This window comes from Carassius auratus, chromosome 32, assembly GCF_003368295.1.
Source record: "Carassius auratus strain Wakin chromosome 32, ASM336829v1, whole genome shotgun sequence".
NCBI lineage: Eukaryota > Metazoa > Chordata > Actinopteri > Cypriniformes > Cyprinidae > Carassius > Carassius auratus.
In genome coordinates this window covers 3,468,364-3,596,749 of record NC_039274.1, presented here as the reverse complement: position 1 = coordinate 3,596,749, position 128,386 = coordinate 3,468,364, and the positions used below count along the sequence as shown (strand labels likewise).

Here is a 128,386-nt window from a genome sequence, read left to right as displayed (position 1 = left end):
ACTGATATAGCCGATGTGAAAGATGATGTTTTATGTAGATGAAAGTACAAACACTATATAGTAAATCATATTTTAGCATCCAGATACGTCGGGAACATGGAAACATTTGGATTCGTGCCGAATGAGAAGGTAGGCATCAGCTTCACCTTTTGTTTTTGGATTGACATAATTATAGCCTAAACTTTAAATTATATGTTTTGGAGAGAATCTAATAACTGTTTTAATCATGTTTGTAAACATTTTGTTTTAGACTACAGGCATTTTAGCCTTCTTTATTTCGAAAGTAATAGGGCTAAAAAAATGAGCCGTGACTTAAGTTTTTATTTTTTCACTCTCAAAATGCAATCGTATACAAGTGTTTTTAACAATGCAGCAAACATTTTTAAATATCTTAAAAATACTGATGTATTTAAAGTAGTGCTGTCAAAATTAGCGCGTTAACGCATTCGATTAATTTGAAATATTTAACGCGTAAAAAAAAAATAACGCAATTAACGCGGTTGCAGTTTTTTTTTATTTCCAGTTGTGGCCTATGTGTGTTCAACTTGCAAAGAAATATGGATAAGACCAAGGAAGGACTTTTAGACGGAAAGTTTCAGTATAAAACTCTGCCGGATTACTCTTCAGTCTGCCACAAGAAACATTACTCTTCATTTAGTCTGCCACAAGAAACAGCAACATTAAAATCATGAACTCAAATGTCATTGTTTAAATAAAAAAAAACAATGACTGTAACAGTGCGTAAATCAGACCTTTCTGTAACGCTAACGTTAATAAGCTTAAACGAAAATAACAAAATAATTGTGTAGCGGAGTATTTTTTGTACACAGTGCCGCGAACTGTCAATCACTCCTGTGCGCGTGCATCACTGTCCTCCTCGCAGCTGCAGCAACTTGCGCTCTCTCTCTTCATCAAGCTTTAAAACAAAAAGGGGACAAAAATATCATATTGTCTTTGTGCATTGGCTATAGATTAATTAGATAAATGAATATCTAAATTTGTGCCTTGCCGTCTACGGTATTTTTTTAGAACTTAGAAAAAAGATGCTGCAGCCAATGAACAGCCAGCGGGGGCTGCAGGACGACTCAACCTCCGCAGACAGTTTTTAATGTTTATCAGACAATAAATACTCAAGATTTTGCTTTAGTATAACTCACAACGAGTTTCACACACCTTCTCCGGCCACGTTGAGTTGTTGACACTTAACAGTGGGAAAAGCGACACATGCGCTATTCACTTGTGTAACTTAAGGGTGAATGGGTAATGTAGTTTCTGCTCTGGGTGGGATAAATTAGGAAGCTTGCATTGTGAAGGGCGCTCTGAAAATCGGCAGTGCAGGTAAAAGATTAAAACCTCTATTAAAACAGATGTCCAAATGAGCGTACCGGTACGCTACAAGCACGTTCTGGGCGCATGGAGAGGTGGCGGCACGCTCAAGAGCTATATTTGGAAGTGGCTGTACTGAGTACTGGTGCATACTGGCCCACTTACAGCACTGGCAATGACTATACTTTGGAATTTTTTTGCAGTCCACTTAGAATTCAACATGGAAATCATTTTTGTTTTTTATTGGCATTGATTGTTTTGAAATTCAAATGGTACTTACATGCCTGTGTTTTTATTTCTGTAATAAATATGGCTTTCAAGCCAACAGTTAATTTGGAGGATATTGATGGTTTATTGCAGGTATGTTGTTTACATGAGAAAATCTGTGTTACAAGTTAAACAAAAATTCCAATAAACAATCATATTTTGAATTTAAATAGTTTCTTTGTCTTGAGTTTACATTAATTATTTACATTTTACATTTACATATCCAAAAAGTTTCAGTCTTTTAATTGCGATTAATCGCGATTAATCGCGATTAATTTAAAAAAATTGTGCGATTAATTAGTTAATTTTTTTTAATCGATTGACAGCACTAATTTAAAGTGTTGATATATATATATATATATATATATATATATATATATATATATATATATATATATATATATATATATATATATATATATATATATATATATATTTTTTTTAGTAGCCTACATTTGTCCAAAATCTAGAAAAGATGATGCTATAGCCTACTGGCTGTGACTAAGTGCAGCGGGTCATTGGCTAACGTTAGATCTCTATTTTTTCCTTTTCTTTTTGAGTAAAGAAAATGCTGTACTTTATTATTATTATATTATTATTATTATTAGGCAAATTATAGGCAATATAAGAATATTGTTTTTAAAAAATAACGTTATTAACTGGTATTTCTTCCACCCGAACCAGTTTCGGAATGGTAATAATATCAGAGGAATGCAGGAACAGAAACGTTAAAATATTGATTCTGCTCTGAGTGAACGGATTGAATTTTTTTCCCCGTTTTCAAGCCCTGTAAAGAAGCGAAAATAAATGTAATAGATTGTTATTTTTAGAAAAGAAAACATGGCTACAAACTGTGTTCTTCGCAAAAAAAAAAAGAACTGCTTAATAATGCAAACTAATTTACATTTAGTCATTTAGCAGATGCTTTTATCCAAATCGACTTACAAATGAGGACAGTATAAGCAATCAAAGTCAACAAAAGAGCAACAATATGCAAGTGCTATAACAAGTCTCAGTTAGCTTATAACAAAGTACACATAGCAAGGTTTTTAAATCATATCATAAATAAACAAAAACAATAAAAAGATAGAATAGGAAAAGAACAGAGAAGCTAGTGTCAGTCTCCTTTTTAATATATATATATGTATATATATATATATATATATATATATATATATATGAAGAAAACAAGCTGGTCTAAAAGGAGCATTTTTTAAAGAATAGAGTTAGAATAGAGAGTGCTAGAGTTAGGCTCAAATAAAGTTTTTTTTTTTTTTAAGAAAACAAGCTGGTCTAAAAGGATAATTTTTTAATGTAATGTAATTAATAAAAGAAGCTGAAAGAACAGTACTGCAATTAAGCAACAATATAAAGAATGCAAGCAGAATCACTCCACATCTATTGCAAAATCAAATAAAACATACATTTTAGAAGTCATAAAACAACTAGAAAGCTAATAAAACACCATAATAGTATATAGATAATGCTAAAATAGCCAGGTTTTTTGTTTGCTAAATGTAATTAATGATAATTACAAATAAATAATTGAAAATACTAGAGAACAAACTAGCAACTTGAACTTTAAATGGTCTAAAATGGTCTGCTGTATCCCGCTACATTGGTACAAAATTATCTCATATGTTATTTATTTGTGCATTCACTGACTGACAATTCAATATCAAATATCAAATGAATGTATTTTCTCAAATGAAGATGAGGGAGGGGTCAGTGTTGCCCATAGTCGTTCTCAGCCTGACCTATGAACACTCTTTCCAGGGCCAATGGCCGACACGTGAGGAGTGGAAATGTTGAGCTCATTGCGAGTGGTCATGTCCAGCACGGCTCTCTTGGCAGGAGTAAAGAAAGAGTACAGCAGAGCTATTAATCCACTACACTTCCATTCAAAGGTTGCACTTTACAAGCCGGCCATGGCACGTCATTTATTTTACGCTTGCATAAATCACTTTCAAAAACGCATCGCTCCCTTTGCCGTGCTGACGCTCTTGTGCCGGTGCAGCCGGGCCGTTCTGAGTTGTCAGTGATGTATTGCCGAAGCTCGTCAAAATAGCTGAGCGCTGAAAGTTTGATAAACCTCATATTTTACAATGTCTCTCGGTTTCCAAAAGACAGCCACAGAAACGAATAAATAAATAAAAACGTAAAGTTGACACAATTGACTTGATTCGACATCTGGTACGTGATGAACAAAAACAATATTTGGCTTTGAAAATTACATTTCGCCGAGGCTGCTGGGTAAAGATATATGATCGCTGGCTTCTTCAGGCTGTTTTAGCCAATATTGTTGTTCAGGTAACAACATTCCGTTCTTCAGTCTCATGTATGAGCCTCGAAATTGCAGAGGAAGAAAACATCAATATCTCTCCTCGCTATTGATAATCCATGTTTGTCATTTCAACAATTCTTTCTTATCTGATTCCAGCCCATTATAACCTGCAGCATGGATCAAATGTGAGTAAATAATCATGGGAAAATGATGGTGGTCTTTACACATACACTGAGCAGAGGGCCTAAAAAAAATGTCGTGTTATTTTCATTATTATGAAAACCAGTAAGTGATCCTTGTACTGCATGGCTGAGGATCATATAAACTCAAATCAGTATCATCTGAACATTTGCATACAGAGAACAAGCTGTTTATAGAGGGAAAGAAAGTTTGATTGCTGTTTACTGATCTATTTATACATCCATTCATCCATCCATCCATCCATATTTAACGTATTTATCCTTTTTTCCATCAATCCATTTTTTTCCCATCTGTCATCCATCTTTCTTTTCATCTCTCATTTTTTTCTATCCTCATCTTTCTTTTCTTTCCTTCCATCCCTCATATTGTTTTTCCTATTCTTTATTTAATCATTCCCATCCATTCACCTTTTTTTATATATCCATCATGTTTACAATATCCACCCTTTTTCCATTTCTCTGGATTGGTTCTTACATTCATCCATCTCTTTCCTATTCATCCATCAAAACATCCTTCTTTCCACCCATCAAATTATTCTTCCTTTTTTCCACTCATCCATCCATCTTTTCATATCCATCCTTCTTCCTTTTTTCCATCCACCTTCTTTCTCTTTCCCTTTCTTTTACTCATCTTTCTAATTTCCTATTCATCGTCCATGAATCCTCTTTTCAATCATCATTCCATCAGTCCTTCTTTGTTGACTGCAAAGAATCTTTTTTCCCTTTCTTTCATCCTTCCCCATTTATATCTATCCTCCCTCATGTCTGTCTTTTTTCCATCCTCTTATCCACCTTGCTTCCTTTTTCCATCCATCTTTTTTATCCATTCATCCAACAGCTTTTATCTTGTATACAACTTCTACCCTCACATGATTAAAATCGACACATAATAGCTTCAAGTTAAAAAAGACAGCAAGAGCAAGTTCCTCTTTTTCCCAAGCTAAAGGTCTAACACACATAATCAGTGTGTGTGTGTTCTGCTATATATGGTCTATGAGGACGCAAATGCGTATAATGACATGGGTACTACAACTTAAACATGGTTTATGATAGTGCTGCATGATATTGGGAAAAAATGACATTGCGATATTTAATTTTTCTGCGATATATATTGCGATATGAAATCTAATCAAATTTTTTCTTACAAACAAATATAGGGTGAGCTCACATTGTCATTGTCATTGTCATTTTAAATGATTTAAACAGAGTATTATTTAAATTAGAGTAAATTATTTGTTTGTAACTTTAGTATATGGTTTGAATTGTTAACATTAACTAACATGAACTTACCACGAGCAATACTTTTGTTACTATATTTATTCATCTTTGTTTATCTTAGTTTCTAAAAACACAGCTGTTCATTGTTTGGTAATGTTACTTCACTGCACTATGTTAACAAATACTGTGCAACTTTTGATTTCAACAATGAAGGCTATAGCCTAAATGTTGAAATTAACAATTTTGTAGAAGTGCAGTTTAGTAATAGTAAATGTTAAATAATGTAGTTAAATAGTTTAATAAATCGAACATTATTGTAGAGTGTTACAGATTTTTTTATACACCAATTCAGACGTCTCGTGAGTTCAGTGTTGGACAGGTCAGTTGTTTAAACCATTCATTAAATTGAATCGGTTCAAAGGAATCATTAGTTTGTGAATCTGATGTGCACTGTGTTGTGTAGTTATCTCTGCAGTTTAGGATATCGCATAAGATTTGACAAACACAGAAAACATTTAATCACTGGATAGGTTTTTTTTTTTTTTTTGACACCATCATGTCAATTGATTTTGATTAATATGCGCGAGGGAGAGAGAGCAAGACAGCGCTCGTGTTGTTTGAAGATGGTGAAGGTGAGCCTCTCTCTCTCTCGCTCTCTCTCTCTGCTCATTCTTATATGCGTCCTGTTAAACTGACAGGAATTAAAACTAGGGGTGCATCGATCGAGATCGGCCGATCGTTATGCGCATCTCGTCAGTAAAGCCCGTTGTAGTAACAGCGACTCTATGTGAAATCACGCACCTGATGGAATTTACTGCTGATTAGAGAACAGGCTTTACTGACGAGATGCGCATAACAATCGGCCGATCTTGATTGGTGCACCTCTACTTAAAAACACATGCAAATGATAAACTTTCACTATGATGTTTAAGCTGTGTAATTAATCTGCGAATCACATTCGTCAATGGCCGGGGAGCAGCTGGCCCGTACAATTCATGAATAACGGATCAACTACGACAATTGTAAAACAATAAAATAAATACAGATGTTGAACCTTTTTACTTGGACTTCACATGTTTTTCAGTTTGTATTTATGTTCCGTGTGGAATTGTTGAAACCGCAACACGAGCACCTGAACAAACTGAACAAAACGCCCCCAAAATGAGAGAAAGCTGCAGCCGCGGGGCGACCCTCCCACCTATGTCTGTGTCCCGGGCAAGCCTCTTCACAAGGGTCGTGGCAAGTGGTGGAACCAAGGCAGCGCCACAGTCCCGCAGTGGACATTACAACAAAAGCTCAAATAACGGCACACTTCAGCTTTGTTCATCGAAACATGAACTGGGACAATTATTTCACAATCAGCGAACTACATTAACGCTTACATTAGTGGCGTGCTCTAATGCTAGTATTTCCTGTCACTCAGGATTTGTTCAGAGATGAAGACTGTCATCTAGCGGTCGGGAAATAAACTCAAAACGAAACAACTGCCATGAATCTTGTATGATTTATTTATATATTTATTTATATATATATATATATATATATATATATATATATATATAATGAGAATCGTAATCAGTATAAGCAAAAAAAATATTGCTATACTCTAGTATCTTTAAAAAAAACAACTTTTTTTATTAAATTAAAAAACAGTACTTTTCTATAAGGGTTTAGGAGTAGGGCAATAGAAAATATAATTTGTACAGCATAAAAACGATTGTGCCCATGGAGAGTCCCCATAAACCACAAATGCAAGTGTGTGTGTGTTTGTATGTGTGTATGTTCGTGTGGTCGGATGCAATGCCAGCGAGGGCCTTTTAAATTCAGACTGGGTTTTTTCTCTCCTTAACACAAACCTATAAAACATAATATAATGTTTAGTAATATGAAGGAAAATATTACTGATACATTATTAGGTAAACGGAGTCTTATTTTTGTGCATGTTAATACTTATAATCAGAGCACAAAAAAAAAATAACGGTCACACTTTATTTTAAGGTCCAACTTTTGCCTCAATTAACTCCTAATTTGCTGCTTATTAATAGTTTATAAGGTAGTTGATAAGTTTAGGGTATTGGGTAGGATTATGGATGTCATGCACTAATAAACAGCCAATATGTTAATAACAGGCATGCAAATAAGCAACTAGTTATTAGTTAGAATTGGACCCTATACTAAAGTGATACCGAAAATTTGTATAAATTAATTGGGGAAAAAGCAAACATTAAATTATAAGGGAGAAATGAGGCTGGGAGCTGTAAGTCATTCAGTGTTGGAGCTGGGATGTGTAAAAGGGGAGACATGTGTTTAGTATTCGCAACAGAGGAAATTACCTCATAGGGAAGTTCCTCTCTGAGGACAATTGAGGAATTTTGTATATATTTACAACACTATCCATCAGTATGATAATGAGAAAAATGATCAAATCAGCATGTCTGATCAAAATTTTATACATTTCAAGCAAACAAATAATCTTCCTCATATGAAAAGCTTTGCGCATGACAAACTAACTCTGATAGGTTTCTTACAGAAAAACAAAGTATGTGTGTGTGTGAGAGTGAGAGAGAGAGAGAGAGAGAGAGTGAGTGAGAGAGAAACAGCCTCCTCCTTTCTGTGGTTTAGTCTGTTATGAGTCAGCTGCTCAATTTAACCATCTGCCAAATCACTGAGGACCGATGTCATGAGATGTTCTACGTCAAGGTCAGTGATTGAAAAAATGAAAACGTACCATTTCCCGAATGGCTAATTTACAACTGCTCTTTTACTTGAGCCAGTCTAGTGGTGCAGAGCTTCACCTGCCTCTATAGCTTCTCTTTACAGCCATTCATCACTTTTATACCAGTAGTCTGCCCTACAATACATGTGTGAGAGGTTTATGAAACATACACTCTTCCCACTCGCCTAGTGTGAAACATTACTGCTGCAGAGCCAGCGGCCGATTCACAGCAGCTCACACGACCAGTGCGCTCATTTATTCACAAACCCCAGTCCTCTCACTGAACACACAGTACCTTTTCTTTGCAGTATTTCCTGGAGCCAATTTTCCACAAATGTGTTTGTCATCTAGTGAGCATGACATTACTGACTGTAAATTACACTGACTTATCAAAATGTATTTTACCCATTTAGCTAATGGAGGACCCCTTTGTCCTGGAAAAGAATTAAAGTTCGACCCATTTAAATTTGACTAGTTAGCTTACGGTATCAGTGTTGTTGATAGTTCCAGGTGGTCTGTCAGTGATTAAAAAGGATGGTTCACCCAACAATGGAAATTCTATCATCACTTATTTACCTTTGTGTCACTCCAAGCATTTTTAAAGCATTTTTTGCCCATCCAATGAAAAACAGTGCGATCAAAAAGAACACTGGCACTCATTGGGATTAATTGACAAAAAACAGTCAAATTGTGTTTCACAAAAGCAAAAAATTATACATATTTGGAAAGACATGAGGGTAAGTAAATGACAGAATATTAAATATTGGGAGAACAAAAATGTCTAGAATGTCAATATAACCAAATCAACCACATAGACCAGCTACCCAAGTATATTCATATATATATATATATATATATATATATACACACATCTACTCTTAACATCAGTCAGTCAAGCTGATGTTATAATAATCAAGTATTATTTAATAATAGAACTTAAATAATAAGTGGTGGTGGTGCTTTTCTGGTCATTCAGTGTTGGGGAAATTGGGGAAAAAACTCAAAGATACTGATAAGATAATAATGCACATTCTATTTATAAGAACAATAGAAAATGAACTAAGGATTAATACATGCATGTTAATCAGGTTGTGTGCGTTCCCGTGAGCTGATTCACTGAAATCAAAACAGGGATGATAATAGATGAGCACCAGCCAATGAGGTTATCTTTTGCGCATTAGTTCCGCCCACTACCAGAGTAACCGGAAGATCTTAAAAGCTGAAGAATTCCAAAGGAATTACAGGAAAATACAATAAAGAACATAGTTTACATTAGTGCATCAATTCTCTCTCTCTCTCTCTCTCTGCGTGTGTGTGAGACAAAGTGATGGCGAGTCGTGCACCTTCACACTAGAGTTTACGGTACGTCAAATACATGTTCACTACACATCAGTCAGAGTGTTCGTGTCAGTGAAAATATATCTGTCCTAAACTTTCACTTAGTCTCCAACTCACACACTGGCGAGTAAAATCTGAGTATTTATTAGGCATTGGCTAATTTTAGACATCATTTAGTCACTGGAGTGACGATTTAGTCGCATATGAGAGTGATTTACTCGCAATTTAGAGGGTTGCACAAGACACATCCACCATTCATTAACCACCTAGAGCGCAAGAGTTACATAGTTACAAGTTGGTCCAATAAAACATTATTTGTTTAAATTAACTTGATATATTAATCTAAACTGGAATAGTTTTGAAATGGCATGGAATAGTTTCTTTTTTAAATGGTAGAATCTTCTAGAAGCCACCATCAGATCCAGTTTAATCTAGGCCTAACTGCGCTAGTGAAACTCCTCTATCAGATCTCCAGCTATATCTTATAGCTCATCTTTATAATTATTTCTGATGTGTAAAATTTAAGCTTAATTATGAAAATGAGCTCCAAAATAAATGCAAATTATGCACGCATAGGCTTCCCGACCTAACTGCTGTGGATTCTGTGCTCAAGCACAATGCCAAAAGAGCATTCATTTACATGCAGCTCCCGTCCAGAGAAGGATTTAAATATGGATTTAACTTGGCACAAGCTCTGCCTTGTGAGCAAATCTTTGTCTTTCCTGTTTTAGCATCTGGCAACCATGAGAGATTTCTCTTTAACATTGTTTTACTTCTGCATTTCCAGACTAATCAAGACTTTTTCTCTAATTTGATTTCATGGAATTACTTGGGATTTTAAAGGTGCCTTTGTCTTGCATGTCAGCTTTAATGACCAAAAAAAGCATGACGAAAACCTTCAGTAATGCATGACGGCATTAATGACAAAAAGACTAGCTGACTGAGTGGTTTTGCAATGGGGCAAAAAGGCATAGCAGATATACAGTTGGAAAGAGTTGTTCTGGTATTTAAAGAAGGCTAAAGTTATACAGAAATGTGCAGGGATTTTAAAACCAAAAGGAGACTAAAGAGACTAAATGCTGAAAATATTTATAGTTTTGCGTTATAATCTTAAGCATTTGAAATGAGCATGAACAAACACATAGAGGAGAATGAATCCACTGCTCTATACATACTGTATATAGACACACAGTAATTCTTCTAGAACATTTATTCTAAACACTAACAATGGAACATTATGCCAAACTACACTGAAAAAAGAAAAAGAAAAACAATTTTCACTCAGAAACGGCTAGTAAATTTCACAATTAATTATAAAGAAATGGCAAGTAACACGTTGTATTAAACCTGGAATTTCACAGTGGAAAGACTGAAATAGTATTTTCTTGTAAACGACTCAAATAATCTTTGTATAATTTATAATAAATATAGATAATTACAGCCTACTTAATTTTCCCCCCGAGAATTTCATCATTTTTAATGAGCCGTTAGAATTGTATCACACTTTAGATTTTATTTTGCAAAAAAACATCACAATATTTTATTAAATCACGGGAAAACATGTATTCAAGTCATTGTGAATTAGATTTTTCATGCTTTTCAGAAATTAGTAGATGCAGACAAAAAAAATAGCATCATAAACCCACAGAATTACTTTTGCTCAGGAGGTGGATGCAGTGTTGTGCTTATATGTCCTTCATATCAACAGTAACGACATAAAATGCACTAAACATAGAGAACAACATGCAAATCATGACCAACTCATGCACTGATCAATCACCCATCAAATCAAATGCAGTCTGGCTGTCTTCTGGAGTTCAATTGTGGAACAGGTGTCCACATCCCTCCACAACAGACGCAAAGTGAGAGGGGCAGAAACAAGGGCAATGTACCAATTGTTCCTGAAGCAACTGGCTTACTTAAATGCTCTGGCAACGTGGTGGCTTCAATTGACCGTTGCCTACTACTGCTGCGAAAACAAGCGCCACAGACGTGACATCACAGACGTGACATCACAATGCCCAAGGTCTGAGTCGTTCGGTTAGATTTGCTTGCCAAATTACCATGGAATATCAAACATTCCCCTCACAGGTCAGACGGCTGCAGCATCGGGTTCAGCGGCGAAGCTGCGATCAATACAGAGTCGTGGGGAGGAAGCACAGAGCGGATAAATGATGTGAGAGCAGGATGCTGGAGAAGTACCGCTTCCCTCTCCGGCCTCATTAAGAGAGGCGATGAACTCCCTGCACTCTGGAGAGAGAGAGAGAGATGACCGCTCAGCTCTCATTAGAGAGACTGATGTCATAGAATAAAAGTACATTTACTCATCCGAAATACCATGATAAGACCGACCGACGGATTGCCACAGCTAAAGGGGGAGGCTTGAAGATTATTTGGAAGAAAAGAAAACAATTATAAAACCTCTAAGCTTGATACAGCTCCAGAACTGTGATATGCAAAATTACATGGGTGTAGATTTGGCTGTGAACCGAAGGGATAAATATCCACCGTCTGATTTGTATTGTGGAAATTCAGCTAGACAACAACTGGATCAGAGATCTGGAACCTGGTTACATCAGGGGTCTCTTCTGAAACGAATACAGCACAGAATCAACTTTATGCTGCTTGAAATGTAAACATTGAGGAGTAAAACAAAAGGGAGAATGGGGAACATAGTCATTTCATTCATCATTGGCCTTTGAAACTTGGGAATATTATTCAAATAATACAAGAAACCACTCTCAGTCAAGCTACAACAACCTTGAATCAGCATCAATGCATCATTCAGTTTCTAACAAACAGGAGACTTGGAAACAACTGAGAATTTCATTAACTGTAATGTTTTACCACGTTTAATAATATAACTGTAATTTATTAACATGTCCATGATGTGATTATCACCGTGAGCAACTCCTACAAAGTGAGGGAAAATTACGGGAGTTTCTATGGGACGGGCTTGTAAGAAATTAGCTAGCCAGCTGATTATAATGGAATAGATAAATACAAAAATGCAGTCTGCACACTGAAAAATACTGCTCCATACAAAAGTGTATTTAATTATTTACAAGGCAACGTTTCGACCCTCAGGTCTTCATCAGGCACAATCTCAGTAAGTGAGGAACACCTTTTGGTATTTTTCAGTGTGCAGACTGCATTTTTGTATTTATTGATTGCATATCCAGTTGTCTTGCACCTGGCCCAAATTTGGGTTCATGTGATGTGCACACCACTTCTGTGTGTTCTGATTCTATAATGGAATAGATTTCAGTCTTTCCTGACCCCAAATTTCTGGGCAAGGAATCCCCATCCTAAAAGTGCATATATATATAATAATCCCATGTGCACTGTGAAAAATTCATATTATGAATGTGTAAATCATTTGGAAAATATTTAGCATCTATTACATTTTTATACTCCCTATAGCATTTATGATATAATACCATGTATTATTTATGATATAAAAACCAAACCTACACTGTTGAATTTGATTATTTTGCAGTCTGACGACATTAGAAAAATGCTGGCTGTGTAGAGGCAGTATGAAGCACAGCTGTAGTGACAAGGGACTTTGTCATGGCTGGAAAAGCATCTTCATTAGACCGGCCTCCTCGATTCCAACTCCAGCGAGTCACATCACGCTGTCTGTCTGTCACACATGGAGGACACTGAAGGATCGCACCAACACAACAGCTCACACACACACTTCTGACACATTCATGGCATAGGGATTAAATGATCGTGAGGAGATCAACATGAGAGCAGGTCATGCCAGCTTGAAATAAACATTTAAAACATTGTGAAAGCAATAGAAATGCAAACAAGGAGCTGTTTGGAGATTTTCAATAATCTGGTTATCCGCATGAAGGAGAGACTATTTGACTCTCAAAATAGCCCCACCCCTGGTTTGGGCGTGTCTCTGAGCTAGATGTCCTGCCTACGTACGAGGGGATTCCTCTCTTCATCAACACTTCATATAATAGGTCCACTTCACAAAAGTGCTAATCATAATAATGAGTAAACTATGTTAATGTGTGTTTTAATGTTTTTTTTTTTGTTTTGTTTACTATATACCATGCATTATACTAACATTCAAAAGTTTTAATTTAAGTTTTTCAGTAAGAATTTTTTTTTTTTTTAAGAAATCAATACCTTTAATCAGATAGAATGCATTTATTTGACCAAAATGATAGTAGAGACTTTAACATCGTTACAAAAACTTTAGATTTTTTATTTATTAATGGACCCTCAAAAAATGCATCACTGTGTGTGTGTGTGGGGGGGGGGGGGGGGTTAATGAAATTGTATATGTTAAAATTAAATAAAAAGTATTTACTCAAAAAAATTATAATGCATCAGTTTTCACAAGAAACATATTCCCTCAGAAACACCTTCCTTTATCCTTTGCAGACAAGTGCTTGCACAAGCATGTCAAAAACGCAAGTAATTTGACGAGCACAAGAATTAGTAAATCATGTTGCGTTTTATATTCTAAACAACTTTAACTTCTTCCAAAGTAATTTTCTGGTAAGATATCTGTACTTTTTCTTCAGTGTGGCTTTCAGGTATTTCATCCACCACTGGATAAAGCACAGCTCAGTTCAAATGCTGAGTCAGTGAACGCTCTGCAGGATTCAGTGAGTTTATTCCAATGAGGGATTCGTTAGACCACCTCAAACTAGTAATTTGTCAGTTTTTATTCATTAAAGAGGACCAGCTCAAATGAGTCATTTGTTCATGAATCGGTAGGGTTGCCATATGCCATCCATACAACACATGTCCCGGCCAGGATTTTAATATTACCTAAAATATCCAAGTTTAGGCTGTTTGCACTCTGCAGGTTGATCGCTGTTTGACATTCATGAGAGCTTTAGAGAGCAGAGCAGACGGCTCCTTATGCATTTGAATTGTTCTCACACCTACATTGGTGTTTTTTTTTATCAGTGTGCAGCGACGCTTCCAATCAAATGAATGAACAAACACATGCAAATATTTGCATCACTTTGATCGTTCCCTGTAGATCTAACCTTCTCATGTGCAGCCACAAGATTGATTGATTATGTACAATAGCTGCATGTTATTGGTCAAACTGCTTTGGATGTTTTAGGCATTATTAAAATCTTGGCCAGGACATTTCCCGTATTAACAGCACATGTGGCCACCCCATGAATCTGACTATGCCAGTCACACTGTAGGTTTCTGATTCATTACAAAGAACCAGCTCAGAATCAATTACTTATGAATCAAACTTTACTGGCCCTTTGCAAATAGAAAATTTTTTTTATTGCCATTATTTCTCAGAAGTCTGCTTTTTATTTAAGCACAAGCTATTATGACACCAAACACACTTTCATTCATTTAAAATAATCAATGGAGATTCATTAGGGGCACACATTTTTTATGATGGCAACAGTATCGCAATTAAAGCAACAGCTCACCCAAAAATGAAAATGACATCACCACTTTTTCAGCAGAAACAAGAAGAGTGTCAATAAGAGTGTGAGGAAGAGTACACAATGACTGAATTTTGGGGTGAACTATCCCTTTAATAACAGACTAAAGCTTACGTCTTTCAATAATGTGGTGTCCTCTTAACACTTAGCCTATACGCTTTAAGATCTACAGTAGGCTGAATGAAAGCAGCAAAAGGACTCATATGATGCAAATTACACCCCACTTACTCATTTGCTCCAAAATGCCAAATACCGATTTGGACTGACTCATTTATGGCCTACATTAGTTAGCGTATTCCCAGTCACATACACTGAGTGCCGACAACCAGCACTTATTCTGTCATGCCCTTCAGCCCAGATAGCACACGATATCAGAGATCTTGCCAAACAGAGAAAGGTTATGGAAAATGATCACCAGCCAGATATTTAAAGAGCACTTGATCCCTTTTTGTCTAAAGAATTCCAGATATTAAAAGGGGCTAAGAGCCCTCTTCTAAATGTGAATTAAATTATATATATAATTTTTTTTGTGTGTTTATAGTTCTGTGTCAGCCACTCTATCTGTTATTGCTGGGCTAACTCATTTACCCAGCATACCCGCTAAGCACGCTTCACTCCGCCCCTCAAACTCCTATCAATAAAGTGTGCTACAGCTCATAATGCAGTGCCTTTAAAAAAAGGCAGGGTTTAAAATGTTCCTGTACCTATCTCTCCCTTCCCCCTCCGTTCCATCAAGCAGAGGGGCCGTTAAGGGGTCCGGGCAGCGTGGTTGTGCTGGATTTGTCTGGCCATGCCCAGTTCAGATGCATTAATCCAAACTCTCATTCACTGCAATTTCCACACTTCCTTCCTGTGCTGGAAACCACATGTTCCCAATCGCTAACGGAGGAAAGGTGCTTCTTCCTCCAACCTTGAGCCTTATCCGAGGAACTAAGGCACACAAGCCAAATAGATGAGAAATTTATCTTGCTCATAAAAAAGGGCCAGACTGCTGTGGGGCTTGCGGAGTATATCCAAGAGATTTCCCTTCCTCTAACACATAATTAAATTGAGTTGTGTTAGAGCGCACATTAAACTGCATATCTCTTCCACTTCCTCTCCTCGTGTTTCATGAGACAATGTGTGGCGTTAACTGAACTAAACTGTCTGCTCCAAGGAGCCTGATAGCAAATCAGATCTGCGATGTTTGAGCGGCAAGATGTTTTACAAATCTATTGATCAGTTGAGATTTCTGTTGACACTATATGATATAGTGTTTTTGTGTGTGTGTGTGTGTGTGTGTATATATATATATATATATATATATATATATATATATATATATACACACACACACACACACACACACACACACACACACACACACACACACGTATATATCTGATATAGTGTTGTTGTTGTTTTTTTATGGGCAATACTCATGAAGGCCAGTGGTCAATGTATATAATAAAATCTATGTAAAATATTAAATTTTTTGTCTAAGCAATATAAAAAAAATGACTCATACCATTATATGCCTACTTGCAAGGACTTAAAAAGAGAGTGAGAAAGAGAGAAAGACAGAGGACTGTATTATCACTATTTTATCAAACGAGATGTGCCTATGATTACTGCTGATTCTCAAGCATGCATTGGATCCATCTAACACGCTGTGCACAAAAGGATTGCGCAGTCACACCCCCGGGTGCTTGCAATCAAGGTGGTGTTTATTGCATCAGAAAGATTTATTTTTATTGAGCTGCTCATTAGCAGGGTTTAATCAGAGCTCTATCTTATGACTGTTCTAGCACTGATATCTCATCGCTCATCAGCTGGGCCCGAGAAAAAGCAAACAAACCCGATCCTTCCCCCTCAGCATCTTCTCCATCACATCCAAGGAGGACAAAGTTAATATGAATGAATCATGTAGAGATGAATATTACGGGCGTATAAATGCAGATAAAGGAAGCCGTTTCTGAAGGAATATGTTTCTAGGTGAAATTAACACTAGTGGGAGTAAAACACCAACAACTTTTAATCCTTTTAACCCAAATCAACATTACGTGGGCAGATTATAAATTAATATATCCTTTTTGAGCAGTTCCTTGCACAATGCTACACTTTGACTTTTGCATTTACATTTTTCTGATTATCAAATGAAGGCATAAAACATTCATTTCATTTATCTTTTAATTATTGAAAATTAAGCAAACTTTATTTTTTAACAAAGGGGATTTACTACTAAAAATAAAAAATGGAAGAAATGTTGATGTGATTTAATCCTTAATAAAATTATGTTTGATTCTTTTAGTAGTAGTAGTAGTATTAGTAAGCTATGTACATTCTGCTGAACATTTATGGCAAACACAGTTCTGTGTATGTGATGACGCTAGTTTTATTCAAATCAAACGGTCAAATGCTCATGAAGAGACTCTCAGAACAGTTATGGAGATGTTCCTCTTGTGTTTACGTCCTTATTTAGTGAGACGACAGAAGCTGAGATCACCGGGCACGTCACGTGTGTAATGAATAAAGCCGCGCTTCTGCGCCATTCATTAACACAGACACGCAGAACATGCAGGATTCATATTTAAATAGACTCTTCCGGCTTAATATTTACAGATATTAGTCCATATCGCATTTTTTTTTTTACTTTGAATGCGTCATGAAACATGCGAGAAGCTACGTAATATTTTGCAGAAATGTCCTCACACAGGCATGTTTTTCCAATGAGCTTGGGTTGAGCAATATGCTTCGTAATGGAGATTGAGTAAAACCGCTTATTCTCCACCTTGAATCAGGACCTTGAAACCATCACAGATGTCATTCTCTCATGGGGTCTGCTGGAGGAACAGAGGGTTCTTCTAGGGCTGGCAGGGCAGGGAAGCTCATGACAGCCAAGCCCAAAAGAAAGCACTGCCAAACCAGCAGCATGGCCTCATACCGCTCTTGTCCTCCACAAGAAAACCAGCATCCCTGGTCATCCTTCTTCATGTCAGATCAGAGTCAAGGGTACTCCGACATAAAGAAAACCACTTATCCGCCCATGAAGAGGAGTAAAAGGAAACGACAGAGCGATATTAATGATGTAATAAACTGATTGATAGCCAATAGGAGCTTATGACCACTGCCCTTAGAGATCCCATCACTCACTGGGAGAACCGAGCCAAAATGACATGGGCTACATAACACATGCTAGCTTTCTATTGATTAACTCTCTCTGACCCTGAGCAAGGGAAAACACACGGAGACTTATTTGCAAGGTAAAGAGAAGTGCTGCAATCTTTCCACGACAACCAAGAACACACTAAACATTTATCATCATGATGACTGGATTATAGATCATTCAATTTGACACTAGGACTTGAAAATGTGACAATTTCCATACATTAAATGAAAACAATGTCATCACAGTAATTACCATAGTAACAAACAAGCGCAAGGCTCCACAATCCAAAATGGAGAGCTTTGCAAAAGCTTCGGCCGGAGTACATCATCTTTAATTTACGACTCCAAATCCTTCAAAAGACAAACGAGCATATACACTAATCCTCAAGTCTTTTTCAAGAGAAGAGATTGAACTTCAATTTGATTGGTATTTTGCACAGTAGGACAGAGGATAGAAAAAAAATTATAATTTCAAACTTCAGTCCTAAAAATACCAAGCCATGTTAAGCGCAAATGCGTTTGCGGCTAAATCTATACACAGAGGGAGTCTGAGCTGGCTACTACAGAGGATTAGGACCCGCACTACAATGTTTCTCACAACCAGCGTTTTGTGCTTCTAAAATGAAAATCCTGATAGAAGTATCAGGACACGGCTCACTCGCTCTAGATTGGAGTGTATATTGGTGACCCCATCAACGGCGCTATGTTCTTTACATGACGAACTAGGTGTTTATTGACCGAGTGCGAGTCGGCATGAAGGAGTATCTTATTTTGGCCCACTTCACCACCTGCACAGCAGGGCTGAGCCTGGCCGAACTGCTCTAACCCGACTCTTATCGCTCAAAGTGGTCAAAGTTTTTCAGTAAACATGCGAGGGGTTAAAACGTGATATTTAATGTTTAATAAACTTTTAATTAATAATATTTTTTTAAATAAATATAATAATAATAATATTATATATATATATATATATATATAATACTGAAATATAAATTATAATAAAAATGCACATATTAATAATACATATATATTTTTATAATAGTATTTATAATCCTCAATTATTAATAGAAAATTCTAAAACAGAATTTTTTTTTTTATAAAAAACAGTATATTGAGAAGAGAGAGTGGAATGTAAAGTAATAAAATCAGAACTCCTCACAAGCTGAACAAGAACCTGCATTACTAGAACAATAATCACTTCTTAACACCTGACTGCTGTGCCATGGGTCTGAAACTAAACAAAAAAAAAAGATCTGATACTCTCTCATTTTTAATAAGGATTTTTTTTTGTTCAAAGGAGGACACATAACTTCAATCCCAGTGGATCATGCTGAGTGGACCAAATGGGCCAGTTCATACAGTCAGCGCTGTGCCATCTCCTCAGAGAGCCCAGAAAACCACAGGGACACTGAGAGATCAAAAAGGTCATTATGCACCCACTCATGCCAAATATCTGCTCTCTTATTCCCAGTGGAAGTCTGCTCACTCTCTGAAGCAGTCCTGCTGGTGCGCACCGGGCCAGGCGGAGTGTGAACGGCTACAGGCTGTTTGGGCATCAAAGCAAAATGACCCTCAGAACAGGAGTTAAAAGAACAAAAACTGGGATATATTATGATTCACACACACACAAAATTCATTTTAAAAGCCCACTTGAGCATACACTCTAAAAATTAATTCAGTGCCATTTTACATACTTTACTGCCTTAAAATCTCTGAATTACACTTATTTGACCATTTGAGTTGGACGAGGCATAATAAATACCAAAACATCCAACAGCTAATTGTGTCTAAAATATACATCTAGTTGCTAGTTGGACTAGCAAATTATATTTTTAAGATATACTTAAAAGGCTTGTTATCAACTTGGAATTAAGTGATGTTTGTGTTTTTGAACAGGATTAATATAAGAGGAACTCTGTTAGGCCCCATCCACACGGAGACGGAGCTTACCCCAATCCGATCTTTTTTTTCGTCGTCTCAAGAAATATCCGCGTCCACACGAAACCGCATAATGATGTAGTATACATGCCAGACCAGTATGTGGTGCTGTAATTCTGCCACAGAGATACACTAAAAACAGAGAAGAAGACTTGGACTATGCTCATAAACCTTGCGCGTGGTACACAAATGAACATGGCACAATACATTTATTAATCAGTGTTAATGTTAGTCAATAAAAAGACAATCGTTCAGTGTTTGTTTTGCTGTTAAGTGACGTAGAGGTGTCTGACTAGGGGGGAGACGTGGGTTGATGACGTCATCGTTTCAGAAAATATACGGATTAGTCGTCCAGACGAAAACGCAAAGACGGTGTTTTCAAATGTATCCACTCTGGGCCCCGGTTTCAAAAAATAGCGGTTTCACCTGATGAAAACGCTGGGTCCATGTGGACGAAATGCCTATCCGATAAAAATTTTTTGCGTATTCACAGAAACGCATCTCTGTGTGGACGGGGCCTTAGTCTGCTATCTGCAAAATAAAATGTGTTCTTTTTAGTGGATTCAAATGAAATAAGTTCACATTACTCACAAATATTGTTTTTTAAATCCATTTTCTCAAATGATCCGAGGTACCTTAACTCGTAGGGTACTCAGTTTTATTTGTTATGGTTACAGAATATAGTTATTCAGATTTAATTAAATTCTCTATTCACATTCATCCAAATCTTTAAGTGTAAAAATGTTTCACCAAAGGCAAAATGTACTATATCACAGTGTACAGTAACTTCTTTGAGTGTATACTAGACATAGGCTCTTTAACTGAAAGCCTGACAAATAATGAAAAGAAATTAAAAGATTAGGAGAGTAGCAATGATTCATATTGTGGACAAGCATGATGATATTTCTGCAATAAGTGTTGTTTGAATTAGTACTGATGGGCATGTAGGGAGATATTATGGATGCACCTGCAAAATATTTCAGGTGCCTCTGTGGGTCCTGGGCAAATACTTTAAAATTGAATTCTGAGGTACGGTTTAAGCTTGCAGCGCCCTAATCTGGTTTCCACATACAGTGGGGCTTGGTTTAGATATGTAATGAAATTGGAATGTGATGGAAAGTTGATCTCTCATAAAGAAAGGATGATGTGGCTCCGCCCACAGCCCTTCAGCTCTGACTGGGATTAATAACTCCAGGGATTTCCCCCTCCATATCAAAACCCCCTTTCACAGTTACTCATCATTGCCCAAATAAAACAACAGTTCAGAATTTCACAACCTGGCTTCTTGCTGAAGCATAAAAGTTGTTGAAATGCAAGCCTTTTAATTTGCTAACGACACAAATAGGCTATTATGAGTTTTCCGCATCTGACGAAGATGATGAAAGAAAAAGGGAAGTGTACGGATAAAGATGCCTTCCGCTAGGACTCTCACCATCAGCTCAGCGGCTGCTAGAGTGCTAACATTAGCGTGAGCTCGGCCTGAGGCTAAATACAGCTATGACTGTCAACATGCATTCTCCACTCACTTTCAAACAGGAAAAAACACAAACAGTCTAATGTGCTTTAGCCTTTCCATCCAACCACCATAAAGCATAGCACACGCACAGATACCAAGGAGGTTAATTATTCTGCAAAAAAACCTTATAGCCCGGGTATCTTATCTCACTGATGGCATGCAAATACAAATATACTATGCAAGGCTTTCGCAAAAACCCTGTACCCCATTCCCCAACTAAGCTGGTTGTGGCCTTGCACTTTCAAGAAGGAATATCAGAGAGGCTGCATTACCATAAGACATTACACTCCCTCAACGCTTCCATAAAATGTGAGGCAACAGGAAACAAGCTTTGTTTTGTACTAGAGTTGTCAAAAGTACTGGTAAATAAAAGCTAAATAAATAATAATAATAAATAAAAGTTTTATTTTTCATACTGCCAAGTACACATTAATGGTTTTGGAAGTCACAACTGTATTTTAAAGTCAAGATTGAATCAAAACAATGATCCCAACCCATTACCTCCCCTCTCTCTGTCTCGCTCTCTCTCTTGCTCTCTCTCTCAGAAGCTACCCATCTCTCTCCACTTGTCTTGTTATACCTTATATCAAACTAAAGCCTGTAAGAAATATGTTATAGTTATTACAAAATATTAAAGACATGTCCTTCAGAAGGGTATATGAGAACCTTTCCAAGTGTGAGTGTGGCGTACGTGGTGTTATTCAGGACGATATTCTGCCAATGCTTCAGTCTGAAGACTAATTGTAAAAGAGAATTAGAGGCTGCTGGGATCCAGTACACCCACAACAAAGGATTTCAAGCACTTAAAAGGAAGAACTGCAAAAATATGCAAACAGCCTTGGCAAATCAAATGGCCTACATGACTTAGTTGGTCTTCCAGGCATTTAAGGTTAGTTAACACAGAACTTACTATATAAACTGGAAAGCTTGTGCGCACTTAAAAATGTTACTGAAAATCTCATTGTTTACTTGTCACAAAGCACAAAAGAAACCAACTTCTAGAAATCCTGTGCATTACTTCCCTGTTGTCATTATTTGAACATAACTTCCAATGACACACCTGAGACATCCAGCAGACTGCTCCAGAACAGATGTGAAAGTTTACAACATCCCTTCATTGTTTCAAACACAGCTGTCCTCCACAAGAAATGTATTTATCACACAAAGAATAACAATAATCTACATATGCCCTAGTTTCATTTCCATTCTTTGAACTCACATCAAAGTTGTTGTTTTTTTCCCTCTTAAATCCAAATCAATCATAAAAAATGGCAACAAATCTGCTGTTTGGGGGAGATTTGCTGAAACGCTGGAAAAGATGCACAGGCCGTGCCAAGTAACCTGCCTTCAAAGGGCCTTGATCACTATGGCAACAGCATGATCTTCCAGAACCAAACCATGAGGTGACCTGAGACACATGCACGACATGTCCAAAAAACCGTCCCAGAACTCTCCCTGCCGCGGCAGCACCAGCCTGCCAGAGGAAGCCACTGCTCTGACGGCATCACATGTGCAACGTGGCCCAATGGTTCACAGAGCAAGCAGCAGGAAAGCTAAAAATAAACAGCCTCCTGCCAGAGAGAAGAGGTCCTTCACTAAAACACACTGAGGCTTTTTTAAATAATATATTTTCCCACAGATTTATTTATATATACATAAAAAAAATTTGTAACCTGTGATACTTTTTTTCTGTATTATTTGATGAATAAAAAGTTAAAAGAAGTTTATAGAAATCTTTTCTGACAATATACACTACATTTCAAAAGTTTGGGGACAGTAAATTTTTCTTCCCTTTTTTGAAAGAAGTTAAAACTTTTATCCAGCAAGGACATGTTAAATTGTTAAGAAGTGATAGTAAAGATTTATATTGTTAGAAAAGATTTATATTTGGAATAAATGCTGTTCTTTTTAACTTTTTATTCATTAAAGAATCCTGAAAAAAAGAATTGCAGTTTCCAAAAAAATATTTTTTACAAGATTACTGTATGAATGTTCATGTATGAGTAGTTTATTTGCGAAAACAGATAAATCCTTGAGAACACTAATTTTAAAAAATCATGTTTTTATGTTATTGTGTTTTTATTGTGTTTTATTGTATTAGTTAGCTGTTTGTTATGTGTTTTTTAACCTAGTCAAAATAACCCAAATGGAGTCTGATTGGAATGCACAATTTAAAAACATGATTTCTGAAAATTGTTAAAAACAAGGTCTGTTTTTGCAAATTAACTCTACATATCTATATCAGTATATATACACAGGTGCTTGTCATATAATTAGAAAATCATCAAAAAGTTAATTTCATTAATTCCATTTAAAAAGTGAAACTTGTATATTATATTCATTCATTACACACGGACTGATATATTTCGAATGTTTATTTATTTCAATTTTGATGATTATAACAGACAACTAAGGAAAATCCAAAATTCAGTATCTCAGAAAATTGACCGGCACTTGTATGTATATACATACGTACACACACACACACACACACACACACACACACACATATGACTACATATATATGTAGTCATATAAAGTCACATATATAGATCATACATGTCAGAAAATTTTACAAAAATTTTTACAAAATACAACTCTGCCTGTTAAATCTAGCAAGCTTGGTGTTAAGACTAGACATGTGCCGGTATTCGGAAATGCGATATATATCACAGTAATTAATATGCACGATATTGTTATCGTGGGCACTTCTAAATACCGTGAATAATTATATATTAATTATATATTACAGATTATTCCGAATTTGGAATGTATTTTAAGAATACCATTCCCATCAGCTGGTCAAAATCAGCGCTTACTCTGGAAACCCCATAAATAAAGCAGCTACACTACTTTCTAAAACATATTTAAATAGCCATTCAAATTTGTGGATTTGCAATAGTGTTTATCACAGCCAAATACTGGAATATTTAGACTTAATAGGCTATATTTATTTTTCATTTTAATCTGGACTACAACATGCCCTAGAGTTTTAATTCTTTATTGTTAATTCACACTTTACATTAGGGCTTCATTAGTAAACATTAGTTAATTCATTAGTTAACAAACCGCAAATTAAAAATTCTTCTGAACATTCATTAATCTTAGGTATTCCAATATTTAATAGCACGCTGTTAGATAGGGGTGCTCCGATCACGATCGGCCGATCGTTAATGCGCATCTCGTCAGTAAAGCCGGTTTTCTAATCAGCGGTTTATTCCATCAGGTGCGTGATTTCACATAGAGCAGCTGTTACTACACAGAGCCGTTGTTAACTGAGAAGATGGGCCAATAAACGCTGAAAATTAACGTGATTTGCGCATCTTCTCTATTAACAACGGCTCTGTGTAGTAACAGCTGCTCTATGTGAAATCACGCACCTGATGGAATTAACCGCTGATTAGAGAACCGGCTTTACTGAGGAGATACGCATAACGATCGGCCGATCGTGATCGGAGCACCTCTACTGTTAGAATCAAGTTACAACTGTGTTATTTAATGAGATAACATAAACTAAGACTTTTTTTTTTTTTTTAACAACGATTAATAACTTCTGTAGCAAATGTATCTATTGCTCATTGTGAATGTCACTGCTTAACTAATGGAGTCTTATTGTAAAGTGATACCTATTGGTCTTTCTAGTTCTTTTGCACATTAATCGGTGTAAAACTTTTAACTTCATATATTTTTCTGTATTGCTTTATTGAATTTAAATGTTCAGTGACTTTAGTTATAAAAAAGTTTTTTAACCTGTTATACTGTTTTATGACCCCTTTCTGAAACTAAATATCAATACCGTGATAATACTGTATACCGTGATAAAAGCATGAGCAATTAGTCGCAACAGAAAAATTTGATACCGGCATATCCCTAGTTAAGACTGAATGTTCCTGAAAGCGCAAGCTTGTATTAAAATAAATAATAATAAAAAAAGGAGATATGAATATAGAAACATCAGAAACAGAAGCTGACTGAGAGAGTCTCAGGAGACAATGGCTTCCGGAGTTCAGAAACATAACAGGTTCGTTTCTTTACCCGAAACTACTGAAAGCCTGTTTGGTGGTTATAGATGTGGAGCGTATTTGAAATAATAATCCATTCTGAAACAAATGCAAGCTTAAATGGGAGAGACTCCGTCATTGTTTTAAACAAAACTCTCAAATCCGCTGAGAAGCCTTTGATGATAAGCTGTGCTCAAGTGAGGTTTTGTCACCTTTAATATCTTTCTTATACAGCAGGGCACTTTTATTTTCCTAGCCTGAAATTATCTTAATATTTGAGGCTTTTTCTGAGTTCAGAGACTTTTACAGTGAATACCACTGTGAATAATAATCATACAGATTCCTCCCCTCTCATTAATTATTAATTAGTAGATAAAGCCTTTTTCTAATCCACAGACAATAAGGACAGTGATGTCTGAGGTTTCCTCTCAGCTCACTCTTTGAGGATGTCTTCAGGTACGAGTTCAAAAGCTCAGAGTGAAGCCAAACTCCAGACAGCTTTGTTGACAAAGCATGATAGAAAAAAAAATAAAAAAGATTCTGGAAATCTAAAATATAAATAAATAAATCTAGAATGTTCTCGTATTTTAATAATGAATTCAAATTATACCAAGGAACACTACCGCAGTGGTTTTCAAACCCTGGGTCACGACCCTCGGATCAGGGAAGAATAAGCGGTGACCGGCAAACATAACTTTAATAGCAAAATAAACTAAACAACAAAATAAAAGTAAGTGCCAGCCACCTCACAGCAGACTACAGTAGTATCTGTGTTTGCGCTCTGGAGAGCATCAAAGGTTTCTATGTACAATGTGTGTTTGCAGTGTTGAACATTGTAGCCAATCACAGAAATATCTGTTGATTTCTTAAATGCAGTGGCCAATGAGAGATGACTGTCAGATCCACTGACCACTCAAAAGGTCAAAGTTCTGTTCAGTACTGATTTCTGAAAACTTCCGCTCATTATAACAAACAAAGAGTAGACTGTAAATAAGAGATTAATTGTGCAGTGTAGAGGGATTCATTGATTAGAATGGAACTTTCTAATAGCGCTATTAACTGAAATGAGTAACAGCTTTTCAGTGCTGATAAAGGGAGCACTCCTTGCAGGGGCGATTCTAGGATTTTTTCAACTGGGGGGCACAAGAGGGGCCACGATTAATACAGAGGGGCCAATCTTGTGTTGTTTGAACTGTATATCCAAATCATTTCAAGAGTTCAGTAACCTTTAAAATCAGTAATAAACAGTGATACCCTATTATATTTTAATAGCAGGTATTCACTGCTCTAAATTAAAAAAAAAAATCAAATACAATTTGTATTAACTTTTCACTTTACAAAAGTGAAAGAAAAACTGTAATAAATAAAATAATCCAATGTAGGAATAGTGTACAACTCACAAATAATAATAATATAATTTATTTATAATGGCCTTATATAATATATATATAATAGCCTTATTTATATAAATGCAGAATAACATTAATAATTCATAGAAATAAATACACAATTAATTAATTAATATAACTAATATAAATTTAATATAATTTCATTATATGTTTTTGTTTATTATCCACATCCCATTCAATTTGCATAGCAGCAGTTGCAGTAAATTTGCATTGATGAATAAACAAAATCAACTTATGTCAAGGCTAATTAATCTTGAGCATATTGATTTAAAAATATCATATATCCATACTTTGTTGGAAAGCTACTTGTTCAAAAAGGTAGCTTTAATTTAACATGTAAAAAATGTGGATCCTATAAAACAGTTTAGAATAGCTTAATTAGTCCAGTGTTATTTTAGTATTAGTTATTTATTTTGCTATTTAATCATGCATTAAATAATTATGTATGATTTTTTTGAGAATGTTTCTGGGTGTCATCAAATGACGTTTTGTCAATAACTTCTGTGAAGGGAGGGAGAGAGCTAGAGAGAGAGCTTTCCAGGGTGCAGACAGCAATCGCGGAGCACCATGGTGATTTAGAACGGCAACTGAATTTATTAGGAATCTACAGACGCAAATAAACTAAAGGTGTAGAAAAATAAAGACCTATATGTGTATTTTGGACTTTTTTTCACCACAAGTCTGAAAGAAGACATTTTACTGAAGACAAACAGCCCCAAATCTCAAAATTGACCAGTAAAAAAAAAACGATGTTTTTGCATGTGTCTCACCCATTATAGACCCATATAGAAAAAAAGTCTCAAGTGTGGAGCGTTAGATAAACATTACACGATTTGTTTGAGGTGTTTTGCCACCTCACTTGAATGAAAAAAGTCGCCAATCGACTGCATGATTCAATAATGACTTTATTAGAATTGCTATTATAGTTTTTTTTAAAAACCATTGCTTTAAATTGCGTTGTTGCCTATATCGGAGCGTTCGGCCGAAAAAAAAAAGTAAATCGTAACGCAGTAAACCCCTTTTACATTCAGCATCAGAGGAGCATAGTAAATATAATGATTCGCATCTTGGTCTGCTCTAGGAGATAACATCGTCATCGAACCTGGTCTGTCTAACACCGAAAGACGTTAACGTTAGTACCAAACACTTCTTGCACTGCAACAACTCGCTAATTGAAAAACATAAGCTATTTAAAATAGGTGCTTTTTTCGTTGGAAAAGAGCAGCTCGCTATTCTTGGTCCTCGTTGAGAAGCATCGCGACGCAATCATGAGTTATTTACTAAACTGAAAGATTATAATTTGAATTTGTGAGTGACAGACAAGTAGAAGGGTGGGGGCACACTGGGGGGCCAATCAGTTTTCAGGAGGGGCCAGTGCCCCCATGGCCCCTCCCCTGGCTACGCCACTGACTCCTTGTGTTCCGATTTCTTGCCCATATATTATCCATTCAGAAAAGAACAGCGGTCATTTGAAATAGAAATCATTTGTAACAGTATAAATATCTTTACTGTCACTTTTGATGCTTTTAATGCATCCTTACTAAATAAAAGTAAAAAAAAATAATAATAATAAAAATAAAATTACTGATGTCAAACTTTTGAATGGAAGTGTATGCATTTTCATGTGTGACCATTTCATACAATTTATGAACTGACTTGACCTGCAATTAATTGAATTTTTTGCCTCACAAGAAGAGGCACTGGGTGAGGTCTAACAGAGGAAGAGTTGTGTCTGCAGAAATATCCTCTAATGGCACTGTTCCACTATTGTTTTAAATGCTTCTTGGTGGGTCGGTTTCAACTGCTTTTTTTCTAGAAAAAGCCAAGGACATTTATCTTTGCACAATACCTCATGCCTGTATAACACAGTGGCTACGACATGAGAAAAAACAGTATTGGAGACAACAAAAGAGAATTTTGTTATCAGACAGATGACACATGCCTTGCCGAGCAGTGGATGAAACAGAGGGCATATCACGGCATTCCCAAAAGGCCTGCTCTTTACAAAGGTCTGACAGATTAGCGAGAAACATGACTAAACCCTTAGCACACATTTCCACTATCAAAACCTAATACACATGCAGATTACCAGTACAATACAATACAAGTTATGCTTAATTAACATCATTCAGAGTACCATAATCATTTCCATTTAAAAAATCAAATAAAATACAATACAAAATTCAAGTCTCCCATCTTTTGTTTCTATTAATTTCTCATTGTTGCAAACTCATCATGGGTAATAAAAAAAGGTCAAAAACCGCACCCCACCCACAAATAAAACCCTAGATTACTAAACACTTTTAAAACCTTTTATAAAGTTATTATAAGTTATAAACGTTTTTATCATTTTTTTACTCTGCTATAAGCCCTGACACCAACAGCCTAGTAGTGTTAATTATTTATATACGTAACTACAAGTTAAGTTAATTATTAATGGTATGATAATTAAGTAATGCATTAAATATTTTGACAATTGTTTTATAAAAAAAGGACACATCAAAGGATAGCCTTAAGTTATCTTTACCTGTAGAAGCTGCTAAAGCACAACACAGACTTGTTGCTGCAGCAGATCTAAACTTATTTCTTAAGAAGATTTTCATGAATCCATCCCCAGATATTTAACCTGATATAGGTCACCTGATAATCAGGAATGCCAAACTATATTAAATTATCTAGCATAGATGGATACAGCAAAATGGGATCTCTCATCTATCTTAATGCTCCGCACACACAAATCTCTGCCAGTGCTTGAAGTAATGCCCCACAGCCTTTCCAAACCATCTCTGAAACACTGCTGTTTTGAGAAAGTTGTCTCAGGAGCATCAAACAAACAAAAGATGTTATTACCACATTTAGCATCATAGCACTTCAACGCCAAAGACTGATCATTTACACTTATTATAGATATATTTTGATGCATTTTATAAAACATTCTGAAAAGCAGTCTCTGCAATGCTGCTATTCAGTAATCCACTAAAGTGTGTCTCTAGATAGCAGATGAGTGTAACAAGGGCTCTGCTTTGTTGCTTTACATAAAACAAGCATTGAGATGGAATAATGCTCAATTGTTTCCTTCTTCTGTGGCACATTAGACAATGGATGATCTTTACAGCAACGTGTAGTCACCTATGACAGGATTCTTATATTAACAGGGACTCTAAGTACACAAACATACAGTATATAATATATATATATATATATATATATATATATATATATATATATATATATATATATATAATGTGAAGTCAAAGAAAAGCAATGATGAATGCATGTATGTAAAGTTAACAAAAGTAGTGCCTTTCGTTTCAGTTTAATTAAAACAGTGGATGTATCTGATTTCCATTAGTGGCATTACTGAACCCTTCTCTGCCTGCTCCTTATTAGTCAAGAAAAACCGAAATCAAAAACACCTTGGGATAAAATTCATTTCTATAATCAACAGCAACAAGACTTCAGGAGGAGGAGACCAGACAGTGTGAGAGGAAGACAATCTTTCATTAAAGGATTTCCACAGGAAGTCCTACCTGTTGTGCTGAACTGGCTGCTTCCAAGAGTGGTCGGCCTGTTTTTCCCACTGTTTACAGGTGGTGAAAACATCTATGGGAAGACATGCAAACATTTTTCTGAAATAGTGTGGTACTAACATTACACAGACAGTGTCTCATGTTTAATGAATACAAAAATTCACGTGCAAAAAAAAAAAAAAAAACAAGTGCGTGTTTACATATTCAAAATATGTATATAAAAAATGTGTATACATGTTTTTGTTTTGATTTTCATGCGATTGGGAGAAAATTGTACAAAAATGCAAAACATAAAAAGTAATTAAACTCTAATAATGCGTATCTCACAAGTGAGTGACTGAACCAATGACAACAGCTGGAAGAGAGTCGTGTAGTAGTAAAATAACTGATGAATGTCTTACCGCGCTGAAATCCAGCAGATCACTCAGTTCCTTGTCCGTCCCGATAGCGGCAATCCGCTGCTGAGGGTTCATCCTTACGATCCTTTTCTAAATCTACAAAACACAAGCATCATTCCCCTCAATCTGAGAGCCTGGTGTGCGCTGAAGCTTCAAGCTACCCAGAACAGCTTATGCAAATGAGAACATCCGCAGCTTGACATTTGCTAAACATCCCCTTCTCCAGTCCTTTGCAGAACTAACTTTGCGCTCTTCCAAAACAAGGGCAATCGAAGGACCTGGATGCCCTTGATCAAAACCTATGTGTTGTCCATTAAATAATAATAAATAAATAAAAAGCTCCTAAAAGAAAGAGCCAAGACCTCCTCTCCCCAGCCTCGTATTATTGACAGTTTCAGACAGGGTTACCGTATTTCTTTCTGTAAACAATAGCAAACGCATGACATGAGGTGACACCGTGGAAAAATGTGTTATTATAATGTTAGAAAACAGGCTTAATAGTGTTTTTGTTTAGGGATGACCAAACGTGGACATGTTGAGAAAGACCCTGTGCTCGACGGTGTCACGCACATGGACCCGCAGCATCATTTTTCACCTGAATGTGTTTGTTTCTTCAGTGTATCAAAAGTCTCGAGCTTACAATGAACTCACATGCGCTGTCAAAACATCTGCTGCCACACACATTTGTTGTTGCGTTACAGGAGAATGGATGGCTACTTCCAAACAACGCTGCTGCTGCTGTTGTTGTTCGCTAATTGCCAGTTAACCTATTCATTAGTGGTGCGACCATGAAACAATTACGCAAAATTCGACCCCTGGCACTGACATAACCCACGTTTTATCGTGGAGAATGAACAGTGAGATGTCAAACTCTAATGTTAAAGCGAATGCCGACCCCTTTCGCTCCAAAATCGGCTCCCGTCTTTTCTTCTATCCAACTTCTTTCACCCAGTCCGAGACCTCTCGCAAACTCTGCGCAATATTTTACCTTTTTTGTTGTCAAAAATCCAACTAGGGCGATCGGGTGTGCCAGTGACGGCGTGGGGATCCTTGTCTCGCGTCGGACAGATAATGAAATCGGTATCTCTTGCGATTGTATATGACAAATATCCACTATATAACTTGCGAGTTTCCCTTAGGCAGACATTTTTGCTTGGCGATAACCGAAGCACAACGGTGACGTCTGAAATCGTGTCCTTCCGCTAGCGCGTAGACTTGACTGTTCTTCAGCGGCGCGGATGAATATCATGTGTGGCGAATCATAAAGCCTGACACACAACCTTGCTAGGGGAGTAAAGGACCACTGGAGCACCTCCTAAAATCAGTTTGGTTTACCTCTCAACTCCCTTCACGAATATGTGGGCTTCGTTGGCCATGTGCATTATTAGTATTGGGTGAAATTGAGCATTATTAAAGAACGGGATACATGATTTTAACTGCATTATGTGTTCTGCTGGAACAAGTGCAGCAGCATAAATGTTTAGGAGACCCTCTGACCTCGTGCACACTTTACCAAAACTATGTAAACTTATGGACATTGCTATTCCTCCTTTCAAGACTTACATCACTAGAGATAACTTTGATAACCACACATTTCTTCTTTCCTTCATCCGGAGAATTTGAATTCTTCACTTGCCAGTGAAACATCAAGAAAAGGTTACTGTGCTACAACATGAAAATCATAAAAAGAATAGTGCAATATATGTGTAGTGCAGTATATGCGATGTGACGAATTATGAAAAATGTAAAAAAAAAAAAAAAAAATATATATATATATATATATATATATATATATATATATATATATATATATATTATATATATTTAAGTATATATACATTTGTAATATTGTTTTTTTTATTGCTGTTCTTGCTATTATTAACTTTTGGACTCATGAGAGTTATAATATTTTCGAATAAATCAATTTTCATATACAGATAAATAAATTTGCTAACTTTGTTTTTTACAACCGTAATTACTGAATCCTTAAATCGTAAATACATGAAAACATATTTTTGAAGAGAAGGAATGCAATAAATAAGCTTCATGTAAGAATGGTTGTTTAGCTTAGTTGTATAGCATCTTTTTAAAGGACCCATAGCCATTTAATATTATGATTTAGATATGCGATGAGGCAGATTAAATCTGAGTAAATTTGCAAAGTGTAAAACGGTCTCTCTGGGTTGTCAATGATTCTTAACTACACTACACTAGAAAGTTTGACATATTAAAACCAACTTACTGGCAACAAATAGCTCATTCACATTCACAGCCAAAACAGCTTACAGATTTACAACATACGCCATCCATAAAAGATTTGAAAATAAAAATAAAAATAAAAATAAAAACTCTTTAAAAAACTCTAAAATCCCTTCCCTCCAAACTTTCTGAATGAAAGCTCGAGATGTAGGCCTATCATCTGCTGGTGATGATGACATTGGTTGTTTATTAATGGCATGCATCCCTGACCATCACAACACTCATAGTGCCACCTGTTGGTCAAAATAAACACAAGATCAGAGAGCTGCTGCTTGTCAAGTTGAACTCTAATTCTAAGTTAACTAAATATTATCACTGTGCTTCTGTTTAATCATCAATGAATTACTTCAACTATTACGCATACATTTTTGATGTTATTCTGATGTTATTTGTTGTTTTTGTTTTGTCATCCATTAGTTAATTCATAGAAAGTTTGCTGTAGTTTTAGTATAAATGTAGCGCGAAGGAAGTCTTAAAATCTAAAACTCTTTAAGGATAATAGTGATGTGGACGTGGACGGCGTTTGTCTTTGTTTTGACCAAGTTTTATTGTCTAACTTGAGTTATAATTGGTTTATTTTCTTCTCTGCAGACAGCTGCTTTATGTTCTGTACTTTTAATGTTTTCATAAACTGAGACTTGTCAGGCTTTTGTGAGAGACGTGAGGTTCTTGAGTCCCTCTGATTTCCCATGATCCTCCGCGCTTCACGCCGCTGCTGTGATCGTGTTTGACTCAACACTGATGTTGTTTGTAATTAATCCGAGATTTTAAAAGGTAAGGCCGACTTTCGCTTTTTTTTCCATCTGCAATGTTTGCCTTAACTTTACATAACAAAGGCAGTGAACATTTCCTGTGTGATTTGTCGTTTCTCTCTGCAGGCGCTTGCTATGTTTCTTGTTTTTTTAGCACGTTAGCTTCAAGACATAGCCGACCAAAACGTACCTGCTAAAGGTTTTCTGAATAATGTGCTAGATCTATGCCGATGTATGAATGTATCTGACTTCTTAGCGTTTTTGCAATTCTTTCTTGACTGCATTTTGAGGTACCAGCTGGGAGTAAATGTTGTGAATCTGAATTAGCATATTAGCCGGTGTGTGTCCGCAGTAACAGTCTCGTGGCTGCAAGAGGTGGATCACAGGGTTTGCATTACTATAGTTGTGTTTTTAAACTTAGAATTAGCATGTCTACATATGTCTTTTTCTGTGGAAAGCAAAGATAATTCGGTTCTTCTAACACATAGCTTGGTTTAGTGATGTATATGGCACATTCGTTTTGCTGGAGTCTCAAGTATTACTAGTTTTTATTGAGATGTTTTGAGAAGTTATGATGTAATCTGTGGGTTATTGGTATAATTTCACTAACCAGATAGCACTGCACTGATGTTTTCTTTCCTCTTAGATGTCTGAGCTGTTTATGGAGTGTGAAGAGGAGGAGTTGGAGCCGTGGCAGAAGGCAATACCAGAAATCAATCTGATCGATCTTGATGACGATGATGATGATGAGCCAATATTTGTCGGTGAAATCTGTAGCTCTAAGCCTGCACCCAACAAAAGACAAGGTTGACTCTTTGACTCTCTGTCTGGCGCACTGTCACTTCTGTTCTGTTCTTGTACTTCAGAATGTAGCTCATTGTGTTTTTTGTTCTTGTGATCTTCAGGTGCTGTTAACCAACAGAACCAGAGTAATTTCCCGGTTCAAAAACTGTCTACGTTGGCATCATCACAAAATTCTCCGCAAGTGCTATCAAACCCTGCTAGGGTAGCTACAGGTCATACAGTCATGGTGCGAGGCTCTGCCCCGTCAGGAGGAAATCCTATCCTCATCCCTCTCAACACAACTCTAGGACCTCAGACAGCCCCTCAACCCATAATTATTAACAATCAGGTAACTTCAATTCTTTTTCAACTTACTCAGGTCAGATCTGTGATATCAATCTGTGAACAAATGCTAAGTACAATGATGGAGTTGCTTTCTGACCCATAGTAGCCACAGGCTTCTTCCCAAAGGGGTTTAATTTTACATTAGTAATAAACCTGCATGAATTTAGATTCATTAATGTGTGTGTTTGTAGGCTGAATTTGATCTTTATTTTTTTTTCTTTATTATTTCACCAGGGTTACGTTGTGGCATCACCACAGACTCTCAACAGCAACACCTCGTTCATCAGCTCTCTGGGCTCACAGTATCCACCAGGAACCACTTTCAGGGTTGTGCCAGGTATTAATGTGTCTGTGTAGTTTGTTTTTGGTGAAAGTATAGTGACCCATACTCAGAATACATGCTCTGCATTTAAAGCTGTGGTAGGGAACTTTTGACGCTCTAGTGGTTCATAAACAGAATTGCTTGCGTCTTGCGGAAGAACATCGTAGCCGGAACTACTTCTCTCTGTTTATGTCTATGAAGAATCACAAAGGTACTGGGTTACTCCGCCGAGGTACCCCTGAAGCAATCTAAAATAGTCTGAATATAAACACTTATTATAGGTGCACCCTAGTGATTCAGGACAAGCTAAAAACACGGTTTGGAAAATGGATTCATGGTGTACTCGCTTATTATATACATTTTTCTATATTTTGAACACAAACAAAGTTATGGACCGCAGCTCTGATTGGTTATTTTTTACCGAGAGCGATGGAGTTTATGCAAATGGCAATAGGACCACTGGGAGGAGCCAGAGGAGCTTGATTTTTTTCACAGATTATCTGTCTCATATTCTACTATCAGGACATAATGACAGGTTTAATAAATATGTAAAAAATATTTTTTTACAAAAGTTCCCTACAGCACCTTTAACCCATCCAAAGTGCGCACACACACAGCAGTGAACACACAGCCATTTATGCTGCGGTGCCCAGGTAGAAGTTTGGGGCTCATTTGGGGGTTCGGTGCCTTGTTTAAGGGCATCTCAGTCGTTGTATTGCAGGCCCGAGATTCAAACATTAGGGTTAGGAGTCAAACTCTCTAACCACTAGGCGGCTGAGTTTGGGGTTAGTAAACTTGTAAAATGTTTTTTGAAAGATTCAGATTTCAAGAAAAAAATTTTTATTGAATTTTTTTTTTTACAAATGTAACTTATTTTTGAGATGGTAAAACTGAATTTCATTACTCCAGTCTTCAGTGTCACACGATCCTGCTGAAATCATTAGAACATGTCAATTTGGTGCTCAAATAACATTTCTTCTTGTTATTATCATTGTTACAAGCAATGCTGCTTAATATTATGGGAAAACTGTGAGTTTTTTTTTTTTTTTAAATAAAAAGTTCAAAAGAATAGACACTTTTTTTTTTTGTAAAATGATAAATGTTTTATGGTCACCTGTGATCTATTTATTGCATCCTTGTTCAATAAAAGCAGAGGTTCTCATCGCCCTCAAGATCAACTTTCCTGGTGTTTAGCTCCAACCTTGATCAACCTCACCTGCCTGTAACTTTGTAGTGATCCTGAAGACCTTAATTGTTTATTCAGGGGTGTTTAATTAGGGTTGGGCAATAAAACGATAAAGATCATTATTGTGATATAATTTTCCTCAATAAAGCGTTAACAAGAGTTCGACAAATATTCATAATGTTTATGCGCCAAATGTGGAACGAAACAGTTTTGCTTATTTGAATCACACAACACAGACCATTTATCTGCTCGGTTCAAAGGTCAAACTGCAGCGCAGCACGAGCTCACTAGAGCAGATGCGTTTACTCGCTGATCACGCTGTGAGATCCAGTGTGAAGAGCTTAAAATCAGCGAAGAACACGAATGACTCGGTGATTTAAACTAGTTAAAGCCAAATAAAACAGAGCTGAGGAACATGGTGCGTAACGACACAGTCAGGAGATTTGAAGTCTAAAAATCTTCATTGTTTAACATGGATTTACTGTAGTAACACTGACAGCACCATAAGATTTTGGCAGAAATATGAGATTTGCACATAAAATTTTCTTATATTATGTATTTAACATATTAAAGGAGCGATGGAATATAATAACAGTATTTTTTTTTAATGTAATCTATAGTGTTTGTTCAATCATACTAAATACTGTTTAGACTAGTGTTTTTCAAACATATACCTATAAACAATACATTCATAGTAAAATTATTACCATGGTATTGAGATGCCATGTGTGTGGATCTAACCATGGTTATCATAGGGTGACCATACGTCCTCTTTTTCCCAACCATGTCCTCTTTTTTTTTTGTTTTTTTTTGTTTTTTTTTACCTAAAAAATGTGTCGGTGTGATGTTAATCCTAGAAAAAAATCACTCACTGCTCTTGACAGGATACATTTTTGTTTTAACAAAAGAACTAACCTAATCTATATTTAATTTATACATTGAAGACTATGAAATGCTATTTTACATTTGATTATTTGGTTTCTGTACCTGAAAGTAGTGCTGGTTGGTTTGACCAAAAATTTATATCTCTTTTTTTTTTTTTTTTTTTTTTTTTTTAATTATGCCAGTTTTCCGGTTTCTTACGTGTTTTTTTTTTTTTACGCTTACTTTAATTCAGCGCATGCAGCACAGCAAAAATAGACTCGGTACGTTAACAATCGCTGCACTGCTGCAGACGCACCGCTCCTTGAACTCACTGATGGACCGCAGTCTCATGCAGCTGGAATCTGTTAATACACTCTGCAGACAGAGTATGTGTGAAACGGTGTTATAACGTAACACCAGAGCACTACTGTCTACGCCTCGCAGTCGAAGCTTAGAATGCAACATTGCAAAGGGTCTGTCCGAAATCGTGTCGCATAGCCGCGGCGCAGCATAACGTTCGTTCCGAACGCTGAGTAATTAAATACATCGGTAAATAAAAATATACACTGGTTTTCCGTATGAACTGTACTTACCTGAGCACTACCTGAATGCCTACAAACTTGAAAAAACTAAACTTTGTTTAATTTCTATTTTTGTTCTATTTATATATTTGTGCTATTTACACTATTTCAAACAGGGCCATGGGTACAACCTGCACCCTGATTCTGCTTACGATAAAACTGTGCTAGATGTTAAGTTTTGTGAAAAAGGACGCTGGTAGAAAGCTTTGTAGCTGTGTTTATGATCAAAATGCTTAATGGTGACTGTAAAATATGTATTTTAGGTATGGAAAGGACCTGTTTTGATATTTGGGATTGCGTTACTTTGGGCATTTTCAGCATTACCCTAACCACCAACCATCCACACCTCAGCCCCCCGCACCCACTGTCCTCGTTTTAGAAAACTAAAATATGGTCACCCTAGGTTATCATGATCTAAATGTATGCTACTATGGAAGACCATTGGTTAATTTGAAAAAAGTTGTCAAAATAGTTGAATGTAGGTTTTTACCATTTTTACAAATGTTACTTTTTTTAAATAATGAACTTAAATTATCTGCATCCTAACTCAAGCTAAAAGTTACTGTCAAATGTGCATTTCTAAGACACAAAAAATTTAATATTATTATTAATATTGTAGGCTGCACTGCAAACTGTGCTGAAGATACGCATCTTTAAAGTCAGGCAACACAAATGTCTTTCATGATTTGAAATATCCCCCGTTAGAACATACAGAAAGAAAGAAATAGATTTTTCTGTTAAGATATTTTAAGAATGAATGACTAGGAAAAAAAAAAAATCGGCAAGATTACAAATTTATTTTGATATATTCATAGCGACTGACATGAACAATTTTATGGTGATCTTTTTTTATTTTATTTTATTTTATTTTTTTACTCATGTCTCCCAGACCTAGGTTGGAGCTAAACTCTGCAGGAAAGTGGGCCTTATATATGTATATGAAATGTAGTGTATGCAAATGAGTTGAATTGGTATATGATTGCTTCATTAATTTCTGTGTTTGTTTCTCAAGCACCAGGTCAGCAGATAGTGCCGCAAGTCATTGCTGCTTCAAAGCAGGGGGTCATCCATAGGCCTCAAGTGCAGCATATCCAGGACAATGTGGTGACCTTGTCCAATGTGCAAGCCCCGGCTAACCTTTCTCCTCAGTCCCAAACTACTTCAGGATTTCGAAGCACAACAGGCATTGTCCCAGCAACACTAGCAAAAAGGAAAACTGTATCCCTGCCAGCTATGAACAGCAGAGGTAAGCCTGTGTCTGTGCCGATTGATACGCTTTATCAGTGTATCCACTAATTGACCAGTAGACCTTTTTTTCTAGGTTAGGGTGTTATTTAAGTGAAAGGGTTATAACCAAGGTTATGCTTGCCATTCACCCACCTTAATTTTTGGATGATTGAGCATCTGTAATTAACCATGACAACAAAATGGGATTTATTTGTTGTCCGTAAACAAAGCTACAATAATACATAAATAAAAAATGGCAAAAAGGTACAGTAACACTTGCTACTCTGGCTTTTCTGAAATGTTTGAAGGTTGTTTGACAACTAAAAAAAAACTTTATTGGAAGTTTCTTTTTATCACCCACAGATAATGGCAAAATGATAAATGACACAAACAACATTGGGTCCAAAGGAGGTAAGCTTGACATGGGTATGTTTTTGTCCAATATGTATTGCAGAATTTCCAGAAGCAACAATCTGTGTTCATCTTTTAATCTTTTTTTCCTCCTTTGACAGCTGGGGAAAATGATTTCCCCTTCACAAAGAAGTGTCCCAGGTGTCAGAATGCGTTTGCCTTTCAGCCTTTAAAAAATCATATGAAGGTTGGTATGTTTTACTATTGTTTTTTGTTTCCTTTCTGGTTCCTTTGTTTCCCCAACTGAACCAAGTAAACTGCAGTGCCCCTCATGTGCACACACACACTGCTTATGTAGTTTGTTCTGCATTTTTTTGTTACTAATTGGTCTCAAAATGATTAATTGCATAAATGATATGTTATCTTGTGCAGTGTTTTAAAACAAAGAATAAGACATTTTTCTTAAAAGGGATCATTTACCCAAAAATGACACATTTTTAATCAATTCATCAAAATCTAAACTCATGATTCTTGTACACATCTTTGGACATTAACTGAAGATCCTTTAAAATATTCTCATTATTTTTCCCTCCATCGAATGAATTCAACCATAATTTCATAAAGACATCATAAAAGTAATCCATATGAATTGAGCAGTTTAATCAAGGTCTTCTAAAGAGTGGTTGCTGAATGATCACTTTAGGTTTAATTTAGGCATTTATTCACATTCAAGTTTGAGCACTCTGTGATTGACTGATTAACTAGAAAAGTAAAAAATGGCACTTTATTTCAAAACGGTTGCCACCACCTCGTGTAGAGAGACAGATGTACTCAAAAGCAAGATTTAGATGTAATGTAGCTTTTCTTCTCTTGTTCTTCAGCTGTGCTGTCCTGAATTGTTGGACTCTGTGTTCCCTTCAACATCGAAGCCTGACAATCAAGCCAGTGCGCTGAAAGTCTACGAGTCTGACAAAGGCAAACTCATCATGCTGGTTTCAGACTTCTACTACGGGAAATGTGAAGGGGATCCATCTCTGATTCCCAAATTCAAGTCCAACACCACGTTTAAGTGCAACAGCTGTTTAAAAATGCTCAAGAACAATATCAGGTATTTGTTGGAGTGTTTATTTTTGGAGTTTTCTTAGTTTGATTTAAGTCAGCTTCTTTGTATAATTGTTTTGGTCTGTGCGGGAGCAACATCGTATACGCGGCTTAGAGGGAACATTCTTCACGAGAGCCATTAGCTACAAGAGCCCTGAGATGGAGAGAGCAATAGTTAGAGAAAGAGAGACCCCATCACTGCATCCCCCTCAGATGGATGACATTATCAGACCCCCGCTCCCTCTAGGGGCCCAGATGAATAATGGAGGGTAGTTTGGCTGCTGTAAGAACTGTTCCTGTGATTAAATAACTTTACTCCGCCACGGCGTGAGAAGAGCCTCAGTAAGCTCCTTTTAATGGGGAGGCGCGTTTGCAGAGCACCCCAAGTTCTGGCGGCGGGGGTCACAGTTCAGCCGCATAAAAATGCCTATTAGGGGAGCTGAGGTTGCAGAATATGCTGACTGAAAAATTGGCCGCTCAACGTCAGGGCACCAATGGCAAGTGATGCAGAGAGAACCGAAGCAGTCTGAGCGTCACATCATTAAACAAAGAAGAAGCGCAGTATAATTGCTGGTATTATAATGGCTATTATGCACAGTTAGAACATGAACTTTAAGTAGAATATTTGCTAATTTATCTCCTGAAAACCCTTGGGAGCTCAATTGCTTTTTGAGTAATCACGCACAGGCCTTGCACTGTTCAAAGGTGACACTTAATGGTGTATGTTTGTAATTTGGCTAATTATATTTAACTGTGCATAAGTTTTATTTAGTTTCCTAAAGGATGCTGAACATTAGCTACTTTAACTTTGGCATTTTCCCTTCCCTTCAGAGGTGTTTGATGAATTAGGGTTTACGTTGAGTTTATAGTTCATGTACTGCTCATTTGTATCTTAAATCCAACGTAATCTAAAGACAAAGCTGGAACCTGTTTCAAAAATAGGATGTGATCTTCGGTTGCAGCATCTGAAATGGTATGATTCTCAGAGGATGTTGTGCATCTATTTTTAGGTGTCTTTTGAAAAGCAAAAGGAAACTCCGCTCCTGAGAGAGCAGGCACGTTGTAGTGGTTTACCTGTTTGAATGGTGTACATCTGTTTGACATTCACTTCCTCACACATCAAAGGCTTTCCTGTTTAGTTGTCACACCTTTGTCAACAGCGGTCCCGCTTGTGTCAGACTGAGTTCTCCCAAGATTGCAGCTGTTTGTGGAGCCTTAAAGGGTGTCATTAATGTCACATGTTGCAGGTGTCCCCAAAGCCTTCTCACTCTTACCACAAGCTGAAATGGAAAAACTTGATTTTTGTTGAGTGTCACACCTCCTGACTGTTTTTGCAGAAATCTCTACACGCGCACACACACTCAGATTAAGAATAGATAAGTGACAGACTTGATGAATCTGACATTTCTCACCTATTACCTGTCATGTGAAACTTGCCAAAATGGATGCATATGCAAGGCACAAATATAAACAATGGGTTTATGTTCATAGTTTATTTTTTTCATTTCATTGAGTCACTTTATTCTGTGAATGTATGTGTGCTTGTAGCTTCAGTAAGAACATTATTTTCTTATTTTATTAGTCATTTATGCGAGACCCCTTACAGGATCCCCGTCCAGAACAGACTGCATTTGTGATATGTGGCTTTGCATTTGTGGAGTAAAAATGTTGGGGTCATTGCTAGTGCCGCAGGAGTCTGCCCCACTGTGAGGGATAACTCTGAATGTGTCAGAAGTTGCCTGTCAATAATTTAGCAGCAAGTTGGTCACAGGGGCTGTTAACGGCCCTCCTGTCCTTCAAGGACTATGTAAATGAAGACTACAGCTGAAAATCAGCTAGTTTTAATAATGCTATCCTTTTATCCTCCTCATCCCTCTGTTCCTTTTCCTTCTCACTCAGGTTCATGAACCACATGAAACATCACCTGGAGTTGGAGAAGCAGAACAGTGAGAGCTGGGAGAGTCACACCACGTGTCAACATTGCTATCGGCAGTATTCAACTCCCTTTCAACTGCAGTGTCACATAGAAAGTGCTCACAGTCCTTTCGAGTCCACCAGTAAGTCACAACATTTCAGCCACAGGGTCTTTTCTTTTTTCAGTAGGTGGTTCTTGGCCAGAGGTTATGTAAAAATAGTCAGCGATGCCGTAATTTGAATGAGAATATTTCACCTGAGTGGAATAAGTCAATGGTTTAGATGTATAAGAAGTGTATTGTTATCTTCTCTTTCCCCAGGCAATTGTAAAATATGCGAATTGGCTTTTGAGACGGAGCAAGTGCTTCTGGAGCACATGAGGGACAATCACAAACCTGGAGAGATGCCCTATGCCTGTCAGGTAAAACCTCATCGTTGCTCTATGTATTTGTGTTTCAGATACTTGATTCTCATTTTGTTTTTCGCTCTCTTGAAGGTTTGCAACTACAGGTCCTCCTTCTTCACTGATGTGGATAACCATTTCCGCACAGTTCATGAAAACACTAAAGACCTGCTTTGTCCCTTTTGCCTGAAAGTGCTTCGCAGTGGCCATATGTACATGCAACACTACATGAGACATCAAGTGAGTGTATTACCTCATTCGTCTTCTTGATATGCTCTCGGATAAGACATCATCTGTCTCTTTGTCTGTGTATTTTGAGACATCACTGATCTGAAGTCAGCACAATATGTAACTCATTTGTGTGTTGCCCCATTGGCTCTCACTCTAAGGTTAGATAGATTTAGTTGTCTGCCGAACACCTTGGTGTAATATATAACAGGCTGACAATGGTGGCGTACTCTATTCCTTCCCTGGTTACTCCTTATGGGCTTCTCCCTGGCAACAGCAAACCAGATTAACCACGAGTCATATCAGCCAAGAGCAACCTTTGTGACAATAACAATAGTGCACGTGATGGTGGAATGATGCACATTAGAGACATGAACATAAGTTCAACTTAAGTTTGACATATGTAATATATATATTCTTTTTTTTTCCTTCTAATATTTAACCATTGACTATAGTGACATAAAAAACATGCAATTTTCATGATTCCATTTGTTAAAATTATGAACATTTTGCGTATTCTGCAAGGGGTATGTAAACTTATGTGCATACGTAATATAAAACATTTTGCAAAAATGTTAATAAACATCTAAATTAAATGCACAATTCAATTGTTGAATATAACTTGTCACTAAACTTGGTATGTGTAATCGGTTTCTTTTATCTGTATTTTCTAGAAAAAAGGGATTCAAAGGTGTGGAAAGTGCAGATTAAATTTCCTCACCTATAAGGAAAAAGTGGAACACAAAACTCACTTCCACCGAACCTACAGGAAGCCTAGAAAGCTTGACGGATTGCCTCCAGGAACCAAGGTCCGCTTGAACCCAAATCGTTATAATAATCATGAAATCTAGACTATATAATCTTAACTGTATTCGCTATATAATCACAAAATATCTGAGATTATACTTTACATAAGCATTATTTAATATTTTCAGGTGACGATTCGGGCCTCAGTTTCTGGTGCGCCTATGTCTTCCGAAGCTTCAAGCAAGTCCTACATCATACCCACAAGTCCTGAAACGACCAAACAGCCTGTTAAAACACCAGCAAACACAACCAAACCAAACGTAAATGGAGGAAAGACGAAGACCACAAACCAGTTCAGCTGGAGCCCGAGCATCCAAAACAATGAACTTAAAAGACTAAAGTGAGGATTCTTAAGCCAAAAGTGTACTTCAGTTTTGAAGGAAACACTTAGCTCATGTGTACAGCCGAAAAGCTAGCATTTTGCGTATCTCCCAATCAGCACAGGTATTTGTAGTTGTTGATGCTGTGGCCAGTAGTTTGTTGTTGTTCAGTGTCTTCTGTTTCTTTTCCGAATGTGAGGCATTGGGCTGGTGCAACTAATTAATGCATAAAATGAAAGGTGCATTAAAGCACGTGCGATTAGAAGAATCTGGCTTTGTCTGTACAGTACGCACACACTATACTAATGATTACATTTACAGCATGCACGCTGTACACATACCTAGTGTAGTGTGCTTGTAACAACCAAATGATATAGGATTCAGCTGGTGCATTGTGTTGTATTGAAAGTTAAGTCACAGTCTTAACAAGTATTTATTCTTCACAGACTTCCGAGGAGAGGGAGAAATAGATGTGTTGAGTGTCTCTCAGAGGTTAAGGACCCTTACGTTCACTATCCTTTATCGCTGAGGTGCAATATATGCAAGTTCAGATCAAGTTGCCAGAAAGCCTTCCGACAGCATATGGTCAGGTAAAGGGAAAACATGGATGAATGAATGGTTCCAAATGAATGTAATCCGATCTCTACATAGTGTTCTTTTCATCTGCAGGTTTCACAGCGGTTCTTCAAAAGAGCGCTTTGGGAAAGTGAGGAAGCCTCCACGCGGATTGCGGTAAGTTTGGCTCTGGTAGGTGACCGTTTACTGTGATAGAGGGGTTTATTTGTGTTAGTCTTGTAGAATTTATTTTTTGTTTTTTTTACATTTTGTTCAAGGAGTCTAACACTGGTGTGTCTAAAGTGTGACTTTCTGGCTGATGCCTCTGGAGCTGACCAGATGACTGAACATTTGCTCAACAGGCCGTCCCACTCCTGCCAGGCCATCCTGGAGCCAGGTATGATGCTCCTATCTCAACTCACTGCAAAAATATTTATTTTCTCTCCGTGATGTCACGTTTTCTTACTTGCATACCATTTTTTTCCTTTAAAGTTACCAATGGAGGATCAGAAATGAACAGGTATGAAAGTTGTGTGTATCATTGTTGTGGTTTCAGTTGTTTTTCAATTGTTTATTGCATGCAATTATGTTGAATAAAAGGTTAGGGTTTTCTCCTATTTAAAAATCCCATTGTTTATCATTAAAGCTGCTTTAAAAAGTTAGTCCCTGTGTTCTGGTGTGCTCTCATTGTGAAGCACATGATGTATTGGTGTACAATGACACCATATGCTTATTTGTATTTTTGTTAAATGTAGAGGTCAGAGCTGTGATCAGAGGGGAGTAAAAATAGACCGGGAAGTGTAGCTTGCCTCACTGAGACAAATTACCTTTTCTGATGAAACGGGTGTGAATGCAGACCCGCTGACCTATGAAATGTTTGGAAATATCATTTATTATAAAAAATTACCTCTTTTTTTTAATGAATATAATTGGGATTCCTATTAAGTGATATTCAAGAGACCTTGCTTGAATTAAAACCGAAGTATTTTGCATTAATTAAAGCTGAAGAACATATTCTTATTATTATGGACCACAAAGAAAAGCTGGTGCTTTTAAATTTATTTTTATTATTCATTAAATTTATAATTTAATGAAAGTTTAAGAATCAAAAGTTAAATTACTTTGCTTGCTTCCATTTCTCATCAATACAAAAAAACTCACTCTGGTTCCTGTAATGAAAAGAAATGAAGTGTGTATGACGATGGTGGTGTAGTAGTAGTGTTGTAATGCCTTTATTACATTATTATGATTTATATAAATCTTAAATTAAAGTGCACTGAGACTCAACGTTGAGAAGAACAGGAATTACATTAAACCTCCAAACACATTGCAGTAATGAAAACATCTGTAATTGTCATGAAGCCATAAAATATTGCAAAAGATCACAAATCATTGTATAAATACAAAATAGATTTTTGACTTTTGAGGTGAAATACGACCTTTTTTGTAATTTTTGTGACCCTCTTTATTGTAGCTAAAAATCTGATAGTAACCTTATGTATCAGTCCGGTGATATTACAGCTTATAATCTTAACGGAGCATTGTGTGTCACTCTGTTCATGTTTCTTTGCTTTTCTCTTGTTGTTGCACCTCATAATTAAGGTCACCTGAGACCCACGATGACTCCAAACAACTAAATACTGAGGCTAGAGATGAGACCGAACCCATTCAGATCAGTGATGTAGAAGCTATACCAAACAAGAACAACATAACAGAGGATGGGTCTGAGGTTCTTGGAGCTGAAAAATGTGACCCAGACGAGGTAAAGGATGACACAGTGGAGGCTGCAACCAATGATGTGTCAGTAGAGGAGTCACACAAGAGCCTTCCCTCTGAGGCTCCCGTCAGCGCGCTTTCTGCCCTCACAGATGAATGTGGTGTAACTCCCACTGATTTTCTTTGTAAAACTAATGAAACCGAGGCGATGAGAACAGAATCTCAACTGGAACCTCTCACTCCATCCGAGGTCCTTGAGGACGAAGCCACTGAGGACTCGCAAGTGGAGATGAATGGTTAACTTGCAACCCAGAACCGAGGCTCTCTTAAAGCATCGCTAGACATAAGAAGCAGCAGAGTTCCCCACAGACTCACCCCCCTACCCTATTTTTTTTTTATAAAACACATTAATAGGAACTCTTTTTCCAAATACTTGATTAATGAAAGCATACTGTGCTGAAACATGACTTTAAACTCTCTTATACTATACAAGTACTTTATTTCTGTACTTATGTAAGGTTTGAAATTGGGTTGCAAAGATCGCAATGTAAATGTTCTTCTATATATAAACATATGATTGTTATGAAGTCCTTCTGTCCACATTTATGGTGTCTGTTCTGTTCAGATTCTACAGATGATCACAAAACAGACGTAATGGTGTCCAACATGGAGCTGATTCCCACATCAGACTTTTCTCGAGGTGGTTCTCCTAGAGTAAAGAACAAGTTCAGCAGTTTCTTTGTATAATGTATGTAGGAATGGGAGAAAAAAAAATGTGTCCTGATATATATATTTTTTAGATTGTGTTTAATGTATTGTTAAATGTACTTCATCTGGATAGGACCCGGCATTGAGAATCATTTCTCCTATTGATTGAGACGGAAAGCATTGTAGAAATTCCATTAATTTTTCTTAATCCGTAATAAACTTTTATTACATATTCACCAGAGTTTTGTTATTAAATAGAAACACTGATTCGCAAATATCTCAGCCTTTGTCCAGGAGACAATCTCATGTTTTGTTTTGGTGAAGAGCACCCTCTAGTGGTATCATTATGTGGTTCAATAAGCAATAGTGATGGGAATACACTTTTATGTGAATAGATTATTTTAAACCGTTTTAAACAACAACAAAAAAAACTTCTAAGACTATGGATTTCAAATGGAGTAGAAAACAGTAGCATAGTTGAAGGCAGTGTTTCATTGTGTAATTAATCTGAAAAGAAGTAAAAGTGAGAGACAGAAGGGACTCACACACTGAAAAAAAGTTATATGGACATAATTTTATAATGTCAAGGGGTTGCACGAAATAAATGTATCTAATTCCAGATATATTTAAGTTCAGTGTACTTATTTTACAAATTGAGTTTATTCATCTCTTTCAGAAATTTCTAATTAATTATATTCATAATTTTAGCTAAAATATTTTGAGTAGAATTTACTAAAATTATGTGCAACCAGATACATTTTATCATGTTACTGATATTTTATCAAATTTCTACTTACTAAAATTTATTTTAATCAATAGTTTATTAATATCTTATTGTATCTTTCATTAATATTCAGACAAATAAAGCAAATGCAATATTTTCAACTCTAACTTCATTTTTCTGAACCAAGAGATGGATTTTTGCTCTCCTAAACAAGAGTGCCAGTAATGTAACCCAGTAGTCACCATTTCTCAGAGACCTGAATAAGTGGTACACCATACACAATAACCGTAACAATCAGTGAATAGTGTTTGAGTATGAATGGGTGATTTTGAGTAGAAAATTAACTCCAGGTGTTACAAAAAAGGATGTTACTAAACCTAACATCAAAAGCAACCATAAAACTGTGTAAATACAACTCGAAAACAGTGAATAATTAAAATTTTGTAATTATTCGTGCCCCAGTGCATGATGGGCAATACGCAAAATAAAAGCGATTCAATGAATTTACTAAAACTAATTTAGATTGATTAACTTTTCCAAGTAAAATACACTTAAGAGTTCCAACTTCAATTTCTACAAGCTTAAATTGAGTACTAACATAGAATTTACTTTTTATTTTTTATTTTTTTATTCCTGGTTTAACTAAATTATTTAATGTAGAAATTACTTTTGTTTTCATGGAGTATTTACTTCACCACAAAATCATCTAACTTATCTTACCCACCGCCCAAAAAACTACTCTAAAACAAATAATTAAGAAGATTAAAGATTACCCATCCAAAACAATTTAGATTGTCTATGGTTACTATCGTAACCTCGGTTCATTGAGAGGAGGGAACTCAACATTACATCAGCTAAGACATATATGGGAACTCCTCCCTTCTCCACTTTCACTGAAATCTTGCGGGCTAATACTGCAAATACTGACAGGTCAGCGGGCATTATAAAAAGCATGGGTGCGTAATGCATGCGAACGTAATGTCTCGTTCCCGCCTCTCAGGGAACCGAGGTTACGATAGTTACCGGAGACGTTCCCTTCTCGAGGCGGTAACTCAACATTACGTCAGCTAAGACGTATATGGGAACTGTATAAAATCCCGCCTTGAGAGCAGTGAAGATAAGCCCCGAACGGAATCAATCACCCCCACACATAAGCAAGACAGTTCTAGCCAGTGGGCGTGTCGCTAAAGCCCCTTTCACACTGCACGTCAGACCCGGCATATTGCCGGAACAATTGCTAGAACACTTTACCCGTGTATTTGCCGGGATGGCAGTGTGAAAGTTTACAACACATGAATAAAACTTAACTCACCGAAAGTACATGTGACGCTACAGAGGGTACATCCAGCTTGTAAAACCTGGCGAATGTATTCTGGGAAGACCAGCCAGCAGCAAAACATAAATACTGGACAGACATACCTCTAGACCAGGCCCATCAGGAAGCATTTATATTGTCCTCGCAGACTGAGCTCTGATGTTTAGGGGATAATCCTTCCCCTGGCATTCGTTAGCATTTGATAGCGTCCACAATCCAGTGAGAAAGTCTCTGTTTGGAAACAGCACGTCCCTTATTACATCCACCAAGCACACGAACAGCTGGTCCGACTGACGAAAGGCGGCCGAGCAATCCATATATACCCGTAAAACCCAACAGGGTTCCGGCATTCTGAGCATCAGCGTCACATGAGGCTGACGGCTCAGTAGACAAGGCAGGCAGGGACACAACCTGTGCTCCAAAGTGACTTCGGAACGTAACCTGGTCTCAGCCGGAGAGTGACATTACAGTTGCCAGGTCCGAAACAGATGCAATATTGTCATCAAAAACTCATGAAAGTCTCCAATGCTCTTCGCCGAGGCGAGAGCAAGAAGCAAGGCAGTCTTCAGGGAAGCTCCTTAACCGCAATTGCCTTCAGCATGGATGGCAAACTCCCACGATCCATACTGTGCTGTATAAAGCACAAAACATCTGACTCGCAACAGGTCCCCGGGTCAATATAAATGTCCTCGCACCATTTTGTGAAAACTCCCCACTTCAGAGCGTAGAGGCGTCTTGTAGAGGATGCACGCGCCTCTGTAAGTGTGTTCAGCACTCGTGAGTGCAGAGTGTCCCACTCATTAGGGTCCCCGCAGTGGCCACACATGAAGGTTCGACAGCTCGGGGCTGGGGTGCCATATCGTGCCGTTCGCATGAGACAGCAGGTCCTTCCTGAGGGGGAATCGCCACGGGGGAGTCATCACTAACTCTCTCAGGTCTGAGAACCAGGGCTGATTCGGCCAGTTGGGGGCCACGAGTATAACTGACGCTCTCTCCTCCCTGATTTTTCACAACACCATAGGCAGAATCTTCACCGGAGGGAATGCGTAAAGCCTGGTTTCCGGCCAACATGCTGTCAGAGCCTCTCCCGGCAGCGGGAAGTGAGATAGCAAGGAGAACGTCCTACAGTGCGTGTTCTCGCTGGTGGCAAATAAATCCGCTTCTGCCCTCCCGAATTGATCCCAAATCATTTGATCTGATCCTGGGTAAAGCCTCCATTTCCTTGAGGAATCCCGTTCCTAGAAAGCATGTTCACTCCACGGATTAGAATACCGGGGATGTGCCCCGCTCTTATGGAGAAAAGTGTCGGTCCACCCACGACAGGAGACTCGCTGCCTGTTTGAATAGAGCTCTGGAGTGCACGCCGCCCTGGTGATTTATGTATGAGGCCATAGACGTGTTGTCAATTCGAATCAGTACATGTTGCCGTACAGTACATGTGGTCGGAGTCACAGAGAAGGTGGCACATAAACCGTTTGGAATTGGAAGCGGTGTCCTTAGCCCTGCAAGCCTTTCGGTCGAAATTGGAGCGGCAACATGTACTGATTCGAACCGACAACAGGTACGCCCAGGCGCACTGCTCACCGGGCTGCTCCTCGGCCTCAGAGTGCTGACGCAACTGTGAATGACTGTAATTCGCTTGTGGACCAAAGACCATGCCCTTGGAGGAACTCAAGTTACAGCCAGATGGCACACAGAAGAAGCTGCCGCCATCAGTCCCAGAAGCCTCTGCAATTCCCTCAGTAAAAACGACCTGCCCAGTCTGAAACAATGCAGAGTCGATGAAATTGCTCTAGAAAGAGATGGGCTCACATCGCCATCGAGTCCAAACATATTCCCAGATATGTTATAGTCCGACTCTGTAAAAACACGCTCTTCTGCATATTCACACGCAGTCCCAGCGTATCCAAATAGCGAAGCATTGTTTCCACGTGACTGATTAGCACATCTCTTGAGTGGGCTAAAATCAGCCAATCGTCCAGATAATTCAACATGCGCATTCCGCTCTATCTGAGGGGAGATTTCGCTCTATTGCTCCCTCTCGAGCAGACTGAGAACTTCCTGACCATGCCATTGAGGTGGGGAGGTCTGTGTTTGAACCGGAGAGAATATTCGTAGTGAATTATTCCCAGTATCCACGGGGAAACGCCTGGGATAGCCCTCCTAGCATCCATGAAATGACACAGCGGAAGCGTTAGCTCTACGGCCACTGACGGCTTGTTTTGACCAGGGCCCTGCCCCCGCGAGGCTAGAAGCACTGGTTCACGGTGGCCATTGTATGATGTGGCACTCTTGTAGGGTGAGTGACACAGTGTTGGGTGCAAGAGGAAGAGAAAGCTCTTTGGTTGAATTTGGACACATGCTTCTATTGTGAGTTTTTACTAACACAAACAGCATTTAAACACATATAGCAATCGTCACCCGTAGTAGCATGGGGGACATGATGCATCTGAACAGGGAGAGTGACACTGTGTTTTTGTGGTGTTGGCACTCTCGCGCCCTCACAAGGCCATTATAATCATGGGTTGTGACTCTGTGCTGCTCTGAGACAGGGCGAGTGACACGGTGTTGGGTGTAAGAGGAAGAAAAGCTCTTTTGTTGTGATTAAATACATGCTTCTATTGTGGAACTCACACAAACAGCATTTAAACACTCATAGCAATCGTCGCGCATAGGAACATGGTGCATTTGAACATGGTGCTTGGGGGACGGGGCCTCCCGCGCACTCACTCTTCCACTTTATCGGCCCGTCAGGGAGACGGCTCAGTGGGCAAGGATGGCGCGCTGGCTCTCTCACAGCGCGGAGTCCTCAACTGACCCAGACAATTCCTCCCAGGCTCTTACCACTGCTGGTTTCGGCCGATACGAGTGTCCGGTTTGGAGCGGGTTGCCACGGCAGGCTGTCTAGCTGGTCTTAGAGCCTGACGAGGTGATGATGAATGGAGTGAGTGAACATGGCCTGCATGGCAGAGTGGGTGCGTGCCGATTGGGGTGCAGCCCACAACTTCACCACGTGCTCTTGCATGCCTCAATGCCATCTGGCAGCGGCTCGACTGGAGGAGCCACGAGTCCAGCTAGTTTTCACAGGCTCATCACGTGCATTGCAAGCAAGACCAAGCTCCGTTACGGCCTTGCCGAAGACCCTGATGAGCTCCTCCTGGATGTCTGCAGGACCCTCTTGATCGGAGCGGTCTGTAACCCTTTTGGGGATGCCCAAACCCTTTTCTGATGCCGATAGCGACATGGAGTCGTCTTCCTCGCCAGCTCCGAAGAGGACGAAGTTCGTTGGGCGGAAGCTATCATCCACCAAGTCGACATCGAACTCATCTTCGGGCAGGGGAGGGCCCACCAGCGGCTCGCTGGCGGCAGTGGGCCTCATTCCCGCTGTTGTCCGAGCAACTCTGGCTCTGAGGGCACGCAATGCAGCTAGGCACAGTGGGCGCACATGTGGTCCGAGTGAGGCCCAGGCAGGGCACACATAACTGGGGAAGGTCCAAGTCTAGCAGTAGCAGCCATCGGATACGGAGAGGAAAAACAGGGTGAGTAGTCCTCTATTGCAACTTCCACAATGACTTAGGTAAGACTTCTAGCGTGAAGAAAGATATTGCGACGTAATTTTCGTGCCCATGCATTTTATACTGCCCGCTGACCTGTCAGTGTTTGCATGCTTTGCGTCCATTGGCCAGCTGTCCCCAGCTAGCATTAGCCCACAAGATTTCAGCGAAAGTGGAGAAGGGAGGAGTTCCCTTATATTTCTTAGCTGATGTAATATTGAGTTACCGCCTCGAGAAGGGAACTCGTGTTTAACCACATTATAAGGCAGATTCCCGAAGGACTGGCTGTGGTAAAGCTAACGTTAGATGGGAACAGCTGATGCGGCCTGGAGCTAACATCAACATCTCCGAAAGCACTTAAGACATTTTTTTTAAATAGCTACTATCTTTATAAATAAACGGCATATTTTAATTTTATAAAACAATACTTTCATCCAAAAATATTTACAGTTCGACACAAGTAATATTTGCGTTATATGTGTGTGTGCGTTTTCTGGTCGCTGTGGAATTTATCCCAAAGACTCGTTCTGAACTAGACCATATTATATTCTTTATAGAGCGAAAAAAAAAACTATTAACTGTAATAAATTGTGCTCTATTACATAAAATATTACTTATTGTGCACACTGAATGATGAAATTTCCAGGACTGGAATGAAAAGGTCTTTATTTCCCACCGTGAAACTGACTGGAAACCCCTTTTGACGCCCGTGAAAATGTGCATTTGCGCGCATGCGCACAGAATCAACTTAATATTTACAATCTCAATTTAATTAATTCACATGGCTTGGATTTAAAACACATGTAATTCGTATAAAAGCAATTAATATTTATTAATTAAAAGGATGATCTCTATGGGGCCCTAGTTTATTATAGTCTGTATTTGGCACTGCAAGAGACTGTTCCACTGATTTACTTTACACATAAGTGTTGTATTGATGAAGGTAGAGATTAATACGCCATTAAGTATCAAGAGTAGGATATCATCTGTGTGTGGGAGCATAGCAATTATATAAAAATTTGAAAACAAATTTCAGCCTACACCAACAGATTTAGACTGTGTAGTGTGCCAATTTATCTCCCTGTGCAGAGCATCTTAGTCTAAACACACACTGAGAGACCATATTACCCTGCTTAAACAAAGTCTTCTTGGAGTAATGAAAAAACCCTTTGTTAAGATCATGTTCATGATCAGGGCCATAGCTAGGGTATGTGGGTCCCTTCCACTAAAATCACATCCCGGGGAGAAGTGGAGCTCGGTTAAAATCATCAGGGGCCCCGAGTTTCATCACCTCCTATTTCCCCACTTGAGATGAGATGACCCTGCTTACAGTCACTTGCGAACTGAATAATTGTTCATACACATACTACATCTCGGTTTTAACTTTATATTGATGTTTATGACAAACTAGCACTTTTTATCCGTTATGCAGCTTATTTGCAGCTGGTGTGTAAAAGGGAGCAAGTGAAGCTGCAGATCACAGCATACCCCACTATGCTGTGATCTGCAGCTTCACTTGCTCCCATTTAGCATGTTATCAAGCAAATAAAACCACTCAATCAAACTTAGACAACAGATCTGATATACTGCAATTCCCCCAAACTAAAATGCTTATTACAGACCATAATTTGTATGTGTATGTGTTTTATTCTTCAGCTGAATCCTGAATGTGCATCCTAGTCTGTTGCCATGCTGGCAGGGACCTGCTCCAATCTTTTATACGATTCTACATGGTGAAAGTGTCACAGGAGTGACTATCATGCAAATAAGACCTAAGAGGTAAATGACATGTTATGGTTCATTGCAGCATCAGTTTCTAAGTACATAAATATTGTAAATATTTCTTTATAGCAATGAAGTCTTTTATTTTGTGGTTTTTATTTCATATTTAAGATTTGATGTAGGCCCCATTCTCACAAGAGTTGTACGAGGTTCCAGAGAACTGCACTGCTTATTAAGCAGCACAACTGTCTTTAACATTGATAATTGAATAAATGTTTCTGGAAAACCAAACTAGCATATTAGAATAATTTCTGGAGGATCATGTGACACTGAAGACTGGAGCAATGGCAAGTGGAGATTCATCTTAGCCATCATAGGAATGAATTACAAAGAATAAATTATAATTTAGGAATAAATGAAGAATTCATTTACAGTACTTACAATTTGTGGGCTTGCACTCTGCAGTTGCTGCAAAAACACTATTTGGCATGAAATCAAAAGTTTGATTGAAATAATGGTTTTAAAATCATGTTAAATCAACAGTTGATGGTCACTCTAAAACATCTTCCAGAAAGGGTAGCAAACAGAAAGGAGCAACCTAAGGAGGGTGCATCATTTGGTAAGTGTGTTCTCAAAGTAATTGCCAAAATAGAGCGTCAGCAAATTCTGATGCAATGAAGTTCTCATTAGATCACCATGTGAGAATAATGTTAAAAAAGAAAAACTTCATTAATACAACAATCTATTTTACTGTCTTCAGCCCCCAAAATCAGCTCCTGAATGGCCTGGATAATATGGGAAGAGCATAGCTGTGACTACACTGATCGGCTGTTTCGAGCCATTGGATCTCGGGTAGGACTAAAGAGATCCTAAGAAATATACATTTACATGAGTTATGTTTTAGACATCGGTAAACACAAGTATTTTTCTCAATCAGATCCCTTTGAAAACAATGTGGATGGGCAATCCCATCAGACTTCTGGACTTTGTTGGCAAATGAACATGCTGTTTGCAGGTAACCAGAGATGCTTACTTGGTGATTTTGTGGTTTTGGTTGTGACTAAGCGATTAAGGGCGTTTTCACACCATTCTCATTTGGTGCTTTCTTTTCTGAAACTTGTTCTGCAATCGTCTCAGTCTGGAGCAGTTTTCTTGTGGCGAGAAAGCAATCTGACCTAACGATCCAAGCTTATAGTTCATAAATGGAAATGGGAATGGGTCTTAATGTTGTGGTTGAACAAATAACGTACTTGAAAACCAAAGAGCACCACTTCATCTTAAAATGTCTATTTTTTTTCTCCAAAACAGGTCCATTGCAATATTAATAATTTATTTGTATATTGATGGATGATCCCAGAATACAGTTTTATTCATGTGACTTGCAAAAACACTGTGAAATGTTGCATTCTGAAAGTGTACTGAACCTAGGAAATACTGCAACATCGTAACAATTTAAGTCCCTCTTTTGGATAAAAGAAAACATTTACCTACTGGTCTGACTCTACTGGAAAGAGTTACATAAGTGATCTTGCTTTCTTTCACATTTCTTTGCAGCTGCTCCATATTTATCTTCAATGCCAGGGTCTGTCCATTATCAGAAATAATCCAATACTATACTCGTTCACTGCAAGGTATGCATATGGAGTTAGGAAATGCTATCACAAGTCCACTAGTGCAGAAGAAAAATGAAAACGTTGAAAACGTTTTTGTCTGTTTTAAGACAATGTTGCATTTAATATTTGAGTGTAATGTTTGCAGATCTTTGCACATTCGTAGAGCCGTGACGTGATTCAAAGTGAAAACAATAAAATTATTTGATATGTTAATTCGAATGGTTGTTCTATTTGATTCGCATTCACTGATAAGCAATACAAGAATTCCTTATGAGTGGTTTTCATCTAAAATATTGCACAGTTTTATGAGGAGAAAGCACTTTTTAATACTCCAACAATTGAGGCGAACCGATTCCCGTGCTGCCTTGTAAGTCCCGCCCTCTTATTGCCTCACACGATATGGCGGTTGTCTGTCTGCGAATCCTGCTCTCTCGTTGGCTGAAACCTTTGTTTATCTTTGCCTCCGAAGCAAGTTCGGTTTCATTTTCAACCTGTCAAATCCGTGGACAGCTGTGAAGTCAGCACCGCCTCGCGCATCACGTAGAGTAAGTCATCACAGGAAAATACCGTTTATCTTCGTGTTGTTGCTTGAAACCAAAGATCTTTGATATTACCGAAAATAAGATCAATGGCTACCGTTGTCATTCAGTTCTCATAATAGCTGAAGAAAATTGTCTTGTTTCTGTTGAGCTAATGAATAGCCGTGTTGCTAGCTAACCTTAGCGAGCCCACACAACCTACTCACGACTTCTCTTACATGTTTACAAATAGAAAACCTGTGTACTTAAAGTGTGCTGTCACGGTTCCACATGTGTAATACTGTGTTTTAAGATAATAATCTGATAACAGTAATTGCATAGACATTATATAATATGTGTTCTGTAGGAGTAACGTTACGTTACAGCTAACGCAGTTCTCACGGCCAAGTCGTGTTCGAGTTCCTCGAGCAGTTGAACAGGTGTAAGTTAAATAGAGGATTTCAAGCGTATAATACTAATTAACTTCTAATACTTTGTACAGCAGAAGGATAATCGTGTTAAGTATTGAACCAGCATAGCCCAAAATAACGTGTGTGCCAATAATGGATTCAAAATCCGGTCAACTGGAAATAACTTGTTTATTTGTTGTCAGAGAAATTGTCTTTTCCATTTTGTTTTCTCATGTATCTTTAACAAATGTTTTTGGAAAAGTGTAAGCCTGTAGTTTGGGGCTTACTGTCTTACAGTCTAGATTTAAAACCCTCATCAGTCTTGGATTCTTGATATGAGGTTTCCTCTAGTTTTATCAAGTGTATTAGATCTAACTATTGTACAAGTTTATTCAGACTTGTTCAGGCTTGTTACCGTCATCATGTTACCTGGTTGATTCAGTAAAAAATGTATGACTTGAAAGTGGTAAAATGAGATCCAGGGGGTGATTCTTCTTATTTAGAGACTAAACAGAAACTAAAACCTATGATAAGATAATTTTATATAACTCCGTATGGGTGTTTGTCAAACAGCTGACATGAAGGATTGATTTTGCAGTGTGGTGACAGTGGCACAAATGTATGTTCAGTCTCGGAGAACAGAGCTCTGTGGTTAGTCTGGACTGGAGAATTTGCTGACGTGAAGGCAGGAGCTGTAACATGAGTGCCAGCATGATAATTAAGCGATGTGACACAAGCAGAAGTGCTGGTGTTATACATGTTCAAAAACACTAGTTAGCTCACGTATTTCTTTTCTGGAGATGAAAATAGTTTAATGAAAGACCAAAGCTTCAAGTTTTACGTTTTGCATGCCCCAAAGCAATGAAAAATGAAATAAGAAGTAGACCGATATTAATAAATATTAATACATAAACTGATAGGAAATATATATTAGCATATTAGATAACCCACAAAACCTCCACCTGAAGCTGAATTGCAGCAGCGCTGATACTCCAAACAGTCCACATGTTTGTGGGATATTGCTTAAAGGGATAGTTCGCCTAAAAATGTAAATTGTTTCATCAGTTACTCACCCTTTTGTAGTTCGAAAACCCTTAAGACTTGCATTCATCCCCCAAACACAAATTAATGTTCATAAAGACATTGTGAAAGTAATTCATATGAATTGAGCTGTTTAATCCAAGTCCGAAGAAATGATCGCTTTATATAATAAACAGTTTTGATTTAGTGTTTTTGCACATCGAATATAGTAAATGGAATTAGGAGCCAAATGTAACTATTATTTCCCCAACAGAGGTGCAGTGTGCACTGTGGTGAATAGGTGTAGGTCAACTGTTCACATCTTGTGATATTAACCTTCCCTTGATGTTGTATTTTCTATTAGAGAGGTGCTGGCGGGAACATACTGTATGATTCTTATCATAGTTCCACATGTTTTTTAACAACATTGTTTATTTATTTTATGTGTAAATAACAACTAAAGCCCTGGCACACAGGAAAGCCACTACAGGAAACTTAACTGTGTTTGCTTGGTGAGCACAAACACACCTCATTGGTTCTTATGGAGGCTCAAACATTGTTCTTGCATGGCACACTAAATGCATTAGGTCTCAAAGTGACAGCAGATTAATGTACTTGCTGCTGTGTGTCCTTAATCACAAAAGATGGAGAGAATCACTCACTGCTCTTGAGTCAAAAACTTTTGTAGTTTTCATACAAATTACTTTATATTTAGTACACACAGTGTAGACTCTATTATAGTGTTTTATTGATACATTTGATCATTCAGTTTCTGTGATTGTGTCTCCTTGTCTGAAAAAAAAAAAAAAAGATTTTTGCAGTACCTGTTTACCATATGTGCACTATGTATGATCAAAGTTTACATGTGAATAAAACAAAGCCTAATTATGTTCATTATAAAAAGTCTGTTCATCATATAAAATCGTTTAATCAGAAAACTTGAATTAAAAGGCTCAATTCCTATGTATTAAATTTATTGATGTCTATTTATGAACTTTTTGAAGCTTTAAAGTTTTAGTGGAATGGACTTGCAGTGGAGGGACAGAAATCTCTCAGGTTGCATCAAAAACATCTTCATTTGTGTTTTAAAGATGAATGAAAGTCTTATGGGTTTGAAATGACACGAAGGTGAGTAATTAATGACAGAATGTACATTTTTTGGTGAACTAACCGTTACTTGGCTGTGCTAAATGTGTAAGGTCTACTGTCAGTGACCATCAACCAATTCCCTTTTAAGCTAAAACAAATGTCACTCCTTACACTGAAATCACAATTAATGTGTGCACTGTCTTATTGGATCCGTTATTGATTAAGCACATTTGTTTGTTTTTGTAGGAATGAAGGTGCTTTTTTCATCCTTCAGTTCACTCTTTGAGGATCTTGTTAAGACACCTGGAGAAAGACCCTCTCTCATATAAAGAAGAGCGTAAACCTTAGGAAGAATGAATTCGTGTTATCAGTCCAGCACTTCACATCCTTTCAAATAACTATTTACCTGCACTTTGTCAGGCCTCATTCGGCCTCCCCTCTACCTCTCAAACTCACACACATACACTCTCCGCTAGTGACCCCACTGCGGCTCCTGCAGGCTGGGTACGGAGCTGGTCTGGCCGCGTGCCCCTCCAGCTCTGTGTGTTAGTGTGAGATGGCGCGGCAGGAAGCAGAGGGTTGCTGCTGCTGTGGACTGTAATGTCAGAGGCCAGCAGCCCCGGCGAGAGCCAGTGCGGCGCTCCCAGATTCTTCGTGGGCTGCGCGGAGGATGAGAGCGAAGGCCTGGACGACTGCGCCAGCATGAGGACAGACATGGAGCTGTACGAAGATGACCTGGAGGATGACTCGGTACGAATGGTGTGCAGTTTGATTAAGTGTCTGTCTGGTCTGTAAGAGGGATTTTGCAGGAAGTCCTTCACATACAGTACTTGGAGATTTAGTAGTTTTAGAACAGAAGCATGTAAAAAAAGAGAAAAAGTGCTTTAAAATAATTTCTGTTAAACAGTCTTAGTCTTGCTGCTTGGTTTGATATGTCTAGGTAGATACCGGTATATCTTGTTTAAATTCGTGCTTTTTCTCCTAAGCCTCCAGAATGTCAGATCGTGGTGGGGATTTGCTGTATGATGAAGAAATCCAAGTCCAAACCCATGACTCAGATCTTGGAGCGTCTTTGCAAGTTTGAGTACATCACAGTGGTCATCTTTCCAGAGGACGTCATACTCAACGAGTCGGTGGAGAAGTGGCCACTCTGTGACTGCCTGATCTCGTTTCACTCTAAAGGTTTGTGTTTCTCCACCGAAGTCTTAACTGTAAAGTAAGTCAATAAAATCGAGAAGCAGCTTTGTGGAAGGGGTCTCATGTTCAGTTACTAAACATTTCTGCATTAGCAGCTAGTCTAATGAGACACGATGAAGGTTCAGTCACATTGGCAACATTTCAGAAAAATGTTGTGGGCTAAAAGGTCAGCTGTCGATTTTCAAATAATGTAGGGATGTATGAAGCACAACTCAGACAGAAGTCACTTTCAAACTCAGCTGCTTTCTGATGGTCAAGCTAATTTGAGGTAACAGCTTGAGCCTGCTGAGAAGTCTGCATGGGAAAAATCTGCAGTCTAAATTTTGCCCTCATACGAGGTTCCCAATCACATGGATTTCTGTTGAAATTACTGGATTTTTGCCTGTGAAAATATGCCAAATAATTAATTTGACCATATTTTGCTTCATTGGTGTGCAAAGATGCCTGATAAGTAGTCTACAAATGGATTTTTATCAGTGTGTTGTGTCTTTGGCAAGTCCTTTGTATATTATCATGTCCATACTACCAACATTAATATTTTCTCTTTTAAATTAGGTTTCCCCTTGGATAAGGCAGTGAGTTATGCAAAGCTCCGCAACCCGCTTCTCATCAATGATCTTAACATGCAGTATTACATACAGGACAGGTATGAGCATGTTTTTCAACCACGGTTTTGCATATTGTCTCATATTTACATACATTTCAGCATCCTGTATGATACCTGAATAAGGTTTTTCTGTGCTTTTTTTATTTTAGGAGGGAAGTATATCGTATCCTGCAGGAGGAGGGGATAGATCTGCCACGCTATGCTGTGTTAAACCGTGACCCTGACAAACCAGATGGTCAGTCAAAGCTTTTTTTAAAAAGATCCTGGAAAATTTTTAAAGAGCGGTCTTTTGTTATTTGCTTTGCTTAATTCCCTTTCATCCAGTAGTGAAGTAGGAACTTCAATCTTAGCAAAGTGTCCTGCTTAGTCCCTGCTCTGATTTATTTTAGTCCCTTAGTAAATATAGCCCCTCACGCAGAGCAATTTCAAGTGTTTTATAGGCCAAAGAGACCTGTGATGGGATCATTTGGCATCCAATGAGCCATTATGTTCTTGGCAGCTATGACAGTTCCCTGAGGACCTGAATAAATTTATCCTCCTCTAAACAAATGACAATCAAAGTGCTATATTTACCCAGTTATAAATCCACATAATGGTCATATCTCAGATGATGATTGTTTTATCTGTGTGTCTGCTCAGATATTGTTTATCTTCACTGGAATACTGTTTTGATTGGCCTTTCCTTCTTGTGTGCCACAGAGTGTAACCTTGTTGAGGGAGAAGACCAAGTTGAAGTTAACGGCGAAGTCTTTCTAAAACCCTTTGTAGAGAAGCCGGTTTCTGCTGAGGACCATAATGTGTACATCTACTACCCAACTTCAGCTGGGGGAGGCAGCCAGCGTCTCTTTAGAAAGGTCTTTTTGCAATGACTTCCTGGTATCTATGCATAGAGCTTGAAATGCATTCATCTTGGTAACACAGGCACATGATTTGTCGTTAAGAATTGTCAAAACGGAAACAGAAGACCATGCTGACATTTTGTTTCAGCCTTCTCTGTCAGCTGTTAAAAATAGACAAAAGTGAAGAGTTTATCAGTGTATTTTGTCAGTGTTAGGGAGTAACCAGCCAAAATTTGCAACACCGCTAACTTGAATTCTTGTTTTAGCAGTTCATTCATTCATTAAAACCTTTGATTTACCAACCAGAGTTAAAGAGTGGTGCAGGAAAGTATTAAAACCGTGAAACAATTTAGCATTTTTACCCTTCCTGTTTTATCATCCCAAAGTCAATAGGTCTTTTGAATGGGTTTTTGGTTAAATTTCTGAAAAAGATTACTTCTTTTATGTGTCTTGAAAAATACAAGTGGCTACTGTGCACATTTACATTTATGTCCTATTTACGTTATATGTATGAAGTGATTTTGCTAACTCTTCTACAATTGCTACTATAACTCAAACTTCCAAACTTGTAGTAGATTTTTAAAATATATGAAAATGTGAAAAGTAATTTGACCGTGGTGTTGACCACAGAGCTTATTTTCTGCAATAATTCAAATCAAACACAATGTAAAAGCCAATGGCTTATTGTTGAGGGAACCAGGTAATGCTAACTTATGGGTTGACCTGATAAATTACATCATCTCTGCAGCAGTTATGTTCTATAAGTTATACATCTTCTGTTATGTCGCATAATAAACTAAATTAAATTAAAATTAAATTAAATTTATGCATTTAGCAGACATGTTTATGTTTATGTAACTTGTAGGGTTAATTATTAGCCGCTTGTAGTAGTTTCATAGTAACTTCCCTAGCACTGCCTACAGTTATATAAACTATAGTTTATTAAAGATGAAAATTCTAAGCTTCCTATCACTGTTTATAAGTCCTGTACAATAGGTTTAAATCCATTTAGGTTAAAAAACATTGTCATTTTGTCAAAATATCATTTTAAAATTACCTCAATTCTCAGAGATCCCCAAACGGTTTGCTCGAAGCTGTTCAAAAGATTCAGTTTCCTTAAACCCCACCTTTCGGTAGTATACTGTGTTCTGATTGGTCAACTAACATAGTCAGGTTTGATTGGTTGTTCCGAACACAGCTTCATGGTAAACAATGCGTTAGCATCTTTTTGGGGTGAATTATGTCTTATTCCTCTCATCGCGAAGCAAACAGTAAAATAAAATAGAAACCTGAAGAACAGTCTCGCTGCTTTTTCTTCTGTGTGTGCGTATTCAAGCCGCGCGCTTCAGTCTGAATCTGAATAGCGCGTTCAGCGCCAGGGCGTGGTCACATTAGATATAATGAAGGGAGACGTGAAAAACGGACATCGCGTTGTTTTCATATGGATTACTTTATCACAGAATATCTGTTAGCAGCACTTGTTTAGTTTAAAAGAAGACATGTCAAACTTTCTATAGATATCTCTCATGTATCTTCGTTGAGTATACACGGAGTTACACTTCATTTTAATGACGTGTTTGTAAATGAAGATCAGCAAAGACGAAGGCTGCAGACAGCACACATACTGATAAGACGCTCGGGAGAAAACAAACGCATAACTTCATAATCATACTTCGCATTGTGATTCGGAGATGCTTTTTGGTCTAAATAAAGTTGTTAATGAACCCTATTTTATGGCCAAACGCTTTGAAAATCCCGCCTTGTACTCACCGATATTAGAAAAGCAGTCATCAGTGAAAAGGGATTTGTTGTACTGCTCTGGTATTGTGGTAAAAATGAATTTTAGCCATTGGTTCTTCTGATCTTCATTCTTTGGCAGTAAAACTAAAACAAACTTGCCTTTACAATTAAAAACACACCGTCTCCTCGACATGATGCTCTCACACCAACCAGAGCGTCTGTGTGTGTGTGTGTGGGGGGGGGGGGGGGGGGTGGACAGGTCAGAGTTCCGTTCCTCCCAAGACAGTAGGCGGAGATTATTATGCAAAGTGTTCCTAGTGACATACATAGAGATGGGCAAAAGATTTGAAATCTATAACGACTCGTTTCAGCGATTCAGAGTCGACTCCTTACTTTAGAAGCCAATAACTTTATAAATTGTGTACTTTTTGGTTTAATTACTTTGCAAATTGTTTACACTGATGGACAGTTACATTATACACTGTAATACAGGTCATTTTTGATTTCCCATCTGTGTGGCTCTTTAACAAAACTGTATACAAAACCTTTGAATTATGCACACAATGCACAATGTGGAGTAAAGGACTATTTGAGTGTGAATGTGTCTCTGTTTCAGATTGGGAGCAGAAGTAGTGTTTACTCTCCAGAGAGCAGTGTGAGGAAAACTGGCTCCTATATCTATGAAGAGTTCATGCCAACTGATGGCACAGATGTGAAGGTAAGGTACTCAATAATTTAACATCTTTTACATCTCCTAGGGATTGCATTACCCTGTTCCTCTTAATCTGTAGAGAGCAAAATTTTGTTTTTTTGCATGATTAGTTCAATTGTAAATTTGATCTTTTTAGAGGAAAAGCAATATTTCTTAGTTTGTTGTTTTAGACTTATTTTTTGTTCATTTTGTTATGCTGTGTGCCTGGAAACTTGTGCTATTTGTAAAATGTCTCTCCTTTGAACATCAGATGAAATGATAATTTTTTGCTTATGTGTGTGCTTGTATTGTTACAGGTGTATACAGTAGGGCCAGATTATGCTCACGCAGAGGCTCGTAAGTCCCCTGCTCTCGATGGAAAAGTAGAAAGAGACAGTGAAGGCAAAGAAATCCGCTACCCAGTCATGCTGACTGCTATGGAGAAGCTTGTGGCCCGTAAAGTGTGTCTGGCGTTCAAGGTCAGATGAGCTGCTCATTTCAGTACTGACTCAAAATGTTTCTGATAGATTACATTTTCTGGGCTTCAGGGTTTAAAGGGTTAATGCACCCAAAAATTTCTATTAATTCATGTTCTTCTCACCATCAAAGCATCCTAGGTGTATTTGACTTTCTTCTTTTTAGAATAATCCAATTGGAGATATTAAAAATTGTTATTGCTCTTTCAAGCCTTTCATTGGGGGTTAGCAGGTTTTTGTTGTCAACAGTTCAGAAGACGTGAAATAAAGTCCAGAACAGAAATAAAGTGCATCTGTAATAAAACATCCCTCACACGGCTCAGGGGCATGAATAAAGGCCCCCTGTAGTGAATCCATGCGTTTTTGTAATATAAATATCCAGATTTCAAGCGTAATAAACACTTTTTTTCTAACATCTGCTAACATCATCTAACATTTTTCAACAAGTGTTTATTACGCTTGAAATCTGGATATTTATGTCACAAAAACGCACGGATTCGCTACAAGGGGGCTTTATTCATGCCTGGAGCGGTGTGAGGGATGTTTTATTACAGATGCACGCGCTTTATTTCACATCTTCTGAACTGTTGACAACAAACACCTGCTAACCCCCATTGAAAGGCTTGAAAGAGCAAGGAGGATTTTTAATATAACTCCAATCGGATTATTCTGAAAGAAGAAAGTCACACAGACCTAGGATGCTTCGAGGGTGAGTAGAAGATGGACACATTTTCATTCTCGGGTGAACTAACCCTTTAAGAGTTTTCTTTCAGTTCAGTTAAACCTGTTCTTATTGATTTTATTCTCTAGCAAACAGTGTGTGGATTCGACCTCCTCCGAGCCAATGGCCACTCGTATGTGTGTGATGTTAACGGATTTAGCTTTGTGAAGAATTCCATGAAATACTATGATGACTGTGCTAAGATCCTGGGGTAAAGCCTAATAATCAGATAATGATTCAAAATGTGTGTCATTCACAGATTGGCATATAGTTGCAAGATGCACAACACCTGATGAGTTTTGCTTGTTCTTTCTTTCAGAAATATTGTGATGAGGGAGCTGGCTCCACAGTTCCAGATCCCCTGGTCCATACCTACAGAGGCAGAGGACATTCCTATTGTACCCACTACATCAGGGACCATGTACTTATCACATGCTATACTCATATCTTTGACTCATTTAAGTAGTGTACACTATGCATTAATAGTAGTAAAACTTCTCTTTCTTTAAAATAAATGCCAGGTGCCCCTATTATGGTATTGCATCAGAATGACTTTTTTTTGTGGTTCTGTCTGCTAGGATGGAGCTGCGTTGTGTGATTGCTGTGATCCGTCATGGAGATCGTACACCAAAGCAGAAGATGAAGATGGAAGTTCGGAACCCCATGTGCGATCTTGTCACCTACTCCATAGACTTAATCACTTAAAGCATGACTAATGGATCCAAAATGCTAAATATCATGCTGATTCCTTTCTTCCAGGTTTTTTGAGCTTTTTGAAAAATATGGTGGGTATAAAACAGGCAAGCTGAAGCTAAAGAAACCCAAAGAACTGCAGGTAAAAAATTTTTTATTATATTTTAAATTTAAACCAAATTTAAACAAAGCACACCTATTTTTTTCTGTGAACACTCCTAGTATAATTAAAAAATTGAGTGTCTTTACATGACACTTACTGGCTAAAGATTTAATTTGATGTATGTATATTCATTGTAAAATGCCATGACTTTTCCAGGTTTAGGCTACCTCATATATTCAAGTTATCAAAGACTCTGGAGTCTTAGTTACTAAAAAGTAAATGAGGTGGTAAATTGAAATAAGACATAGTTTATAGGGGGGGTGAAATGCTCGTTTTCACTCAATATCCTGTTAATCTTGAGCACCTATAGAGTAGTACTGCATCCTTCATAACTCCAAAAAGTCTTTAGTTTTATTATATTCATAAGAGAAAGATAGTCTGTACCGATTTTTCCCGGAAAAACACGACCGACTGGAGGCGTGACGTGTGGGCGGAGCTAAAGAATCACGAGCGCGAATAGGCTTTTGCGTTGAGAGCGTTTGGAAGCTGTGACATTACCGTGAGGACAAAACCATCATCCAAAACAAACCATAGCTTACAGTCAGATTCAGCCGTTTATTTATGATCCAGAATCAGATCCCGAGGCTGAAACTGAACGAGAGCAGCATCAGCAACGACTCTCTCCGAGCATGGCTCCAACCCGGGTCTCCGGCATGGGAGGCGGAAGCACTAACAAGGAGGCAGAGATATTTGAAGCAGTTTTACTCACTGTCTGTGGTTCTAACACACGATCGTGACCCTTTTTCGTTGGGATTGCATCATCCTTAAGAAATAAACGATGTGCAAATCCGTCGTCAAACTGGGCCTTGTTTGTAAAACAAGCATCTTCGAAATGCAGGGAACAAACACAAACACTTGCACAACTCCATTGATGCTCTGTAAAAATAAACTCCAACCACTGGTCCCTTAATGCTGTTTTTTCTTTGGTAATCTGTGCAGGGTTGTCTTGCCCTGGCAACCAAAAACACACTCCTTTTGTGACATTTCGCGACGCTCTCGCTCTGATCAGTGAATTGCTCTGCTCTGCTCTGCTATACGGGAGCGTGCGCTCTTCCAGGAGAAGTGCCTCAGGACCCATATAAGGAAATTCAGCTCCATCTAACGTCACACAGAGCCATACTCGAAAAAAACTTTCCGAAACTTGTGACAAACCGGAAGGAGTATTTTTGGAACAGAAATACTCCTTCAAACGTACAACTTAATTATTGAAACTTTGTCCATGTTTAGCATGGGAATCCAACTCTTTAACTGTGTAAAAAACTCAGTATGCATGAAATAGCATTTCACCCCCCCCCCCCTTTAAAATGTTAGTTCTTTTTTAATATTGTAATTACTGTTTTGTCTTATTTTGCATCACTTTAAGTCATCTTTAGGCCTCCTTGGAAGTTTGTTGAGACCCCATAGTGAGCCCTGTCCCAGAACCACTCATTTAAATGTAAAATGTTTTGTTAAAACCATATCTGTGCTGTGCTGTTTCCACAGGAAGTTCTGGACATTACCAGGACACTCTTGGCAGACATAGGAGAGCATACTGACTGTGAAATTGAGGAGAAGTCATCCAAACTTGAACAACTAAAGACTGTTCTAGAAATGTATGCTACTGTAAGATGCTAATTGGCACATTTGCAGTGTCCTGTGCTGTGGAGGCCTCCTTTCAGCCTTGTGACTGTCATGAAAACAATGTTCAGTGATATTAACAACATGCATTATTTTTAGAATCTCAGTTTGTAAGATTTGTCCTGTGACACAATATACAGTGTCTCCTTTCACAACCCTTGTCAAACATCACTCATTTTGGAATAGCTTAGATTCGCTGGATATATTTCAGAGCAGCTGATCTGGTAGGTCCTTGTGGCTATATTAATTTAGATGTCAGTCAAAAACAGTGAGGTGGAGGGTAAACTTCTTTGGAGCCTAAAGGATATGGCCTGATTAAATTATTGTCTCTGATCTGTTTTTATTTTCCAGGTATGGCCATTTTTCTGGAATCAATAGGAAAGTGCAGCTAACTTACCTTCCTCATTTACAGCCCAAAACATCCAGTGAGGAGGAAGGTATGAGGATTGCTGATTGGGAAACATGTCCTCTTTGGCTTGAATCATGGTGTGCATGATGGTGCTGCTGTGTTTGTTGTGTGCAGATACTCGTAAGGAGGGCCCCTCTATACTGCTGGTGCTGAAGTGGGGTGGGGAACTGACTCCAGCTGGCAGAGTTCAGGCTGAAGAACTTGGCAGGGCTTTTCGCTGCATGTACCCTGGAGGTCAAGGTAGACCTGTCTCCTGTCTGTCAGTCTCTTAAGCTTAAAGCATTAGTTCACCCAGATAGCAAATTCATGTAATTAATAACTCACCCTCATGTTGTTCCAAACCCGTAAGACCTCCGTTCATCTTCAGAACACGGTTTAAGATATTTTAGATTTAGTCCGAGAGCTCTCAGTCCCTCCATTGAAACTGTGTGTATGGTCTACTGTCCAGAAAGGTAAGAAAAACATCATCAAAGTAGTCCATGTGACATCAGAGGGTCAGTTAGAATTTGCTGAAGCATTGAAAATACATTTTGGTCCAAAAATAGCAAAAATTTACGACTTTATTCAACATCGACTATTCTCTTCCGGGTGTTTTTCTTACCTTTCTGGACGTGGACAGTAGACCGTACACACAGTTTCAATGGAGAGACTGAGAGTAGGGCTGTAGCTATTGAATATTTTAGTAATCGAGTATTCTACCCAGAATTCCATCGATTAATCGAGTAATCGGATAAAATGTGTTTTTGCTTAAAGTGCAATATTAACTAGAATTAAAAGTTAGTGAACTAACTTTGATGTTGGCTTGGCCATCTTGGCCATGGGGCAAAAGAGCCACAGTACTTGTGTGCCCAACATTCTTGAGTTGCCCCGCTGCAAAATAAATAAATAAATAATACCATAAAAAATACACCTGCAACAGTCTTTTTCCATGGTCCCTTGCTGTTTTCTTTTTTAATAAAAAGCCTAGGCTATGATAACAGCTACGACAGGGTTGTCTAGCTGAATGCGAAATAAGTCATGCAAAAACCATAATCTCCTAAATACCATTCAATTTAATGTTATTTTAATAGTACTGACAACATATTTTAAGTTATCACACTACTGAAAAATTAAAGAAGGGACAGTATATATAGTATACTTCGGTGAGTCAAGAGCTAAACAAAAAGTCCTGTTTCATTACAAAATACTGTAACTTTTATAAACGTTATGCTATCACCACAAAATTTTAATTAATATTTATTAAAAAATAAATATTTCATAAAACTGAAACTTAAATATATTATTTCTATCCCTCTAAGCACACAGAAGTGGTTTGACCCAAGTCCTCAGCAGCCAATGACACTGACCTGTTCAAACTGATTTTTAAGGCATACTTCACGTGTATTTCACGTGTATTTAACGTGTATTTAAAACGTGAAATATAAGTTAAATACACGCTGATTTTTCATGAGTCAACAACGCGTATTTAACGTGTATTTAACCCTCTTGGCCTTCCATACACATTAGAAGGGAGACGTGAAAAAAGGACATCGCGTACTTTATCACAGAATATTTGTTCGGCAGCACTTGTTTAGTTTAAAAGTAGACATGTCAAACTTTCTATAGATATATCTCTCATGTCTCTTCGTTGAGTATTCATGGAGTTACAGTTCATTTTAATGACGTGTTTGTAAATGAAGATCAGCGCAGACAAGGTTGAAGACAGCACACCTTGTTTGTTATCTTTATTTTATAAGTGCACAAAGTTTTGTTGTTATTGTGTTTGTATCCAAAAAAAAGTAAACCCTTTACAGATTCGATTGATGTATTGCTCTTATCTGTACGTTTAAAACTGAAAATGTAATTTAAGTAATTGTCAGGGTTATCAGCAGAAAATGACTCAAAACGCGTATATGCGTTAATCGACTCCAGAGTTAAAAGGCTGTCGTGACTTTTTTCCTTCCAGTATTCATAAGCTGTATCGCGCTGTCAAATTATATTTCATTTTGCACACATAAACATCTCAAAAACACCTGAATTCTGCTCTTGTTGTGTTCTAATGGGTGGATTAGTGCTGTGATATTATTTTTGGAATCTCTTAAAAAATGCTGATGAAGTGCTCATTTCTCTCTCGTCTTTCTCTCTGTTCTTTGGTCAGAGACATAATTTATTAATGAGATATCTGACCCGGTAATAATAACATATGTTGATTTGGCTTGTCAGAGTGAATGAAATGTGTAGCCTATTTATTTGTCTGATCTCGCCCCAAACGCGGCTGTCATGTGACTTTTTTTTCCCTTCGCGATGTCAAATATTGCATTTTGCACACATACACGGCTCAAAAACCCCTGGATTTTTCTCTTAGTGTGTTCTAATTGGTGGACTGTGTGCATTCGCAGGAATATTTATTTTAAGAAGCTCTTAAAAAATATATATAAATGACTTTACCATGTTGTGACGATGGATAACAATTGATGTGAGGTTCAGCCCGACAGATAAAATCTCACAATCACATATAAACACTCATTTTCATGTGTATAATATATTGTTCTAATTGTTTTGTGCCGTTTCGCTGCAGTGTTTTAATGTGACAGGCTGTAAATTCTCTTCAAGTGTTCAGAGAAATACATGGCGAGCTCGCGGGCAGTTGCGCTGCCGCGAATATATCATGTTATTACTTTAAACAGTTCAGAAACATCTGAATTTAGCTCTTGGTGTGTTCTAACGTGTGGATTGCGTGCAATCGCCGATATAATTTAATTATAAAAGGTCTTAAATAAGAATAAATTCGCTCGTTGTGAGCTCCGTGGAGACAGCATGAGCTGAGCAGCCGTGATTCTTCTCTCGTCTGTCTGACTGCTCTCTGCCCAGACATCAAGTATTCATAAGCTGTATCACGCTGTCAAATTATATTTCATTTTGCACACATAAACAGTTCAAAAACACCTGAATTCTGCTCTTGTTGTGTTCTAATGGGTGGATTAGTGCAATTCGCTGTGATATTATTTTTGGAAGCGCTTAAAAATGCGGATGAAGCGCTCATTTCTCTCTCGTCTTTCTCGCTGTTCTTTGGCCAGAGACATAATTTATAAATGAGACCTGACCCGGTAATAATAACATATGTTGGTTTAGCTTGTCAGTGTGAATGAAATGTGTATTTATTTGTCCGATCTCGCCCCGAAACGCGGCTGTCATGTGGACTTCAAGTGTTCAGAGAAATACATCGCGGGCTCGCGGACATTTGGCTGCCGCGAATATATCATGTTATTACTTTAAACAGTTCAGAAACATCTGAATTTAGCTCTTGGTGTGTTCTAACGTGTGGATTGCGTGCAGTCGCCGTTTTAAAAGGTCTTAAATAAGAATGAATTCGCTCGTTGTGAGCTCCTGGAGACAGTGCCTGAGCTGAGCAGCAGTGATTCTTCTCTCGTCTTTCTAACTGCTCTCTGCCCAGAAATAAATTATTAATGAGCCCTGACCCCTGTAATAATCAGATATGTTGGTTTAGCTTGTCAGTTTGAGGGAAATTGTATTATTTACTTGGTATTTTTAACCGGTTTAAAAGTGAAACGAAACCTGACTCCTCCCTTTAATCTCGGTTATTGCAACTAGGGGCGCAATTTTTCTCAGATAATGTAAGTCTATGGGTAATGTAATTTGACATTTAAAAATTAATTAAAAAAAAACTTTAAGTCTGATCAGTCTGAAAAGATATAGCAACCAGCACCGCTCTATCCCACAGGTTTCTGCCAAGTTTGGGGCTTGTGGCTTTAAAGCCCTAGGAGGAGTAGCGTTCAGAATTTCTGTCAGAAAAATAATAATAAGAAAAAAAAGAAGAAGTTTAAATAGCATAACAGTATGTTGGCTTGTTGCCAAGCCAACATAATTATGCAGGAGAAAATGAGACTCCTGGGTCTCTTAAAATTAACAACTAACTATTTTTTAAATGCATAGAATGCAATGCATACATCAAAAATAAACATTTAATTATTACCCATTGTTTCTCTGTCTGTACTTGTACTGTGAACAATGACAATAAAGTTGACAGATGAATTAAGTGCTTTTAAGTGCCAATCGGTTGGGGTTTTAAATAAAGCAGTTTCTGAGATGCACATTAAACACAAAACATTAATTTAATGTATCTTTTAATTATTAAAAATTAAGCAAACTTAACATTTTGGTAAACAAAGGGGATTTACTATTAAAAATAAAACATGGAAGAAATGTGTTTTTTAACCTTAAAAAAATAATGTTGGATTTTTTTTTTTTTTTTGTAGTAGGCTATGTACATTGTGCTGAACAATAGTTTTTAACCGGACTTTCATTTTGACGGGTTGGCGTACCTTTACTGTTCTGTGTATCTGATTTGACGCTAGTTTTACTCTAATCAAACGGTCAAATGCTCATGAAGTGACTGTCAGAGCAGTTCTGGAGATGTTGTTCATGTGTCCACGTACTTATTTATTGAGACGCTGAAATCACCGGAGCGTCACGCTCGCTTCAGTGTGTTTAATGAATGAAGACGCGCTTCTGCTCCATTCATTAACAAAGACACGCAGAACATGCAGGTTTCATTTTTAAATAGACTGTTCCAGCTTAATATTTACAGATAAAGTCCATATCATGATTTGATGTAAGTGCAATGACCTATTTTTGATTAATTCATTCAAATTTGGCAAATTCCGTGCCATTCTGCGTTAAACTGTAAATTCCGTTTTTATGACTGGATTCCGCGATTCCATCCGCGTTTTCTGCATCGCGGAATCATAGGGCCCTAGTTGTGGTATGCCAGCTCTATCTTGAAATGAACACACGCCACGACGTTCTCTTTACGTTTGCCCTCGCTCTCAAATCAAAACACTGCTGACTCCTGGCAGTATGCGACTTCGGACGCAGCGCTTGTGTCTCCTTCCGCTTTGTGGGTGACGTAAACGCATTGTGTCACATAAAAAAAATCATTGCGAAAGAACCTGAGAGATTTTAAATAAATTAAAAGAGGCTTCGAGGCAGAGGAATTTGCCTCAATCATTTTTTGTAATTGAGTTACTCGAGTTACTCGAGGAATCGTTTCAGCCCTGACTGAGAGTTCTTAGACTAAATCTAAAATATCTTAAACCGTGTTCCAAAAATGAACGGAGGTCTCATGGGTTTGGAACGACATGAGGGTGAGTAATTAATGACATAATTTTCCTTTTTGGCTGAACTAACCCTTTAAGGACACAGACATTCATCACTGGTTGTCCCCATTTCACACTGTAGATGTTCTTCATCATGAGTTTCCGAAGGCACAAAGTTTATTCTTTGTCGTTCCTACTTACAGCATTCTAAACCAGCATGTGACACAATATTGGAACATTTTAATTATGTTCATAAATCAATCATCTCACCCTTGTTGTGTTTATATAAGAATTGTTGCAAGTTATACCAGTTCACACTTTCCAACCTGTAGATTTTAATAAAAAATGGAAGGAGTCTTCAGACGCTTAATGGTGGCGATATTTGAAGATTTTGATTTTTACTTCAGGAGAAATCCTACTGGCTTTGGTTTGGCCTACAAAAATATGTCATCTCTGCAGCACTGTATTAAACAAAGATTTCTGAAGTACTTATTATAATACAACAATCTTTCTCGTTCTTGAACTGTATTAAATGTAAGGTAGTATGAAGCGCTACCAAATGTTGGGTTAAAAGCCAGTGCCTGTTCAGCAGTCTTTATATTATGCACTTCCCTCTTTCTTGTTTGCTCTTGGTTATAATTTCTGCCTCTTTTTCCATGCAGCAATTTTATGCCATTTGCATTATAAAAGTGTCATAAAAATATGTTCAACATGTCACTTTGTCTTTTCATACATTTGTGTGAATATCAGACTTAAAGGGTCAAGAAGTGCCCTTTTTATTACTTTGTACTGTTCTCTGAGGTCCACTTATAATGTTATCAATACTTTTACATCAAAAACATCATTTAGAAGTAAAAGGCTATTTTTCTGTCCTGTTTTGACCCCCCTCATCTGAACACTGTTTGAATAGGCGTAGCACATTGTAGACTCTGAAGTAAATGCCCACTGCTATGATTGGTTTGCAGTTGTGTATGTTTGACAGCCTACATCCTTCATAGTTAGACACTGATGTAATTTAGATTAAAACACTGTTTACATCAAACAATATCCACTATACAGTGCCCTCCATAAGTATTGGAACAGTAAAAGACAAAATTGCTTTGTCTGCTGTGGAGTAAAGACATTTGCAAATACGATTAAAATATTAATATGCAACAAAACTACAGAATGTCACATTTTAATATTGTGTCTTTCGACACATACATGTTTTACCAAATAAAAAGGACAGCACTTTAAGAGTTCATCCCACTATTTGATGTGAGCATAAGTATTGGAACAGTTGAATTTAAGACAGATGTAAAAGATTAAAAGCTAATATTTAGTTGCAGATCCCTTGCAACGAGTCTGCAACCCATGGACATCACCAGACTCTTGATCTTATGCGTTGAAATGCTTTTCCCAAGCCTTTAATGCAGCCAATTCCAACTGATTCTTGTTTTGGGGAGTTTCTGTCTTCAGTGTCCTTTTGAGCTGGTGAAATGAATCTAAGATTTTACATTTCTTTGCCCTGATAAAGTCCTTGCCTGAACTGGCAGGGTGTTTTGGGTCATTTTCCTGATCCAATATGAGGTGCTTTCTAATGAGTTTGGTGGCATTTTCTTGAATATTTGTAGCCAAGATGAGTTGTACCCTTTCAAATTCATTCAGCTACTTCCATCATATATTAATTCATCATTAAAATGAAGAGGTCCTGTTCTAGAGACAGCCATGCATGCCATGCCATGACACCACCTCCACCAAGCTTGCGGTTGTATGCTTAGGATCATTTGTAGTTCCCTTTTTTTTTCTCCACACTTTTGCTTTCCAATCACTTAGATAAAAGGTTAATCTTTGTCTCAACAGTCCATCAACTCAGTTCCAAAACTCTACTGGCTCACATTTGTGAAGAATCTTGCCTTTCTATTTTTGGTGCTGATCAGAGGTTTGCATCTTGCTGTGTAGTTTCTGTAATTCTGTGTCAAATTCTCCTGCGGACTGTAGATTGACAGAGCATCACCTCAGCTTTCTGGGGGTTGTTTGTGATTTTACAGACATGTATTTTATGGTTAATTTTCACAGCTTTTATGATTTGTCTGTCATCAACTACTGTTGTTTTTATCATCCAATCAGTCGTGTTGGTTGCTGACGTCTCTGGTAGTTTCCAAACTTTTAATTTCTCCATGCCCTTTGTTTTTCCTATAGTTCTAATTGAGTTCCTCTTTTCTTTTAGCATCCAAATTGCTTGCTTTTCTTTCGGAGTCAGCTTCCTCGTTTTCATCCTGATTTGTATATGTCAACGACTTAGAATGCAGAAGCAATGGATATAACTGACATTCCCTGCTTTTAATATCTGAAGAATTAATGCAACAGGACACAGCAGAACACTTAGAAAGATTTGTGAGGCAGCTGTTCCAATACTTGTTCTCACATCAGATAGGGAGAGGAAACTCTGAAAAGTGCTGATTTTCTTAGCTGGTAAAACATCTTTGGGTTGAATCACCCAATAATAAAATGTGATATCTGTAGTTTTGTCTCATATTCATCTTTTAATCATGTTTACAGATTTCTTGACTCCACAGCAAACTGAAAAAAAATTTCTTTACTGTTCCAATACTTATGGAGGGCACTGCATTCAGCACAGCATTGTCTTTTAGTTTCAATCTTTCTGAAAACCCGTCTCAAATTTTTTTTTTTTTCTTCTTTTAAACTAATCTGCAGTAAAATGAAGTGAACAAAGGTCCCAGTCCTTCAATAAAAATAAACGTCAACAAAAATAAAGCTCATCCACTCTTTCCTAATGCTGGGATCAGAAGAAAGCCGATGCAAAGTCTGTTTTTCACAACTTGGCACTGCACAGCATCTTCTTGTCCTCTGAGCATCTTTATGGATTGATTTCTGCGCACATCTGCATTTGCCTCTCATTATTTACAATACATGTGCAAATTGGTGGGTGTGGCTGAACAGGCAGTGATGTAGAAGCAGGCGTTTATCACCTTCTATGGAGGCAGTGTTTAGCCTAACTATTCCGTCATAAAGTGGCACATTCCACACCCCATCGTTTGGGCAGATTGGCTTCAATATATGCTGTTTTTAGACCAACAAGAAAGTTTTGAGTTCTGAAACTCAGGATATTTTTACAGTACAGTGACCTCTTATATGTCAGCCCCCATGTGTCTTATTACTGTCAAGTAAGACTTGATTAGGTTTGGAGTGAAACCCAGAAAGACTGGGTTTAAAGGAACAGGCTTGATTGCCTCAGTTGATTATGGCTATTTAGTCTCATAAAGTTTTCATCTTTGAATGTTATGTTCTTGTCCACTTGTAGGGGATTATGCTGGCTTTCCAGGCTGCGGCCTGCTCAGGCTCCACAGCACCTACCGGCATGACCTCAAGATCTATGCCTCTGATGAGGGCAGGGTGCAAATGACTGCTGCTGCCTTTGCAAAGGTCTTTAGCCGCAACAAATACAGGTTGTCTAAGGTTTAAAGATATTAAGTTATCAGAGGATGTTAAGTTGGTGTTGGTTATCTGGCTGTCAGGGTCTCTTGGCACTGGAAGGGGAACTGACACCGATCCTGGTCCAGATGGTAAAGAGTGCAAATATGAACGGCCTGCTGGATAACGATATCGAATCCCTCAGCGGCTGTCAGCAGAGGGTTAAGGCCAGACTTCATGAGATCATGCAGAAAGATGAAATCTTCACAGAAGAAGACTTTGACAGGGTAAAGTGAAGCATCAGACAGCTTTTGAACTAAGGGTGCATTCCGCCCTCCGCTGACTTGATATGAAAACACACCTGTGTCCACTTCATCTCTTTGTTTCTGCAGCTGGCTCCAACATGCAGCAGCTCTCTTGTTGGCTCTATGAAAGCTGTGGAGAATCCAGTAAGTACATGTGATCAAGTCTACACCCTTGTCCAGAGCCTCACCTCACAGATCCACAAAAGACTTGAAGACCCCAAATCAGCAGGTGATTGTTCTGTACTCATAGAAGAGAAAAAAACACACATTAAAAGACTAAAAGGAGTAACTCGTGAAAGAAAGAAAGACCTGAGTAAGTGAGTTGGTGTTGCCTCTCAGATTTACAGCTGTACCACAGCGAGACACTGGAGATGATGCTGCAGCGCTGGTCCAAGTTGGAAAGGGACTTCCGCATGAAGAGTGGCCGCTACGACATCAGCAAGATTCCTGACATTTACGACTGTGTTAAGTATGACGTGCAGCACAACAGCTGTCTGGGCCTGGAGGACACATATGAACTCTTCAAGCTCTCCAGAGCACTAGCCAACATTGTCATACCACAGGTGTGTGAGAAAATTCTGAAACGTGAACTCGTACAGCTTATCCTCAGAGCTGAACATTTGTTTTTATACGGTTTTTACACAGATGCTTTAGCAACAGGTTTGTTTGAATACCGATATTTCCCCAAAAAATGTGGAAAGTCCTTGGATACCACAACAAAAACTTAAATCTAAAAATGTATTTCCAAACCCTTTCAAGAAAATGTTGATGCTTTCCAACTAACAGCAAATGTTATTTTAGTATAATTCACACACTCGTTTTTGCTAATATTTTGAATTAGATTTTAATTTTATATTTTAATTTTGTAATTAATTTTCTTTTAATGATGTATATATTTGAGTGTTTCAACTGTACTACAACTGTCCTTCAAACTGCTTTTTTAGGAGTACGGCATTAATAAGGTGGAGAAGCTGGACATTGCGTATGCCTACTGTCTGCCTTTAGTAAAGAAGATTCAGCTGGACCTTCAGAGGACACACGAGGACGAGTCTGTAAACAAGCTGCATCCACTGTGAGATGCCCTGTCTTTTCACTCTCATCCCTTTATTTCTTTTATTTGGACTCTCCTATTGAGCATGAGAGCTCACACTTGTCCATCTCTTTGTTTCACAGATATTCACGTGGAGTGCTGTCGCCAGGCAGGCATGTCCGAACTCGGCTGTACTTCACGAGTGAGAGTCACGTCCACTCACTGCTTAGCATCTTCCGTTATGGTGGCCTATTGGATGTAAGTATCATGTAGTAAATTCCAACTTCTTCATTACATCAAATGAAAGCTCTTGATGAGCTCTTACTACTGCCAAAAGGACACAAGTGAATTCAAAATTGGAGTTATTCATTAGAAAACAAAGCCTTAACACTGAAAATACCAAGCCAGTTGGTGCCAAAAGGGAGTAGCTGCACTTATGCCTCTTTGGCATTGAGAAATGTATTGAGGGTAAAGATAAAATGACTGACATAATAAGTAAGCCTGGTAGGGCATACATGAGAAGAGAGCAGTGCTTAACAACTGAAGTACGGCATGCTAAAATGTACTTCTTTTTCAAAATCGTTGAGAAGTAGAGAAGCTATAGCAGTACTACAAATGAAAAGTAAAAGAGAGAACAAGAACACTTATTTTTTTTAAGCAATTGTCTTTGATTGTGGTATCAGCTGAGTGTTAAAGGATGCATGACGTTTCAGGAGGAGAAGGACCAGCAGTGGAAGAGAGCCATGGATTATCTGAGTGCAGTGTCTGAGCTCAACTACATGACGCAGATCGTCATAATGCTCTATGAAGACAACAAAAAGGTACATCCTGTTCTCATGGTCTGTTCTGCTCCTTTGAGGCACAAAATAAACATAAGTGAACTGTAATAACTGATTGTGCAGTCTCAATAGAGTGCTACAAAGAAATGACAATTGTGATATTGCGTTAACCTAGGACCCATCCTCTGAAGAACGCTTCCATGTGGAACTGCATTTCAGCCCTGGGGTCAAAGTATCTGAGGAGGAGAGCGCTCCGATGGGCTTTGGCTTCCGACCAGCCTCTTCTGAAGTGCACAGACTTTCCTTTGTTCCACTTTCTCATTATGTTTTGGATTTGGATTGTTGTTCAGTTAATGATAGCTTGGTTTGTTTACAGAGTTTCCATCTCTGTGTTTGTGTGTGTTCACACAGAATGATCAGAAGCAAACAGATCCTGGTAGCTTGGAAAATCTTGTACGAGATGAGCCCGACCGTGCTTTGCCCCTTTCAGAGGCCATCAGCACCCTGAGGAAATCCCCTCTGATCCGGAACCGCAAGACTGGCTCCATGGAGGTATCTCACTCAGCCACCCACTATGCCAACCACTGAACAGAGTGCTTTCAAAATACTTTCAGAAATCTCTGTGTTGTCGAACTGAGAGAAACAGGCTTGGTTTTATGACATTTTATTTAAAAGGGCTTCATTTTTTGTGTGCAAAGGTCCTGTCAGAGACTTCGTCCTCTAAAGGAGGCAGCTACCGCCTCTTCCCCTCCTGCTCACGTCAGTCTCCAGAGATGAAGCAGAGCGGATTAGGTTGGTATCGTGTGTCTGTCCCTCACTCAGCCTCAACAACTGCTCTTTATCTCTTCTCCCTGACAGGAAATCATACTATATTGCATGTTATTTTGGGTGGGGTGTTAAGTCCATTAGCTGACTGCTTTCATTGATGTTACCAAGGAAATTGGTGGATAGACATTTTGTATCCAAATCTGGAGTTTGGTGTCTGGGAGTAGGATGCAGTTTATTTTTTGACATCTTTGAGGGATCATTCTGTGTTTCTGCTCCATTTAAAATCTAGTGCTGTGATCTCTGTTTCAGTCTTTACGCAAAGCTGTTACCTATGAAAGAAAGTGCCATGAATTCACTTCTTATTTCAAACTTCAAAGTTTTGCATGGAAAAAAGCACATCTGACAAGGGTGTAAATGAGCAAATAATCCATGCAGGCAGACATGCTTCATACCTAACCATCGGAAGATTTATATATATATATATATTTATATATTTACATATGAATGCTGACATTCATATACTCATACTCGTTCATATGTTTCATAGACTCAGCATAATCATCTGCCATTTCACTGAAGTTTTTTTGATTTATTTATTTACATTACATTTTTTTAATAATTATAATTTATAATACTTTAATGAATATTGCTTCTGTTTTTTGTTCATTCGGTTTTGCTCTACTAAGCCTTTGTCATTGATGTCCTTCAAACAGTAATGGTTTTGGCATGAGTCATATTATGACTTTATAATCCTCTCACTCTCTCTGTAGTAACTGTTGTGTTTTGATTAATAAGTGTATGTGGTTGGTGTGTACACTAATTCCATGATCTAACCCCCTCCGCAGGCTCTCAGTGCGCTGGCCTCTTCAGCACCAACGTCCTGGGGGGCTCCTCTAGTGCCCCCAACCTTCAGGACTACGCACGCGCACACCGCAAAAAATTCTCCTCGGGCAGTTTGACCTATAAAGACGGTATGTGCTCAGTCCAGCTCCTTCTCTCAAAGAGATCATAAAATAGTTTAGAAGCTAGAAACTATAGTTAAAGGGCACTTCCTGTGAATGTGAGTAATGGAAAGTTTAGGATTAAGAACATCCATTGCATCAGGTCCTGAGTGTGTATCACACATCTTGCTGTCATACTCCGCATTTCACGTCTGGTTCATTTTCATGATCTTGACTGTATGGTGTACATAACTCATGGAGTCTACAGTGACATTCATCGTCTTTCATAAATTATGTCTTTGTTGACTTGTCATTTGTCGTATTATGCAGTGTTATATTTTTTCATTGTTTAATGGGAAACACATATTTTATGTACACTGCAGGAATCCAAAAATGGTTGATGCAAAAACATGGTAAAAATTTAGATTTAGTGAACCGTAAAATGAATATAAACTCTGACCATGCCTTCCACTATATAAAGGGGCCTTTTGTTATATTATCAAATTGTTACAATTCAGACTAAGAGACAGCGGGAATAGAAAATAATCACCTCCTTTAAAATAATCACATTTTGTAGCTTTGCAACCTGAAATCAAGAAAGGTCACAGTTTTTATCCAGCAACATATAAGAAAAACATCAACAAAAAAAACTGAAATAAAAAAAAAGAATCACTGATTTGGAAAAAGAATCACCCCCTTGTGTCAGTCTTTTGTTGAACCACCTTTTGCAAAGAATTTGACAGAAATTTCCTTCTATCCTGACAAGTGCTTCAGTCCCTGGTTTTGGTGTTGAGGACAAGTTATTACATTTTAGTCTTAACTGCCTCAGAATCTTTAAGGTGCGTTTAGGCAAAGCACACTCATGACTGCATGTGGCCTTTCTTGAGGAGTGGCTTTTTTCTTGAACCCTCTGAGGGTCTGTGTTGTACCAATAACTTCCACTTCTTAATAATAGACTTCACTGTGCTTGTATAGGCATATATAAACATTTGACATTTATTTGTATCCATGTCCTGACTTGTGCCTGTCCACAACTTTATCCCGGAGACCTTTTGGCAGTGTCTTACCACTCATAGTTGACTGTTTACTTCAGTTGCACTACCAAAGACTGAAATGCTCCAGGAAAGCTCTTTTCATGCTGAGCTTATCAAAGTGACCCCAGTTGAAAATCAAATGGCTTTGTGTGCCATTGAGAAGGTGATTAGCCACACCTGATTAAAGCTGCGGTAGGGAACTTTTGACGCTCTAGCGGTTAATAAACAGAACTGCTTGCGTCTTGCGGAAGAACATCGTAGCCGGAACTACTTCTCTCTGTTTATGTCTATGAAGAATCATAAAGGTACTGGGTTACTCCGCCGAGGTATTTCCGAAGCAATCTAAAATAGTCTGAATATAAACACTTATTATAGGTGCACCCTAGTGATTCAGGACAAGCTAAAAACACGGTTTGGAAAATGGATTCATGGTGTACTCGCTTATTATATACATTTTTCTACATTTTGAACACAAACAAAGTTACGGACCGCAGCTCTGATTGGTTGTTTCTTAACTGGAGCGATGTATTTCTGCAAATGGCAATAGGACCACTGGGAGGAGCCAGAGGAGCTTGATTTTTTTTCAGATTATCTGTCTCATATTCTACTGTCAGGACATAATGACAGGTTTAACAAATATGTAAAAAAAAATATTTTTACAAAAGTTACCTACTGCAGCTTTAAGTCATTTTTTGGAGGAGTGATCCTTTTTCCAACTGTGAATCGTTTTTTTTTTTTTTTTTGACACATTGGTGTTATATCTTTAACTTTGATGTTATAAGTTCCACAAGTACAGCTGGATAAAAATAAAAACTGTGTCAGTCTTCATTTCTGGCTGAAAAGCAACAAAACGTGATTATTTTGAAAGGGGGAATTATTTTTTATACTCACTGTACACAATATTTTAAAAGTCTGAGGTCTTTAAGATTTATTTTTACCGGTTTGGAAAAAAAATATTTTAGTGTGCAGGAATGTATTTTAAAAGGTTATGTATTTGCATTATGGCAAAGCTGAATTTTAGCTGTTTTAGCCCTTCAGAAATCATTCTGAAATGTTGATTAAGAAAAAATTCTTACTATTATCAATGTTGAAAACATTTGTGTTGCTTAATATTTTCATGTAAGCCTTGCTGCATTTTTCCAGGATTTAAAGAATAGAAAGTTCAAAAGAACATCATGTATGTAAAATAAAGATATTTTGTAATATTATTTTTCTGTCACTTTTGATCAGTTCAGTGCATCCTTGCTAAATAAAACTATTCATTTGTTAAAAAAACTAAAATAAATCTTACTGATCCCAGACTTTTGAACAGTAGTGTAAATTGTAATTGTATCACATCACTTTATTTGGTAACACTTTACTATAAGATTCTATATATTAACACTAGTTAACACATACTTTTACAGCATTTATTACTCTTGGTTAATAGTATATGTAGGAATTTACATTACTTTTCTAACATTTTTTTAACATTAGTTTTAACATTAACTAATGTATTACTAAAAAATTTAATTAACAATGACCCATAACATTAACCTAAACTAATACTGTAAATACTGTTAAAATAAATGGTGATTGTTATACTTGTTCTGTAATGTTTATGAACTGGACCTTATAATAAAGTGTTACCCAATATTTGGGGATTGATATTATTACTTAATGCGATAATTGGCCAAACTAGTTTTGGATTACACTGTAATTTGGTATTTTATCTGAAACTGCATTGACAAAGTGTGTCTCCAGTTCATACTGGAGTGCTCTCACATCCCGATTCCTTCCAGAATGTTCAGTTTGTTCACTCTTGGAATATCCTATTGTCCACAAGGTGTCAGTGTGACATTGTTTGTAGTTCTCCCTGTTTCAGTTCCCATGTTTTTTGTTTTGTTTACTGCTGCTTTGCAGTAATAACTTTACTCTTGCATTTGTTGCTATCGAATACATGAGCCTGTTCATTTAACCGTATTAGCTTCATTTCAAATCTCTGGCTGGTCTCTAGGACCGGCCAGTCATAGAACACAATCCCCAGTCTCTTTGTCTTCCCTGTTGTGTGTGGTTTTGTCCTGTGAAGGCATGTGCTGTTACGCTACAGACTCTCAGAGTTGCTTACAGAGGCGAGGGTTCGATCTGACCGTCTCCAGCTTTTCATGCTTCTGTCCATCTCTTTGTTTGTTCTGAGAGATGACGTCTGATAAGATGGCATCTGTATTTATAGAAGAGAAGTGCCGAAAATATTACTGTAGCGAAAGTGTTATAAATAGATGCACTCTTTTACAGTGGCAACTATGTGAAGACATTTAAGCAGTTAAGATAAAGATCCCCTTATTGTCATTTTTTTAAGGGTCCTTTCACACTTGGTTCGCTTGCCTGGTCCGAATCCGAGTTCGATTGCCCCAATCCCCCCCCCCCCCACTGCCCCCGCTGGACTGCGTTAATATTAATTACTGCGGTTCGTTTGCGTCATCAAGCCAGCAGTTGTTTACACCGTTGCTTTGTAACAACGGCGCTGGAGAAGGCGGTAAATTCATAACATAGCTTTCTGCACTTACATATATTTACGTTTTTGAACCGTTCGTTGTTTACAAAGCTTTGGTACAATGGCACTTGCGTCTGTCTTACGAATGTATACATAAACATAAATTATATATCCAGCTCTCTGTTTGCAGCGCGTCAGTCACACTTGTCAGGAAAGTGAGTGAAACACACACACAAACACACGTTTTTATCAAATAATATGTCATTAATAGCGGTTCACTTCCGTGATTTGATACGATTGTGTTCCCATCAGCAGCGAACCGTACCGGAGTTCACATGAACCGTACCCCAGACCACCCTTTTTAAGCGTACTCGGGTAAGGTTTGCGTGTGCGCACCTGAGTTCGGAAGACCGTGTTCACATCATCCAAACGAACTGAACCCTAATGTCAATCGAACCCGGGTTCGCACCAAAAGTGCTAGTGTGAAAACACCCTAAGAGTTTATTTTCTCTACCCGAGTAAACCCATCTATGAGACTGACATCTTAATTCCTCGTAATAAGGAACATTGTCACTCTTTAGCTGAAAGTCTAAATCACATTGAGACGCTAAACACTGCTCTTCTGCTTTCTGACCCAGTGTTTCTGAGTCTGTAGCCCCAGTAGAAACCCAGCCCTACACTCCTCACCCTACTGTCCTTGACAGTCTCACACCTTCAGCTCTGTAACACCGTCCCCATCCTTACAGGTGTACTGTAAAATATGGTAACTCTAGTGACCTTTCTTATTTCCTCAGAGTTGTTGTCTATGCCGGCAGTAAAGAGATTTTCTGTGTCGTTTGCAAAGCATCCGACTAATGGTATGTCTGCTTCTCTTCAAGTATATTTCCACTTCCTCCATCTCACTTTGTTTTGCATGCCAGTGGAAAACACTTTTCATTTTGGAATTTATGGTCGGTTTCGTTTTCTTCTCTTTTCACGTGATTTCTGCCATGTTTCCTTCAACCTCTCCAGTTTCATCATCTTTTTAACCATTCATGAAAGTATCAAACCCTTCCCACATACATCGCTATCGCTATCTGTAACCTCCTGTGGACAACTCTCACTCTCACCCAGTGACTCGATGTTAATCATTTACGGATGACTGTTCGTATGAAAGAGTTTAAACTCATGTTTGTTTCCTGTGATTGATTTGTATGTGATTGTAAGTCTGTGGGAAGGTGGGTGTATTACACTGCAAAAAAGTCATGTTCTTAATCAGTATTTTTTTCTGGTTTTATATTTGGGAAGCTAAACTTATGTAATATACACTACCATTCAAAAGTTTGGGGTCAGTTGATTTTTTTTATTTTTTTTATAAATAATAAAATAAAAAAAAATAATTAATTCAGGATATATTATATGTAAAATAAATACTTAAAAATACTACTTATTAAGATCATGATTTTTAAATACAATTATGAATGGATATTCAAGATAATGAATCCGTACCATTAGTGGACAGCACTCCAGTTAGAGCTGAAGATCTTTGCCTGAACCCGATGGGACCCGTCGGGACCCGATGGGTTCGGTCGGGTTCGGGCTTAATTTCTATCATCTTACGCGGGCTCGGGCCGGGCTCGGGCTTGCACTCCGGTTTGCGAGGTAAAGGAGCGGTCATGTGATGGGTTTCAATTAGCGCGAGAAAGATGCGAAAATGAATGCTGAGCAGGTGTAACAAGCAAATCCGGCGGAGCCTTTATCTTAATTTCGATATTGCCAAATACCCATCTTAATTTAAAATGTATCTTAATTAAAATTTTTTTAAATGACTCGTTTTTATTGGTGTGTTGGTCTATTTATAGGTTAAATGAGCCTATGTCTAGAATGCTGAGATGTTACGATGTCACAGAGGACTTATTTTATTTCTTTATTCCAACTTCCAAGTGGTCTAGTCTACGTTAGTTATGAGTAAATTATGTTAAAACATGAATAAATTACTCATTGTTGACAAAAGGCAAAAAAGCTGTGTGCGTGCGCACATTTGAATAATGTCGGGCTGTAAACGGGTTGGGCTTTAAAAAAGCTGTCAATCAAAATGTACTTGTCGGGCTCGGGTCCTGTCGGGCCTAACTTTTAAGGCCCGATTACAGTTCTAACTCCAATGACTGAACTAGGGATATGCTGCTATGAAATTTGCGATTAATTTCTAATACTTCGGTGTACAGTATTATCATGATATGATATCATGGCCATAATACAGTATAACAGGTTTAATAACTATTTCTTATAACAAAAATAACTGAATATTTAAATACAATAAAGCAATACAGATTACACAGATTAAAGTGCAAAAGAACTATAAAAAACAATTGGTATCACTTTACAATATTAATGTATATTAATTAATGCATTAACATTCACAATGTGCAATAGCTACATTTGCAACAGAAGTTATTAATCTTTGTAAAAAAAAAAAGTCTTAATTCATGTAACCTCATTAAATAACACATTGGCAACTTTCGATATTAACAACGTGTTATATTGGAATACCTAAGATTAATGAATGTTCAGAAGACTTTTTCATTGGCAGTTTATGTTAACTAATGAATTAACCAATGTTAACTAATGAAGCCCTAATGTAAAGTGTGAATGAACAATAAAGAATCAAAACACTTTCTAACAATATCTAGAGCATGTTGTAGTCCAGATTAAAATGTAAAAAAAAGTTTAAGTAGTCTAGTATATAAGTATTTGGTGCTGTGATGAACACCACAGCAAATCCACAAATCTGAATGGCTATTTAAATCTATTTAAATACGTTTTAGAAAGTAGAGTAATGCAGCTGCTATATTTATGGGGTTTCCAGGGTAAGCGCTGCATTTCCTTCAGTTAAGCGCCATCTGCTGTCAGAGAGTGAATGTGCTTTCATTCAGCGCGTCTCTCACGTGTTCCTCCATGTGCTTCTCATGCACGCTTGTTTACATCTGAGCGCACACGCGTCTTTCAAGCAGCATACAGCTGTTTTGTGCATTTTGACCAGTTAATGAGAAAATTATTCTTAAAATGCATCCCAAATTCTGAATAATTTGTAATGTATAATTTATAGATTATATATATTATTTTATATTTCGTAAAATAAAATGTAATCAATGTAATGTAATATATCGATAGTCAAGATGATATTAGGCTCATTCTCCTATTATTGTATTAAAAAAAATAGCAACTATTATTATTTTTCTTTTTATTAGGTGGCCTATTATAATTCGGCTATCAAACTGCCCAGCTATTTCACTTCAGCACCACATTTAACACACACACACAAACACACACATATACAGTCTTTAGTCAGTGAAGAAGTTGTAACCCTTTGACTTGGATAACTCTTTAAATCCATGAAATGAAAGATATAGAAAACAAGGAGTTGGTGTCCCACACATTTAATGGCTGCTACACGGCAACACACTCTTCTCCTACATGAGAGATTACTTTATTTGTAACGTAAAGAAAGAGTTAAAGATGGCAGAGCGAACTTATCATCCATAGTGGTTCTCATGTAATCCTTCTCTTTAAAGACTGATCACTTAAAGGAACACTTCTACTTTTTGGGACTTTAGCTTATTCACAGTATCCCCCAGAGTTAGATAAGTCCATACATACCTTTTTCATTTCTGTGCGTTCTGTAAGTGTTATTTGACGCACCCACCGCTAGCCTAGCTTAGCACAAAGACTGGATGTAAATGGATAATGGTAGCATAGTAATCCCAATACGCCTAGTGAGAATATAGTTCCCAGTATTTATACGATTAAAAATGGTCTCTGTCTCATATAGCCTTGTTATTTGTACACGCTGTGACTATACAGATCACAACATGTAAATAGGAAAATTTTTGCATTATTTTGTCACTTATTGGGATTACTATGCTACCATTATCCATTTACATCTAGTCTTTGTGCTAAGCTAGGCTAGCGGTGGGTGCGTCAAATAACACTTACAGAACGCACAGAAATGAACAAGGTATGAATGGACTTATCTAACACTGGGGGATACTGTGAATAAGCTAAAGTCCCAAAAAGTCAGAGTGTTCCTTTAACTTATAACACACACTATGTGGTGATGACGTAGAAGGACTACGTGAGAAACACTATGGGTGATGGGTAATTTTTTTTTTTATATTATTTTCATGCGCAGCGCACATAATATGATGCATGCAAAATACATAGTTTTGGCCGTTACAAAGTCTTCATCCACAAACAGATGTGCATCGTCTGCAGATATAAGGAATTTCATTGCACTTTAACAAGTAATCTGAACAGCCTATATATTTGCAATATTTTAAACGAGCCCTCACTAACTGAGTTTAATGCCACAGTTATTTTAGAATGCATCTCATTCTTGTTTGTGTTGCGGTGCTTCTGTCTCGTCATGAGGCGTGCGATCCGGAGAGCTTTGATTGATAGTATGACTGTATGACTGATGCATCCGTTTAATTCTACTTCAAATATATGAACTTACCTGTTTTGAATAGTTTATGTTTAACGTGTTTATTTATGTCCAATATTAGTTTTAAACTAAAATCTACTATGGATTTTCACCATTGTCTGATTTTGCAGAACATTTAGACTGGTAACTTCCATGTGCAGATGCGGCAAATTTGTCAGGATGCGCGATATGACAGTTGTGTCCATCATTATGAACTAGCTGTTTTAAATACAGTATTTTTATATTTAACGTTAGTTTATCAGTATGTTTGAAAGTATATATTTTTTTATTATTGGTGATTCAACAGGCTCACTCTCACGCACCTGCGCCGTCTAAAACACCAATTAGTTATGCTATGACAAGAACAAAGGGTCTCTCTCTTGCTCCACCCATTCGCGATAATATCGTGTATCGTCGATCTCATGGGCTGACATTTGAAAAATTACCATATTGCCCAACACTATTCCAAAGCGCAATGGTCCGAACTCTACTTTTTTAAATAAACAAGTTAAAAAATATATATTTGTTTTCTTGGCATTTTCAAATAAGTGTTGGCTATGTTATATTAAAAGGATTATGCCTTTAAGTATTTAAATAAACAGGGGACTTTTGTCCTGAAGATGAAGTTTATCAGAGGTCATTCAGTGTAACAGGAACAAGAAGCCATTCTGAAATCATACAAACATCTAATAGTCATTCGACAGTCTGTGACATCATCAAATAGCACCTGCAAGAAATATTTGATATTTCAAAAGCTCAGTGTTTGATACAGGAGGCGAGTTGATTGCCTACAATATAGGCTGAAGTAGAAGTTTCTTCATTCAGGATAATGTTTTTGTCATGTCCATTACACTGAATGACAGCGTCACTGTTTAAATAATTTTACTCTTACTTATATTACATATAAATGAGGAATATTTAGCACTGGCAAATATATGTTACACTTAATAAATATTATTATTTGAATGCATTTTTGTATTTTTTAGTTTGTGTTATTGATTATTTTTAGACGGCCACAAACAGTAAGCTGCTAGGCGCTGTAAAAACAAAAACAAAATAAAGTAAATGCAGACTCAGTAGCTTGGATGGCACTGTTAAAGCCCACTCAGACCAGAACTATAAAGATAAAGAATAATAGCTTACCAGTATTTCTGAACTGAGTCCTCCCTCAGTACAGTATGTCACAAGTTCAGTAAAGGCCATTGAGAAGATTCTCCACCCAAAAGTAAAACATTGCAATTATGGCCACAATGACTATTATTTTTGTCTTTGGCAAAAGTCCTTCACAGTCTCAAACTGCATAATATTTATATCAAAATGAAACAATATACTTATTCTGACCTGTACTTATTAAAATATATAAAAGAATATGTGATCATAATAAATGGTATTATATTTTAAAAAACATTCTCTTCCTTACAAAAATGTCTTGCTGACAAATGAGCAAAACCTAGAGTTTTAAAGGAAATTAGCAAAAGTTAATTAGTATTTGACAAGATTTATTGGTATGTAATGTTGTTACACTGAATTACATTTTAATGGATGTCTTCTGTAAATTATGGTAAAAATATGTATGATAGTCATTCTTTTTTTTGCTTGGAAAAACATAAAATTAAACAGGTCACATTCTAATGTATGAGGAAATACAAAATTGATATCTGTATCAAACTGACATTTTTTCGTCTTTGACCCAATTATGTTAAATGTTGTAAATGTTGAGCTGTGAGACCGAGGAGTGTTTTACTCTGGTTCTTCATGGGAAGCAGCTTCAAATCTGAAATGCCACAAACGACAAAGACGAAACATTTCTTTCAAATAGAAATGGACATTTTCAGTTTATGTGATTTCAAATGTCCTACCACAGATAAGGAAAAGGATGAACTAGCCAGTGTCTTTTGTGGTTCTCTACACTTCATTGATAGACACTTGTGCTGTGTATAAACTGCATGTTGTTATGTTGGTTAAAACGATCAGTGTTCTATCTCTTGGTAAAACAAATGTCCTGCATATGTTGTGTTCAGAAGGATGTCTGGAGATGTTGTCTAGTGTCAACAGACCTGAATGGAGAACAATGCAAACACTGCTCGTGAATTGATCTGCATTACTGCAGTGTGTTATGTAGGTGTATTTGGACACAGTTCTGCATGTGTTCAGTACATCTCGGGCAGAGCTTAAAGATGGTCCCTGATCCACCTACACAATCCCCTTTCCCTGCCAGATCCCACACACTCCAAGCCATCCAGCTCTCAAAACCTTTCCACCAACCTAATTATGTGTCTGTAGTTATTAAGAAATACTCATTTACCTTCATGTCTCTGAAATGAGTACATACTCTTTAAACAAATTAGTTAATTCAGCCTAATTATTATATTTTAGTGTTTTCCTGGTAAAGTGTGTGCATATGTGGGTCAGGTGGGGATCAAATGCCCCCACGAGGATTGTTAAACCTAATCATTTACATTGTTGGCACCTCCCAATGGTACGCATGATGAAACAGCTTAATAAAGAGACTGAATAATGTCTTAATTATAATCTAAGAGAGCTAAAAGGTTTCTGCAAGGAGTACGTGTAGTATAGGGTGTAGCAAATATAAGACTTAATATAAATGAAAAATTCACAGCATGATTTTAAAAAACAAATATGTGTGTTTGTGTTTAATGCATTGGTTATGGTCTGCTGACAATAAAACTCAAGTATCCATTCAGGCTGCTGATTTAATTTTTTTCTGGCTTTTGATCCTGTATTTAAAAAAAACAAATTCACCTAAATTATTTAACATTATTAATCAATTTAAATAAAATAAGCAATATTTTTTTTTATTCAATAATTGAATATTCAAATGTAATAACAGTAGATCGATGAAGTACATATTTGTTAAGATCTAGAAAAAGATATGAAAAGGGCATTAACACTTGTGTTCAAAAGTTTGGGGTGAGTAAGATCTTTAGTCTTTAAAGGTGCCATATGCAGAAATTGAGGTAAAAATATCCATAACATGACCTACACGCATCAAAAGAATGAGAAGAAATAAGGGCGATGATGTCATTAAAAAAATGTCAAGTTATAGTGCTGCAGAGATATCAACCTTAATTAGCATTAGCATTACTAGCCCCGGCCCGGCAGGTGTTGTAATACCAGTTTCGGCCGTGGGAGGCGGTATGCGGGCGACATAACCACCAGCCAACCTGCAATACACGAATAACTCGCAGGGCGTACCTGGACCTGATGTCAATCGTGTGGAAAGTACAGCCCACTACTTTCAGTTCAGAAGAGAGCGGAAGGATAGCTGAAGCCCTTGGCAAGAGACCAACACCCGCTACAGGGAAACAACCGCGCAAATCAAATCCGATAAGAATACCAGAGTAAACATCGGCACTGCTTTTAATCGCTGGAGACAACTGATGGACCTGAAAGAAATGAGGTTCGACTCAGAACTTGCAAGTTAGATGCTGTTAGTATTTCGCTAGAAGTTTGTTTTATATGTTTGTGTATTTGTTTTCGGGAAGTTATAACATAGAAATGTATCGAAGGCTGTTCGATAAACGTGCTAATGTTAGCGATGGCTAACCGTAGCTGCGTTTGATAATTAGCTAGCTATAACTTAACGTTACCCATTTTATTATATAAGGCTGTGCATGTCTTTACCCATGTAATCTGATCATCTCATCAGTAAAGAAGCTCCTGTAATTAGGAGTATATCTCCAGCACGTGTGTTCAGATCAGGATTGCCAGGTTTTCACAACAAATCCTGCCCAGTTGCTTCTCAAAACTAGCCCAATCTCGCTTCCAGAAGGTTCCCCGATAAAACATTGCTTCCCGGGGTTAAAATATAGTTTTTTTAGCAGGGTTGCCTTGGTATAATTCGCATTTTAGGGGCTAAATATCACGTTATTTGTATTGGGGTCGCTGTGACCAGCGGACATGAAAAACAACCACCACAGACTTGGCAACACTGGTTGGCATTTACTACACAGAGCCGTAATTCACTGACAATCTACACAACATCGATGTTAAAATCGCAGGCAATTCTTTGTCGATTTTGAAAGCGATTTTGTGTTAGTTGTCGGTAGACTAAGGCTCTGTGCAGTTACTGCCGCTCCAGCTGAACCAGTGTTGCCAAGTCTGCGGTTGTTTTTCATGTCCGCGGTTTGAAGCAATCGCAATACCAATAATGTGATATTTAGCCCCTAAAATGCTAATTTTACCAGGGAAACCCTTCCCAAAAATTTATATTTTAACCCCAGGAAGCAATTTTTATCGGGGAACCTCCCGGAAACGCGATTGGGCTAGTTTTGGGCTAGTTTTAAGAAGCAACTGGGCAGGGTTTGTTGTGAAAACCTGGCAACCCTGATCTGAATGCACATGCTGGAGATATACTTCTAATTACAGGAGCGTCTTTACTGAAGAGAGGTGCATGAAAATCGCATTCGATTTTTTGCACAGCTCTATGTATCATAACTAACCTGCTCTGTCTAGTCCTCTTTGCTTCGTGGTTTTTCTGTGCGTGAAAAAATTTATGTGTGGCGTGAAAGCGTGTGAAAAGAGTCAATTGCGTGTGTCTCACGGTGAATGCTTGAGAGTTGGCACATTAGTTCTGAACAAGAATAAAGGACAGGTTGATTATTGCTGTTTAGCGTTTGTATTAATCTATGATGTGTCCCTGTTTGCCTACAGGGACATAAAAAAATTAATTAAAAGTGATACGTGGACCAAGGTGTCTGAGATTGTTCATTTTAAGTAAAGGATCCTAATATTTCGTCCACAACAATATATAATGAGGTTAACTTATGGGGTTAGTCTGCACGAGATCAACAAGCTTGTATGCTTTGCGGCCGCTTTAAATACAAAATAAGCATTCGATCTACGTCAGAACGTCTGAGCGCTCACAAATCTTTCTGCAGCGTCGTGAGCAGAGTGCCAAGAGTGATTTTTGACGCTCTAGACGCCGGCGGTGTGAACGCACAGTTAGGCTTCGGCTATGGCTGTAGTGTTGTTGTGAAAGTAGGGGCGGAGCACAGAGACTATGCCGTTTCTCGTTTGTTACTCTAGAGTAGACCAATTCACTTTATTGAGGCATACTGCCCCCATCTGTTATGGAATGTGGAGTATGACTTGATTTTTTTTGCCAAACATTACAGATGGCACCTTTAATGCACAGGAAGACTGTATTTATTTGATCAAAATACTGTAATACTGTTGCTTAATATTTCTGTAGAAACATTTTGCCGGGATTCTTTGATCGACAGAAAGTTTAAAAGGACAGCATTGATTTGAAATGGTAACCTTTTGGTCAATTGAATGGATCCTTGCAGAATAAAATACTTTTTTTTTAATAAAGAAAATAATCCTACTGACCCCAAAGTTTTTGTGTATATATTTTGTAATAATGTTACTTCTTTATAGTTTGGTCTAATAGGGGTGTGATGTTTGACTCCTCTGAGTACCGCAGCTTTAATTCAATCAGGCTGATTGAGGTAATCGACAGGGCCTAACTGCACAGTGTCCATATACAATTTCTCGGAGTCAGTGTGGGGATGAAGACCGTTTCGGTGTATAGCTTAGTGAGTTGTTCCTTGAGCCCAGGAGATTCCTCTGCACAGTATATGTTTGGGCCTGAAGGCTGTAGACTACAACGGACTTAAGGGATGCTGTGTGTGTCTGTTTGGGATTATCTGCTGGTGAATAGGCGTGTTTAAATGTGGAGAAGTGTCAGTTAAACGGTGTCAGCCCTGTGGTGGGGAGCTTTTCTGATGGCATGCTAATGAAACGGTAATCTCTGTCCACAATGTCCCGATGAGGACCCCATGCCCTCAGTCGTCTGCTTTTCAAACCCCCTACTCTCCACTCTTCTCTTCTCTTCCCTGCTCTGCTCTGCCTCTTCTTCCTCAGAACCCCTGGAAGAGCACCAGGTAGCCCAGCTGCTGAGGCGCTTTTCCACCGACTCCCATATTGGCCACCCCTTCTGTTTGGACAGTGCTTTTGCCCACCACCTCCATCAGTGCTCCTACCATCTCCGCCTCTTCCGCAACTGGTTAATCTCTGGCCAGGACCCACTAGAGTACCTCTACGGTCAGCCCTGCGGAGGTCCCTCCGTGCCCTGCTGTGCCGTGACTGCAGTAATGACCTCTGCTTTGCTCTAGCGCCTCTGCTGTTTGAAGCATGCTTGTGCTTTTTTGGAAAAGCAGCTTGCAATTACACAGCTCTTGTGTTTTTTCCCCCTTTTTTTATTATTATTATTATTATTTTTTTTTAAGTTTATGTAGGTTGTCTTTTTATTTTTAGTTATATAGATATAAAATATAAAGGTATAAATAAAAACATATATTGTTTTGACCTTAACATAATATATCTCAAATTAAGTTAGCTGTAATTCCCCTCCTAAGCGGTTTTTCTTCATTATGATCAAAATAATTGGAAAGTTTGGGGTCATTAAGGATGTATTGATTTATTTATAGAAACTAAAACTTTTATTCAGCAAGGTTGCATTAAATTTATAAAAAGTTTAAATAAAGTCTTTCTCTATGTTACGAGTAGATTCTATTTCAAATCAATTTTAAACTGAATAAAAAATAAACTTTCTATTCGTCAAATTAAAAAAAAATCTATATCATCAAAAACTGTTAAACGGCACAGCTATTTTCAGCATTGACTATAATAAGACCTGTTTCTTGGGCTCCAAATAATCATATCAGAATGATTTCTGAAAGATCATGTGACACTGAAGACTGGAGTAGTGATGCTGAAAATTCAGCTTTGATCACAGGAATAAATTACTTTTTAAAGGATATTCAATTTATTTCAAATTGTAATAAAAGAGGTTGGAGTAGCGTTAGGGTGACCTCCCACTGCTGTGTGTTGTGGTGTGGTGTGGCAGATGCATGCCAGTGGCATCTTATTGCAACTGTGCCAGCTTAAAGTCGTATCGGCTCTCTTACGTATCAGAAATGACTGACTTGCATGATAGTGGCACATGATTTGCATGCCACAGGCTTCCAGGGATTTGATGAATAAAATACTGTAATGTTCTCTTCCAAATGTGAGTTTTCACTTTTTTCCCACAATGATTAATCAAACCTCAATAACTTCATACATAATCATACATGCACATTGTTATTATTGGAATTTTTTACTAAATTCTCCAGAATCCAGGGTCATTTTCATTAGTAATAGTCATTAGTGATGTATTATCATGAAATCCTATCTCCTTTATAAAATTCATGCACTGATCACGTGATGAGCCACAGGTTCAGTTCTCACAATCATTCCTGTTTTTATTATTATTGTCTCTGCCAGCTCCCTCCTAATTTACACGTGTTGCTTTAATCTATATTAAGAGTGTGGGTTTTCAACTAAAATTAGTGCATAGAGATTCTTAACAACTAATTACAGGAACGTTTTTCTTTTATTTGAAGTTGTGTGTGTTATTGTCTTTATTTTTAAATGTAGATTTGGAGCTCCTGTGTGACACACGATAAGTCTTGAATGAATGATGAGAGGATCTGGTGGGTTTGTTTGTGTCTGAATGACTGTGGTTCTGTCATTAACAAGGGTTCGGCAGTAAGTGGAGCGACTGTTGTTATTGGTTCAGTGGTAAGAGACTGTTGTGTCACTCTGGGTGCATACTGATGTCTGCAGGTTTTGAAGGCTGCTCCATGGTGCCTTCCATCTACCCCCTCGAGACCCTCCACAACTCACTCTCACTCAAACAAGTGAACGAGTTCCTGACGACCGTGTGTGAGAACGCAGGAGATTCCCACACCAGGACAACCAGAGGTGATACCCTTAGCACCACTCTAACATGGCATACATTTAGGAGAGTTATAGGTCCGTCGCAGTTGTTTTGATACTGACCTATAATAAACCTGTGTCCTAACTGTATGTGTGTTTGTCTCCCCTCCTATAGCTCTCTCAGCCATGTTTGACTCCCAGAACCAGCCCACGGGGGACTCTTACATCCCTCACAGAGTGCTGTCCTCCTCGGTTTCACTGCGCCAGCGCTCTGATCGCCCACCATGGTGTAAGTACTGCTGCCCTTTGCTATTTCAAGTGGAGGAAAGTCATGTATATAGCCATTGTGCTAACATGTTACATATATGTTGTATGGACCAGATGATGTTTAAGTGGTAACATACATCACTGTGCAGTCGCAGGCTAAGTTCATACACTTTTGTTTATGTTGGAATATGATTATTGCCTTCAGTGAAGTAACAAAGTTGACAGTTAAGGGCATACTATTAAATGTTGATATGTATACAAACTTTTCAGTTATCAGTTGTATGTAAGACTGATGAAACTGCTGACATTTTAAACAACAATAAAATGGTGAAAAATATCAAGTTATAACTTTGCGTTTGAGTTGCTTTGAGTTGTGTTTCAGTGTATTGAATGTGCATTTGTAACTACATACTCATGTGTGCGTGTGCGTGCGTGTGCGTGCGTGTGTGTGTGTGTGCGTGTGTGTGTGTGTACATAAAATATATTAAAAAGTGCGCTTTGTAATGTCAAATCCAAGTCTAACAATTAAATTATTGTTTTAATAATCTCTGGTCAGGCTTAAAAGTACACTTATTTGGATCTCTTGACTGACATACACCTGTAGAGTGCTTGATTATAATTTTAACAAGTGTGTTATTTCATATTCCATTTGAAGTTAATACATTTTAAAGGTACCAGCTTAAAGCTTCATCATTACTAATTTGTAATTATAAATATATTAAAATAATTTCATTAAAAATGTATTTCATAAAAAATTACATTAAGTTAAAGTGTATATTAGTAATCTACAAAAATATATATTTTTTTTAAATCAAAATGTGCATTAAGCTGTGAAAACAGGGCTGAAACGGGAAAAAAGGCTTTCCCATTTTGATAGAAAACAAAAAAATATATATATTTTTTTAAGTAAAGTTACAGAATTTGTGTTGATGCGTTTAGAAAAACATCTAGAGTAACACACAGTAAAAGTTGGCACTATTCATTGTTCCAGTCATTTTTTGCACTCGTATACAGTATATATGAGAGACACAAATGGCACCTCCATTGCAAAATGTGCCAAATAATGTGTGTGTGTTTGTATTCCCCCATGCAGACAGCAGTGGTCCCTCCAGTACGGTGTCAAGCGCCGGCCCTTCGTCTCCCACAACGGCTGACACCTCCCCACGCTTCAGCTTCAGTGAGAAGATCACCCTCACACCGCAGAGCAGCGAGGAGATCCATGCAGCCCCTCACAACAACATCCACTGTGTGTCCTCCACGTCTGTACTCATCAGCACTGAAACCAGCCTCCCTTCTGAGGACCCCCACCCCTCCATACCATCCCCCATCCTGGAGAGACCCGGTGAAACAGCAGTGGATGGCACAGACTCTGCAGGCCAGTGTCTGACAGAGAGCCCCTGCTGTGACGAAGTGCCACGCCCGGCCCCTGCGGAGCCCAGTGCTCCTGACAGTCCGCCAGCGGAGTCCTTCTGTGGGCTGCCCAGCTCTCTGCCTGTGCTCCAGGAGCTCAGAGAGAGCAGCTCAGAGGCCGACTCCAGCGCCCAGACCCCGCTCACCCCTGAGGAGCCCGAGGAGTTCTTCGATACGTGTGAAACGGTTGATGTGTGGAGGGGAAGCACGGGGTCCCTTCCCCACCCCAGCACTCCTCTAGAGGTGGGAGCTCCCCATGTGCCTGAGCAGTGAAGGAAACGCAGATACGCGTGTCCTTCACCCATCTCAGCATGCTCTCACTCTAGTGCCTCAGACCTTCATAAAGTCCCATACAAGACCAAGTGGGATTTGCCTACGCAATTTAAGGGAAGTTGAGGAAATGGTTGGCCCTCTCTGCGATTGTCACATGTCGAACACGAAGTGCAGATCCTGCTGTTGAAAATCTTAATAAACTCTCCATGTGACGTTCAGAGCTGCTTCCTGTGTAACGCATCACTCTAGTGAAGCGGCTAGTGATCAAACATAGGCTGTTAGACACACTAAAAAAATTATTCTGTGCACATATTATCTTCCTCGTCTCCAAATGACTGCATTCTTTCTTCATTAGCTGGTCTGGAAGATATTTTTTAAAGGGACATGGTATTTGATATTAGTCAAGCTGAACTCTTGAATAATAAACTTGCATAACTTAATGGATTTTAAAGGGATAGTTGCCCTAAAAATTCAAATTGTCATCAAAACCTATAAGACTTTCATTCATCTTCGAAAGACAAATGAAGATGTTTTTAATGAATCCTGAGAGATTTCTGTCCCTCTGTGAAAAATCCATGGAACCAACACTTTTAATTGAGATCAGTAGAGAAAAATATCTTTATTTGTGCTTCCAAGATGAATGATAAAGTCTTGTGGATTTGCAACGGCATGAGTGAACAATCCCTTTGAGTGGACGCTAACTGTTTTATTACTATTTGCCTAAGCTTGCTGTCGTAATTTATTAAATCATTATAAAATACATATAAATGTAGACTATATATAGACTAATATGCAGCTTACTTTTAACAATGAGACTGCAGATGATTGAGTCAAATTTTTTTATATTTTAGTTTTTATTTTTGTAAAACATAGTGCTTTCACAATTTTCAATAATTAAGTAGTGGTCTCCTTATCAATTACATTTGTCCTGCTTTGTACTGCTCACCTTTTTGACATTGAAGTCCTTTTTTGTACCATGAACCCTCCTGTGTGATCAACTGAAGAAGAGTGCAGTGTGACACAATTTGTTTTTTTTCCTAGTGAAAAAGAAAGAGAAGGATGCTGCTTTTCAGAAGCACACACTGTACCTGATGAGTCAAAAAACTGAAGTAAACCCTGGATAGTGGACGTTGTTTACTGAGCATGCAGGAAGTTTGTGTGAAATGAACTGATTGCCACTGATGTTGGACCAGCTTGTAAGACCTCTAGATTTTAGAGAGGAGCATTTCACTTCCCCCCTCCAGCAGCAGCGTCTGTGAATTATTCCACTCCGCTCGGAGTACAGTGAAGCACACTGATTCTGAAATCACTGACATATTAAAGCATCTGCCTCTGATAGATTTAACTCAAACGTGTTGTACTGTTGGTGCTGTATGCTGTCTGTGCAGTAATATTTAAGGGATAGTTAGATGGATCTAAACTATTCCTTTAACTGGCACTTTGATTTACAGTGTTTCAAATAAAAGTGGCATTGTCTGCAGAAAGCAGTTGTCTTTTTATAATGTCTTGTGTGTGAACTACACTCACTGATTGGATCAAAAAGAACCAGGATATTCTAGTGTAGACTACACGTGGACTTTCCATAATCATTTGAAAAAAAAATGTTAAAGGGGTCATAGGATGCTACATGCACTTTTACAAATAGTTTGAACTGAAATGTACACAACCATCCTATAATGGTTTTTTTTTATCTACTAAAATCTTTACCCCCTTTTAATATCGAGCCGATCTCAGATGCCTGTCTGTGTGATGTCACAAAAACAGGCCCCTCCCACAATAGTTTGATTGACAGTAGTGTTTCAGCACAGACTGGACTGGTGTCTTACCTTAGACCAGCCCTAAGTGAGCTGTCATCAGTCCACCATTGTTTCACCGCGGGAGCAGATGTAGACAAGAATGGCTCCTGACCGATTGAGGTGTTCTGTTGTTGGATGTAATAATGAACATAGCAGTCTTCATTTACTCCCGACATCTGAGCTGCTGAAGACACAGTGGATTATGTTTGTTTTTGAAGGAAATTCGCCCCTGATCTACATAAATGTGTCTATGTTCACGCAAATCATTCGTGATCCAGCTCCACTTACAGAAGAAGTGACTACCGCATTTTTCGGACTATAAATCGCACCTGAGTATAAGTCGCATCAGTCCAAAAATACGTCATGATGAGGAAAAAAACATATAAGTCGCACTGGACTATAAGTCGCATTTATTTAGAACCAAGAACCAAGAGAATACATTACCGTCTACAGCAGCGAGAGGGCGCTATATGCTGCTTAGTGTAGACTACAGGAGCACTGAGCAGCATAGAGCGCCCTCTCGCTGGTGGAGACGGTAGTGTTTTCTCTTGGTTCATTTCTCTTGGTTCATGTCAAATTAATTTTGATAAGTCGCACCTGATTATAAGTCACAGGACCAGCCAATCTATGAAAAAAAAGTGCAACTTATAGTCCGGAAAATACGGTACATGGTTTTTTAAAGAATCTTTGCAAATCATCTTTCCTAATAACATGTTAATTAGCATGTTTCATGATGAATGCGGCTAAAGTGAACAGTCCCTCAGAGAGCAGCTCAGAAGAGAGGGGCGGAGTCAGCAGAGCTCATTAACATTTAAAGGAATATGCTACAGAATGGCTTGCTCTGAAAAGAGCTGTTTTTTACACTACCATTGAGAAATTTTAACTAAACTATGTTGCAGCCTTCTCATTAAGACCCTAAGGAATCATATCAACTTGTAGGCATCCAATGACCCCTTTAATGTTTGACATTTAAAAGTCATCTCAAGTTTGTGGGGTCCATATTTTCAAAACCTAATTTACTGTCTCTGTAGGTGTACACTTGCATAAGCGTCATTATCTCTAACAGTTATTCATCCTCATACTCGTTGTTATGACAACTAGGTTCTTATCATTCTTCACCTGGAGGGTTTTCATCCTGTTAGCCTCAACTGCCTCACGACACACATCTTCAACAAGACCGAGTAAACAATCATCAGAGGATCCCACATTTCATAATACATCTGAATGTCCCGCCACCAAACATAATCCACAATGTTTGTATTTCCATATGATTAGGATCAGTGAACAGTGAGGTACTGTCGGCATTGCCCGCTGCTGTGCCAAGCACTGCATTTAGTTTTCTTAAACACAAGGCCATTGTTCGTTTCCATGCCTTTTTCTCTCAGAAACAAACGGAGGGGAAGAAACGATGGGTACTAACAGATAATAGGCATGTGACCCAGACAGTGATGTCAACATCACATGAATTCAGCTCAAAACTGGAATCTTGCTCTAATACACTGATTCTTTATGCTCACAAACCAAGTCATATATATATATATATATATATATATATATATATATATATATATATATATATATATAGTTGGCGAACAAACCTAGTGTACTAAAATAACTAAAACAAGAAAGAATGAAAATGTAATCAAAAATGGAAAATATAACAATGAAAACATTCAAAATAATCACATTGAGATAAAAATAACTGATATGTAACAAACTGCATAATATTTGGCATATGTACAAATTTTTATCAATTTTAACTAATCTTGTATTTGAGTTTTATTGGAGACATTTCATGATTCGTTGACGGCTGACTCAAGGAAAGGCAAAAATTGGTTGATGTTTCCCATTAACATATATTTTATTTGTGAATATCAAGGTTTACCTATCTACAACATATCTGCAGACACTCATTCATAGAGCTTAAAGAAAGATACAGAGTACTGCACATTAAAAAAAAGAGCGAAATTAAAGCAAAGGTAATAAAAATATGAAAAATTCAAAAGAAATCCAAGTACACGTTTTTTAAACAACACACACGCTGGAAATGATAGCGCGGCCTGGATATATGTGCCTTTTAGTACAATTTAGACCATTATCATTTAAATATAGGTTTAAAGTATAGTACTTTATTTAAAATAACTATGAACTATTACATACAAGTTCAAACTTAAGGTCACATGCATTAAACAGCTAGCCTCAATGGAATGCTATATTTCAAAGATTTGATGCTATTGAGATGGCAAACTCAGCATTGCAACTAAGGGATGTTTTGCACTGCACATCATGACTATTTGTGTAACATTTAGTCTTCATCTTAAAAAAAAAAGAAAAAAAGACAAGATAATCACACGGACACTTACAAATCTTGAATATAAAATGTGATCAGTGATCTAGTCACGTAATCTGGCAGTCTGCAGTCTGGTGCTTGTATGTGTTTGTTCATTTCTGTGGTACTGCAAAGTCACATCTGGGTTTCACCGTGTCAGCAGCCAAATAACCAGTAGCTCAAAAGTTACAGCACCTTAAAAACATTAGAGGCAATTATTAACTGTGTATCCTCATATATTGTTCCTCAGAGGAAAATAAAGAATTATGCTGAACCATATTCTGTCTTGTTGCAAATACAGCTTATCAAACCTCTGCACTTTTCTCTAAAGTTGAAGGTCAACAATCAAATCTCATCAACTAATAAACAAGACTAGGAAAATCATAATTGAATATATATATATATATATATATATATATATATTACATCATCTCGCAGAAAGTATGAAGATTAAAGATTACATTTCGACTCAAATGTAACTGAAAAAAGGTTATTTTTTCACTTATAACCTTCCGTGAGTTAAGCCAAGCACCTAAAAGCATAGCAGTATTCAAATGCAAGTTCATACAATGCATTGCAATTGCAATGCATATGTATATTACCATGAGGTTGAACTCTGACTCTATTCATCAGAAAATGGTACTGTATAAGATCATCATCCCTCTCATCTTTGATTCTGCTCTGTGACAAGGGCTTAAGCCAGCACTATCATTCATTTCATCAAATCAATTCTTTTTAAGCCTTAAATGTTACTCTATTACCAATGCACAAAGAAAAACCACTGCAATTCTGAGTGTTTTATGACATGTTTTGAAGCCACAATGTGCTTTGAACAACATGAAACACACTATAACGTTTTTGGAATAGGTTTAAGTGCAGTATCCATGGCTCACATATTTCATAAAATCCTATGCAAAGCCATACAAAAGACTTCCATACATAGATTATTCACTGAACACCATGCATTTCTATTGCCGGAAACTTCGGCTTACATTTCTGTTCTCAGTCATCCTTTCTTTCCATTCCTTTACAGAAAGCGATTTTATACTATATACATTTTATAACCAATAGCAATCAAGAGGAAATCATTTTAGGATGCTAATGAATATAATGAATTTTCTTCAGTTACCTAATTCAAAATCAGTAATAAAACTTCATAAACACAAAAAATAATCATAAACTCTGTGAACATACATTTTATACATCATTTAATGACAAAATAAGATTTGACAAACATACCATAAGCATATTCTTCATTCAGTTGTTTTTCAGCATCAGTTTACAAACAAAATTCTGTCCTGATCTAGTGGCAATATATTATTTGTGTTATTATAATGTTTTTGTCGATGCCATATATATCGTTTCACTTTACAAATTCAAAGCAGTAATCTCTTGAGTCAGGAATGTACAGTAATTTGTGCAAAACACACAAGCTGAAGCACAGCTCCATCTCTAGCATATCTGAAATTTTATTATTATTTTAATCTGCTAATCTTATTTGTTTACTAAATTCCTATTTCTAAAATTCTAGCACCCAGGTATTTGTTAATCTCTCTGCTGAGGTACACAGCCTCAATTGCAATTTGCAAAGAAGGTATCTGAATGTGTGATAACTTGATTTGATGATTATTTTATATATAACGAGTGTATGTGTGAGCTATGACAGAGGATGATGCGGGATGTGTAACTCAGGGCCTCGAAGCAACAGTATCATTGAGGACAATACATGAATTGATCAGACGAAAGCAGGAGAATCTCATCTAGTTGAGCTGCAGTATTTAGGGCATTTCTGGTGTTCCATTCAAAAATAAGTAAAGAGGTATACTTGTGCTTTAGTTAAATGACATTGTAATCAAAGCTATGTAGCTTAACTTTGTTATTATATTTAGCATTCATTTGGTAATCTTGTTCAGTATAAAATTACAACTGGGAATCTAACCATGAAAACTAGTTAAAACAGGCCCTGGACCAAAATGTAAAGGTTAAGCATTTTAGAGACCCATTTATGTATGTGTGTATGTATGTATTGTACAACATAAAGGGAAAAGCCACCCTGAAAAGTATATAGTGAAAGGCACATCTTCCTTCTGTTCTCCTGCACTCTAGTAACTTTCCTCACCAAGAAATAATAATCAAGGTCTATACCATTTGACTGGTGTATTGGGGGAATAGACAGTATGTGTTGGTTTAAACCTTGAGAAGTTAAAAAGCAAAAGGTTAAGAATTTGACACTGAGTAAACTACAAATGAAGGCTGTAACGGACCATTTGAGAGTAAAGATGTGAACCTGGGAGACATGTTGAACTTAGAACTCTATTTTGCAGGCTGGGAACGACTCGTCCTGCATCACAACTGTACTGCTGCTGGCCAGGACCATAATGTTCAGCTCCTGTTGCTTCTCATGGGTCTGTTGATACCATTCACGGGTCACTTCTGTGTCATGAGTCGGTATCAATGTTACCTACAAATAGGACAGAGTAAGACATTAAAAGCATAATGGTTGACTCGAATGGTTTTGAATCACTTCATTGGAGCTGAAACTGACTACAAAAAAATTTACCAAATATTAATATGCAGAGCATTCATAAAATATCCATCAGATTTATCAGCAAATTATAAAGTTCCAAGGGTGACATCTACCAACATGGAGAGTAATTAACAAATATTACACCTGTAGATTGGATCCCCACTGTGCCTTTCCCTCTAGCAAGGCGTCTAGTACACTGCGGCTTGGTTCTCCGCTGCTGGAGTCATTTCCACTCACTACATAATATGAAGAACGAACACGTTTGAAAAACTCCTGGTCCACATTTTTAGCACTGCAGTGGTTGGGAATGTAGGCCAGATCCACATAGATAGGAGGACCAGGGGACACAGATGCACTGAGTTTTGCAGAATTTGAACCTGTTGGGAAATTGAAATGAACAAAAACTTGCTGTCAGTGTGATGCTGGCAAATAAAACAACTGCTCTATCTTAATTTGCAGATTTGAATGTTTATATTTATACCTGCACTGTTCTTAAGGCCATTGGCAAGGCCTTTGCCAGTGTTGTGGCTTGACCTTGAAAGGTCGTCTTCCAGTTCCTTCTTCCTAAGAGAAGTGGTGTGAGTGGAGGGGTCCTTGGATGGGGACCTCTTCCTCCTGGCATCAGACTTGCGAGCAGGAGATGAAGACTTAGTTTTACCTAATTTTCGTAAACCCTTGGTTTTGGAATCTTTTTTGATTGGTTTGTCGGTTAGGCTTGACAGAGCCTCGGGATCAACCATACACACATCAGGGCGAGGGGGACAAGGAGCAGGGTCCATCATTGGAGATGGGAAAGGATCCTGATTTTTAGCAGGCGACCTAGATGAATAATGCTTTACCCCATAAACTCCAGATGATTTATCTACAGGCAGGTAATCTGCATCTTCATCAGAGTCATTGTTTCCTTCTGCTGTAATCGATGGACACTCTTCCGTACCTGGTGGAATATCAGAATCTGACTGTGAGTGCAATGGCTCACTGACAGAGGTTGGAGGTGTTTCCTCATCTCTGGCACTAATCCCAACAGCCATGGCACCAGAGAAGTGTTGCAATTCACTGTCCTCGCCATGATGACTGTGAGAGTGGTGACGAGGTTGTTTGTAAGATCTGGTCTTCCCCGAAGGTTGCTGTTGATCGGATGCTTGGCTTCCCTGTTCCTCACTTTCCTCGTAACTTGTAAGTTGACATAAGCTTGGGTTGATGAAGGATGGAGATGTGTCTCCTCTCCTCTGCTTGTACTCACAGGAGGAATAGCCTGGAGAAGCTTTGGATGAATGTGGATGGATACCAACATTTGAAGGATAGTTGGAGACATCATCATGTCTGTTTGGATCATCTGCATAAAAGGAGGTTTGGAAAGGTTGGTCTGTGGATGAAAGAGAAAGAGGACGGGCTGGTTGCTCTGGCTCAGTCACTTCTTCTTCTTCATACTCATCTTCATGTCGATAATGAGGTGGGGATGCTCCCGGGTAGATGTCTTGTTTCTGCTTCATTTCCCATTCACTTGGGCTTCTAATTTGCTTCAAGTCAAATTCTTGGTCTTGCATCTCTATTTTTGACAAGCCTATCCCCACCTTGCTGGATCCTCCAAAAGCCTCTGGTGCACTCAAAGTAACTTCTGCAGGCCCATTTGTTGTGTCTGGTTTTGTGGACTCAGGGTAATTGGATGTATGTGAGGTATGCAAATCTGTGGAGGTGGCTCCCAAACCAGAAGGTATGTCCTTTATTAGTGTCTCACTCAAGGAAAATGTGGCATTTTTCTTGTCTGCATGAACTGTAATTGGAGATCTTTGGTACTGAAGTTTATCCGGTTCAGTTTCATACATATAATCATCCTCCTCTTCACTACTCTCTGTGTCTTCATAGTACTGTTTTTCAGGGCACTCAAATTGAAGTGTTGATGAAGCACCATACAGATCTTCAGGCATGGTGTCTTTCTCTGTGGTCAGAGGCATTGAGGTATAAGGTCCAGTCGCACCAAATTCAGCTTGTAATCTTGAGTCCTCATTCCACTCTGATTTGTAAAAGCTCTTACTTTGTGGGCCTTGGTCTGAGATATTGCTTGTAGAGTAAGCAGGTTGTGTCTTTTCACCTAAACAAGTACCAGCATGTGGAGGGAAAGGCTTGTTCTCCTCAAATGGTGATAATGGTGACAATCTTGCAAGGCTAGAGGTGGTTGCAGGGGTCAGCTTTTCAGTCAATTCATCCTTAGCCCCACCAGAACTAGAGAAGGGTGAGTCCATTACTGGTGAATGTTCATCTTTGAAAGATGAGTACTCAAATCCAGTACTGGCTGGAGTCTCTATCTCATCCCCAAACTGGCGGCTAGTGGACAGAGATGCTGAAGCTGATGAGGAATGACTGTAAGAAGAGGAAGAGGAATATGCTGTGGCTGACATAGTTGTGTAACTGAAGCCCAATAAAACAGGGTCTCCTGATTTTTTCCCTGCTCCATCTGGTGTCTTTTGCTTGTCGAACTCAAGATCTTTGCCATCATAGTGCGTAGAGAATTTATCTACAGCAGACTTTGTTGAAAGGGGTAAATATGACTTGACATCTTTCTCATAATTTTCTACAAACTCATCTCTCTCCTCACTGGAAGAATGTTCAAATCCAGATGAGCCTGTGATATGACTTTCAGGGGGAAAAGTTGAGGAATCACCTTTAACAGTTTGACCTAAGTCCTTGGGTCCCTCATGGATTAGAGTGGATTCAAATTTCGATGGACCTAAAGCTTTCCCATAGGTGTCAGAGCCGAAGCTGTAGTCCTGTGTAATGGTGTCTCTCTTTTCTTCCTGGAATTGAGTAGGTACAGTACTGATGTCACTGCTTAGAAGATGCTGGGCCTCTTTCTCTTGTCTGTCTTTGGCACCTTTCTCTGTATCACTATCACTTACATGCTCTCCATACTCCTCATCATCTTCATCTTCGTCTTCTTCGTCTTCTTCATCTTCATCCTCTCCATCAGCAAACATCTTCCTGTCTCCAGCCATGATTTCTTTTGTGCCAAATGTAAATTGGCCTAACACAGAACTTTTAGCACTGTGAGCAGTGGCGAAGCTGTCCGTTGCATAATGGCATGATTGTGATACACCACCCTCTGCCATTCCACTGAAATCTGGCTTTTCAAATTTACCTGAAAATGTGTCTCTCTCTGTAGAAAAGGATGAGTTTTTCACAGCTATCTTTTCTTCCACTTCATTTATTCTCTCTGAGAATGTTCCTTCAGGTGTATCATTAAACTGTGGTGTCCCATATATACTTTGTGCTTTACTATATGAAGTTGATGATGTTTCCTTTTCATTTGACGCTTTAAGGTCAGAAATCTTGCCAGTGGAAGAATCTAGGGATTCCTGCTTTTCTGTTTTCTTTAAAGTAACATCAGTATCTTCAAAAGTGTGCTCTGTTGGCAGATTTGGAGAGTAGGAATCCACTGAACTTGATTTACTGTCGTACACATCAGAGTATGTAAAGCTTTTGCCAACATAGGGTGTATCTTGCCTTACCACCCTCTCAAATTCACCTTTGAGGTCCTTCTCACACTCAGGGAAGGAATGCAAGCTGAATTGAACACTTTTATCGATGTCTTTTGAAATCACTTTTAAATCATCTATCTCTGAGAATGACACATCTTTTTTGTCTTGGCTTGCTGACATGGCATCTAACTTGCCCTGTGGTACTTTTACACTTGAGTTAGCACCATCCTCAGTTTCACTTTCATCTTCCTCTCCTGAGCTGAGCATCTGGGATTTGCACTCATGGCCCAAGTAGGTCACACTTTGTGGTTTATCTTCCTCATCCACAAATTCTTTCTCATTTTCAAACTGCTTCTCCTCTTTTAGGGATGATGTCTCTTCAGAGTTTTCTTCATCAAGAAACGTACACTCCCTCTCTTCTTTGTATTTAGTTTTACCACACACTTCATTGCTTATTTTTCCATAATAATCCTCTTTATCTTCCTCTTCATCCTCTTCTGAGTCATATAATGCAGGCTTAGTGCTGGACAATTCCTTTACTAAAGGATCCACTTCATCATCAATTATTTCCACAGACTTTTTGCCAGCAGGAGTCTCTTGGGCTAAACACGTCTGAGAATCAAAAGTCTCCTTTTCTAGTTTTTCGTCTTTGTCCATAATCAATGGTTTTTGTGACCTCTCCTCAGTGGGAGAGTAGCTACTGCTGGTCGGTCCTGATTGAGTAGGTGAGGCGAACCTCACAGTGCTGTCATCTGGGCTGAGGCATCTTTCTTCACTCTCTGAAATAATACTTGTCTCTGAGGTGCAAGGCAAACTTGGCGAGAAGGACAAACTTTTCTCAGAGGTGCCCAATTTAGATTCATCCTTAGAGAGTGAGATTTCCTTTTCATCTTTTTCTTGTGTGCCAATCATCTGAGGAGAAATATATGCTGTTGATGTGGGAAATTTATTAGAAGCTTTTTCAGTATCTTGGAGCATGGCAGCAGATGCATAACCCTCATGGATCTTTCCAAGTGGCATATCAACATTCGGTGTCTGATCCTCATCTTCTTCCTCGTCCTCTTCATCCTCATAATTTGTGGGAACAGTAGCCTTCACTATAGTTCCTGTTTCTGGCACAATGGGTTGATATTCTTCTGAAGGAGGTGATTTAAAACACTTATCCTCTTCTAAGGAAGAAGTTGGAGAAATAGTTCCAGCAGAGTGGAGGTACTCCTTTCCTTGAGTGGCATCTGTCTGTACAGATGATGGTATACTATTTACAGTATCTAAGAGTAAAGAGCTTCTCCCTGCATCTTCAGTAGGTGGTGCTGTCATGGATGCCATCGACTGATCTTCAGTAACAGATGTTGCAAAAGATGATAATTTGTCATATTCAGTGATGGATGTAGCTGATGATATATGCTCTTCTTCAGCCAATGGAGCCACAATTATATTGGTTGTGTAAGCTGATAGGACTGGCTCCTGGTCTACTGCAAAACCCTTCGATGATAACTCAGAAGCAACAGATATTGTTGGTGGTTTCATGCCATGAATGGTGTCAAAAGTCCCAGGTTCATCAGGAACTGAGATGTCATAAGAGCCGACATCATATTGTATATGTGGGATTCGCTCCTCTGTTTCCTCATTAATCTCCTCATCAGAAATGGTCTGCTCTGTCTCAGAGTAACCTGGAATGGTTTCGTCTTGGATGAAAGACACATGCTCTGCAGCACCCAGAGGTTTGGCAGATTTAATGTCACTTTGTTTTGTCTCCCAGTCTTTTGCGAGTTTTTCTTTTCTAGTCTCATCAGATTTGCACTTGAGCTCCTCCTCATGTACAAAATCTTCTGCCTCCTCTAGCTCTGCTTTCTCAATCACATCCTCTTCTTCTTCACTGTCACTCTTTTTAGGCTTCATTTCAAACTCTGTATCTTCTTCTTTCGCATTTTCTTGACATTCTTTATTTTTGTCCATCTCCAAAAAGTCAGATGTCGTAGCACTTTTTAGTTTTGTGGTAAGGTCATCCTCTATGTCATCTTCTGTAATAGCACCTTCATCCTCAAATCTATCAGTAGTTTTAGAAGGGGGTTTAATTTTGTTTACACCATATGGTACCATTGCCTCATGAGGGGACTCTGTCTCGACATCAGTTTTAGTTATTCCTTCATCAGGAGATTCAATGTGAGGGACAACACTGTCTACTGCAGATTGAAAAACTGGGAGTACTTTGCTGTCTGTGGGCTTGGAAAGCTCCTCCTCCATTCGCAAGGCTTCAAAATCCTTGTTAAGATCTTCTGGGGAGGAGACTAAGGACCTGTCACTCTCCTGTTTCTCTACTGAAGTTTTCTTAGCAGCTGGCCTGTTCTCTTGCTCTTTTGCAGCTTTAGTCTTTTCTGTTTTAGGCTTCACTTGAACCTTTGCTTTGTTCAGAGTCTTCCGGACCTCAGGTGTGAAGGGCTTCAAGTCAGGTTTTGTGATTTTTCTCAACTCTGGCTTGATTTTTTCTTTTTTCTTCTCCTCCTTACTTTTGAGTTCTTTTTTAACATCTTTTTTACATCTGCTTGTTCTTTCTTGCTGTCTTTCTTTTCCTGATCTTTCTTCTCCTCCATCTTAGATGCTTTCTCCTTGATATGTTTTTTAGGAGACTTTTCTCTCTGCAGCTGTTTTTTCTCCTGCTTAAGTGAATCAGGTGATGCTGTCTTGGGTTTAAGTGGTTTTGGAGTTTTGACAGTCTCTTTTATTTTCTTATCTTTCTTTTCAACTTTGTTCTCTTTTACAGAAACAGTCTTTGACTCAATATCTTCGTTTGCCTCTTTCTTGCTTGCTTTCGTAGTAGGAGACATTTTAGGGGATGATTTAAGACTTTCTTTGCTATCAGTTCTCAGCTTCATTTTGGTTTGTTTAATCAGTGGAGGTGGAGCTCCAGATGACATGTCCTTTTGAGTGGCTACTGGATATCGCAAGAAATCGAGATGCCTCAGCTTTTCCAGCCCCTCAAATATTTTGTTTTGAGGGGCATTTCCAGGGAACAGTACTCTGACAATCTTTTCTGTTGGACTGGCAGGTACCCACACGACCAGAGCTGTCACTGATGTGAGGTAAGGAACTGAAATCTCACCCTCTTTGCCATTGGCCAGGACAATGCCAGTCTTAGCTTTACTGTTACCAGCCCACTTCTGCATGAAGAATTGCATTTCCTTACTGTCCTTGAGAGGATTTAGAACATACATGTCTAGTTTGCCAACACCCAACTTGTGAAAGAGTGTTAAAGGCTCAATTGTGTTGCTCATAACTCTGTATAGAGGCTCAGGTTTGATGCCCAGTTTCTGAAGGTACTGCAATGTAAGAGAAGACTCCTCAATGCTCCTCTTTGTTTTCAGTGTAGATTCAGGTGCCTTCAGCTTGTCTGGAACATTAAAGAACACAACACCAAGCTCTGGTGAGATCAGGTTTTTCATCCAGTCTCCATACGTATTTGAACCACGGCTCTTCTCTTCCTCCTGCTCTGCAATTTTCCTCTGCAACAGTCCATTTATACCAGCGAGGTTATCTGCTCCTATGTGGGTAAGGAGAACAGAATCAATCCTATCCAAATGTCTGACCAGCTTCCAGAAGCAAGATTTTCTGTCCGATCCACCATCGATTAAAATATTAAAACCATTGACTGCAAACAAAGCAGAGTCGCCCCGTCCTCCAGGAAAGATATAGCAGCATGGTTTGGACAGTTTCAGGAACCCTCCTGAGGTTGGTGGTTCCAGGAGCTCAAAAGGAGAGGGAACATCTACTGTCTCAGAGATGCATTCTGTAAACTCGCTCACCCCTTCCATCTCAGGCAGCACGGGCTCTGGGTTCAGTCTTTACTTGAGTATGCTATGCTCCTGAATGTACCGCAGGGAGCTCCAGCCCCCTTCTCCTTTACAGGACACTGTAAAAAGGCTTGCTGACCTACAGATGGCTGGTTTAAGAGATCTTTAATCTACAAAGAAAAAACAAAACAAAATAGTTCTTAAAGTTCAATTAAAAATGTAAAAATGTAAAGTGCTGTGAAGTAATATGGGACCTATAATGGTGTATAGCCACTTACCCTACGACTTGAAAGAATGTCTGATAAATTGTCCTGCTTAGTCACAGAGCCGTGTTCTGAACTATAAAGGAAAAAGAATGCATTATATTGTTATATTTGACAATTAACGTCCAAATATTTGGATTTCTTAAATGGTTATATGGTTCCATGCAAATAAAAAATTGGGAAAACTTGGAGAGTTAAAACAACACTATGGTTTATTTATAATTACTTCTATAGCAAATATTCTCCTCAGAAGGATTCACCAACACAATGGTCTCAAGGACATCACTCTTGTATTGCACTCAAAAACACTAAATGCTTAATATGGCACACAGAACATTTATTTACAATATCATTTATTTCAAAGATTTTAAACTGTGCAAATCACTGCCTTCATGCATTTCATTACTGTTTTTATTCACTATTCTTTGTCTCTTCCTGCTGCTGTGCAAGAGTAAACTAATCCCGTGAAAGCAGTCTTCTCAATTCCATGCAATCAAAACAATATTGCAAAGCTTCTGCAAGCAAATCTATGGCCTGTTGCCATGGGGATAGTGAGCTGGCGACTGCCGGCAGCCACGTTACACTGACCCAGTCTTGGTGCTGCGCGACGCATTGCAGCATTTCTGAAAGGGTGAACAATTCCTCTCTCTAGCTGAAAATGTAAGTCCAGCATTGTACAGTTGAAACATACTGTACAAACAAGTCTATGTCTATGGCTGCTTAAAGGTCACTACTTAGATCTTTCTATAGGATATTTATAGGGTCATTTTCACAGCAGTGAGAAAGGAACAAGGCCGCTTGGACTTAAAAAGCACACTGATGATTTAACTAGGCTTCTAACACTCTCAGTAGCGTAATGTACACAGCATGATAAACGTGATGAGCTTGAAAATAAATAATTCATAAAACATAGCATGTATGGACAAACTACCACAAAATAAAAAAAATATTTTGGTATTTTTGGTAACACTTTATTTCATGGTGTCTTTGTTACATATTATTACATGTACTTTCTATTATAATGACAAATAGTCATGCAAAAATACATGCAAGTAACCCTAAACCAATCCGTAATCCTAACCCTATCCATGTAGTAAGTACATGTAGTTAATTAATATTACTCAGTACTTATATGTGTAACCATATTTATTTCTGGCATAACATAGATTAAATAAAAACTACACTCCTGTAAGATCATACAATGGACTCTGGATGGTAGCAGTGGACTCCAAATAGTCCCAACCCAATGTAAACTTCACACTCTTTTACTTTGAATGTTTTTTGGAAGCCAAACCTTTTAGGGATTTGCAGCCTGATACATTTACCGGAGTTTTATCCTTGCAGACATTTGACATCAAGAAATCTTTTCCTACACAGCTAACAAGATGCTTTGGGACAGCTGGCAACATGACCTTCAAATGTGCTTTCACTTTGAGACAGAGAACAGATAATGTTATGAGCTGCTAAATCAGGCTGCATGGTCTCCTGTGACACTGAGCTGAGCATACACACACCTTCACCTTATTACCATTCTAAAACAAAAAATGCATTTGCAATCTTCTGTAGTTCATTTGAGAAGAAAGAATGTGGATGTGGAAATGCTTTGTGTTTTTATAAGAAAAGTATTTGTTAGAAAGAAAGTTTTTGTTTTTAAGATGCATAGATGCATTATTCTATTTAAACTGCACACTATTCTAGCTATTACTGCATACAATACGTTGTTTAACAATACTTTTGCACACTCATCCAACTGTATTTATTACCACTGTTTTCACGTTGCTGCTGTTCATAATGTGTATATAATCCTACATTGCTCTGTTCTTAATGTACATACAATCCCTACATTGCATCCTATTTATTTTCTGTATATACTCTGCTCAATACTGTATATAGCAACTCCACTGTACATTCTGTATATCATAGCTTCACTTACTCTGCACTTTTATGTACAGTATATAAAACACTATATTCTTGCACTTCTGGTTAGATGCTAACTGCATTTCACTAGCTCTGTACTTGGACTCTGCATAATGACAATAAAGTTGAATCTAATCTAATCTAATCTAATCTTAGGTCTAATTTACAGTATACAGTAAATGCACTACTAATGGCACAATATTAGATTCCACAGACATAGTCATTTGCTATGTATGTACTGTAGCACTAGGACCCAGCTAACTACTGATGATTGTGCATCTGAAAATATGCTGAAAAATTCTACATATGAAATTAAACACCTCCTTCTTAGTCATGCTGTTTTAAAGCAGACCGTTAAATTTAGCACTTTGCACAAACAGTTAACCAGTCTGGGTTATTCTGCGAGTTATCGGCTTGCATTAAACAAGGTTAATAATAAAGTTCATCCCATAATAATCAGTTCAATAGAGTCAAATAATCAGGTCACCTCACTGAGCATATGCTCTGCTTATTATGATCTGGATGGTATGTGTTTTTTTGTTTGTTTTGTTTTTGCTAATTAAGGACAAGAAAATATATAAATTGCCTACAGTAAATAAGAACAAATATATCAAATATTTCAGAGCAATAAGTAATATAATCATGTAAGCGATTTATATGCATTTGAGTCTTGTACACAGTAACAGTAATATTTAGCAGCTTAGCAGATGGTTTCTAAAATTAGCTAATTCAGTATCACTCAACTGAGAATGTAACACTGACAAATGGGGTCAGATGTATTTTACGCTTGCTAAGAGAAATTTAGTAAAAGTTAATCTTAGATTTGATAGCAATCCAGAAAATATCTTTACCCTGTGCATTTTAAGCTTTACAAGCAATTTTGGCTTTTAGGATTAAATGATAAACACAAGTGATCCAGGCGACTGAAACGCTTTCAGTGAGAAGAAATTAGTAAGACTGACTGATTGCCTTACAGGCTTAAACAGTTTTAAAGACTCACTTATGATTTGCTTTTGAACTCGAAATGCATCTAAAATCTTCCTTCCAAAATCTTTAGGAAAAGTAACACGTGGCTTTGTGTAAAAAACAAAAAAACAAAAAAAACATTAGTATTTCAAAGTAGATATGGCCATATTTAGGGCACTGGGCCTAACGTGCCCATTTTGGAAATTATTTGTTACATGCAGATAAACTGAAAGCTTCAAGGGACCATTTAAAATGATACAGAAATGATTTGCATCCATAATCGCTTTTGAGGATTAATGACCAGGGACAATAACTTGGCTTGTGGTTTTGGTCCTGCCTTGCTCTTTAAACTAAATTGGTTACACAGGTGTGAAGGGGCTGGTAAAAACACACACGCAGTCATTTGGAACTGGAACAGGGAGGTGCTGAAGCAAAATCTTTCTCGCCTCCCATTAAATAACGCTGACCTCAGCAATGCAGATGGCTGATCGTTGTTTAGAGATAGTAGCAGCAGATATATTTCAGTCACTGCCAATCTAAACACACAAGCAGCACTTAATAGAATCAGCTCAACTGAAATGTTATAAGCATATCAAAAAGATGAATACTGAAGGCAACATTTGCATAATCCTTTCACATAACAAATATGTGTCTCTTTAAAATGACAGTTGAACCAAAAATAAATATTTTGTCATCTTGTTGTTCCAAACAGTTATTACTTTCGTTTGTTTTTCTGTGAAACAAATAAGATGTTGATGTTGATTATTTTTGTTCAATTCAATCGATGCAGTTCTGCCAAATACCTCTTTATGTGTTTCAGTCATTCGGATTTGAAAAGTAATCATTACTGAATTTTCATGAACTGTCCCTTTAAGATGCAATTATTTACTACGCAAAAAAAGCACAGAGCATCAACCTGTTTCTGCTTCAGAGAGATATGTCATGAACTAATCTAAGTGAATTCATGTCTTGCCTGTGGAATCTGTGCACATCTCTTCACCGCACACGGTGACGCGTACTCGTGCGCGCGCGCTACAGTCCCAGCTTTCTCTGATGCCCTGCTTCATCCCATAATAATCAGAAACACACATCGGGGTCAGGCTAAAATTATAATGTGTTTCCAACAAATTAACCACCGATTTCTGGCAATATGCAGATCCTTGCAGTTACCAAAAACTTTAGCTCTGTCATCAAAAATGTAGCGGCTCATGAAAAAGAAACTTATATATAAAACAAAATCTAGTGAGAAGAAGTCATGAATGAACGTAGCTTTCTCACTCATATTTCTAATCCAAAAATCTCTCGTTTATGCTGTCTAATAGGCTATATTCGCTTGTTTAATAAGCATCTTTGGTTCCTTACAGTTAAGTGCAAACATGTAACGTTACATTCATTCACCTCAATTGATGGCATAATCATACATGCTTTGAAACGGCTTGTTTTTGCGACCTTTAGATAAATAATCCTGCAGACAAATCCGTGCAAAAACCAGAACCGATACAGACCTAGACCGATACAGACAGCACCTTTCATGAATGAATAACCTCGTTCAGAGAGAAAGACATCTGAACCACGTGCCAGTAAGCAAATATTTGAAGAATTGTATGACAGATAGATTAGTCCTACCGTTGCTGATGCTGAGCTGTGCGTATCGTGCGTCGAGAGCGCGCACACAGGCACGCGAGTGCGCGAGAGGGAGTGGGTGTGACCTATGAGTATGGATTTACTTACACACATACTACGAATGAGGACGACAATGCAACAGTGTAATAGCGTTTACAGTCTATATTTCTGTGTCAATTATTCGACCTTGAACATATAAGTCATTGATAAATAAGATGAAGGGTGAACAAAAGTAGAGATTGGGTCTGTCTCAGTCTGAGGAACCATTTCAAGGTGTTCTTGTTCACCTGTATTCACCCTAGTTTTTCATTTATTTACAATTATTTTTATTTTTTTTACACTGGGAGATCCCTTTTAGTTTAGTACAAACAACTATGGAAGCTTATTTGAGCACCCTGAAAAGCACTCTATAAATAAAATGATATGTATTTATTTGTTAATTAGAAATGTAAATGTTCAATATTAAAGCAAAAGTATGCATTTATAAGGAGGTGAGAGAGCACAACTTTCACCACTTTTAATTCAATTTATTGTGTAGTGTTTATTCTAATGTTGGCTTATAACAGTTCGCTACCGGAACAATAATACGGAATAATAATAATAATAATAATAATAATGAACATATTCTGACCTTGAAGATTGGAAAAATGCAAACCAAAATCTCTCGACACTGACTGGAGTATTTTTAGGAATATTTTTTCCGTATCAGTATTGTAAAAAACAACTCTTCAGCATACCGAGAGGCTCTGTTAACAATATGACAGAAAAGAAAAACACAAATTTCTACTTGGCACCATAATATCAATTTGAATAATGTAAAAGAGTTTGACATACTATAACAGCTCAACGTGAATAATTCTGTCTTTTTCAGCCTCACCGTGTGCTGTAATGGTCACAAATGACAAGGACGGGCCATTTAGTTGTTAATGTACAGCTGATCCCAGACCGACAGCTGCAGCGCAAGACTGCCAAAATCTGACCCATTAACTGCACTCCATCAGCATTCTCTCGCAGACAGTCTGGACGCTGACCACCTCCTTGACAGTGAACCAGTGCAGAACTGTGTTTACAGTAAGAGGGGGAGGATGCTGTCAGATCGGAGATTAAAACTAACAAAACAAAGAAGAATATTTATACTACATTAAAAGTTGAACCGAAATTAGATATGAACATGAAGAAATTATGATTTATCTAATTCCTCTGGAAAATGGTTTTAATTGAAGGAATGCATTTTTAAAAGCTGGAGGTGATGAATGCATCTAGCTGCTACAAAAAAGGGTTTGCATTTGTTAAATCAAATTTAAATAGATGCTATTACAAGATTATAAATAGACACTTCCAGACATATCCTAAGCAGCTGTTCAAAGCAGCAGTCTGGCTGCCACACCCTTAATGCTAGACAGCCGGTGCCCATCTCTTGAATTATCTCATTTATTTCATCCTTTCAGTACAGTCCCTTGATAACATCGTGCTCTTACTGTATTAGCACATTACTCCAGATTTAAAGCCTCTTCGGCAGAATTTGTAAGAGAAAAATGTAGATGAATGTCCTTCTGCAAGCATTTCAAATGTCTTTCCATGGTCAGAATTCTTTGCAGACACTATTTTTATGCTCTAGACCCTAACAGTAGGGAACCCTGGTTTTGCTCACAACAATAACTCCCCGTCTTTCCTAAAACTTCAGGCCCAGGGTCTGGGCGTGGGCTCATGTTTCCCCGTGGTGCGTGTGGTGCAAGATCCAGCCCTGCAATCAATGCCACCACCATTGCTCAGTGTCCATGTGCAGACTGCAGTGGTATAAAAGAGCACAATCAAAAGCCCATCCTGAATTATTCATCAACCCTAGAAAACATGCTGGAAACCTTGTAAAAAGCCCTTTCTAATTTGGCTTTATAAGTGAAGAGATTTATACACTTAGACACTAAAATGTCCTGTGCAAACATTAAGGTGAGAAAATTACAAATCAACACTGCACTTAACAGCTCACTTAAGTTTCAGTGCTGTCTGCGAAAATCAGTTCCATGTTAAGTGTTATGGATCTCCAAGATTAGATTTTGCAGTAACAAATATATTACTTGGAAATATATTTTTAGCATCTGATGTCCCATTTTATGATTTCATAATAAAATCCTTTACATGTACTACTGGGGTGGTACCCTTTTAATAGTAACTAATATTCACACCTTAAGTACCAACATGCACATTTAAAGTACTATTATCTAACGTTGAGGTAGTAATACATACCTTATGTTATTAATATATCTACAATTTTGGGGTAAATTAGGTACAAAGATGTCCCTTTTAGCTTTTATACAGTACTTAAGGTACCACCCCAGAGACAGCTATGTATCTTATTTCTCATATTATCACTGTAAAAAAAAATGTCATTAATAAATCAAAGATAACTGGGTTGTGTTTTACAAGAAAATAAATGATTCTGTGTCTTTCTATCCTTTAAAATGTTTAATTTAATGTGCTACTTGCTTTTTTTGTAATTAATTAGGAAATTTAGCAATTTCTCAGTGAAAATTGTTTCCACACTTTCTATTGTTGTTGTTGAGAAATTATGGTATATATAAATTAATCTTTCAACTAATTGGATTTAAACTCACATATTATATATAACAAGATGAAATCTTCATAACCAAGTGTAAAAGCTATTGAATTAGAATGCATCCTCTCCTCGTCTTTCTATCAGTGCAGAGGGGCTTGCAGTTGCATCTCTGATAGACTCATCACTCTTTTTTCTCCACCCTGTCAATTACCTCTGGTTACTGACTTAATTATGTTCTGAGGATCACATAGAAACTCATGCAATTAAGTCTGCATATTTGGAGGCTTTTACAACTAAACGTGCTACGCATAAGGGCTATTACAGCAGTAAACTGTGGTCACAGTCATTAACGTGCAGCATGTTGCTGAAAAATCAAAATGAATTGAACAATGCCCAAGACAGCTGGGGCCATGGTGACCATTCCAGCCTCCTCCCTGCTGCCTCTAGGGAGGTAAAGGGATCTGTAATGTTAAACGACCCATCCATCTGTGTTGGTTGTAAAATCCCCGGCTGAAGTTCCAAGAGACAACCACTCATAAGGGAATAGCAACACACATGTAAGTCTATAATACACTTTCATCATCAGACTCAATACAGTAATTTCATCTATTTTTATCTAAAAATATACAACTTTCTAATAACATACATTGCAATTTTTACATTTTCTTAATGCATTGGTCTAAAGAAATCCCTGTCTTCTAATTACTTGTCCTGGAGTCTATTTGATCGACTTGTTGCCGGAGGTTGCTTTCATGTCTCATCTCTTGCACCTTTCCTCTTGAGACAAAAGGTCATATGGGAATTCAGCAGCAGCACTTCGAAGCATAAATCTTGCTCTCCTGCATAGAACCTGCAGACTTTCTTTTCAAAACAAATGTAATCTATAAATGTAAAAAGATACCAAAGACCTCACACATGAGTCAGTGATGCTACAATGAAAACCTGCTCTGTACTGCTTTGTGTAGCTATGAATTTAGTTAAGTGTATTGAAAGAGCCAACAGACAAACAGATAGATCAATTGATCTACAGAATTATGTATTGGTTATATATTATTATGTTTTGAAATATCCAGCATATTATGAGTTACACAATTAATATAGGACCAATCCCATTCTGCAAGGAAAATAACATAGTTAAAACTGTTATTATTAGTCTTAATTTTTTTGTGTGTGTTCAAAAACATGTACAAGCAGTCGGCCATGATGACACTGCACTCCCGTCCTGATCAGTATTCCTAGCACAGCTGCAGGAGTGGCATACAGCTGGATACTGAGCATGCTCAGTCCTCATCCATCATCCTTCCACTGCTGGCTAATACAGAGAAAATGAGTTCTGTCCAGTGACTGCCACCTGTCAGAGACCAAGGTGAAGTGGAGGAAGCCACTCTGTGTGCTGTGAGAAGAGGGAGCAGCTCCCCTGCTATCATTACAGAAAGATTCAGCTCCTATAATGCACTGTAAACATAACCAGATCCAGATAAGATATCAGGATATGGACAAATACATCTCCAACTGACACATAATACAAATTTTATCATGTTATTTGAAAAACATTATTATTCTTGTCAAGCAACTGGGATGGGCATGCTTCTTATAGTATGTGAGATAATCGGGAGGAATATTGTAACATTGTAATCAATACAGGAGTTAATTAGTGGTACTAAACAACACTAGCAGAAATATCCTCAGCTTATAGAGACAAAGACGTTGCTGTCAATAAAGGCAGGTTCTGTGAAATAACAAAGGCATTCTTATTTTCAAGATTCTCTGAGCTGAGAAAAGCAGCAGCTTTTTGCCTGCAGGCCAGAACTAGAGGTAATAGTAGTGGACAGGAGCTCACAGTGAGGTCAGTTCACTTCTGGACAAGGTCAAACTCTGATACCGAATGAATGCAGGGACTCTGTCCAAGAATTTCACTGAATCATAACTAACTTCAGTTTACCATCAACGTAAACCTAAAATGTACACCTGCTTTTAAATACTCTGTTTCAGTTCTTAGTTCAGATCTGTTTAGCCTGTCACAGATCACAGATGAGATGAACAGTATTGTTCCCAGTCCCAGTGCTGCTTAAACTATTTGTTAATTTCAATAGATAAAAATAAAGTAAAACTATAAGATGAATAACTCGAAATCTTTAAAATATTATTCTCTGTACGTCAAACTTGTTGCAACAGTGATTGGTCTCTAATACCCATGTACAAACTGCATTTGGATCCACAAAGTGTTCTTGGTCCAAATGCTGTTTGAACCTTGTCTTTTGAGGTTGCTGGATTATTGGGATCAGTGGACTGGCACTTTGCTGGCTCTCTACAAAGCCTGCCCTTAAGAGTGAGAAAAAGCCCTCTGACTTCAAGCATTTTTGTCCCTCAGTGATGGTGGAGCATTATATCATTTTATCTGTCCTGCCCTTATTCAGAGAGCTAATTGCATCTTTCACTTGAGTGCACACAGCAGAATAGCATTTGCCCTCACAGACCTTGAAGAAATGATTAAAACAATGGCTTGTCTCAACAATAACTTAATAACTGGCCACTGTTCATAGAATTATATATATATATATATACTATACTACTATTATATATATATATATATATATATATATATATATATATATATATATATATATATATATATATATATATATATATATATATATATACAGTATATATATAATATATATATATAAAATGTTTTATTTCAGTTTTAGTTATTTTATTTAATCAAGTTAAACTAATGAAGCGAAAAGAGAAAAGGAAGAAATATTGCCTTGATAGTTGAAATAAAATAAAATAGTTAACATTTATTTAAAGTAACACAAATGTATTTTATGGTTTTAGTTTAGTTTTCAGTATTGCTGAGTTAACCCTTGAACAATATGTTTAGCGTTGTTATGATTTTCTTAAGTATCTGATTTCCTGACATAAACGTGGATAAAAGACAGCTCACAAAACCTAGATTCTGTGGCATCTCAGTGTGGTGCTGAAAGGGTTAAATCACCCCACCAGCAAGCACTCTGATCTATAACACCATAAACCCATTATAGTCTCCACTATACACTGATAGGGTCTCACATGGACTGCTTCTCTGCTGAATAGAAAGAGGTGGAGAAAATCATTTGGAAGATTTATTATATAAAATATTATTATCAGTATTATCCACTGGTAAAGACTAATAGAGATGGAACTGATGATTAATCCATGCAGCGATGGATAGGGAGTCAGCAGTCACATATGAGGAACCATATGACATAAGGCAGGCTAGCAGAGAATTTAGACTGAAGACTTGACGTGCAACACCACAGAATGGAGAGATTAAGAAAAACAAGAAAAGTAGTGATAGAGTGATAGAGTGATGCACACATGCAGTGTGTGCAATCTTGTGCATGCATGTGTGTGTGTGTGTGTGTGTGTGGGTTCTGGTATGCCATGATGCATAGGAAGTAAATTTAGATGTAACACTTTATCCTCTTTAGCTTTATATCTGCTGATGGTTGCAGTGTGCAGCATAGCATGTTGTTATCAGCTGTGCTGTTCAGAAATGCCAACACTTTACAGAACAAAGCATTGCAAATGTTGTTATGTGCTTTATTAGATAAAATAAGGCTACGCGTGTTAAAAGAAAAGTAAAATTTTTCAGTTTTGCTTAAAATGTACTCGTCATCAAGTCATCCAAGATCCAGATGAGTTTTTTTCTTCTTTGAAGGAACCCAGATTTTGAGAAATTACATAATTTGTGAAATCCAGTCTAAAAAGTCCATGCACTGTTTTCCTCTCACATCAAAAACCACTGACAGATTTGTTTAAAACCATTTTGAACAGTTTTCACTTGTAAGCTAAGTGGTGCTTGACCTGTGCATATTTATCTGTTTCATATAAGATGACTTTTCACTGGAGGAAGTAATATTATGGACAGAGGATTCATAGTTTAGCCAGGAGCAGCAGTTAGAAGTTTTAAAATAGATTTTTTAATGGTTGGATTGATGTAAATGCGCAGCTTTTCACTTCACAATACATCCATCAATTGACTGGAGTCATGTGGATTATTGTGATGTTTTCACTATTTCTGATGGCACCCATTCACTGCAGAGGATCCAGTGGCGAGCGAGAGGTGATGCAAAATTTCTCCAAATCTGTTCTGACGAAGAAACACTCATCTTTATCTTGGATAGCCTGAGGTTAAGTAAATTGTAAGCACGTTTTCATTTTTGGGAGAACTATTCCTTTAACCAGACATAACAAATAGTACTACTGATTTAAAGTCATTGTTCTTTTACACAATCAAATGGACTTCATAAAATTCACAAGTTCAACATATATTTAGAGTCAAGCTATCAAGTCGCCGGATAAACCCAAGAGTGTCACTCTATTCCACCCATATATCTGTTTTAGTCTGTGTTCCTTGGCAACATGCAAAGCTGAAATGCTTTGTTTCTTATGGAACAGTATTCATTGGCAAAGAACAGATATACAAACTTAATAATGACATGCTGATCTGAATCTTGCTTAATTATAAATGATAAACATCCTTGAAGCACAAGAATGGATAACATGGGCAAAAAAACATCCACACCCTTCAAATGTCATTAGCTTTCTGTCAATCCAAACAGAGCCACACTGACTTGAAAAACAGAACATTTATGAAGGAAATAATTAGGGGAAAATAAACACACTCCATATTGTAATATGCATTTAGAGAATGCTGCCATTTCATTGGCTATGGGAGTTAAGGTGGGTTTGGTAGGGCAACCTCACAGGGAGCCTTACATCAATGCAATCGAATCTTTCAACCTGTGATTTAATGAAAATGTCACCTTCTCACTTTCACATAATCTATTAGCTGTCAAATGGCAGGACGATAGCTGCTTTTACAAATACTGTGATGCTGACAGAGAAAACAGAACATATGTTCTGAATCTCACAACAACACAAGGTTTTTTTATGCCAAATTTACACTGCAAGGGTGGCACAGAAGTGCTTCTGAAATGGCATTTACATGTAGGTGTCTTCTCTTTACAGACTGTATAATGCTGTTTAGAAGGGGCATAAATGCATTTACAAAGCCATTACTACTGTATACTTTGATACTAGGTGTGTCACGAGTACGAACCCCGTGAGTCCCTCCAGAGGCCAGCAGAGAGCACCATCGCCCGAATACTGACACCTACAGGCATCCAAACACTCACTTACACTGATACGCACTACATTACCCAACAGCCCCTTACCTTGGACTGATCACCGGCCAGGTGTTCCATATCAGAGACTGCCATATAAGCCAGACCTTGGCGTCACCTCATTGCGAAGTCTTGTTTCTGCCCCGGCTAACATTTCTGAGCGTTATACCCTGTCTTGCTATCCCAGTTGCCAACCCTTGATGATTATCGATCCTAGAACCTTTGCTGCCTACCTTTGAACCCAGATTGTAATACGGACTGTGATACTTGCTGGTTACCCCGACCCACTGCTTGGTATTGACTACGATTCTGATATCTCTATTATACTGTGTTTGCTGATCCTGACCCTTCGCCTGTACGACTACGAGTGTTCTAATAAAAGCTTGCAAATGGATCCCATGTCGAGTCTGTCATCATTACAGAAGACTTCGCCAGGACAAGATCCAGCAGCCCATGAACATCTCTGCACCAACCTGGCAGCTCAGGCAAGTCAGATCGCTGCTAATCAGCAACAGTTAAATCATCTTACCGCCGTCACGGAGGAATTGGTGAAGGCTATTCAGAATCTCCATAGTCCTGTTGTCACGACACCCGCGCCACAAGCGGCCGCCATTGCACATGCGGTTCCCACGCCCTCTCAGATTAACCCACGACTGGCTTTTCCTGAGAGATTCGACGGTGACCCTAACAAATGTAAAGGCTTCTTACTACAATGTTCGCTGTTTGTGGAACAACAACCCATGCTCTATTCCACTAACAACAGTAAGGTTGCCTTTGTTTGCTCGTTGTTAACCGGAAGGGCTCTTGACTGGATTACCGCTGTATGGCGCACGGATGGATCATCCTTCTCCTCCTTCAATGATTTCCTCACACGCTTCCGTGAGGTTTTCGATCATCCCAAGGAGGGAAAGAGTGCTGGCGAACGCTTGCTAGAGCTCTCTCAGGGGAGATCTTCAGCTGCTGAGTATGCTATGAACTTCCGCACATTGGCAGCACAAACGACCTGGGTGAGTGACACCTTAAAAGTTCTGTTTCGAAAGGGTTTAAGTCATGAGTTACAAACTGAACTAGCATGTCGAGATGAGGGGAGAAGTTTGAACGATTTCATCGAGTTGACGATAGCAATTGACAATCTGCAGCGTTCACGTAAACCTCGCTCTCATGTCAGTACTGTCATTAAAGCAGCTCAGTCTGTCGAGGACTCTGAACCCATGCAAGTTAATACCTATCATCTCTCATCTGAGGAGAGGAATCGCCGCTTGGCAAATCGTCTATGTCTGTATTGCGGATCCCCTGGTCATCAACGAGTCAACTGTCCTTCACGTCCTTCATCTGTCTCATCCAAATTGGTGAGTGAATCCTTACACTCTCTCCATCCAGTAAACAGTGTGTTTGTACCCCTGAAGCTGACCATTAACAACGTTCAAGTGACCACATTCGCTTTACTGGACTCTGGAGCGGCTGGGAATTTCATGTCAGCTGAGTTTGCAAGAACAAACAACGTATCATTAATACCCTGTGCTAACTCTCTGTCTGTAGCTACCATAGATGGTCGTCCACTGGGAACTGGTATCATCACTCACCTTACACAAAGTCTATCCGTCACAGCCGGTTTACTGCACCAGGAGGTCATTCAGTTCTACGTTCTGCCCACGTCTAATACACCCATAATTCTGGGACTACCATGGCTGAGACTGCACGATCCGCTAGTATCATGGAGGGAAGGTCAGATAATAAAGTGGAGTACTAAATGTCAAACAAAATGCCTGTCTACCGTTTCTCCTCTTCCAGTGCGCTCGTTGGCGATTAACAAGGAGTCATTCGAGGTTCCCAACCTACCAGCGGAATATCACGACCTCAAGGCAGCTTTCAGCAAAACCCAAGCAAACACCTTACCACCTCATCGACCCCATGACTGTGCTGTTGATCTTCTACCAGGTCACAATCCACCCAAGGGTCGTGTGTTCCCACTGTCACTCCCAGAAACCGAAGCCATGACGAAATACATCAAGGAGGAGTTGGAGAAAGGCTTCATACGTCCTTCCACTTCCCCTGCATCCGCTGGGTTCTTCTTCGTCAAAAAGAAGGACGGCAGTTTAAGACCCTGCATTGATTACCGTGGTCTCAACGAGATCACGGTGAAGTACCGTTATCCCCTTCCTCTGGTTCCAGCTGCATTAGAACAACTTCGCACAGCTCAATACTACACCAAGCTTGACTTACGCTGTGCCTACAACCTGATTCGCATCAGAGAGGGTGACGAGTGGAAGACGGCCTTTTCTACAACCAACGGTCACTATGAATACCGGGTTATGCCGTTTGGACTGGTCAATAGTCCGTCCATCTTCCAGGCGTTCATTAATGATGTCTTCAGGGACATGCTGAACAAGTTTGTTGTGGTCTACATTGACGATATTCTCATCTACTCCAACACCCTACAGGATCATATTCAACACGTCAGAACTGTGCTACAGCGCCTCATCGAACATCAACTGTACGCCAAAGCCGAGAAATGTGAGTTTCACACCACATCCACTACCTTCCTGGGTTATGTCATCAGTCCGGGGGGAGTTGCTATGGACGACAGTAAGGTCTCTGCTGTACTCAGGTGGCCAGAGCCTCAGACTCTCAAGGAGCTACAACGGTTCCTGGGATTCGCCAACTTCTACAGACGCTTTATCAGAAATTTCAGTACAGTCGTCAGTCCTCTCACTTCCATGATCAAAAGAGGTATCCATCGTCTCACCTGGGCCGAAGCCTCCCGTCAAGCCTTTAAGGAATTAAAGGAACGCTTTGTCACCGCTCCTATCCTGCATCACCCTGACCCCTCTCTTCCCTTCTTAGTCGAAGTTGACGCTTCCAATACTGGCATTGGGGCCGTTCTCTCACAACGACCAGGCCCTCAGGAGAGACTTCATCCCTGTGCTTTCTACTCACGCAAGCTCAACCCAGCGGAGAGGAATTATGATGTGGGTGATAGAGAACTGTTAGCCATGAAGGCAGCGTTTGAAGAGTGGAGACATTGGCTCGAAGGGGCTATTCATCCTTTCACCGTCTTTACTGATCATAAAAATCTGGAATACCTACGCTCCGCCAAGAGACTCAACCCACGCCAAGCCAGATGGTCCTTGTTCTTCTCCCGGTTCCAGTTCAATGTCACTTATCGCCCAGGTTCCAAGAATACTAAAGCCGATGCTTTGTCACGTATCCATGATGACGACCCTTCCATCTCAGTCCCCGAACGCATATTACCCTTCCATGTGGTGGTTGCTCCCATCCAGTGGGATATCATGACTCTTATTGAACAACACAATTCACAAGAAGCACCACCAGCCGCCTGTCCACCGGATAAAACCTACGTACCTGCCCCTCACCGTGATCAGGTCCTGAGTCATATTCACTGTCTTCCTGCCTCCGGTCACCCCGGCATCACAGCCACACTCCATCTCCTCAAGAACCGCTTCTGGTGGGAGACCATTAACCCCGACACCATTAAATTCATTCAGAACTGTCAGACGTGTAACATGCACAAAACCCCTCGTCAACTGCCAGCTGGACTCCTTCAACCTCTTCCTATCCCTCAACGACCCTGGTCACACCTTGCCATAGACTTCATCACAGACTTACCCCTATCCCAGGGTAACACGGTCATACTCACGATCATCGATCGATTCTCCAAGGCTTGTCGCCTCATACCTCTACCCAAACTCCCTACTGCTCT

General features: G+C 38.2%; 4 protein-coding genes across 13 annotated transcripts in view; 2 read left to right on the top strand and 2 right to left on the bottom strand.

Annotated features, from left to right (window-relative positions):
• Positions 1-31,926, bottom strand: part of LOC113051367 (transcription factor 12-like) — a 111,333-nt gene extending 79,407 nt beyond the window's left edge. For 2 of the 4 annotated variants that reach the window (XM_026215051.1, XM_026215052.1), the window contains exons 1-3: positions 31,727-31,925; positions 30,742-30,834; positions 30,341-30,413 (exon numbers count right to left, since the gene is read on the bottom strand). In XM_026215051.1, the coding sequence (XP_026070836.1) occupies positions 30,341-30,413; positions 30,742-30,813 (145 nt within the window). In that variant the 5' untranslated portion in view covers positions 30,814-30,834; positions 31,727-31,925. Of the gene's footprint in view, positions 1-30,340; positions 30,414-30,741; positions 30,837-31,726 lie in introns of all 4 variants that reach the window. The other 2 variants (XM_026215050.1, XM_026215049.1) reach the window with 2 other exon arrangements.
• Positions 31,927-33,619: 1,693 nt separating this feature from the next.
• On the top strand, positions 33,620-47,396 carry LOC113051366 (zinc finger protein 280C-like). 2 transcript variants are annotated; one of them, XM_026215047.1, is made up of 18 exons: positions 33,620-33,771; positions 34,396-34,555; positions 34,655-34,881; positions 35,112-35,214; positions 38,843-39,076; positions 39,421-39,483; positions 39,570-39,655; positions 40,290-40,516; positions 42,409-42,566; positions 42,744-42,844; positions 42,920-43,066; positions 43,729-43,863; positions 43,990-44,201; positions 44,628-44,771; positions 44,851-44,913; positions 45,015-45,133; positions 45,229-45,256; positions 46,339-47,396. In XM_026215047.1, exons 2-18 carry the CDS (start codon positions 34,396-34,398, stop codon positions 46,751-46,753), a joined length of 2,622 nt encoding a protein of 873 aa, XP_026070832.1. In that variant the 5' UTR covers positions 33,620-33,771; the 3' UTR covers positions 46,754-47,396. The 2 variants fall into 2 exon arrangements, with proteins under 2 accessions (XP_026070832.1, XP_026070833.1); XM_026215048.1 differs by having other exon boundaries at positions 33,623-33,771; positions 39,421-39,468.
• Positions 47,397-56,560: 9,164 nt separating this feature from the next.
• Positions 56,561-99,734, top strand: LOC113051364 (inositol hexakisphosphate and diphosphoinositol-pentakisphosphate kinase 2-like). 6 transcript variants are annotated; one of them, XM_026215041.1, is made up of 31 exons: positions 56,561-56,633; positions 59,372-59,875; positions 60,112-60,307; positions 60,878-60,968; positions 61,079-61,164; positions 61,629-61,783; positions 64,125-64,226; positions 64,517-64,678; positions 65,486-65,607; positions 65,716-65,817; positions 65,975-66,061; positions 66,156-66,231; positions 67,735-67,844; positions 68,221-68,306; positions 68,393-68,518; positions 76,679-76,800; positions 76,893-77,075; positions 77,181-77,322; positions 77,433-77,656; positions 78,038-78,165; positions 78,267-78,381; positions 78,837-78,944; positions 79,078-79,191; positions 79,314-79,454; positions 79,601-79,694; positions 80,516-80,641; positions 84,913-84,975; positions 94,467-94,646; positions 96,213-96,350; positions 96,481-96,594; positions 97,666-99,734. In XM_026215041.1, the coding sequence occupies exons 2-31, from the start codon at positions 59,726-59,728 to the stop codon at positions 98,253-98,255; spliced, it is 4,233 nt and encodes a 1,410-aa protein (XP_026070826.1). In that variant the 5' UTR covers positions 56,561-56,633; positions 59,372-59,725; the 3' UTR covers positions 98,256-99,734. The 6 variants fall into 6 exon arrangements, 5 of the variants coding, with proteins under 5 accessions (XP_026070826.1, XP_026070827.1, XP_026070828.1 ...); XR_003276892.1 differs by lacking the exon at positions 97,666-99,734 and having other exon boundaries at positions 94,467-94,693; XM_026215042.1 differs by lacking the exon at positions 84,913-84,975.
• A 3,083-nt stretch (positions 99,735-102,817) lies between these two features.
• On the bottom strand, positions 102,818-117,035 carry LOC113051363 (microtubule-associated protein 1A-like). Its single transcript, XM_026215040.1, is given in 6 exon segments — positions 102,818-104,841; positions 105,052-105,284; positions 105,389-110,911; positions 110,914-112,341; positions 112,450-112,510; positions 116,944-117,035. Coding segments are annotated over 4 exon segments (7,191 nt in total). The 5' UTR covers positions 112,193-112,341; positions 112,450-112,510; positions 116,944-117,035; the 3' UTR covers positions 102,818-104,685.
• Positions 117,036-128,386: the final 11,351 nt, after the last annotated feature.

Bases quoted from the DNA above. Each gene is read 5' to 3' on its own strand.
- LOC113051364 (XM_026215041.1), top strand. From the start codon at position 59,726: ATGTCAGAGGCCAGCAGCCCCGGCGAGAGCCAGTGCGGCGCTCCCAGA. The intron at 59,876-60,111 runs GTACGAATGGTG...TTTTCTCCTAAG, and splicing joins ATGACCTGGAGGATGACTCG to CCTCCAGAATGTCAGATCGT. The intron at 66,232-67,734 runs GTAAAAAATTTT...CTGTTTCCACAG, and splicing joins AGAAACCCAAAGAACTGCAG to GAAGTTCTGGACATTACCAG.
- LOC113051366 (XM_026215047.1), top strand. From the start codon at position 34,396: ATGTCTGAGCTGTTTATGGAGTGTGAAGAGGAGGAGTTGGAGCCGTGG. The intron at 45,134-45,228 runs GTATGATGCTCC...TTTCCTTTAAAG, and splicing joins CCAGGCCATCCTGGAGCCAG to TTACCAATGGAGGATCAGAA. The intron at 45,257-46,338 runs GTATGAAAGTTG...CTCATAATTAAG, and splicing joins GGAGGATCAGAAATGAACAG to GTCACCTGAGACCCACGATG.